The 132,384-nt window shown below is 41.2% G+C and overlaps 1 protein-coding gene across 8 annotated transcripts; it reads right to left on the bottom strand.

Moving 5' to 3' along the window:
* Nucleotides 1-23,635: 23,635 nt before the first annotated feature.
* Nucleotides 23,636-103,985, bottom strand: ATF7IP2 (activating transcription factor 7 interacting protein 2). 8 transcript variants are annotated; one of them, XM_055561327.1, is made up of 13 exons: nucleotides 103,443-103,983; nucleotides 102,164-102,308; nucleotides 101,964-102,067; nucleotides 78,533-79,389; nucleotides 77,399-77,523; nucleotides 71,504-71,638; nucleotides 70,864-70,959; nucleotides 67,784-67,941; nucleotides 40,765-40,835; nucleotides 39,530-39,591; nucleotides 39,027-39,096; nucleotides 25,834-25,919; nucleotides 23,636-25,222 (listed from the first exon to the last, which is right to left on the bottom strand). In XM_055561327.1, exons 4-13 carry the CDS (start codon nucleotides 79,377-79,379, stop codon nucleotides 24,809-24,811), a joined length of 2,064 nt encoding a protein of 687 aa, XP_055417302.1. In that variant the 5' UTR covers nucleotides 79,380-79,389; nucleotides 101,964-102,067; nucleotides 102,164-102,308; nucleotides 103,443-103,983; the 3' UTR covers nucleotides 23,636-24,808. The 8 variants fall into 8 exon arrangements, with proteins under 8 accessions (XP_055417302.1, XP_055417300.1, XP_055417301.1 ...); XM_055561325.1 differs by having other exon boundaries at nucleotides 101,964-102,079; nucleotides 103,443-103,982; XM_055561326.1 differs by lacking the exon at nucleotides 103,443-103,983 and adding an exon at nucleotides 103,104-103,422 and having other exon boundaries at nucleotides 101,964-102,079.
* Nucleotides 103,986-132,384: the final 28,399 nt, after the last annotated feature.

Genomic DNA, 132,384 nt, shown 5'->3' with positions numbered 1-132,384 from the left:
TATTGTCACCCTGCTTATTTAACATATGCAGAGTACATCATGTGAAATGCTGGGCTGGATAAAGCACAAGCTGGAATCAAGATTGCCATGAAAAATATCAATAATCTCAGATATGCAGATGACACCACCCTTTTGAAAGAAAGCAAAGAAGAACTAATAAGAGCTTCTTGAAAGTGAAAGAGAAGAGTGAAAAAGTTGGCTTAAAACTCAATATTCAAAAAACTAAGATCATGGCATCCGGTCCCATCACTTCATGGCAAATAGATGGGGAAACAATGGAAACAGTGACAGACTTTATTTTCTTGTGCTCCAAAATCACTGCAGATGGTGATTGCAGCCATGAAATTAAAAGACACTTGCTCCTTGGAAGGAAATCTATGACCAACTTAGACAGCATATTAAAAAGCAGAGATATTACTTTGCCAACAAAGATCTGTCTAATCAAAGCTATGGTTTTTCCTATAGTCATGTATGGATGTGAGAGTTGGACTATAAAGAAAGCTGCTGCTGCTGCTGCTAAATCACTTCAGTCATGTCCGACTCTGTGCAACCCCATAGACGGCAGCCCACCAGGCTCCCCCGTTCCTGGGATTCTCCAGGCAAGAACACTGGAGTGAGCTGCCATTCCTTCTCCAATGCATGAAAGTGAAAAGTGAAAGTGAAGTCGCTCAGTCGTGTCCAACTCTTAGTGACCCCATGGACTGCAGCCTACCAGGCTCCTCCATCCATAGGATTTTCCAGGCAAGAGTACTAGGGTGGGTTGCCATTGCCTTCTTTGAAAGAAAGCTGAGCGCCGAAGTATTGATGCTTTTGAACTGTGGTTTTGGAGAAGACTCTTGAGAGTCCCTTGGACTGCAAGGAGATCCAACCAGTGCATCCTAAAGGAAATCAGTCCTGAATATTCATTGGAAGGACTGATGCTGAATCTGAAACTCCAATACTTTGGGTACCTGATGCAAAGAACTGACTCACTAGAAATGACCCTGATGCTGGGAAAGATTGAAGGCAAGAAGAGAAGGGTTCGACAGAGGATGAGATGTTTGGATGATAGCACCAACTTGATGGACATGAGTTTGAGCAAGCTCCAGGAGTTGGTGATGGGCAGTGAAGCCTGGCATTCTTCAGTCCGTGGCGTCACAAAGAGTTGGACATGACTGAGCAACTGAACTGACTGAAACTGTCTCTGGAGCTTCTCTGGTGGCTCCGCGTGCAACACAGGAGCCATTGGAGATTTGGGTTTCATCCCTGGGGTGGGAAGATGCCCTGGAGGAGGGCATGGCAACCCACTCCAGTATTCTTGCCTGGAGAATCCCATGGACAGAAGAGCCTGGTGGGCTACAGTTCATAGGGTCACAAAGAGTTGAACATGACTGAAGCAACTTAGCACGCATGCACAAACTGTCTCCAGACATTGCCAGATGTCCCCTGGGGAGGGAAGGCAAAATTGCCCCCAGCTGGGAGCCACCTCCGCTCTAGGGCTTTATATACCAGGAAATACGGTAATTGCCCTCCATGAGGAGCCACCAAGGCCCACAACAGGTCACAGCGTTGGAGGAACAGGATGAAGCCAGTGACAGCCTGCCACACCGTGGGCCCCGACCTGTCTCCGAGCGGTACGGGATGTTCCTGGTCCCAAAGCTTAAACTGCACATTGGCTCACTATTCGTCAGCTAGAACAGAGACCAGAGGAACCAGGAAAGAAGGGCCTCTCCGTGTTTGTAGAAGGACAGCAGTGTAATTCCAGAGGTGAATTGCACACCGGAGAGGAAAGAGACGCGTGACTGGACCTTGGCACAGGGCTCCCTGAAATGTAACAGCTTTTTTTTGGCCAGGAGGGGAAGTTCAGTTGCCATGACGTGCCACCGTGTCGTGCAGAGAGGAATGCCGCTGGAGCCGAGCACAGCATCTGCATTCCTGCCCCGACCCTGAGTTGGTGACGCGGGATGGGGTGTAACGAGGTAGCCACCACATCTCTGCCTTCTTAGCTGTGCTTCGGTTTGCATTTCCCTGAAGCCTGTTGGGGGTGCTCAGTCGCTGAGTCATGTCCAACTCTTTGCAACCTCATGGCCTCCAGCACGCCAGGCTCCCCGTCCTTCACTATCTCCTGGAGTTTGCTCAGATTCACGTCCATTGGGTCAGTGATGCTGTCTCACCTGAAGGCTGCTTTCCCTCTCTGTCCTCCTCTGTCATCCTGGGATGGCTGGTCTTTTGTTCCCAAATAAAGGGTCCCCGAAAGGCCCCCAGATGTTCTTAGAATGAGGTGTGACATCCAGAAGTATCTCACTAGGACCAATGAGACCTGTATGCCAATGCTTCCTGGTGAGCTGGCTGCCTGCATTCAAACCTGGTCCCCGTGGTTCCCTGCTGTGTGACCTCAGGAAGCTGCTTGATGTCTCTGGGCCTCTGCTGTCTGTAAAATGGGAGCAGCCATGGCAGCAACAGCAGGGGGCCTACTCCCAGCACTCGGTGAGGACTATTCGTCTCTTATGACGGTTCACAGGGCCAAGCCCACTTACCCAGTAAGCAGCAGACTTGAGGATTGAAATTAGATTTTCCGACTCCAGATCCTGGGTTCTCAACCTTGCCATGTGCCAGAACCACTTGGGCAGCTTCTGAAGCCCAGATCCCACGGAGGTCGCCATCTCCTTGGTCTGGAGAGCAGCCAGGTGTGGAGGTTGTTGAGGACCTCCAGGGGATTTGAAGATGCCACCTTATGACTCAGGTCCAATGAAATGAGAGTCAAGCTTGGGCAGAATCTGACCTCCCAGGGTTGGCTTTTCTCACTGAGCATAATGTCCTGCAGGTTCGTCCACATTGTAGCCTGTGACAAGATTCCCTTTTTCGTGCCTGAATAATATTCCGTTCTATGGAAAACACCATGTCTCCTTTCTCCACTCATCTTTCGACAGGCATTTAGATGGTTTCCATCTCTTGATGATGCTTACATGAGGTATTTTTAAAGTCGTCAGATTCATAGGAACAGCAGGTAGAAGGGTGGTTGCCAAGGACTTGGGGAGGGGACTGGAGGGGGATGTGGGGCTTTGCTGTTCAGTGGGTATGGTTTCAGTCCTGCAAGATAGAAGAGGTCTAGAGAGGCTTTGCAACACGGTCCTTACAGGTACATTTGTTGCTGTTTAGTCTCTAAGTCCGGAGAAGGCAATGGCACCCACTCCAGTACTCTTACCTGGAAAATCCCATGGATGGAGGAGTCTGATAGGCTGCGGTCCATGGGGTTGCACAGAGTCAGACACGACTGAAGTGACTTAGCAGCAGCAGTCTCTAAGTCATGTCTGACTCTTTTGCAACCCCATGAACTGTAGCCTACCAGGCTCCTCTGTCCATGGGATTTCCCAGGCAAGAATACTGGAGTGGGTTGCCATGCCCTCCTCCAGGGGGTCTTCCCAACCCAGGTATCAAACCCATGTCTCCTCCATTGGCAGGTGGGTTCTTTACCATCTGAGCCACCAGGGAGGCCCAGCTGTACAGCTGTGCTCACTTAAAACTTTGCTGGGACTTCCCTGGTGGTCCCGTGGTTAAGAATCTGCCTCCCAGAGCAGAGGATGTGGGTTCAATCCCCCATCGGGGAACTAAGATCCCATATAGCCCTGGAGCAACTAAGCCCCGCAACTAGAGAAACCTGTACACTGCGATACATAGCCTGTGCCGAGACGAAAGACCCTGGAAGCTGCAACGAAGACCCGATGCAGCCAAGTAAATAAAGATGTTTTTAAAAAAGCAAACAAAACTCTTTGTGAAGAGGGTAATTTCATGATATGTGCTTTATTTTTTACCAGAACTTAAAACACACACACACACACACACACATCAAACAGGCAGTTCAGGGGAGTGCTGAAGGCTCCAGGGTGAGCAGAGGCTGAAAACAGGGGGGACTGAATCAGAAGGGCTTCCTGGAGGAGGCGGCAAGTATGGACCCGGCATGTGGAGCAGCTGCTGGAGTGAAAGGCTTCCTCAAGGGATTAATGGGAGAGTTGGGCTGCCAGGAGGTCCCAGTCAGGATCTGGAGCCTTCAGTGTGAACTGCAGACAGCCAGCCTCCGCTGGAGAGTTGCCTCGCTTGTTAGCAAGGTGTGGCCTGCAGACTCCCGCCTCCCAGCCCCCACCCCCCACCCCCATGAGTTGATGCTGTAACGGGAGTGCTTATTTAAAGGACTGATGACTCAGCCTCCAGTTCCAGCTTCTGTCTTGCTTGGCTTGTTTTCTGGCAGAGGAAGCAGAAAACCAGTGGGCAAAATGTGTGATTTGCCAGATTTTGCCAGCAGCTCAACTGGTTTCAAATTTAGCCTAAATTTCCATCTCCTGGTACTTGGAAGGGTTTTCCAGGTGGTGCAGTAGTTAAGAATATGCCTGCTAATGCAGGAGACACAAGAGACCTGGGTTCAATCCCTGGGTTGGGAAGATCCCCTAGAGAAGGACATGGCAACCCACTCCAGCATTCTTGCCTGGAGAATTCCATGGACAGAGGAGTCCATGGGGTTGCCAAGAGTTGAATATGACTGAGCGACTAAGCACATACACACATGAAAAAGCATTTACAATTTGGTGGCTGGGGCGTGGAAGGGTGCAGTTCTTAAAGTCTAAATCCAAGGACTGGCTGCCTTGGCATTCCCCCGGGAGCATGTTGAGAGTACAGATTCCTGGGCCTTGCCCCAGACTTGTGGAATTGGACCCTCAAGGTCCCACTCTAGGGGTGGAGGCCCTGGAATCTGTTAATGAGTTCTCGAGGAATTTGGACCAACCGATGTCAGTGGATCACAGCTGGGAATATTTCATGGGATGCTTAGCTCTGTAAATTAGGCCAGCCAACCCGAATTAGGAGCTGGTTGTGGTCCATCTCATCTAAACTTTTTTTTCTCTGATGGTTCTCTTCTTTGTCCCACTGATCGGGATAAGCAGACCTAAGGGGTGGTTTGAAAATACAATAACCTGACTTCAATGTAGTCCAACCCCAAATGATGAAGTTTAAAAAGAAAGGAAATCTCACTTCATGGTCCATGTGTCCTAAGTCGCTTCAGTCTTGCCCAACTCTTTGCAGCCCTATGGACTGTAGCCTTCCAGGCTCATTCTGTCCATGGGATTCTCCCGGCAAGAACACTGGAATGGCTTGCCATACCCTCCTCCAGGGGATCTTCCTGACCCAGGGATCGAAAACGCATCTCTTACGTCTCCTGCATTGGCAGGTGAAGTCTTTACCACTAGCGCCGCCTGGGAGATTTACAAAATTCCCATTCATCATATTGACATGTGTTGCTTTCTTTCTGGCTATTCCCTTTCCTTTGGTAACGACACCCCAAATCCCTTGTGGAATCATCTCTACCTGCCAGGGGGCAATCTGGTAGGCATGTCACTCTATCAAGGTGCCTCATGACCCAAGCCGGGTCAATGGACACTTCTTTCCTAGACTCTCCTAGGCTCATGAGTGGGAAACACGACCCTCAAGCAGCTACATCTTACGGTCTCCATTGGCTCCTGGCCTTTGATTCTCCACTGTGGCCCCCTTTGAGCCGTCTCTAGCTGACAACACAGTTCTGTGAGCTACCCCAGGCTCCTCCCATAAATGCTCTTGTTGCTGAAATTCTGGTCCAGTAGACCGTGGGTTCCACCCTCTGGAATCTAATGCATGATGATCTGAGGCGGAGCTGATGTAATAATAATAGAAATCAAGTGCAAAATAAAAATAATGTGCTTGAATCATCCTCAGACCATCCCCCACCTCTCCCCGCTGGTCCATGGAAATACTGTCTTCCACCAAACAGGCCCCTGGGGCCAAAATGTTGGGGACTGCTGCACTAGACAGTTCTGAAGTTTCTCTCTTCATCTTTGTCCGCGTGCTGCTGGAAAGTTCTGGAAGGCTATGTCCTCTGGGTTTGTCATGGGGTGGGGGGAGGAGCTAGGTGGGGACCAGAAAGTGTGTGCTGTTCATTTTGCTACTTCCATCACAGACAGCAAAGGGTAAGTTGCTTTGCAGAATCTCATTGGGATTTGAGTCTTTTTCCACTTGCATTGGACTTGCAGCTTAAATTAATTGCCTCTATGCCATTCAATTCCAATTTAATGAAATGAAGTGAGATTGATAAAATCCACCTGCAAAGGCTTTTGTTTCTAAGTGGTTCTGAAGCTACGGAGTGGAGAGCATGGGCAAGGAAGAGCTTCTGACGCTAAGTTTAGAAAAGCAATTGCAGTGGAAATGTTTGACCCCAGACACAAAATCAACTGCGAATCCATGTGGAGGTCTGAGAGGAAAGGGCCTTGCTGTACCTGTATTAGCTGAGGTCTCGCTGCGCTGGCACCATGTTTCAAATACATTGTTTGGTAGTTTTCTGACCATCGATTGGTTCCAAGGCCAAAAGTGACAAGTGAAAATGTTAGTTGCTCAGTCGTGTCTGACTCTTCCTGATCCTGTGGACTGTTGCCCGCCAGACTTCTCGTCCATGGAATTCTCCAGGCAAGAATACTGGTGTGGGTAGCCATTCCCTTCTCCAGGGCATCTTCCCCATCCAGGGACTGAAATTGTAGTCTCCTGCATTGCAGACCATCTCCTGAAAAAGCAGGTTTCAGTTTCAACACTACTGCGAAGGGGCGTGACTGCCCCCTGGTGGCCATTGCTCCAAATTGTTCGTTCAGGTTTTGAACGAACAGGTCTTGGAAGGGATGAAATTTGTGAAGTTGAATGCGGGCTGCTGCTGCTGCCGCTGCTGCTAAGTCGCTTCAGTCGTGTCCGACTCTGTGCGACCCCAGAGACGGCAGCCCACCAGGCTCCCCCGTCCCTGGGATTCTCCAGGCAAGAACACTAGAGTGGGTTGCCATTTCCTTCTCCAATGCGTGAAAGTGAAAAGTGAAAGTGAAGCCGCTCAGTCGTGGCCGACTCTTAGCGACACCATGGACTGTAGCCCACCAGGCTCCTCCGTTCGTGGGATTTTCCAGGCGGGCAGTAAACTGCAAACATTCCAAAATCTCAGCATTTAACCATTGACCTGGACTCTATGCATCTCTATATTCAATTACAATCTCAATCAGAAACCAAAGCAATTTAGTTTGGTCCAGTCAGACAAAAATTCTTTTTTTTTTTTTTCCAAATTGGATATTCCTCAGAGAAGAGAAATCATTACAGGATTCCTCTTGTGGCCATTCTACATTTCCTTCTGCCTTGCTATTTCCTCTGGGAGGAAGAAGGGTGTGTACATTTATTTTGTCCTCTTTAGTAGCCGTGGGGCAGAGTAGCTGAACCCTGAGGCTGGCATGCGCACTGATGTTTCCCAGGAAAGAATTTACTCTTCAGTTCCTCCGCCTCTGGAGATCACGTCCCAGTCTCACCCTGCTTCCTGTTGACCACTGCCATAGCCTTTTAAAAAAAGTTATTCAGTTCAGTTCAGTCGCTCAGTTGTGTTCGACTCTTTGTGACCCCATGAATCGCAGCACACCAGGCCTCCCTGTCCATCACCAACTCCCGGAGTTCACTCAGACTCACGTCCATCGAGTCAGTGATGCCATCCAGCCATCTCATCCTCTGTCATCCCCTTCTCCTCCTGCCCCCAATCCCTCCCAGCATCAGGGTCTTTTCCAATGAGTCAACTCTTCACATGAGGTAGCCAAAGTACTGGAGTTTTGGCCTCAGCATCAGTCCTTCCAATGAACACCCAGGACTGGTCTCCTTTAGGATGGACTGGTTGGATCTCCTTGCAGTCCAAGGGACTCTCAAGAGTCTTCTCCAACACCACAGTTCAAAAGCATCAATTCTTGGGCGCACAGCCCTCTTCACAGGCCAACTCTCACATCCATACATGACCACAGGAAAAACCATAGCCTTGACTAGATGGACATTTGCTGGCAAAGTAATGTCTCTGCTTTTGAATATGCTATCTAGGTTGGTCATAACTTTCCTTCCAAGGAGTAAGCATCTTTTCATTTCATGGCTGCAATCACCATCTGCAGTGATTTTGGAGCCCCAAAAATAAAGTCTGACACTGTTTCCCCATCTATCTGCCATGAAGTGATGGGACCAGATGCCATGATCTTCGTTTTCTGAATGTTGAGCTTTAAGCCAACTTTTTCACTCTCCTCTTTCACTTTCATCAAGAGGCTTTTTAGTTTCTCTTCACTTTTCTGCCATAAGGGTGGTGTCATCTGCATATCTGAGGTTATTGATATTTCTCCTGGCAATCTTGATTCCAGCTTGTGCTTCTTCCAGCCCAGCGTTTCTCATGATGTACTCTGCATATAAGTTAAATAAGCAGGGCGACAATATGCAGCCTTGACGTACTCCTTTTCGTATTTGGAACCAGTCTGTTGTTCCATGTCCAGTTCTAACTGTTGCCTCCTGACCTGCATACAAATTTCTCAAGAGGCAGGTCAGGTGGTCTGGTATTCCCATCTCTTTCAGAATTTCGCACAGTTTATTGTGATCCACACAGTCAAAGGCTTTGGCATAGTCAATAAAGCAGAAATAGATGCTTTTCTGGAATTCTCTTGCTTTTCCGATGATCCAGCAGATGTTGGCAATTTGATCTCTGGTTCCTCTGCCTTTTATAAAACCAGCTTGAACATCTGGAAGTTCACAGTTCACGTATTGCTGAAGCCTGGCTTGGAGAATTTTGAGCATTACTTTACTAGCGTGTGAGATGAGTGCAATTGTGCGGTAGTTTGAGCATTCTTTGGCATTGCCTTCTTTGGGATTGGAATGAAAACTGACCTTTTCCAGTCCTGTGGCCACTGCTGAGTTTTCCAAATTTGCTGGCATATTGAGTGCAGCACTTTCACAGCATCATCTTTCAGGATTTGAAATAGCTCCACTGGAATTCCATCACCCCCACTAGCTTTGTTCGTAGTGATGCTTTCTAAGGCCCACTTGACTTCACATTCCAGGATGTCTGGCTCTAGGTGAGTGATCACACCATTGTGATTATCTGGGTTGTGAACAACTTTTTTGTACAGTTCTTAAAAGTTATGAATCTATTTATTTTTGGCTGTGCTGGGTCTTTGTTGCTGCACGTGGACTTTCGCTAGTTGCAGGGAGCTGGGGCTACTCTTGGTTGCAAAGCATGGGTTTCTCATTGCAGGGGCTTCTCTTGTTGTAGAGCATGGGCTCTAAGCTGGTGGGCTTCAGTAGTTGTGGCTCGTGGGCTCAGTAGTTGAGGTTGTGGGCTCTATAGCTCGGGCTCCGTGGTTGGGGTGCACGGGCTTAGTTGCTCTGCAGCGTGTGGAATCTTCACAGAGCAGGAATCAAACCTGTGTTCCCAGCATTGACTGGTGGATTCTATCTGTTGAGTCCTGCCCCAAAGCCACGGGGGTGAGGCCTTTGATACCAAGGTCATAGAAGCAGAGTCCAGAACCAAGGTCAACTCCGAAGCTGACTGAGGCCCTCTGTAACTGTTGCCAAAAGCCCCCGTGATCATCATTAACAAGCTTCCTGATCCCAAATTAGGCAAAAATGCCCACCTTGGTAGTCACCCTATCGCACCCTAGCCAATTACCTAATGCCAACCTTCCAGCAGGAATTTTCTTTGTCTTGAGGCTATAAAAACTGGCTATTAAACCTTGAAAAGCATTGACTCTCCTCGGTCTAGTAGGAAGTCAGCCTGCTGCGTTTGCAGTGCCCACATTATCTCTGCCCTTTGTTCTTAATAAACTCACTCCTTTCTGAAATGCTCTGTGTCTGGAGATTCTTTTTCCAACACACGCTCAGACTGCCTCAAGACTATATCCATTGCACCAGGGAAGTCCACCATAGTCTTTTAATTTGTCCCCCGGGCTTCCCCCTACTCATCACCCCCCTGCCCCCAGCCCATTTTCCACGTGGCAGCCAGAGTGATTGCAACCTCCAGCCTGGGCCTATCAGCCATCTGGGTTGAAAGCTTCAGTGGCTCTCTGTTGCTCCCAAGATGATGACCGAAATTCTTAACACAGACAACAGTGTTTAACAGCATCCCAGGTGCTGGTTGCTGCCTCACAAAGGAGCCCCAAACTTAGTGGTTTAAAATAAATTTTTTTTTGCCCACAGTTTTGTGGGTCCACATATGGCTAGCATTCAGTTGGGATGTTCATCTGCTCTATGTGACTTCAGCTGGGGCTTTTGCAACTCAGGATCTGATCCAAAGATGACTCCCATACTCACAGATCTTCCACCTCAGGGCTCCCTTCCCCCCACCTCCTCTTTCCATGTGGCATCTTGTCCTCCAGGGTCTTGTGGCCCGGGCTTCCCAGCCACAGGTGATCTCAGGGTTGTTGTACTTCTTAGATGGTAGCTGGTATCCGAGAAACAGAAAGTAGAAGCCACCTGGCTGGCTCCCAGAGCTGGCAAAGCATTGCTTTCCTTGTATTCTGTTGGTCAAAGTCATCCTAGAAGCCCCAGAGTCCAGGAGGTAGAGAGACAGACACCGCCTCCAGAGTGGGAGGGAGGCAGGGCCACACTGCAGAAGGGCAAGTGGCCTGGGAGGTACTAGGCTAGGTAGTAGGACTAGGTCTGGTCCCCACCCTGGACTCTCCTGAACCACCTGCCTCTTGCAAACGTTCTTCCCTGTGCACTTCACCTGGTGTGTTCTACCCAGCCTACTATTGTTGTTGCTCAATCGCTAAGTCATGTCTGACACTTTGTTGACCCCATGGACTGCAGCACGCCAGGCTCCTTTGTCGTCCAGTATCTCCCAGAGTTTGCTCAAATTCATGTCCACTGAGTCAGTGATGTTGTCTAACCATCTCATCCTGTAGATTTCAGCTAAACCGGGATTTCCAGGGGATGGTCTCACCCGACCCTCCACAGACTCTAAGAATCCACGATCTGTTATTTTGTCCCTCCAGTTGCTCATTATGAAAATTTTCAACCTGCAGAAATGTTGCAAGAATAACCCTACTTTCCACTTAGATTCACCAACTATTAACATTTTTGTCACATTTGCTTTTATTATTCTCTTTGTGTGTGTGTGTGTGTAAATATTTTATGAGCCCTTTGTGAGTCAGCTTTGCCTCCAAGGCACTTTGCCTCCAAGGACTTCAGCAGTATCTCCTAAGGACAAGAGTGTCTTTGCATGTAAGTCCAATACGATGGTCACTTTCAGGTGATTTAACACTTATCCATAGAGTCCAGGGTCAGACTTCTTCAAGGTCCAAATAATGTCCTCTAAATCCAGGATCTGCTGAGGGTCATGCATTGCCTTTCATTGTCCAATGAGGTCCCCCTTTAAATCCAAATCCTTTTCCTTCAGAGGACTTCCCTCGGGGGCCCTTCCCCCAGGCAGTCTCATGTCTTTCTCTTTAGGATCCCTCAGCTTAAGTGCCTCCTCTTCCAGGAAGTTATCCTGCTTCTCTTTTAATACTTATTTACTTGACTGCTTGGGGTCTTAGTTGTGGCACGTGGGATCTGGGGTCTTGGTTGTAGCGTGCAGGATCTTGTCGCTGAAGGATGTGAATTCTTAGTCTCGGCATGCGGACTCTGGTTCCCTGACCAGGAATTGAACCCAGGCCCTCTTGCATTGGGAGCTCGGAGTGTCAGCCCCTGGACCACCAGGGAAGTCCTCAGGAGGAAGCTGTCACACCACGCGGTATCTCCCTGCTTATTTTCACATGGACCACATTGTGTCACTCTCTGAAAGTCTCACGTGTGCACTTTTTACTTGTTAACTCCTGTGTCTCCTGCCAGGTCAGCTCCTAGAGGGCAGGGACAGTGACCAGTCATGTCCTCCATACTAGCACTTGGCATGGTGTCTGACATCTAGCAGATTTCTTGATGAATGAATGCATGGATATTTTACTGTGAAAATTTCACCAATGGATGACAATAGAGTTTGGGGTTGACAAGGCTGCATGTCTTTACCAAACTTCTACCATGTCGTAAACCTCTTAACAGGGCTTCCCTGGTGGCTCAGCAGTAAAGCATTCGCCTGTAATGTAGGAGATGCAGGTTTGATCCCTGTTCGGGAAGATCCTCTGGAGAAGGAAATGGCAACCCACCCACTCCAGTATTCTTGCCTGGAACATCCCATGGACAGAGGAGCCTGGGAGGGTAGAGGGGCTATAGTCCATGGGGCTAAAAAAGAGTCGGATACAACTGAGTGACTGAACAACAGCAACAAAGGCAACATTAGGGGTGAGGGTTGCAGTTATGTGATCAGCTTGAGGACGTTCTTGCCGTGGTTGGTGAGGTAACAGGGAGATGTTCAGGGAATCTTAGCCATCAATCTTCTGACTCCAACCAGTCTGGCATCTACGTGCTGGTGGTCAGCAGTTTCTATCCAGTGAGGCCCTGGTTTCTGTGAACAGCTTGACATACGTGCCAGATTGTTATCTATATCCCTGGAGGATGAACCGGGGTGCTATGACTGTTTTATGGCTGACCTGTTGTTCAAGCTATCACTAGCTTTCTGGCTTGACTGCCTTTGCCTTGTTTTTGCATTCCCTCTCTTCTCTAATTAGTAACTGCTTGAGTCTGCTCTTTGGATTCTGGGGAAGACGTGTGAGGCTAAAACCTTTCTCCTGCAAACAAAAAAAAAACATGGGACATAGAAGAATCTGCCACCAGGAAGTACCCACGGGGTCCTGTTCGGTTTCAATCTCACGAATCTTTGGCCCTGATATCAAAATTCCTGTTGCCGGCCAAAATCATTGGACTTCTCTGCCCACTGAAGCCAAATGAAAAATATGGAGACAGAGTTCGGAGGACATAGAAAGTTGGTTGTAATTCTCAGCCAGCGGAGAGGGGAAGACAGTAGGCTCGTGCCTCAAGAACTGCACCCCCCAGCACCCTTAAGGAGTCTAGGGGCTTATATAAGGCAAGGGCTCACAGTCAGGAGTTGGTGATGAGGAACAAGGTGGTGGGATCTTGGTTTCTTCTTGCATTGTTTCAAAGACAGTCATAAAATGGCGCCAGTAACCCAGTGATTGAGTCTGGTGGTTTGATGGCTCTACAGCCTTCCTTCTGATGTGTAACTGCAAGGGGAAGAGTGTTGTAGGGGTAAACATCAGATAGGGGATGTATTTAGCATTGAGTCAAAGGAGAAGATGTGAATTGTAGCTCCTGCAGAGTTAGGGGACAGAAAAGCAAACTTAGTTACCCGCAGAGTTAGGAGTGTTACACAAGTCATATCGTTGAGAAACCAAGCACCACACTCGGAGAGTTGCAGAACTCAGGTTTATTACGCCGGCGGGCCCAGAGGAGTTAGCACGCCAAAGCTCTGAGTCCCTGAACAAAGGGGTTACAGAGTTTTTATAGGCAGTGCGGGACATCAGGCTATAGTGGGCAATGCTAACTGTTAATAGGCTAGTTTGAACTAGGGGTTTCTCGCACAGGAACACCGGTTAGGATCTGGGCGGCGGGTGGGGAGGGTTGGGGTGTGGAATGCCTGACCTTTTACACAGACCAAGCATGGTTAAGGAGGATTACAGGGGCTGGGTAATTGCAAAAGCGGGGCAAAGGTGAGTGAGAGAGAAGTTTCAGTTCCTAGCATTGTTATAAGTCCCCATTTTCCCGAGACTACGTGACCTACGTGATCCAGACTTTGCAGGGAGCAAACTAAATTACAGAAGCAGAACGAGCAGGAAGTTACTGTAAATTTTAACTTTTCCTCTTCATGAGCAGTTGAGGTAAAAAAAAAAAACAAAAAAAAACTAGGAATGCTCAGCCCTGCTCACTGTTCTCTTTATCTTCTTTGTTCTCAGGAAAGGGACAGAAAACTCACTTCTCTTTTCACCTTTTCACTGCAACATTCCTTTCAATGAAATTTGAGAAAAACATCCTGGTGTCTGGAGTATTGTTTGTTGTGTGTAAGAGCTGTTGCTTGTTGACTAGTGATGGTTTAACTAATTTTTGTCCTTTTCCACCATCTAAAGAGCCAATCTGTCCAGATCTTGCGCCACTCATAATTCCTGTGGTCTCTATTGCCAGGTGGCACTAGTGGTAAAGAATCCACCAGCCAATGCAAGAGACATGGGTTCAATCCCTGGGTCAAGAGGATCCCCTGGAGGAGGAAATGGCAACCCACTCCAGTATTCTTGCCTGGAGAATCCCATGGACAGAGGAGCCTGGCAGGCAACAGTCCATGGGGCCCAAAGAGTCGGACATGACTTAGCACATACACACTGTTGTCTTAGAATTTACCTGTGCCTTTGGAGGCTTAGATTCTGGTGTGTGAGTTATTGCAAACTTGTATATCTGATGCACAGTAAGGCCAAACTGAAAAACTGGAATTTGAGCAGAGCAAGATTTATTGCAGGGCCAGGCAAGGAGATGGGGTTTGGCTCATGACCTAAAAAGCCCCAAGCTCCTTGAAGGGTTTCAGCAAAGCACTTTTAATAGCCAGGTTGTGGTGGAGATGGGGGTGGGATGTCCCAGGGTCTGTGGTTAGCTCACACACAAGTCTCTGACTGGCTAATGGTGAGATAGCAAGGTGATGTCAGAGTGAGGTAGAAACTGCTAGGCAGTCAGCATAAGACACTGAGACCTCGGTCTTTTTTTCCCATAAACCTCTTGCTCCATTAACCTAAATCTATATATCCTTTATTCCAATTTCCTGGCATTCTGAAGAATGCCTCCCTGGTCTGGCGGCTCATAAAATATCCAGAACCAGGACAGGACATCTATTAGCTGCTGTCCAGCTTATCAGGAAGAAAAATACCAGGTGGACCATTAACTCTTAGCCCCTACATCTGGTCCCTAAATAATGGCCTGGGATCATGAGAAAGGGTCACGGGATGGCGACTCAGTGTCTGAGGAAACTTAGAACCGGGCACCAAAAGAAGCCATAAAGATGTCAAACTGGATATGGCGGCCTTTAAACTGATTGCTTAGAAATTATGTACATTAAGGGCTTCCTAGGTGGCGTTAGTGGTAAAGAACCTGCCTGCCAATGCAGGAGACATAATAGATGTGAGTTCAATCCTCGGGTCGGGAAGATCCCTTGGAGAAGGGAATGACAACCCACTCCAGTATTCTTGCCTGGAGAATCCCAAGGACAGAGGAGCCTGGCGGGCTACGGCCCGGGGAGGGGGGGTGGGTCACAAAAGAGTTGGACACGACAGTTACTAACACACACAGACTAAGAAATATATAGTAAATAAGACAGTCCATGGGGTCGCAAAGAGTCAGATGCGATTTAGGGACTGAACAAAAACAACAAAGGATTTGCTTAGTAGGGTCTGTTATGCAGATTGATCTCAGGTCTTCTAGGTACTGGAGAGGGAAATTTCCATCTTTACAAATGGAAATTTATGCCCCGATTTTAGGCAGATGGGGGAAGGCAGTGAGTTCTTCCCCTGTCTTCGGTTTTCTCTAATGCCTTCTGCTCAACATAATCTATTCTATGGTGAAGTGGCATATTTGTTGTAGCAAATGCTGATCCCTTTCAACATGGGATTAGCATAAAAAAAAAAAATCCAGTAGCTACAATCCTCTGCCTGAGAAAAATCTCAGGAGGCTAAAAGGTAGGAAGTGACTGAATTAGATTCGTCTGCGTTACAGGACTCCTGTTTTTTAAAATTCAATGATTTAACTCCATCCTCTGGATTTGTGGTAATAGCTAACATAAGTATATGTCTAAGAAGGCAATGGCACCCCACTCCAGTACTCTTGCCTGGAAAATCCCATGGACAGAGGAGCCTGGAAGGCTGCAGTCCATGGGGTCGCTGAGGGTCGGACAGAACTGAGCAACTTCACTTTAACTTTTCACTTTCATGCATTGGAGAAGGAAATGGCAACCCACTCCAGTGTTCTTGCCTGGAGAATCCCAGGGACAGAGGAGCCTAGTGGGCTGCCATCTATGGGGTCACACAGAGTCGGACACGACTGAAGTGACTTAGCAGCAGCAGCAAGCTTTATCCACTTCAGCTCTGTCAAAGGGACATCAAGATGGAGGGAGGAGCTTCCCAGGCGGCTCAGCGATAAAGAATCTGCCTGCCGATGCAGGAGACACGGGTTCGATCCCTGATCTGGGAAGATCCTGCATGACGCAGAGCAACTAAGGACGTGAGCACAGCTATTGAGCCTGTGCGTGGGAGCCCAGGAGCTGCAGCCATTGAGGCCTGGGTGCCCTAGAGCCCCCTGCTCCACAAGAGAGCAGCCCCCACTCGCTGCAACTAGAGAAAAGCCCGCACAGCAGCGAAGACCCTGCACAGCCAAAACCAAAAATAAATAAAATTGTATTTAAAAAAAGATGGACTGAGCATTGCTAAGAGAGCACTGCTCTCTGATGGAGCCGGGAGGCCATCGGGGGAGTGGGACTCATGCACGTCTCATTCTGGTTGGAATCTGACCCTTTGATCACTTACTCTTTTAATGCAGGCACCCAGGACATCTGCACGATGTTCCAGAAACTCCAGATAACTGCCAGCCCTGGAGCCTGAATAACCTTGTGACTTTTGTCTTTCTAAGGCCCTGATGCCCTCTTCCCCAGAACACTTCTGAGTTTACCTGAATCTGTGTCTCCCGAATTGCAGTTCTTAGGACCCTAAATAAGGCTCTTTGTTCTTTGAAGCCTTGATAGGAATTATTGTTCGATAGTTGCTGCTGACTAAAAAAAGAGGCACAATGTGACAGTTGCGAGTTAAGTTTTATTTGGAGCAAAACGAGGTGCAGCCCGGGAGGCAGCACCTCAGACAGCTCTGAGAGACGGCTCCAAAAAGGCAGAGGGGGAAGGTCAATATATAAGGCTTTGGTGAAGGGGAAGTTCAATACCATTAAGCACTCATTTTACAAAAGATTTTCTGCTGGTCACAAGGATCTGACGTCACCATGAAGGGATTTAGCGCTTTTCTAGATATGAGGAGATGCAAGAATTGGGAGCATAAAATCAATTCCTGAAAATATCTGACTATCTAAAGACCTGTCCCACTGGATACCCTGGAGCACCGAGTGTCTCAGTCCACCCTGAACTCCCTCAGGGGCTGCTGAAGGTCAACAGCTACAGTAGCTCAGTTGCTCCAGAGGCAGACAGCAAATGCCCTTGCTTTTCAGTTGCTGGCAATGCTCTTGGCAAGTGCCAATTTGTAGTTGACATTGCCATCTACCAGCTGAAGATAAAACCACCACCTGACTTCATGGTGTTAGACATATCTCAGTGATGGGAAGACATTGTGAAATGATTGACAGGGACTTTGAGTCTTCCAAGTTTAAGACATAACACCACCTCATTGACTACGCTAAAGCCTTTGACTGTGTGGATCACAACAAACTGGGGGATATTCTTAAAGAGGTGAGAATACCAGACCACCTTACCTGCTTTCTGAAAAATCTGTATGTAGGACATGAAGCAACAGTTAGAACTGGACATGGAACAACAGTGGTTCCAAATTGGGAAAGAAGTAAATCAAGGCTATTGTATTGTCACCTTGTTCATTTAACTTATTGGCAGAGTACATCATGAGAAATGCTGGGCTGCATGATTCACAAGCTGGAATCAAGATTGCCAGGAGAAATATCAACAACCTCAGATATGCAGATGATATAGCTCTAATGGCAGAAGTTGAAAAGAAACTAAAGAGCCTCTTGAGTGAAGGAGAGAGTGAAAAAGCTGTCTTAAATCTTAACATTCATCATGGCATCCAGTCCCATCACCTTAAGGCAAACAGCTGGGGAAAAAGTGGAAACAGTGTCAGATTTCATTTTCTTGGGCTCCAAAATTACTGTGGATGGTGACTGTAGCCACAAAATTAAAAGACACTTGCTCCTTGGAAGAAGAGCTATGACAAATGTAGACAGTGTACTAAAAAGCAGAGGTGTATAGTCAAACCTATGGTTTTTCCATTAGTCATGTATGAATTGGACCATAAAGAAGGCTGAGCACCAAAGAACTGATGCTTTCAAACTGTGGTGCTCTTGAGAGTCCCTTGAAGAGCAGGGAGATCAGTTCAGTTCAGTTCAGTTCAGTTGCTCAGTCGTCTCCAACTCTTTGTGACCCCATGAGTCTAAGCACGCCAGGCCTCCCTGTCCATCACCAACTCCCGGAGTTCACCCAAACTCATGTGCATTGAGTCGGTGATGCCATCCAGCCATCTCATCCTCTGTCGTCCCCTTCTCCTCCTGCCCGCAATCCCTCCCAGCATCAGGGTCTTTTCCAATGAGTCAACTCTTCACATGAGGTGGCTAAAGTATTGGAGTTTTGGCCTCAGCATCAGTGCTTCCAATGAATACCCAGGACTGGTCTCCTTTAGGATGGACTGGTTGGATCTTCTTGCAGTCCAAGGGACTCACCAGAGTCTTCTCCAGCACCCCAGTTCAAAAGCATCAATTCTTTGGCACTCAGCTTTCTTCACCGTCCAACTCTTACATCCATATATGACCATTGGAAGAACCATAGCCTTGACTAGATGGACCTTTATTGGCAAAATAATGTTTCTGCTTTTTAATATGCTATCTAGGTTCTTTTCTTTCAAGGAGTAAGCGTCTTTTAATTTCATGGCTGCAGTCACCATCTGCAGTGATTTTGGAGCCCAAAAAATAAAGTCTGACACTGTTTCCACTGTTTCCCTATCTATTTCCCATGAAGTGATGGGACAAGATGCCATGATCTTCGTTTTCTGAATGTTGAGCTTTAAGCCAACTTTTTCACTCTCCTCTTTCACTTTTATCAGGAGGCTTTTGAGTTCCTCTTCACTTTCTGCCATAAGGGTGGTGTCATCTGCATATCTGAGGTTGTTGATATTTCTCCCGGCAATCTTGATTCCAGCTTGTGCTTCTTCCAGCCCAGCGTTTCTCATGATGTACTCTGCATAGAAGTTAAATAAGCACAATATACAGCCTTGACGTACTCCTTTTCCTATTTGGAACCAGTCTGTTGTTCCATGTCCAGTTCTAACTGTTGCTTCCTGACCTGCATATAGGTTTTTCAAGAGACAGGTCAGGTGGCCTGGTATTCTCATCTCTTTCAGAATTATCCACAGTTTATTGTGATCCACACAAAGGCTTTGGCATAGTCAATAAAGCAGAAATAGATGTTTTTCGGGAACTCTCTTGCTTTTTCCATGATCCAGCGGATGTTGGCAATTTGATCTCTGGTTCCTCTGCCTTTTCTGAAACCAGCTTGAACATCTGGTAGTTCACAGTTCACGTATTGCTGAAGCCTGGCTTGGAGAATTTTGAGCATTACTTTACTAGCGTGTGAGATGAGTGCAATTGTGCGGTAGTTTGAGCATTCTTTGGCATTGCCTTCTTTGGGATTGGAATGAAAACTGACCTTTTCCAGTCCTGTGGCCACTGCTGAGTTTTCCAGATTTGCTGACATATTGAGTGTAGTACTTTCACAGCATCATCTTTCAGGATTTGAAATAGCTCCACTGGAATTCCATCACCTCCACTAGCTTTGTTCGTAGTGATGCTTTCTAAGGCCCACTTGACTTCACATCCCAGGATGTCTGGCTCTAGGTGAGTGATCACACCATCATGATTATCTTGGTCATGAAGATCTTTTTTGTACAGTTCTTCTTGCCACGTCTTCTTAATATCTTCTGCTTCTGCTAGGTCCCTACCATTTCTGTCCTTTATTGAGCCCATCTTTGCAATGAAATGTTCCCCTGGTCTCTCAAAGTTTCTTGAAGAGATCTCTAGTCTTTCCCATTCTATTGTTTTCCTCTATTTCTTAGCATTGATCGCTGAGGAAGGCAGGGAGATCAAACCAGATCAAGCCAGATCCTGATGCTGGGAAAGACTGAGGGCAAGAGGAGAAGGGGGTGACAGAGGATGAGATGGTTGGATGGCATCACTGACTCAATGGACATGAATTTGAGCAAACTCTGGAAAATAGTGAAGGATGGAAGCCTGGCATGCTGCAGTTCATGGAGTCACAAAGAGTCAGACATGACTTAGCGACTGAACAACAGCTAATGAGAGTGTCTTACAGGCACTTGTTATGGGAAACACTGACTGAGGCCACTCACCTTGGCCAGGCTGCACAGTGACCATTTAGGTGAGTTATTTCACAACAGGAGCTCCAGATAAGGAACATGGAACTAACAAGCCAACATCAATGGAAGAATTCAGGAAAGGTCAAAAGGAGATGCCACGTGTTCTGCTACCTCCCAGAATCCTTCTCACTGGCATCCATCTTGGCTGAGTGATGTGTGTGCCACCAGAAGGACCCTGAATCAGAATGAATCAGAATGATTGGCCTAAGGCAACCTGGAAACTAATCCCATCACCATGAAACCCTAGACTTTGAGCCATGTGGCAGGGCAGGCCTCCTGTGTTCCTTCCCCCTCCTGCTCTCCAGCTGGGCACCACTTCTCTATAAAGTCTCTTGCTTTGTGTACACGTGTGTCTACTCAGACGATTCATTTCTGAGTTTTAGACAAATGCTCCCTTTGGAACCCTGGAAGGGGTCCTCCTTCCTGCAACACACCTTGGAAGTCCCAGCTCCACAATTATTGGGTAAAGGCCAGGCGTCATTGTTTTAAACAAATCATGGTCCCCAGTGATGAGTGACTGGATTAATTTTCCTAAGGCTGCTTAACAAATTACCACAAACTCGGTGGCTTGGAACAACAGAAATGGATTTTCTCACAGCTTGAGAGGCTGGAAATCTGAAATCAAGATGCTGGCAGGGCTATGCTCCCTCTGAAGGCTCTGGAGGACCATCTCTCCTCCCCTCTTCCAGCTTCTGGTGGCTCCAGAGCTCCTTGGCTTGTGACTGCCTCACTCCAGGCCCTGCCTCTGTCTCTGCTTCTGTCTTCCATACTGGAAACATGTTCACATTGTTGTTGTTGTTCAGTCACTCAGCTGTGTCTGACTCTGCAACCCCATGGACTGCAGCACGCCAGGCTTCCCTGTCCTCCACTATCTCCCGAAGTTTGCTCAAACTCATGTCCATTGACTTGGTGATGCCATCCAACCATCTTGTCCTGTCGTCCCCTTCTCCTCCTGCCTTCAGTCTTTTCCAGCATCAGGGTCTTTTCCAATGAGTTGACTCTTTGCATCGACTGGAAGAGTATTGGAGCTTCAGCTTCAGCATCAGTCCTCCCAATGAATATTCAGAGTTGATTTCTGTTAAGATTGACTGGTTTGATCTTCTCGCAGTGCAAGGGACTCTCGAGTCTTCCTGAGAATCTTTAAAAGGATTTTAAAATCTTTAAAAGATTTTCTTCTATGTCCATATATTTTCTTCTATGTGACATGCCATCTCCTGCTGACCCTTGCACCCCAGTAAATTAGTGGTTACCTCAGAAACAAGGTATTTCTAATTTCCCTAGCCCCTAGCATAGACTTAAATGTTTTTGATTTCAACTATTTGCTAATAAAGGACTTGCTTTGTTCAAGGTATTCTGTTACATCGTTGACTCCTTACAATGACCCTGAATCTCTCACAGTTCTTGAGCTCAGGCAGCAGAGCCCCAGTTATAAATAATGAAAGAGGAAGAAAGAGGGAGACGAAGGAGTCAACACATTGAGAAACAGGAGGCTCAGATGTTAACCTCACAGTGAAGAAGGCTGGAACTGGCTTTCAGACTCAAGGGTCTTTCTGTGAATTCCTAATTCCAGGAGAACAACATATAAGACACTCCATTTCTAGGACAGTCAGACAAGCTACTGCCCTACTCAGCTCCTGGGGTGAGAATGCGCCTCCGCTGTGTGGGGGCCTCATGGTCTCAGTGAGGGAGCCGTTGAAGTTGTAGAACTGGGTAGACCTGGCCCACTGTGGGAGAGCTCATGAAGTCTATGCAAGCTGTTCCCTCCAAGTCTACTCGAGTCTGGAGTCGCCAGAGGTCAGCCAGGTGGTCGACAGGAAGGAAGGAAGGATGTGGACAAGAGCAAGTACAAACTGGAAGCACATCTCTGTGTCACCACCTCCAGCCTTGAAGCCACAGGAAACACGTCCAGTAAGAAGGGCCCAGGGCAGCACACCGACGTGCCCTGCACTTGGACAGGTGCGGGTGGAAGCGGTGGGAGCTGAGAGTCTGTAGCCAGCAGAGCCTGGGAGCTGCCACGCCCTGATGCCCTGCATCCATCTTCAGAACATACAACAGGGAACTGATGCTGTGCTTCTGCTCTGAGTCTCATGCAGTCTTGTGACACTAAACCTGGACCAGCCAGGGAAGGACATCCCGGGAAGGCAGTTCCAGCCTAGAGATGCAGACAGGACCCGAAGCCAGCACATCTACCTTATTAAGAGCAGCAGAGTACACCTCTCATGGACCGCCAATGCCAGAGGAGATGTGTGTCTGGGGTTTTGACTCTGCCACAAGGCAGCAAGGACAGTGTGGAAGGTTTCGTTTTGCCTGTTGTCCCCTCTGGGCAGCACAACCGGTGTGTATAGGCGGAACCCAGGACCAGAGTATTGCGTGTAAATGGGCTGGGTCTCCATGCCTTGGGCAAGCCAACGTAGCTCCCAGGGGCTGTTTCCACATCTTTGAAACGGGCAGAAAACGTCTTCACTGTCAGCTACAAATTGGCACTTGTCACCTACAAGGATTAAATCATGTGCTGCTGCAGCTGCTGACCTTCAACCCCCCTGAGAGGAGTTCAGGGTGGAGATGAGAAATGAGTCCCTCTGTGCTTTGAGGGGTTGGGGAACTGGCAGAACAGGTCTTCACATAGGTATTTTCAGCAGGTGATTTTATGAGCCCAATTCTTGTATCTTCTCGCATCTAGAAAACCACTAAAATCTTTCATGGTGACTGTTCTTCATGACTAGCAAAATCTTCTTAAGACTATAGAAACCTTTTGGAAATGTAAGTGCTTGATTGCATGTATTTCCCCTTCACCCAAATCACACCCCCTGCCTCTTTGGGGCAGTTTCGCAGAGCTACCTGAGATGCTGTCTCCTGGGCTGCAGTTCTCATTTTACCCCAAATAAGACTTAACTTGCAACTCTCACATCGTGAATTTTTTTGAAGTCGACGTATCACAGTTGTGCATTTTTAAAAGTCAACATATTATTATGTGGTAGAATATAAATTGCATAAACCATCTCAAATCTGAAACCTCACGGGAATTTGTTGCAAAGTTTTCTTTTCCCCTTTCCTGTTTTCCAAGCCAGAGTCTTTCAGCTCCCTGGAATTCCATAAACTACCCACAGCCTTTTCTCAATATAGTCAATTTTAGCCTGTCAATCAGTTTGGTTGGTTCTGTGGCTTAAGAGGCATAAAGATTTCCCACCAAAAGAACATGAGACTTTTCCTGGGTGGGGGTGGGGTGTTTACTTTGTACTGTGTAACTGTACACGTCCTGATCTTGTCCCCAGGCCGGGTCTGTTCTGGTATCCCTGCTGGATAACAGTTGAGAATCTTGCCCTTGACCCAGAAAAACGCAACAAACACTAATGCTTTCTGAGCCAGCAGTTTGAGGATGCTTGCCATCTGGATGCCTCCTCTTCCTGTTATTGTGAACAGTTCTCTTCCTGAAGGCTTGTTTACCTATTAGCAGGCCAGAAGATCTGCTGGGTGGGGTGCAGTTTCACTCTGCTGATGCACACGGAAGTCCTGCTATGGGGTCAGGGCGCTGGGCCTCGCTTGGTGAAGTCCAACTCCAGCTGATACCAACCCAAAGGTGCCATCATCCCCTAGGTGAAGCTCTTGTCCTCTGCTGCAGCATGCCCTCCACAGCTCTGGGCCGGAAACAAGACCTCACAGGGGGCGCTCATCTCTTCAAATTCAGTTCAGAATCTGGCTCTCCCAGCCATACTGTTTGAAAAGGTAAAGACACAGGAGACTGAAAAACAACATCTTTATTTATGACTGAAGATGTGACAGCATTCACAAAATGCCAAGGAAAGCCATTCCCTGGTTCAGTTTTTTAAATCTCAGAGCCTCTGACATCTGAACTTTCACTACATACCAGCCAAGAATGCCTCTTTGTGGGAATGGAGTTTCCCACTAACAGCTATTTTTCTGTTTTCTTAACGTCCTAGTGTTACTCATCCAGTTTTTCCCCTTGGGTCCTGACTGACACTTGTCCACTGTGCTCACCTGTTGTGTTTCTCATCCAGTTTTTCCCCTTGGGTCCTGACTGACACTTGTCCACTGTGCTCACCTGTTGTGTTTCTTAGGCTATCTGTAGGAGCCGCAGCATCACATCAGTGATCTCTAAGACAGAGGTAAGCCGGATACATCTATGGGAGCCCTCTGTGTTACATTCTTTCTCTGAGTAATGATGGCAGCCAGGAAATGAACAAAGGGGTTCAGCAAATTAAAGCCTTAAATTTAAGGCACACAACTTCATTTTCCTCAATTCAAATAGCTGGTTGGATTTTTTATTTTACAAAAGCTATTTTATTTTTTGTGTACACAGCACACAACGTTTAACTAGCTTTATTACATGTTAAGTATACAAACTGATTTAGGAAAAACCTCTAAACTGTTTCCCCAAATGATTGACATGGCCCAAAACAAAAGGGGGGAGTTGAGGGGGTACAAATTCATAGCCCTTCAAATATGAACAGAATGGGAAGACATCTAGTCTCATAAAACCTTGGTGGAGATGCACCCTAGGGGATGATCTGGCCTCAGTAAACAGCTGAATTTCCCTGTACCTCTATGGGAACACAAAAAGTCACCAAAAGTGGACTGTCAACAGAGAAAATGGGGGCTGCTTGCATCCTAGGGCTTCTCATAGAAGCAACAACTCCATAGTACCAAAGTTATTGTACCTATGGCTGAGTGGCATGGGTCCATGATATCTATTGAAGTACTTCCTGAACGTAAATCAGAATTCATTAAATAAGAGGCCACTTGCAACACGGGAAAAAGGACTGTCCCTGTATGAAGGGTTCACAATCTGAACTGGCCCTTTAAGACAATGAATAGTGTTACAGAAACATTGTAAACAAATAATTCAAATATGAAAACGCAAAATGTACAATTAGCAAATACATTTTTTTCTTTTAGGTAAGATTTTCAGAAAACCCAGGAATGGATTTTATATCACAAAATGGTCCATATCGCCCAAAAATGTCTTTCGATTGGACAGTAAAATAATACTTGCTGGAAGCTAAAAACTTAGATAAAGTACAGGCCATTGGGAGTGGTAAAGCTTTAATTTCTCCAATTTTCTTCCAGATCAGCTCATCACTAGGGTTCTCATGGCACAGGAAGAGGTGGTAGCTTTCCACGGGGGCACACTTGGGGTTGATTTTGGTGATGTTCCATGTCAGGGCGATGCCCCTGGGCCGCAGCACCCGTTTTACTTTGAGCTCAGGCTTCTGCGGAGGAAGCGTGTCGCGGACTTTGTCTGCCAGCTCCGAAAGTGGTAGCGGCGGCTCCGGGAGAGGTGGCAGGTGCTCAAAGGACTCACAAACCTGAAACACGTTCATACAAAGTTCAGCAAGCGGGGCGGGTGGGTTCTGATCGTTTTTAAAGTGGTCAACCACAGTTCTACAATATGTTTCCCATTCCTCAATCCATTTATCAAAATCATAAGAGCAAAAGGATGCTTCAAGGATTTGTGAGGCTGGTTCCAGTTTTTTCAAACATTAGCTTCTTTTCGAGTTAAGATCTGTACACTTTGGAATATCACTAATCTAGAATGGGTTAGGTCCCAGACCTTCTGGAGAAATATTCCATCTCATTGCCAAACTGTGTTCCCAAACACTGTGCCAATTCACATGAAAAGTACAAGTGTAGGAGAACACCCATTTCCCTCCACCCTCATTAACAATGGCAACTACTCTTAAAAATCTTTTCCAATTTGTTGGATTAAAAAATGGACTTGTTTTAATTCTGTAGCTTCTGGAAAATTCAACTACATTATTTTAATTGAGTAAGTAAGTAGATTCATAACAGCACATTTAAAAAGCATACTAAAGTGCCTTCGAAGCTGAAACGTTACCCAATGTTTCTTCATTAGTGAAATGGGTGCTTTCACTCAACTTGGAACAAATAACCCTTACAGAACATTTTGTATCAGTACCTGGGCTGCATTTTGTGACACTGGAGTTGTCTCTCCTGAGACTGAAACAGCTTTCACAGGTGACTCAAGGGTGGATACTGGGCTTTCTGTGAACAACACAAAGTTTAAAAGTAAAATTTATCTGCAATAATCAATTCCATAACCTTTAAAGCCAACAGTAGTTTACATCTTGTGTAATAAGTAAATGTAAATTAAAATTATAAAACTGTGAAATAAGATAAACTTTTGCTAAAAGTTTGAGACCCAAAGGTATCAAATATAGATAATTTCTCTTTTATATGACAAAAAGTCCCCCTTTAAGGTAAACGTGTACATCATGGTGCAGCTGGGAACTAGGAAACATTACCCACAGAAGAGGGATTCTTGCTTAGCAGTCTCAGGGGGCGGATGCTGCCGTTAGGTCAGCACGATTGTCTGTAAACACAGAACGGTTCACAATCCTGTATGAAGGTGCGATACAACCAAGATCTGCGAATTCAGACTAGAACTCACGCAGATCTGGGTTGCAAGTATATCTACTGCTGAGGGCCATGTAGCCCAGGGGGGAATAAGACATAAACTGTGTGCTATTGAAAGGGAGGGGAGGAAGAAGAGACAGAACAGAGAATGGAAGAGAGAGAGATGGTTAGAAGAAGAAAGAAAAGGAGAAAAATAGAGAAAATGTGGGTGTGAGGGAGAGAAAGTTGAGTAGGTACAAGAATAGTTTGAGGACAACTGGGGAGAGTATTAAGAGGATACTAAGAAAAAGGGCTTCATGTTGGAAAGCAGGGCCCGACAGCTAGAAATTTCAGAAATTTGAACATAAATAAGCAGCAAAAACCATTTTAGATTCATTGTGTGTGCTGTGATATATTAATAACTTTAATATATTTTATGAATCTCCTCAAATAAAATTTCTTTCATTTGTGTTTTCCTTTTAACTGACAAGGATAATTAAGATTCTACATAGTGTTTCAAAGATACCTTATTAGTCACATTATTTACTGGTATTAAAAAAATCTTTCTAGAGGAGGTAATGATTTTATGCTTTTAATTCTAAGATAATCTGCACAGCCTTTTTTTTTTTAATTTTTATTTTATTTTTAAACTTTACATAATTGTATTAGTTTTGCCAAATACCAAATGAATCCGCCACAGGTATACATGTGTTCTCCACCCTGAACCCTCCTCCCTCCTCCCTCCCCATACCATCCCTCTGGGTCGTCCCAGTGCACTAGCCCCAAGCATCCAGTATCGTGCATCAAACCTGGACTGGCAACTCGTTTCATACATGATATTTTACATGTTTCAATGCCATTCTCCCAAATCTTCCCACCCTCTCCCTCTCCCACAGAGTCCATAAGACTGTTCTATACATCAGTGTCTCTTTTGCTGTCTCGTACACAGGGTTATTGTTACCATCTTTCTAAATTCCATACATATGCGTTAGTATACTGTATTGGTGTTTTTCTTTCTGGCTTACTTCATTCTGTATAATAGGCTCCAGTTTCATCCACCTCATTAGAACTGATTCAAATGTATTCTTTTTAATGGCTGAGTAATACTCCATTGTGTATATGTACCTCAGCTTTCTTATCCATTCATCTGCTGATGGACATCTAGGTTGCTTCCATGTCCTGGCTATTATAAACAGTGCTGCGATGAACATTGGGGTACACGTGTCTCTTTCCCTTCTGGTTTCCTCAGTGTGTATGCCCAGCAGTGGGATTGCTGGATCATAAGGCAGTTCTATTTCCAGTTTTTTAAGGAATCTCCACACTGTTCTCCATAGTGGCTGTACTAGTTTGCATTCCCACCAACAGTGTAAGAGGGTTCCCTTTTCTCCACACCCTCTCCAGCATTTATTACTTGTAGACTTTTGGATCACAGCCATTCTGACTGGTGTGAAATGGTACCTCATAGTGGTTTTGATTTGCATTTCTCTGATAATGAGTGATGTTGAGCATCTTTTCATGTGTTTGTTAGCCATCTGTATGTCTTCTTCGGAGAAATGTCTATTTAGTTCTTTGGCCCATTTTTTGATTGGGTCATTTATTTTTCTGGAGTTGAGCTGTAGGAGTTGCTTGTATATTCTTGAGATTAGTTGTTTGTCAGTTGCTTCATTTGCTATTATTTTCTCCCATTCTGAAGGCTGTCTTTTCACCTTGCTAATAGTTTCCTTTGATGTGCAGAAGCTTTTAAGGTTAATGAGGTCCCATTTGTTTATTTTTGCTTTTATTTCCAATTTTCTGGGAGGTGGGTCATAGAGGATCCTGCTGTGATGTATGTCAGAGAGTGTTTTGCCTATGTTCTCCTCTAGGAGTTTTATAGTTTCTGGTCTTACGTTTAGATCTTTAATCCATTTTGAGTTTATTTTTGTGTATGGTGTTAGAAAGTGTTCTAGTTTCATTCTTTTACAAGTGGTTGACCAGATTTCCCAGCACCACTTGTTAAAGAGATTGTCTTTAATCCATTGTATATTCTTGCCTCCTTTGTCAAAGATAAGGTGTCCATATGTGCATGGATTTATCTCTGGGCTTTCTATTTTGTTCCATTGATCTATATTTCTGTCTTTGTGCCAGTACCATACTGTCTTGACAACTGTGGCTTTGTAGTAGAGCCTGAAGTCAGGTAGGTTGATTCCTCCAGTTCCATTCTTTTTTCTCAAGATCACTTTGGCTATTCGAGGTTTTTTGTATTTCCATACAAATTGTGAAATTATTTGTTCTAGCTCTGTGAAGAATGCTGTTGGTAGCTTGATAGGGATTGCATTGAATCTATAAATTGCTTTGGGTAGTATACTCATTTTCACTATATTGATTCTTCCAATCCATGAACATGGTATATTTCTCCATCTATTAGTGTCCTCTTTGATTTCTTTCACAGTGTTTTATAGTTTTCTATATATAGGTCTTTAGTTTCTTTAGGTAGATATATTCCTAAGTATTTTATTCTTTCCATTGCAATGGTGAATGGAATTGTTTCCTTAATTTCTCTTTCTGTTTTCTCATTATTAGTGTATAGGAATGCAAGGGATTTCTGGGTGTTGATTTTATGTCCTGCAACTTTACTATAGTCATTGATTAGTTCTAGTAATTTTCCGGTGGAGTCTTTAGGGTTTTCTATGTAGAGGATCATGTCATCTGCAAATAGTGAGAGTTTTACTTCTTCTTTTCCAGTTTGGATTCCCTTTATTTCTTTTTCTGCTCTGATTGCTGTGGCCAAAACTTCCAAAACTATGTTGAATAGTAATGGTGAAAGTGGGCACCCTTGTCTTGTTCCTGACTTTAGAGGAAATGCTTTCAATTTTTCACCATTGAGGATAATGTTTGCTGTGGGTTTGTCATATATAGCTTTTGTTATGTTGAGGTATGTTCCTTCTATTCCTGCTTTCTGGAGAGTTTTTATCATAAATGGATGTTGAATTTTGTCAAAGGCTTTCTCTGCATCTATTGAGATAATCATATGGTTTTTAGTTTTCAATTTGTTAATGTGGTGTATTACATTGATTGATTTGCGGATATTGAAGAATCCTTGCATCCCTGGGATAAAGCCCACTTGGTCATGGTGTATGATCTTTTTAATGTGTTGTTGGATTCTGATTGCTAGAATTTTGTTAAGGATTTTTGCATCTATGTTCATCAGTGATATTGGCCTGTAGTTTTCTTTTTTTGTGGGATCTTTGTCAGGTTTTGGTATTAGGGTGATGGTGGCCTCATAGAATGAGTTTGGAAGTTTACCTTCCTGTGCAATTTTCTGGAAGAGTTTGAGCAGGATAGGTGTTAGCTCTTCTCTAAATTTTTGGTAGAATTCAGCTGTGAAGCCATCTGGACCTGGGCTTTTGTTTGCTGGAAGATTTTTTATTACAGTTTCAATTTCCGTGCTTGTGATGGGTCTGTTAAGATTTTCTATTTCTTCCTGGTCGAGTTTTGGAAAGTTGTACTTTTCTAAGAATTTGTCCATTTCTTCCACGTTGTCCATTTTATTGGCATATAATTGTTGATAGTAGTCTCTTATGATCCTTTGTATTTCTGTGTTGTCTGTTGTGATCTCTCCATTTTCACTTCTAATTTTATTGACTTGATTTTTCTCCCTTTGTTTCTTGATGAGTCTGGCTAATGGTTTGTCAATTTTATTTATCCTTTCAAAGAACCAGCTTTTGGTTTTGTTGATTTTTGCTATGGTCTCTTTTGTTTCTTTTGCATTTATTTCTGCTCTAATTTTTAAGATTTCTTTCCTTCTACTAACCCTGGGGTTCTTCATTTCTTCCTTTTCTAGTTGCTTTAGGTGTAGAGTTAGGTTGTTTATTTGACTTTTTTCTTGTTTCTTGAGGTGTGCCTGTATTGCTATGAACTTTCCCCTTAGGACTGCTTTTACCGTGTCCCACAGGTTTTGGGTTGTTGTGTTTTCATTTTCATTCATTTCTATGCAAATTTTGATTTCTTTTTTGATTTCTTCTGTGATTTGTTGGTTATTCAGCAGCGTGTTGTTCAGCCTCCATATGTTGGATTTTTTAATAGTTTTTCTCCTGTAATTGAGATCTAATCTTACTGCACTGTGGTCAGAAAAGATGCTTGGAATGATTTCTATTTTTTTGAATTTAAGGCTAGCTTTATGGCCCAGGATGTGATCTATCCTGGAGAAGGTTCCATGTGCGCTTGAGAAAAAGGTGAAATTCATTGTTTTGGGATGAAATGTCCTATAGATATCAATTAGGTCTAACTGGTCTATTGTATCGTTTAAAGTTTGTGTTTCCTTGTTAATTTTCTGTTTAGTTGATCTATCCATAGGTGTGAGTGGGGTATTAAAGTCTCCCACTATTATTGTGTTATTGTTAATTTCTCCTTTCATACTTGTTAGCATTTGTCTTACATACTGTGGTGCTCCCGTGTTGGGTGCATATATATTTATAATTGTTATATCTTCTTCTTGGATTGATCCTTTGATCATTATGTAGTGACCTTCTTTGTCTCTTTTCACAGCTTTTGTTTTAAAGTCTATTTTATCTGATATGAGTATTGCTACTCCTGCTTTCTTTTGGTTCCTATTTGCATGGAAAATCTTTTTCCAGCCCTTCACTTTCAGTCTGTATGTGTCCCCTGTTTTGAGGTGGGTCTCTTGTAGACAACATATGTAGGGGTCTTGTTTTTGTATCCATTCAGCCAGTCTTTGTCTTTTGGTTGGGGCATTCAACCCATTTACGTTTAAGGTAATTACTGATAAGTATGATCCCGTTGCCATTTACTTTATTGTTTTCGGTTCGAATTTATACACTGTTTTTGTGTTTCCTGTCTAGAGAGTATCCTTAAGTATTTGTTGGAGAGTTGGTTTGGTGGTGCAGAATTCTCTCAGCTTTTGCTTGTCTGAAAAGCTTTTGATTTCTCCTTCATACTTGAATGAGATCCTTGCTGGGTACAATAATCTGGGCTGTAGGTTATGTTCTTTCATCACTTTAAGTATGTCTTGCCATTCCCTCCTGGCTTGAAGAGTTTCTATTGAAAGATCAGCTGTTATCCTTATAGAATTCCCTTGTGTGTTATTTGTTGTTTTTCCCTTGCTGCTTTTAATATTTGTTCTTTGTGTTTGATCTTTGTTAATTTGATTAATATGTGTCTTGGGGTGTTTCGCCTTGGGTTTATCCCGTTTGGGACTCTCTGGGTTTCTTGGACTTGAGTGATTATTTCCTTCCCCATTTTAGGGAAGTTTTCAACTATTATCTCCTTAAGTATTTTCTCATGGTCTTTCTTTTTGTCTTCTTCTTCTGGGACCCCTATGATTCGAATGTTGTAGCGTTTAATATTGTCCTGGAGGTCTCTGAGATTGTCCTCATTTCTTTTAATTCATTTTTCTTTTATCCTCTCTGATTCATTTCTACCATTCTATCTTCTAATTTACTAATCCTATCTTCTGCCTCTGTTATTCTACTATTTGTTGCCTCCAGAGTGTTTTTAATTTCATTTATTGCATTATTCATTATATATTGACTCTTTTTTATTTCTTCTAGGTCCTTGTTAAGCCTTTCTTGCATCTTCTCAATCCTTGTCTCCAGGCTATTTATCTGTGGTTCCATTTTAATTTCAAGATTTTGGATCAATTTCACTATCATTATTTGGAATTCTTTATCAGGTAGATTCCCTATCTCTTCCTCTTTTGTTTGGTTTGGTGGGCATTTATCCTGTCCCTTTATCTGCTGGGTATTCCTCTGTCTCTTCATCTTGTTTAAATTGCTGAGTTTGGGGTGTCCTTTCTGTATTCTGGCAGTTTGTGGAGTTCTCTTTATTGTGGCATTTCCTCGCTGTGTGTGGGTTTGTACAGGTGGCTTGTCAAGGTTTCCTGGTTAGGGAAGCTTGTGTCGGTGTTCTGGTGGGTGGAGCTGTATTTCTTCTCTCTGGAGTGCAATGAAATGTCCAGTAATGAGTTATGAGATGTCTATGGTTTGGGGGTGACTTTGGGCAGCCTGTATCTTGAAGCTCAGGGCTGTGTTCCTTTGTTGCTGGAGAATTTGCTTGGTATGTCTTGCCCTGGAACTTGTTGGCCCTTGTGTGGTGCTTGGTTTCAGTGTCAGTATGGAGGCGTTTGATGAGCTCCTGTCAATTAATGTTCCTTGGAGTCAGGAGTTCCCTGGAGTCAGGGTTTGGACTTAAGCCTCCTGCTTCCAGTTATCGGTCTTATTTTTACAGTAGTTTCAAAACTTATCCTTCTACACAGCACCACTGATAAAACATCTACGTTAAAGATGAAAAGTTTCTCTACTCTGAGGGTCACTCAGAGAGGTTCACAGCGTTACATGGAGAAGAGAAGAGGGAGGAGGGAGTTAGAGGTGACCCAAGTGAGATGAGGTGGAATCAATAGTGGAGAGAGTGGGCTAGCCAGTAGTCACTTCCTTATGTGCACTCCACAACTGGACCGCTCAGAGATGTTCACGGAGTTATACAGAGAAGAGAAGGAGGAAGGAGACAGAGGTGGCCAGAAGGATAAAAGGAGGGAATGAAAAGGAGGGAGACAGATCCAGCCAGTAATCAGTTCCCTAAGTGTTCTCCACCGTCTGGAACACACAGAAATTCAGAGCTGGGTAGAGTAGAGAGGGGTTAGGGAGGAGACTAGGCGACCTGGTGGAGAAAAAGGAGAGTCCAAAGGGAGAGAGAGCAGTCAAGCCAGTAATCTCGCTCCCTAGTGAAAAATGGGTCCTGAAGTTTGGGTTCTTAAAGGTACAAAATTGGTAACAAATACATAAAAGCAAAAATTAAAAATCTAGAGTAGAGTTTGGAATTTCAAAAATACGATGTTAAATAAAAGAAGAAGGAAAAGAAAGAGAGAAAAAACGCACAAAGAAAAACAAACAAGGTCGCAAAAATTATAAAGAAAATACAGGTACAAAATTGATAACTAATACCAAAAAGCAAAAATTAAAAATCTAGAGTAGAGTTTGGAATTTCAAAAATACAATGTTAAAAAAAAAAAAAAAAGAAGAAGAAAAATAAATAGAGAAAACAAACAAACAAACAAAAACAAACAATGTCTCAAAAATTATAAAGAAAATACAGGTACAAAATTGATATCAAATACCAAAAAGCATAAATTAAAAATCTAGAGTAGAGTTTGGAATTTCAGATATACAATGTTATATAAAAGAAGAAGAGAAAGAAACAGAGGGGGAAAAAAAAAGTCACAGAAATTATAAAAAAAAACTCTAGGTACAAAATTGATAACATATACCAAAAAGCTAAAATTAAAAATCTAGAGTAGAGTTTGTAATTTCAAAAATACGATGTTAAATAAAAGAAGAAGGAAAAGAAAGAGAGAAAAAACGCACAAAGAAAAACAAACAAGGTCGCGAAAATTATAAAGAAAATACAGGTACAAAATTGATAACTAATACCAAAAAGCAAAAATTAAAAATCTAGAGTAGAGTTTGGAATTTCAAAAATACAATGTTAAAAAAAAAAAAAGAAGAAGAAGAAGAAAAATAAATAGAGAAAACAAACAAACAAACAAAAACAAACAATGTCGCAAAAATTATAAAGAAAATACAGGTACAAAATTGATATCAAATACCAAAAAGCATAAATTAAAAATCTAGAGTAGAGTTTGGAATTTCAGATATACAATGTTATATAAAAGAAGAAGAGAAAGAAACAGAAGGGGAAAAAAAAAGTCACAGAAATTATAAAAAAAAACTCTAGGTACAAAATTGGTAACATATACCAAAAAGCTAAAATTAAAAATCTAGAGTAGAGTTTGGAATTTCAAAACTACAATGTTAAAGAAAAGAAGAAAAAAAAAAAACAAGGTCAAAAAACTATAAAATATATATATATGAAGTTTGCTGAAGAAGAAAAAAATAGGGTCTTTTTTTTTTTTTTTTTGCAAAGTAATAGGTTATAAAAGTGAAAATTAAAGGAACAATAGAGGACTTAAATTTTTTTAAAAAAATTAAAAAAGAAAGAAAGAAAGAATGATCGTAAAAATAGTAAAAATATATCTAGGACTTTCTCTGGTTTTGTTGTGAGTATTGTGAGTTCAGTTCATTTTTGGCTAGTTCCTTGGTCCGACTTATATTTCTCAAGATCTATAGGCCCCTTCCTATGTAGTCTGTAGTAACCACAGGGTTTTAATCTATTGCCTGTAGCTTTCAAGGCGTTTCCCTCTGTTATAGCTTCTCCTGTTTGCTGGTCTCTTCAGTGTCTGGTTTCCACCCTGACACAAAGGGGACGGTGGAGGACACTTTTTTTTTTTTTTTAGGCTCACTTGTTCAGTCGCGCTGTGGGGAGGGAGGGAGGGATGCTGCAAACAAATAACATTGGTGTGCGCTCGCAGTGCCTCAGCCACACTGGGTCTGCCCCTGCTCACGGCGCGTGTAGCCTCCCTGCCCACACTGCTCGGGCTCTAGGTTGTTCTGCCGGGAACAATCCGAGGCCAGCCCTGGGCAGCATGATCCTCCCAGGTCCAAGCCGCTCAGGTTCAGGCACTCGGGTAGCCCTCAGAGGCGCAGACACGGTTGGGCCTGCCTTTTGTGCTCTTCCCAGGTCCGAGCAGCTCAGGTGATGAGGTGTTTGGCGAGCGCCAATGCTGCGACTTATCGCCTCCCCGCCACTCAGTTATCTGGGTGTAAAACCGGCGCACCTTCTCAGGCAGATGTTGACCGTCCAGACCCCCAAGAAGTTTTAGTTAGCAAAGAAGCCTGCTTACAGTTTTATAGATAATGTCTCTCTGGGGCTGCGATTGCCCCCTTCCGGCTCTGGCTGCCTGTCACCGGAGGGGGAAGGTCTGCAGCCGGCTATCTCTGTTCAGTCCTTTGTTCCGTGCGCAGGCCTGGAGGTGTCTTAGGTTAGGGCTGGCTTTTAGAGTGGTAGATATCCCACAGTCTGGTTTGCTAGCCCAAATTATTTCGCTCAGATAGCGCTCAGGGTATTTAGGCCAGATTCTTACTCTAAGTGATGCAGCCGGCGCCGCGCCTCCCTGCCCATCCCCCGCTTGCTAACGGAGTGTGCAGGTGTCTGCGCTGCTTCTCCGCTGGGGGAGTTACCGTAGGGCTCACTCGGCGAGTTTTAATTGTTTGTTTATTTTTTCTCCCTGTTATGTTGCCCTCTGTGCTTCCAAAGCTCGGCACAGATTCAGCAGTGAGAAGGTTTCCTGGTGTTTGGAAACTTCTCTTTTTAAGACTCCCTTCCAGGGATGGAACTCCGTCCCTCCCTCTTTTGTCTCTTTTTTTGTCTTTTATATTTTTTCCTACCTCCTTTCGAAGAGTTGGGTTGCTTTTCTGGGTGCCTGATGTCCTCTGCCGGCATTCACAAGTTGTTTTGTGGAATTTACTCGATGTTCAAATGCTCTTTTGATGAATGTGTGGGGGAGAAAGTGTTCTCCCCGTCCTACTCCTCCGCCATCTTGGCTCCTCCCCTTGCACAGCCTTTTTAATGGGTTTGTTAATTAGAACTAGATTTGTGAAATCATAATCTGCAGGTTTATTGACTCACAAGAGCCGATACAAATAACCTTCTTTATATTTTCAAGTGAACAGTTTCATACAAAAAAAAAATTCCAACAGATAATAGCTTTCCATAACTAACATTCCTTCTTTCAAGGTGGTAGGTCAACAAGCCCTTAGCAAATTTAAACAGGTTAGAAACAAAGCAGGACTTTTATCCCAAATCAGTTAATGTTTAGATCCTCCGCACCATCAATGTCAATGTCTTGTGAATACTCTGCAGCTTTTATCCTTATCTACATAAAAATGCGTAATGGTTACTTTAGAACTTTGTATTCTCAAAACAACAGTAGCAAGCACCCCATTATTTTAACATTCTTTCTCATTAAATTGCTAGGGGAGAATTGTGGCTTCCAATTTCAACTTAATCCTTTGGTGTTTGACCTTCCAGATCCTTTGCTGCATGTATTCACTTGTAAATATTTATATTATAGACATGATTTTTAAAGTTTGTGTTTAAAAGTGAAAGTGGAAGTCGCTCAGTCATGTCTGACTCTTTGTGACCCCATGACAATAACCCCACCAGGCTCCTCTGTCCATGGAATTCTCCAGAAAAGGATACTGAAGTGGGTAGCCATTCCCTTCTCCAGGGGATCTTCCTGACCCAAGGATCAAACCTGGGTCTTCTGCACTGAAGGCAGATTCTTTACCATCTGAGCTACCAGGGAAGCCCATCAGATCAGATCAGATCAGTCGCTCAGTCATGTCCGACTCTTTGCGACCCCATGAATTGCAGCACGCCAGGCCTCCCTGTCCATCACCAACTCCCGGAGTTCACTGAGACTCACGTCCATTGAGTCAGCGATGCCATCCAGCCATCTCATCCTCTGTTGTCCCCTTCTCCTCCTGCCCCCAATCCCTCCCAGCATCAGAGTCTTTTCCAATGAGTCAACACTTCACATGAGGTGGCCAAAATACTGGAGTTTCAGCTTTAGAATCATTCCTTCCAAAGAGATCCCAGGGCTGATCTCCTTCAGAATGGACTGGTTGGATCTCCTTGCAGTCCAAGGGACTCTCAAGAGTCTTCTCCAACACCACAGTTCAAAAGCATCAATTCTTCGGTGCTCAGCCTTCTTCACAGTCCAACTCTCACATCCATACATGACCACAGGAAGAACCATAGCCTTGACTAGACGAACCTTTGTTGGTGAAGTAATGTCTCTGCTTTTCAATATGCTATCTAGGTTGGTCATAACTTTCCTTTGAAGGAGTAAGTGTCTTTTAATTTCATGGTTGCAGTCACCATCTGTAGTGATTTTGGAGCCCAGAAAAATAAAGTCTGACACTGTTTCCACTGTTTCCCCATCTATTTCCCATGAAGTGGTGGGACCGGATGCCATGAGCTTTGTTTTCTGAATGTTGAGCTTTAAGCCAACTTTTTCACTTTCCTCTTTCACTTTCATCAAGAGGCTTTTAGTTCCTCTTCACTTTCTGCCATAAGGGTGGTGTCATCTGCATATCTGAGGTTATTGATATTTCTCCCAGCAATCTTGATTCCAGCTTGTGTTTCATCCAGTCCAGCGTTTCTCATGATGTACTCTGCATAGAAGTTAAATAAGCAGGGTGACAATATACAGCCTTGACAAACTCCTTTTCCTATTTGGAACCAGTCTGTTGTTCCATGTCCAGTTCTAACTGTTGCTTCCTGACCTGCATACAAATTTCTCAAGAGGCAGATCAGGTGGTCTGGTATTCCCATCTCTTTCAGAATTTTCCACAGTTTATTGTGATCCACACAGTCAAAGGCTTTGGCATAGTCAATAAAGCAGAAATAGATGTTTTTCTGGAACTCTCTTGCTTTTTTGATGATCCAGCGGATGAACAGTTCAGCACAAGTGTCTAAACTGAATATATTAAAGTATGAGAAGTGGGGTCATCAGACAAGCCTGGGGAGGCACAGAGCAGAGAGCATTCCTGGCAGAGAGAACAGCATATGCAGTGATGGCAAGGAGAGGAGCAGCACTGCTTACTGAGACGCTATTAAGGCAGAGGGAAGGAATTTGTAGAAGATAAAGCTAAAAAAGTTTTCAAGGTCTAAGTCATTAAAAATTCTGTATAGGGTGAGAGGAACTTTCAAGAGGGAGGGGACATATGCATACTTATGGCTGATTTATGCTGCTGTATGGCAGAAACCAACACAGCACTGTAAAGCAATTATCTACCATTTAAAATTTTTAAAAAATATTTAAAGGTATTTAATAAAAGAATTCTGTGTATCTTGTTAAGGAATTTGGATTTTACTCTAAAGACAAAAATATAACCAGATTCATTATGGACTCCAATTCATTTTAATCTTTTTGAAATTGGAAACTGAAGGGTTTTTGATTCTATCATGAAGTTCCTGAAGATTTCAATGGTTCCAACCTTTGTCTGGATCCACAGTTGTGATGGGAGAATGAATTGGACTGTATAGTTCCTATAGTAATCTCTGTTTTTAAGTATTACATAATTTACCAATCCTAATAAGTGGAATTTGAATATTTAAAACAGTACCATAAACACACAAGTGCAATTAAGAGATGAAACCTTGTAATTTATTAGCAGCCCTGCTGCTGCTACTGCTGCTAACTCACTTCAGTCGTGTCCGACTCTGTGTGACCCCATAGACGGCAGCCCACCAGGCTCCCCTGTCCCTGGGATTCTCCAGGCAAGAACACTGTATTTTACTTCTTTTTGTTTAAATCTGAGAAAGAGGGCACTGCTGTCACATTTTCATGTTATGCCCTAGCATCCCCTCATAGCCACTATTGTTTAAGGAACAGGTGTGTCTCACAGGTAAAACAGAGATTTCCAATAGCCCCAAGCAACCCAGATAAGTGAATGGATAAATTACTGCACATTCACACCATGGAATACTACTCAGCAATAAAAAGGAATACTTGCTCAACAACTTAAATGACCCTTGGGGGAAATTATGCTGAGTGAAAGAAGGATACATATTATATCACATTTATAAAACATTCACACAATAATATAATAGTGAGGAACAAATTAGCGGTTGCCAGGGTTTAGGGACTGGGCGAAAACCCTAAAAAAATCCTTACGGGTAGTATGAGGGAAACTTGGGAGTGATGTAACAGCTGTGTAATTTGATTGTAGTGGCAGCCCCATAAAGCTACACGTGATAAAATTAATGTACACTAACACACACAAAAAACTTCATAAATGGGTCAAATGTATTTTGAGTTGTTACCCTTTCCCACGTTCTTGAAAAAGAAAAACCCTTTACCTGTGCTGCAGTTTGACAGGTCTTCTTTTGTCAGATCAATCACAGAATCATGTTTCTTCTTCTCTATAGTCTGGAAGGTTGTTAAAAAATAAGATTTTGCCTCAACAGAAAATGTTTTTTAAAAATAAAACATGTTATTTCAAATTACCATTTATAAGCTCGAGATTGAACATTCTTTAAGTTTTACAGTTTAGTTCAACTCTACTATGAAAGAGAAGCTCGTAAAATACTATCCAGTTTCTGTGAGGATGACAGGAGAGTCTAAATGAATTAATCTGGTAATAAATACAGTTGTGAAACATGTTTATCATTAGCTACTTGCTTTTTAATGTTTAAACTGGACTGGAACCTGGTCATGCTAACTAATCAGATATTAATTCCTCAGAGAATGACCCTCCCAAAGAATGAATGACATAGATGAGTCATCCAACATGTAGCAACACTAAAGTTCCTAGAACTAACATATTCAAATAAATAATATTGAGACAATGTTTACCACCTACCATAGCTCTCTTTTCAGCATCAGCTGAATTGTTAGAATTTCCTGATGCAATTTTTCCAGTAGCTGAAAGAAAATTATTAAAATATGAACATTTGACAAGTTTACTATTAAATATTTATGGACTTTATAAGATACAAATGCTGAAACAATAATAATGGGGATGCTAACTAACCATTATATAATCATAAAAAATTGTAACTCAACTGACATATTCCAAAGACCAATGAACCAGTCCAAAAAAAGCAAAATCTAATTTTGGTTCAAAAGGTTTTGGTACCTTTACAACTGTATTAGTAACTCTTTTTTGAGTATCTGTCTGTAAACTACTGTAGCTTTTGAGGAAATAAACTTGTAAATGTACACATTTTTGTAATTTATAGTATCTTTAGATTAGACCACCTGCAATGGCTGAAGAGGATTCTTCATACAACTGGTAAAGGCATCAGATAAATGCATAATATCCCTTAACTATCTGATTTACAATCTTAACAGCCCAAATCATGAGGGCAATTAAGTAGTTATGTAAGTGGAGATAAAGTTTTCTGAAAATAAGATGCAAATTAAATTCTCTTAATATATACTAAAAATGAAAACGAAATGGGGAATTTTGAAGAAGAAATTATGAGCCAACAGATAGCTATTTTAAGGGAAAAGAAATTGATTGGGAATCTAAGGTTAAAGATTTTTACCTAAGTATAATGAGAAACTCTAAAGAGTAACATAGGTGTTATTTTTTTAAAGTTAAAAAAAATCAAAGATTAACTAAAGATTAGCCAAACTTTATTTTTTGCTTTTTTGGCTGTGCTGTGCAGCATGTGGGACCTTAGTTCCCCAGCCAGAGATCAAACCTGTTCCCTCTGCATTGGGAGACCAGTCTTGACCATTTAACTGCCAGGGAAGTCCCAGATTAGCCAAACTTTAAATCCTAAGTATATCACTACCACCACCAAGACCAGAACAAACAAGTACAAATAACAGATATGAAAGCAGTTTTATAATTTATAAAGCCACTCAACCAAGTAAACAAAGAAACAACAAGTAAAGAAAGAAAAGGCCATAGATTGATTAACACAAGGTTAAAAAGAACCTCAACTTTATTAAACAATCAACTGATTTATTCAGGTTAATCACAGATATAAATTAAACATTTTTAAGAATAGAATTTTCAATTCTGTTTTAAATACTGATTTGAGGCTTTCTGATTTGACAGATCATATTTTAATCAACTTAACATACCTGTTGGATTTGATATAACTGGAGTTGTCAAATTAGGACTTTCCACAGAAATCAACAGGACATCATCATTACTAAAATGAAACAAATATGTATTATTATGTTGAGACATGTAATCAATGGTTATAATTATTCTATTTTATCATTTCATAACTGATATGTTTTAATCTAACAACTGGTGGGGGGGAGTCAGAATGATGATTAACCAAGTACTGAAGAAACCCTGGGTATAACCAATTATTTATATAATCAAAAGTTCAAGATACACAATGAATTTTTAAAATTTAGTAGAGATTCATTTATAATAGAGCCAAATGTACAATCTATAAGTATACAAGATCTATACGTGTACAAAATATACAAATGTCACTCTAGCACACATATGTGCCTTTGTGAAAATGAAACAATGTATAAAAGAAACAAACTCTTTGTTACAGATGAAGAAGTATAAAAAATATACTTAAAAATTAATTCTGCCACTACTTTACATTGTATCACTATAGTAGCAACATTTACCACAGGTAAGAAACTGAGGAAAGGATGATAAATGATGCTGATTATGGTTACAGAATATTCTGAGTCAGAAGACTGTCTTTTGCTCCATTTTACTCTGACTGCACTTTTTTGAATCTGACATTTAAAATTGGAATTTTTGTTAAGAAAAATCTTAACACAAATTTTAGTAAGCCAATTTAATTTGCTACATTAATTTCACGTGACTGGTACACAAGGTTGTGCCGTTTTCTTATAGATGCTTTTAATTCTTAGCTTTGCTATTTGGTCTTGATTCATTTCAAGTTATTTTTGTATATGTTGTAAGAGGTTCACTTTCCCTCTCTGGTTACTCCAGCAACAGTTGTTGAAAAGACTACCTCTTCCTTATTAAATTATTTTGGCAACTTCATTGAAAACCAATGGACTCTCTGTATACTTTAATTTGTCCACTGATTTATATTTCTTTCCTCATGCCAATACCATTCTCTTAATTCTTATAGCCTCACAGTTAAGTCGAACTCAGGTAGTATATGTCTTCCAACGTTATTCTTTTATAACACTGTTTTCATCTTCTAGGTCTTTTGCATTTCACACAAGGTTTTTTTTGTCGTTGTTTTTGTTAGTTTATTTTTGGTTGCGCTGGGTCTTCAGTGCTGTACAGGCTTTTCTATAGTTGTGGTGCATGGGCGTCTCACTGCTGTGGAGCACAGGCTCTACGATATGAGGGCTTCACAAGCTGTAGCACATGGGCATAGTAGTTGTGGGTCCTGGGCTCCAGAGCACAGGCTCAATATTTGTGGTGTATGTATGGGCTTAGTTGCTCTGTGGCACGTGTGATCTTCCTGGACAAGGGATTGAACCCACTGTCTCCTGCACTGGCAGGCAGATTCTTTACCACTGAGGCACCAAGGAAACACTTCACACAAGTTTTGGATCCGTTTGTTACTTTCTACAGAAAAGGATGCCAAGATTTTAAGAGTGCACTAAATATATAGAACAATCCGGGTGAAGTGACATCAACAATGAATTTTCTGATTTGTAAACATGGCATCTCACTATATATTTATACCTCCTTTGTCTCAGTAATATTTTGTACATTTAAAAATTACTAAATAACTTTTCCAATAGCAGTTTTACGTTTATAGTAAAGTTGAGTAGAATGTACAGTGTTTTCCCATATACGTCCTAACCCCTCCCACACACAACCTCCCACAAAATCCTGTACCACAGTGGCACTCTTGTTACAACTGATGAAACTATGCTAACATTACCATTATTGCCAAAGTTCAGAGTTTACAATAGCATTCACTCTCTTTTACAACTATTTGGCTGTATGGGGTCTTAGTTGTGGAACGGGGATCTTTAGTTGTGGCAGGCAGGATTTCCAGCTGTGGCATAGGCACTGTACTCTTCGTTGTGGGATCTGGTTCCTTGACCAGGGATTGAACCCGGGGTCCCTGCATTGGGAGCACAGAGTCAGCCACTGGACCACCAGGGAAGTCCCACAGTAGCATTTATTCTTAGTGTTAGGATGTTCTATGGATTTTGACAAATGTATAATGACAAGTATCCACCATTACAGTATAATATAAAATAGTTTCATTGCCCCCAAATCCCCAGTGCTTTGCCTATTCATCCCTCCCTACTAACTTCTGACAACATTTGATTTCTTACTACCTCCATTCAGTTCAGTTTAGTTCAGTCACTCAGTTGTGTCCAACTCTTTGTGATCCCATGAATCGCAGCACACCAGGCCTCCCTGTCCATCTCCAACTCCTGGAGTACACTCAGACTCACGTCCATCGAGTCAGTGATGCCATCCAGCCATCTCATCCTCTGTCATCCCCTTCTCCTCCTGCCCCCAATCCCTCCCAGCATCAGAGTCTTTTCCAATGAGTCAACTCTTCACATGAGGTGGCCAAAGTACTGGAGTTTCAGCTTTAGCATCATTCCTTCCAAAGAAGTCCCAGGGCTGATCTCCTTCAGAATGGACTGGTTGGATCTCCTTGCAGTCTAAGGGACTCTCAACAGTCTTCTCCAACACCACAGTTCAAAAGCATCAATTCTTCGGCACTCAGCTTCCTTCACAGTCCAACTCTCACACCCATACATGACCACTGGAAAAACCACAGCCTGACTAGATGGACCTTTGTTGGCAAAGTAATGTCTCTGCTTTTGAATATGCTATCTAGATTGGTCATAACTTTTCTTCCAAGGATAAGCACCTTTTAATTTCATGGCTGCAGTCACCATCTGTAGTGATTTTGGAACCCCAAAAAATAAAGTCTGACACTGTTTCCCCATCTATTTCCCATGAAGGGATGGGACCAGATGCCATGATCTTCGTTTTCTGAATGTTGAGCTTTAAGCCAACTTTTTCACTCTCCTCTTTCACTTTCATCAAGAGGCTTTTTAGTTCCTCTTCACTTTCTGCCATAAGGGTGGTGTCATCTGCGTATCTGAGGTTGTTGATATTTCTCTCGGCAATCTTGATTCCAGCTTGTGCTTCTTCCAGCCCAGCGTTTCTCATGATGTACTCTGCATATAAGCTAAATAAGCAGGGGGACAATATACAGCCTTGACGTACTCTTTTTCCTATTTGGAACCAGTCTGTTGTTCCATGTCCAGTTCTAACTGTTGCTTCCTGACCTGCATACAAATTTCTTAAGAGGCAGGTCAGGTGGTCTGGTATTCCCATCTATTTCACAATTTTCCACAGTTGATTGTGATGCCCACAGTCAAAGGCTTTGGCATAGTCAATAAAGCAGAAATAGATGTTTTTCTGGAACTCTCTTGCTTTTTCCATGATCTAGTGGATGTTGGCAATTTGATCTCTGATTCCTCTGCCTTTCCTAAAACCTGCTTGAACATCTGGAAGTTCATGGTTCACGTATTGCTGAAGCCTGGCTTGGAGAATTTTGAGCATTACTTTACTAGCATGTGAGATGAGTGCAATTGTGCAGTAGTTTGAGCATTCTTTGGCATTGCCTTTCTTTGGGACTGGAATGAAAACTGACTTTTTCCAGTCCTGTGGCCACTGCTGAGTTTTCCAAATGTGCTGGCATATTGAGTGTAGCACTTTCACAGCATCATCTTTCAGGATTTGAAATAGCTCCACTGGAATTCCATCACCTCTACTAGCTTTGTTTGTAGTGATACTTTCTAAGGCCCACTTGACTTCACATTCCAGGATGTTTGGGTCTAGGTGAGTGATCACACCATCATGATTATCTGAGTCGTAAAGATCTTTTTTGTACAGTTTTTCTGTGTATTCCTGCCCCTCTTCTTAATATCTTCTGCTTCTGTTAGGTCCATACCATTTCTGTCCTTTATCGAGCCCATCTTTGCATGAAATGTTCCCTTGGTATCTCTAATTTTCTTGAAGAGATCCCTAGTCTTTCCCATTCTGTTGTTTTCCTCTATTTCTTTGCATTGATCACTGAAGAAGGCCTTATCTCTTCTTGCTATTCTTTGGAACTCTGCATTCAGATGCTTATATCTCCACAGTTTTACCTTTTCTAGAATGTCATGTAGTTGAAATCATCAGTATATGGCTTTCTCATATTGGCTTCTTTTCACTTAATAATACACATTTAAGTTTCCTCCAGGTCTTTTCATAGCTTGATAGCTCATTTCTTTTTTTTTTAAGCACTAAATAGTATTCTATTGTCTGAATGTACCACATTTGTTTATCCCTTCACTTATGGAAGGACATCCTGGGGCAAGTTTTGGCAATTATGAACAAAACACATTTTATATTATTCTATTTTCTATTTTTTATTTTATTTTATTTATTTATTTTATCTATTTATTTTATTTTCTATTTCTATTTTTTAGCATATTATACTATTTTAATTAGTAGCTTCCCTAGAGTTTGCAATATACATTGACAACTACTCCAAGTCAGTTGTCAAATAAATTCTACACTGCTTCAAAAGGAGTACCTTCGTTCTCAGTTACATCCGACTCTTTGTGATCCCATTAACTGTAGCCCATCAGGCTCCTCTGTCCATAGAATTTCCCAAGAATACTGGAGTGAGTTGCCATTTCCTCTTCCAGGGGATCTTCCCCACCCAGGAATTGAACCTGCGTCTCCTGCATGGCAGGCAAATTCTTTTCTGTTGTGTCACTGATAAAAGCCCCTACAAGTACCTTATAATAATAAAATATTCCTAATTCCTCTTTCTGTTCCTTGAATCACTGCTGCCACTCATTTCACTTATAGTAAGTGTGTTAACGAGCACACACATGCATACACAATCAAATACACTGTTGCTATTAATTTGAACAAACTCTTATCAGTTAAATCAACTAAGAAGAAAAATAAAAGGTTCTACTTTATGTTCACGCATTCCTTTTCTTTATGTAGATCTGATTTTCTGACATACCATTTTCCTTCTCTAGGAAGAATTTTTAACATTTCCTGTAAAGCAGATCTATTGGCAACTAATACCCTAAATTTTTGTTTGTCTGAGAAAGACTATTTCTCCTTCAACTTTGAAGGATGTCCACAGTGCAAAGCATTTTAGGTTGGTAAATTTTGTTCTCATAACACTTGAAATACTTCACTCTACTTTCTTATTGTTTGTATAGTTTAAAGAAGTTGATGTAACTCTTACCTTAGCTCCTCCATAGATAAGGTGCTTTTTCCTTGGCTTTCAAGATAGCTTCAATTTTCTGAAGTTTAAACTATATTTAGGTGTATGTGTTTGGTATTTATCCTGCTTGGTGTTCTCTGAGCTCCCTGGATTTGTGGTTTGGTCTTTAATGTTTATTTGGGAGAAATTCTTAGTAACTGTTACTTCAAACATTGCTTTTGTTCCTTTCTTTCTTCCTTCTGGAATTCCCATTACGCATATGTAATTCCCTTTGTAGTAGGCGACCTGAGCTCTTGGATATTCTGGGTTGTTATTGTCATTTTTTTTCCCCCTCTTAGTCATATTATTAAAGTCAGTCATTGCTTTTCTTAGCAATGTCTAACTAATAAACCCATAAACAGCTTTCTTCAATTCTGTCAGTAGTTTTTATCTCAAGCATTTTTCTTAGAATTTCCATCTCTCTGTTTACATTACCAACCAGTTCTTGGATTTTGTCTCTTTCCATTAAAGTACATTAATCATAGTTTCTAAAAAATTCCTGGTTTGATAACTTCAACATTCCTGCCATATCTGACTCTGGTTCTGATGCTCGTTTGGTATCTTCAAATTGTTGTTTTTGCTTTTTAGTCGGGTCATTTTTTTGTTGAAAGGTAGACATGATGTACTGGTTAAAAGGAACTATGGTAAACAGGCCTTCAGTAATGCAGTGGTAAAATGTGTGGGAAGAGGAGGCACTCTACTTTTCTTATGATTAGGCCTTTTAGTGAGCCTGTGCCCCTAGAATGTGAAATTCACTAGTGCGTCTCTGTCCCCACAGCCCTCTTAGGTGGGACAGGATGGCGAGAAGGGGCTGGAGTTGTCTATTTCTCTTCCTCCATGTGTAATGCTAAAGGGAGCACATGTTGGATGTTTTCTTTCCCCCAGGTAGGTTAATCTCTGGTAATAGTTCCTCCTGAGGGTTCAGTTCAGCTCAGTTCAGTTGCTCAGTTGTGTCCAACTCTTTGCGACCCCATGAATCGCAGCACACCAGGCCTCCCTGTCCATCACCAACTCCAGGAGTTCACTCAGACTCACGTCCATCGAGTCAGTGATGCCATCCAGCCGTCTCATCCTCTGTCGTCCCCTTCTCCTCTTGCCCCCAATCCCTCCCAGCATCAGAGTCTTTTCCAATGAGTCAACACTTCACATGAGGTGGCCAAAGTACTGGAGTTTCAGCTTTAGCATCATTCCTTCCAAAGAAATCCCAGGGCTGATCTCCCTCAGAATGGACTGGTTGGATCTCCTTGCAGTCCAAGGGACTCTCAAGAGTCTTCTCCAACACCACAGTTCAAAAGCATCAATTCTTCGGTGCTCAGCCTTCTTCACAATCCAACTCTCACATCCATACATGACCACTAGAAAAAACATAACCTTGACTAGACGGACCTTTGTTGGCAAAGTAATGTGTCTGCTTTTGAATATGCTATCTAGGTTGGACATAACTTTCCTTCCAAGGAGTAAGCATCTTTTAATTTCATGGCTGCAGTCACCATCTATAGTAATTTTGGAGCCCAGAAAAATAGTCTGACACGGTTTCCACTGTTTCCCCATGTATTTCCCATGAAGTGATGGGACCGGATGCCATGATCTTCGTTTTCTGAATGTTGAGCTTTAAGCCAACTTTTTCACTCTCCACTTTCACTTTCATCAAGAGGCTTTTGAGTTCCTCTTCACTTTCTGCCATAAGGGTGGTGTCATAGGGTAGGCCTATTCAAAAGCTTTTTTACCTTGTCCATTGCTGGAAGCATGAAAGAATTTTTTTCCAGTGAAGATCAGTAGAGCTCGTATAGGTAAAACTCACAAAACTGTGCCTTCTCCAATACCAGGACACTGCCCCACTTCCGCCTTCCTCCTGCCTTGGAGTTTTTAACTCTGAGATTTATCTACTCTGAGCCTTCAGCAATTACAATTTGGGATTCCCTACCCCAGCAGTGGTTGCCGTGGAGGTTTCTGATCCTGTTCCAGGATGTTTTGATTCTCCGTTTTTGCCTGATTCTATCTCCAATTTGAGGGGCAGCAGTTTGCTCAATGACCTTACTTCTATGGTGGATCAGAGATGAGTGGTTGATTTTTTTTCAGTTTGTTCAGCTTTTTACTTGTTAGTATGGAGTGATGACACTTCACATGCTAGATCAGAAATCTGAAGTCTACTTTGTAGTTCTGAAATTAGGTCTTATATATATATATATTCTGGTAATTTACTCCTATGAATACCACATTCTTTGATGATATTATGTTCATAAGTGGCATTAATTTAAAATATTAAATTGTTTATTGCCTGTATATAGAAATACTATAAGAAAACAGTATTATATATAACATATATACACACAGCACATAGTACAGAGGAACGGTGTGATATATACACAGACATAGACCCTATACAGGTCTTCCCAGGTGGAGCAGTGGTAAAGAATCTGTCCACCAATGCAGGAGATCCAAGAGATGTGGGTTCGATGCCTGGGTCAGGAAGATCCCCTAAAGCAGGAAACGACAATCCACTACGGTATTCTTGTCTGGAAAATTTCATGGACAGAGAAGTCTGGCAGGCTATAGTCCATGAATGAGCACACACAGATACCCTATATAGAAACACAATAAAATATTTTATATTTATCCACATAGTTATAACTTCTAGCACTCTTCATTACTTTACCTTTGCATAGATCCAATTTTCCATCTGGTATTATTTTCCTTCTACCTGATGAAGCTCCTTTGTATTCCTGTAGTTCAGGTCTGCTGCTGAGGTATTTTCACTTTTTTTTTTTAGTGTGAAAAAGTCTGTTTTTCTTGTACACGTCTGAAAGATATTTTCACTGAGTGTAGAACTGCAGAAACTGAGACAGTTTCTCTTTTAATCAATTAGAGATGTCGCTCCACTTCAGTACTTTAGAGACGTCTTGCTTTCAACATCTTTAAAGTTTGAATAGTTTACAGTGAGAATACACATTCTATTTTTGTTCCTTTCCATGTAATGTGTCTTTTCTCTGGCTGCTTTTAAGATTTCCTTGTCAACACTGATTTTTAGCAATCTGGTTTGATGTGCTTTCCTTTTGCTGCTTCTTCTTAGGTTTGTCAACCTTTGTTCTTTTCTATTTATGGGTTTAGAATTTTCATCAAATTTGGAAAAATTTTAGATGTATTTTCCTGCCCCCCACCTAGTGATGACTACAATGATATATATATATATATATATATATATATACATTAGACTGATTGATACTATTCTTCGAGTTTCTCATGCTCTGTGCTTTTTCTCCTCATGCTTTTGTTTGAACAGTTTCTGATGATATTTCACTGATTCTTAAAAAGTCAGTAGTTATCTATTTTGTTATTAATCCTATCCAATATATTTTTCAATTTAGTCTGTCTCATCTCTAGAAGTACATTTGCTTTTTTTTATATCTTCCATTTCTCCTGTCATAGTGACATTTTGCTCCATATTGTTGGATATGAAGAATGTACATTGATAATTGCTATTTTATGTTGTTATCTGGTAAGCCCATCAACCATGCTAATTCTAGGTTTGTTTCTATCATTTTGGTTTTCTCCTAGTTATGGGTTATATTTTTCATATTTTGCATGCCTAGTAATTTTCTAGCAGATGTCAGATACTGTAAAATTCACACTGTTGTATGATGTTTCATTCCATCAGAGTGTATTGGACTTTATTCTCACATAAAGTTAAATTACTGAGGATTAGTTTCACTCCTTTGAGTCCTTCTTGGGATAGGTCCACTGCAGTCTTTTAGTCTAGGACTAATTTAGCCCACTACAGCTATACACGTCCAAGAACTCGACCTGTTGTTCCATTTAAGTCTCTTCATTATAGCCAGTGAGAAAGAAAAAATGTTCCCAGCTCTGTGCAATCACCAGAAAATGTCTGGCCCTCTTCCTTACATTAGTACTTACCTAACCCTCTCGTTTTTCTATTCTTTGCTTGTATAGATCTGTGATCAGTCAATGATTTAATGGGTTCCCTTTGGAGACTGAATTCTGCCTTTATGTAATTACCTCTTCTTCATTATTCTGCTTCAAAACTTCTAGGTAATTCAGATTCTCCAATATCTGATCTAAATGTACTAAGACCAGGCAGGCTGTTTGGGCTCCTCCCACCCCCATTTTTCAACTTGGAAAATCCCTCCAGGCAGAGTTGGCATAATTGTTTAGTGCATTTCATTTGTTTCCTTTCTCACAGGAATCAAGTCTTGTGTTCCTTGTTGAACAATGTCTGAACACAATTTTTTTCTTTGGTCTAGTCTTCTGGATGTTTACAACAAAAGAACAATTCCTTTAGCAGGTAATACTTCATGAACAGGAGACATTTCCCCATACAGTGACTTCCACTTCTGTGAAATCAACTGCTTTTTAAGTACACTTTTAAACTCAGATTTAATTGAATAATTTTTATATCAAAATTATCAATAAGATATTCTGACAAAAGCTATTATTTCTAAGTTCAATAAATAAAAAAGTGTTCAGATCCAAATTTTTTATCAATGATATTTTACTCTTCTATTCATTTTTGGACTTGAACAAAACTTACAAAGTTTATTTTGTATATATTTTTTTCTACTAGTCATATAGTATATGGAAGACTAATAGCTGTATTTAACTCTGTTGCTTAACTACAAAAAACTATAAGCAACTCTTTTCAGATATTCATTACACTACAGACAAAACTCTCTTTTCAAGCTCAAAATGCTTCATTTGATATCTCTACTGTTTTTAATATTTGCTGCTATAGTAGATCAAACATAATGTTATTTAAGAGTCTAAGACATTAAGCAGAAAGACTTTAAAAAGCAGAGTAAAATTTTTGTCAGTCTCATTGAAATTTTGGTTTGGGGAGGTAAGGTAAAGATTTAGAAGCCGCCAAAGAGGAGAGGCCCTGGTGAACAGTACAAGTTTTCAGCTGGAGAAGCCACTGAGGGCTACATCTCCAAAGTCAGAGTGAACTAGATGTTGAAGCAGACTAACCAAAGTAACAGGCCTGAATTTATACCATTCTCTGAGCAGATTAGGTGACCAGGCCCTACTCTATCTGCCAGAAGACAGAATAAATCTTGTCTATAGGAAGATATTATCCAGAGCCTCACCAATTCTTCAGAAATTATCAAGTACACTGACAGAATCAAATGACTGGAAACTGAGAGAAAAACATATACACAGATGATTGTGATACTGGAGTTATAAAACAAGAACATTAAAAAAAAAACCAAACTATGAAAGTTAGTTTTTAAAATATTGAGGAAAGATAGAGAAAATAGTTAAAACCAGATGGAACACTTATCAGAAAAATAATAACCTGCCTGCAATGCAGGAGATCCAGATTTGATCTCTGGGTCAGGAAAATCTGAAAAGCTGAAAATCCAGGGAAATCTCTAAGCCTAGAGAAGGGAATGGCTACCCATTCCAGTATTCTTGCCTGGAGAAGTGGAAAGACTTGGAAAGGGAAAAGATATTCTTGGTAAATAAATCTGACAAAAATTTAAGACAGGCAACTCAAAAGGAAAACACACAAAAGTCTTAGAGAAACTTAATGAAGGAAGTTACCCAAATTACTATCAAACATAAAGTATTTAATTTCATTATTAGAAGGAAACAATTAAAACAAATACAGGCATACCACAGAGACATAGCATGTCTGATTCCAGATCATAGTAATATTAAGTAAATACTTCAATAAAGTGGATCACATGAATTTTTTTGATTTCCCAGTGCATATAAAAGCTATGTTTACTATACTATACTGTGCTGTATACTACACAGTAGTCTATTAAGTGTGAAAAAGCATTATGTCTAAAAAAATAATGTACATGCCTTTATTTAAAAATATTTAATTGCTAAAAGATTCTAACCCATCATGTGAGCCTTCAGTAAGTTGTAATCTTCTTGCTGATGGATGATCTTGTGTCAATGTTGATGGCTGCTGACCGATCAGGGTGGTGGTGGTTGCTGAATGCTGGGGTGTCTATGGCAATTTCTTAAGATAATAGTTAAATCTGCTGCATGAATTAACTCATCCCATCACAAAGCAACTGGTGTTTCTGTAGCATTTTATTAGCATTTTATCCACAGAAAAACTTCTTTAAAAATTGGAGTCAAACTTCTCAGACTTAGTCACTGCTTTATCAACTAAGTTTATGTAATATTCTAAATCATTTGTTGTCCCTTCAACAGTCTTCACAGGATCTCCAACAAGAATAGATCCATCTCAAGATACCAATTTGTTTGTTTGTCCATCTAAGGTTATCATGAGATTGCAGCAATTCAGGCTCCGCTTCTAGTTCTCTTGCTATTCCACCACATTTACGTTACCTCCTCCACTGAAGTCCTGAACCCCTCAAAGCCATCCATGAAATTTAAAATCAACCTCCTCCAAACTTCTGTTAATGTTGACCTTTTGATTTCTTGTCATGAGTCATGAATGTTCTTAATGTATCTAGAATGGTAATTCCTTTCCAGAAAGTTTTCAAATTACTTTGCTCAGATCCATTGCAGGAATCACTATCTACAGCAGCAATAGCTAAACAAAATATGTAAAATAATAAAAGTTGAAATTACTTCTTGATCCATGGGCTGCAGAAAAGATGTTCTGTTAGCAGGCATGAAAACAACATTAATCCCACTGTAGATCACCATCAGAGCTCTTGGGTGGCCAGGTGCATTGTCAATAGGCAGTAAATTTCAAGAGGAAACTTTTTCTGAGCAGTAGATCTCAAACATGCAGTTGAGTAAAACTTTCAGTAATTTAAGCCTGGGTATGCTGTCAGCCAGGCATTGTTGCTCTACTTATACAGCACAAGCAAAATATATTTAGCCTAATTCTTAGGAGCCCTGAGATTTTTGGAAGGGTAAATGAGCACTGGCTTCAATTTAAAAGTCACCAGCTACATTAGGCTTCAAAAAGAGAGTCAGCTTGTTCTTTGAATTTTTTTTTTCTTTTAAAAGTCAGGGCCCAAGGAGGTCAGACTTTTAAAAATTAATTAATTAGGCTGCACTGTGTTTTAGTAGCAGAATTCGGGATCTTCAATCTTCATTGCAGCATGCAGGATCTTTTAGTTGCAACATGCGAACTTAGTTGTGGCATGTGGGATCTAGTTCCCTGACCAGGGATCAAACCTGGACCACCTGCATTGGGAGGTTGGAGTTTCAGCCCCTGGACCAGCAAGGATGTCCCAATGTCCTTTGAAATTTTGAAGCCAGACATTAACTTCTCTGTTATGAAAGTCCTAGATGTCATCTTGCAAAATAAGATTGCTTCATCTACACTTTTGTTTAATGTTACCATCTTTGTTAATTATCTTTGGCAGATCTTCTGGATAGTTTACTGCAACATCTATATCAGCACTTTCTGCTTAACCTCCCACTTTATGTTATGGATATGGTTTTTTTCCCTTAAACCTCATGAACCAACCTCTGAAACATTTTTTCTGCAGCTTCCTCATCATCACTCTAATCCTTCATAGAACTGAAGTTAGAGCATTGCTCTGGGTTAGGCTTTGGCTTAAGCTAATGTTCTGGTTGATCTTATCCAGGCCTTTAAAACTTTCTCTATATCAGCAATAAGGTCGCTTCTTTCTTGTCATTCACGTGCTCTGGAGTAGCACGGTTAATTTCCTTAGAGAACTTCTCCTTTGCACTCATCAATCACAGCTTGGCCAACCATTTGGTGCAAGAGGCCTAGTTTTCTGCCCATCTCAAAGTTTCTAACATGCCCTACTCACTAAGCTTAATCATTTCTAGCCTTTGACTTACAAGTGAGAGATATGTGGGTCTTCTTTTCACTTCAACACTTAAAAGGCCATTGTAGGGTTATTATTCATTAGCCTAATTTCAATATTGTTAAATCTCAGGCAGAAGGAAGGCCCAAGGAGAGGGAGACAGATGGGGTCAGTGGAGCAGTCAGAATGCACATATTTATTAAGTTTGATGTCTTATATGAGTATGGTTTGTGGCAACTGAAAACAAATAGAATAGTAATATCAAAGATCACTTATTACAAATCACCATAGCAATATAATAATAATGGGAAAGTATGAAATATTGTGAGAACTGCCAAAATATGACACAGACACAAAGTGAGCAAATGCTATTAGAAAAATAGTGCCAACAGACTTGTCTGATGCAGGGCTGCCATGAACTTTCAATGTGTAAAAAAAAAAAAAACAATATCTGTGAAGCAAAATAAAGCAAAGCATGATGAAACAAGGCATGCTCATAAGTGACACTATAAACATACCGTGAGGCTAAAGTGAAAAGGGCAGATAATACCAGTGTTGGCAAGGACATGGAATAACAAACACCTCATATACTCTCATTGGGAGAGTAACTTGATACAACTTCTTTGGCAAAGTGTTTAGTAGTATCAAATCTGAGAATACACATATTCTATGATCTACCAATTCCACTTCTAGTCAAACGTCCAACAGAAATGTGTGTGTATGTATATATATATATATATATACACACACACACACATTCACCAACAGACATGCAAAAGAATGTTCAGAGCAGCACTAATCATAATTTTCCCATCTGCAAATAACTTAGACGTCCATCAAGAGTTGTGAATGGAGTAAGTTGTGGTATATTCATATGATGGACATTATACAGCAATAAAAATGATCAAATCATTGTTGCTAAGCAACAGCATGGATGAATCTCTCAACACACAAATCTGGGTAAAAGAGGCAAGAAATCAAAGTTCATTAAGTATGATTCCATTTACATAAAGATGAAAAGGAAATAAAAACAATTCATGGGGTCAGAAGTTAGGATGATGTTTACTGATGTCAGTGCACTAAGGGTGGGGCTGGTGACTGGCATGAGGCAGAACAGATGTCACTGTTGTTTTTTTTCATCTGGGTGATATTTTCAATATGTGTTTACTTTGTCAAAGCTATACATTTACTATTTGTGCACTTTTCAGTAGGCATTATATGTCAATGTTATTTTAAAATTTGTGAGTACATGTGAAGTTACTAATGCTTACCTTGAGAAATTCATTTATATATCTATATGAATTCCACTAAAGACTGTAATTCCACAAACATTTAATGTATGTAACTTTCATATGTAACTGTTCCACTGACTGGTTCCAGTGATGGCTCTTTTCTAAAGAAACCATACCTGGGAGGAAAACTGAGGACACTGATGATTTTCATGGTCTTCTAGATGCACCTATGTTTCTACTTATACTCTACCTTGGAGAAAAACTTCTGTGTCTAAAATTAGTAATTAAAGTTCTCCAGGTAATGTTACAATAAAGTAGCCTAGTAGCAGGGATCCGGAGACAAAATTGGGTCTAAATCCTGGCTCTGCCATTTATTTAACTAGCTGAGTGTTTGGGGGGCAGGAAACTTGGTTAAAGAGATATATGTAAGATTAAATAAGTATTAATAATGAATAGGAAGGAGCACATGCAAAATAGCAGAAAGTTTTATACTATGGCTGGTAACTACTATTTTCTCCTTTGTATCTCTGCAAACATTTCTTCACATGAAGTTCAATGTAAGGCTTATTTTTTAGACAATAGTAATGTTTCATTGCATCAACACTGGTGAAGTGGTCTGTTTTTGGGTGCCTTAGACCGTGATGCTTTTCATCTTTGGAAACGATTGCATATAAAGGCATTTTCTTTCTATTTACGCAAGTTCCTTTTGCATCACATACATATTCTGGTTCACAAGCCTTCTCTTCTATGAGCTTTCTGGCTCAGCTGTTACTGCCTTTTTTTTTTTTTTTCACACTCTAAAAAGAAAATACTTAAACCATTACTATAAACACAGAAAGTTAGAAGTGGCACTAATTCCTTCAACACCTGAGGTATCAGAAGAAACAATTATAAAGTCTCATATCATGTATGAAACGAGTTGCCAGTCCAGGTTCGATGCACGATACTGGATGCTTGGGGCTGGTGCACTGGGACGACCCAGAGGGATGGTATGGGGAGGGAGGAGGGAGGAGGGTTCAGGATGGGGAACACATGTATACCTGTGGCGGATTCATTTTGATATTTGGCAAAACTAATACAATTATGTAAAGTTTAAAAATAAAATAAAATTAAAAAAAAATAAAGTCTCATAGCTTTCTCTAGAGTTATAAAAAAGAAAGAACAATATTTTCCCTTTACTTTTTAAAAAGCTCCTTTATTTCTCAAATATTCTAAAAATTTTTAAATAAATTACTATGTATAGAAAATTTACATACATAAATTGCTATGTAGAATAGCTATGATGGAGGGAGGCCCCCACATTTGAACAATTTAAGAAGCTATATTAAAAAATTTTTTTTAAGAAAGAAAAATTAAAATATCTGTTTGAAGACATCAGAAAGCTCTGATGAAAGCCAGGATATAAGGAACTATAAAGATCCCAGAAAGAAGTGGGCTAGACACTTACCACTGATGTCTTCTCAAGGCATCTGCCAACTAAACCACACAGGAATACAAAGATGCCAAGAGCAAAGTGACTGATATCAAAGTGAATTGTACCGGGGGGACAAAATTGGAATACCAAGATCAGCTTAAAAAAAAACAACAGCTAGATCACAGGAATGGAGGAAAATCAGAATAAGTTGAGTCCAAAAACTGGAAACCAGCCTCAGGTCTGCTCAATTCCCAATTGGATTGAAATGTTGTACTATTTACCTATTGCTATATAACAATTTATCCCCAAACATAATGGCTATAAAAAATAACATTTATTACCTCACAGTTTCTACAGGAAACGTAGAGAACTGTATAGTTGCGGGGTTTAGGCTCAGGATATCTCACGAGCTCACAGTCAGCATGCTGGCAGGGGCTACAGTCATTGGAAGACATGACTGGGGCGGCATGTCCTGGCCATGACTTGGCCAGGCGCTTCACCATGTGTGACAGCACAGGCTGCTTGATGTCCTCAAGAAACCTATCTTGTCCCCATATTATTATGGTATTTAACCTGCCCCAGAGCAAGCAATCCAAGAGAGAGAAACCTACAATGTCTTTAGTGATTTAGTTACATAGTGTCACTTTGCCACTTTTGTATCTTATTTGCTGTCACTACTAAGTACAGCCCAAGCCAGGAATTAGGCTCTACCTTATAATGGGAAAGTTCAAGTATTAGACGCTCAGTCATGTCCGATTTTTTGGACCCCATGGACTGTAGCCTGCCAGGCTCCTCTGTCCATGGGATCCTCCAGGCATGAATACTGTGGTGGGTTATTGTCTGAGCCACCAGGACTATCAAAGAATTTATGGGTACATTTTAAAACCAGTAAAAGAGGCTGTGTCCCTGTCTCTGCCTCCTGCCAGAATATAGGATGAATTCACTCTGATAAAAGATAATATCATTTAGAGCCTCCATAATTTTTAATACATAATGTCCAAGATTCAAACAACAAAAATCAGTAAGTATAATAAGAAATAGAGCGGACTTCCCTGGTGGCACAGTGGATAAGAATCCACTTCTCAGTGCAAGGGACAAAAGTTCGACCCCTGCCTGGTCCAGGAAGATTCTACATGCTGCAGAACAACTAAACCTGTGTACCACAACTACTGAGCTGGTGCTGTAGAGCCCACAAGCCGCAACTACTGAGCCTCCATGCTGCAACTACTGGAGTCCGTGGGCCTAGAGCCATAAGAGAAGCCATTACAATGAGAAGCCAGGGGACCACAGCCAAGACCAGCTACCACTTGCCACAACTAGAGAACGCACGCGCAAAGCAATGAAGACCCAGTGCAGCCATAAGTATATAAATAAAAGAAACAAGGCAAAGACGACGTTCAGTAAACAGAAAGAGCTCAGAGTGACCCAGATACGAGTAATAAAAAATAAATCAGAAAATAATAGCAATTAAATGTTCAACATGTGATGACAAGATGAATTTTAGCACAGGACTTACTTAAATCTATTAAAAATGGATCCAATGGGAAGAGGAGATTGGAAAATTAAACTGAAACTAAGAACTAAATACATGAGTACTTAACAGCCACTTGGATACAGCTGAAGAGAGAATAAATAAATTAGAAAATAGTGGAACTAGCACAGAGAACAAAAAAGATGGAGTGTACAGAGAAGAATATAACTGGAATACCAGAAGGGGAGAAGAGACAGGATGGTGCAAAACCAGTATCTAAAAGGAAAATAGCCAAGAAGTTTTCAAAGATAATGGAAAGACATGAAGTTACAGATTCAAGAACTTTGAGCTCCAATCAGGATAAACTATTCTCCCTCCACATGACAGAATATGACTGATGAAAATCAAAGATATATACAGACTATCTTGAAAACAGCTACAGAAATACACACACTATCCTCAAAGAATGAACAATAAGATGGATATCTAACTATTCAATAGCAATTATAAAAGTCTGAAAACAAGGTAATGACATCTTGAAAGTGCTAAAAATAACTGCCAACTTATAATTCTTTTTTTTTTTTTCCAACTTATAATTCAATACCAGGTTAAAACATTTAAAAATAAAGACATATGAAATTTTCTCCAGACAAATAAAATGTCCTGGGCAGAATTTTAAAAATAAATTTTAAATGGAATTTAAAATTAAAATTTAAATTAAATGGAATTCTTGAGGCAGAAGAAAAAGTATCCTTGATGGAAATACAGGAAGAAATGAAGAACAACAGAAAAGGTCAATACAGTTCACTCTTACACAATGAGGGTGTTAGGGGTGCCAGCCCCCCTTGCAGTTGCAATCCAAGTATAAACTTCTGACTCCCCCCAAAACTAGTAATGGGCCTCGTAGGTGGCTCAGTAGTAAAGAATCTGCCTGCCAAGCAGGAGACCTACGTTCGAGCCCCAGGTTGGGAAGATCCCCTGAGGAAGGATATGGCAACCTACTCCATTATTCTTGCCTGGGAAATTCCATAGACAGAGGAGCTTGGTGGGCTACCGTCCATGGTGTTGAAAGACGTGACTTTCGACTTTATGATGAAACATGGACATGACTTTTTGACTGCTGCTGCTAAGTCGCTTCAGTCATGTCGGACTCTGTGTGACCCCATAGACGGCAGCTCACCAGGCTCCCCCGTCCCTGGGATTCTCCAGGCAAGAACACTGGAGCGGGTTGCCATTTCCTTCTCCAATGCATGAAACTGAAAAGTGAAAGTGAAGTCGCTCAGTCGTGTCCGACTCCTAGCGACCCCATGGACTGCAGCCTACCAGGCTCCTCCATCCATGGGATTTTTCAGGCAAGAGTACTGGAGTGGGGTGCCATTGCCTTCTCCAGACTTTATGACTAAACAACAACAAAAACAAAAGCTAGTAATAGACTACTATTGACAAGAAGCCTTACTGGTAACATAAATAGTCAGTTAACATATATTTTGTATGTTATATTATATACTGTATTCTTTCAATAAAGCAGGTTATAGAAAATATTAAGAAAATCATAAGGAAAATACAGTTATAGTACTCTTCTGTATTTACTGATACTGTAAATTTACATAGTCTGTTTACAAGATGAATTGTCTGTCAATACCTACATCAATATTTGTCCTATAAGATACAAAATACCATAGATAGTATATGTATTATTAACATTAGACATCAAAAATGAAACTGAGAGATTCATATTTGCTTACAGGTACAATTTTTACTGGGAAAAAATCCATTATATCCATGTATATAAGAACACTGAGCAGTTCAAACTGTTATTGTTCAAGAGTCAATCATATTTGAGGAACTCTTTAAGTGAATGACCTACCTCTTGAGAAACCTATATGCAGGTCAGGAAGCAACAGTTAAAACTGGACATGGAACAACAGACTGGTTCCAAATAGGAAAAGGCTGTATATTGTCACCCTGCTTATTTAACTTATATGCAGAGTACATCATGAGAAACACTGGGCTGGAAGAAGCACAAGCTGGAATCAACATTGCCGGGAGAAATATCAATAACCTCAGATATGCAGATGACACCACCCTTATGGCAGAAAGTGAAGAGGAACTCCAAAGCCTCTTGATGAAAGTGAAAGAGGAAAGTGAAAAAGTTGGCTTAAAGCTCAACATTCAGAAAACGAAGATCATGGCATCTGGTCCCACAACTTCATGGGAAATAGATGGGGAAACAGTGGAAACAGTGTCAGACTTTATTTTTTGGGGCTCCAAAATCACTGCAGATGGTGACTGCAGCCATGAAATGAAAAGATGCTTACTCCTTGGAAGGGAAGTTGTGACCAACCTAGACAGCATATTAAAAAGCAGAGACATTACTTTGCCAACAAAGGTCTGTCTAGTCAAGGCTATGGTTTTTCCTGTGGTCATGTACGGATGTGAGAGTTGGACTGTGAAGAAAGTTGAGTGCCAAAGAATTGATGCTTTTGAACTGTGGTGCTGGAGAAGACTCGAGAGTTCCTTGGACTGCAAGAAGATCCAACCAGTCCATTCTAAAGGAGATCAGTCCTAGGTGTTCACTGGAAGCACTAATGCTGAAGCTGAAACTCGAATACTTTGGCCACCTCATGTGAAGAGTTGACTCACTGGAAAAGACCCTGATGCTGGGAGGGACTGGGGCCAGGAGGAGAAGTGGATGACAGAGAATGAGATGGCTGGATGGCATCACTGACTCGATGGACATGAGTTTGGGTAAACAACGGGAGTTGGAGATGGACAGGGAGGCCTGGTGTGCTGCAATTCATAGGGTCGTAAAGAGTTGGACACGACTGAGCGACTGAACTGAACTGAACGACTGTACAAAGTAATGATGTTGTCTTATGAGATTTAAAATAATGTAAAACTCAAATGCATGAAACAAACAAAGGGAAGGAAGCAGTGAATGGAGTTAAAAAGTGTTCTAAGGTCACGCACTGTCTATAAAATGGTAAAAGTAGCAATTCATATTAGACTCTAATGTTAGAGTCAAGAATACATATCATGATCTTCAGGAAAACTTCTAAAGGTTATCCTTTAGGTTGAAAGATGTGTTTTCCTAAAGGTTGAAAGATGTGTAATTAATGAGGAAATGTGGAATGGAAAAAAAAAGAAATCCAAAAGAAGAGTCATGTAAGTAGAGAAAAATACATAGATGAGGGAAAAGTATCAAAAATAATGGACAAATAGAAAACAAGTATTAAAGATTACAGTTATGAGCCAACATAAAGCAGTAGGATTACATTAAACATAATCTAAAATTTCTAATTAATAATTATATTCAGGTTGGATTAAAAATACATGCTCAGCTTAATAATTATAAAGCTAGTATTCACATAGCCCCTACTTAGATAAATATATTTGAAACTATTAGCACTGCAGAAATCCACAAGCCTCTATCCTGAATCATAAATCTCCTCCATAAATAGCATTTGTGGTACTAATCCCGTTTTTTACTCTTTGGATTCACTATCTACCTCTGAATCCATAAATAACATAGTTTTTGCTGGATGAACTTCATTTGAATTGGAATCACACTATTCCTTGTATACTCCTTTCAATCATGTTTGTTGTGCAAGTAATTCATGTGGTTACATTGACTGTAGTTCATTTTTGTTAATGTACAGAATTCCACTATATAGATTTACAGCAATTATTCTTCTGGTATACTGTAGATGGACTTTTTTCCTTCTGGTTTTTAGCTACTATGAAAATGCTGCTAATAAACATTCCTAAATATATATATATATATATATATATATATATATATATCCTATTGCACATGTGTACATGTTTCTAGCTAGGGTATTTATCAAGGGATAAAACTGTTAGGACAAAGGACATTCATATCTTCAATATTTCTAGATAATGCCAAATTTTTTCTGAAGAACCATACCAGTTTACTCACCCAACAACAAAATATTAAATAAAACCAATTCTCTATCTCAAACCCTCACCAATACTTGGTACTGTCAGAATTTAAAATGTTTTACTTTTTCTTGAAAAAGTAAACTCAGTCGTGTCCGACTCTTTGCGATCCCATGGACTATACATAGTCTGTAAAATTCTCCAGGACAGAACACTGGAGTGGGTAGCCTTTCCCTTCTCTAGGGGATCTTTCCAACCCAGGTATCCTGCATTGCAGGTGGATTCTTTACCAGCTGAGCCACAAGGTAAGCCCATGAATACTGGAGTGGGTACCCTTCTCCAGTGGATTTTCCCAACCCAGGAATTGAACCAGGGTTTCCCACATAGCAGGTGGATTCTTTACCAACTGAGCTATGAGGGAAGCTTTTCCTTAACCAATATGAAATGGTATCTCAATGTGGTTTTAATTCACATTTCCCTGATTACTTAGTTAAGATGAGCACCTTGTCATATGTTTATTGACCATTTATAGAAGACCCCCTCTTCCAACATGAGAGACAGCTCTACACATGGACATCACCAGATAGTCAATACCAAAATCAGACTGATTATATTCTTTGCAGCCAAAACTGGAGAAGCTCTATACAGTCAGCAAAAACAAGACCGGGAGTTGACTGTGGCTCAGATCACAAACTTCTTATTGCAAAATTCAGACCTTAAGTGAAGAAAGTAGGGAAAACTACTAGGTCATTCAGGTATGACCTAAATCAACTCCCTTACAAATATACAGTGAAAGTGACAAATAGATTCAAGAGATTAGATCTGATAGACAGAGGGCCTGAAGAACTATGGGCAGTGGTTCTTAACATTTTATAGGAGGTGGTGATCAAAACCATCTCCAAGAAAAAGAAATGCAAAAAGGTAAAATGGTTGTCTGAAGAGACCTTACAAATAGCTGAGAAAAAAAGAGAAGCAAAAGGCAAAGGAGAAAAGGAAAAATATACCCATCTGAATGCAAAGCTCCAAAGAATAACAGGGAGAGATAAGAAAGCCTTACTAAGTGAACAGTGCAAGGAAACAGGAAAACAATAGAATGGGAAAGACTAGAGATCTCTTCAAGAAAATTAGAGATACCAAAGGAACATTTCATGCAAAGATGGGCTCGATAAAGGACAGAAATCGTATGGACCTAACAGAAGCAGAAGACAGTAAGAAGAGGCAGCAAGAATACACAGAAGAACTGTACAAAAAAGATCTTAATGACCCAGATAAACATGATGGTGGGATCACTCACCTAGAGCCAGACATCTCTGAGTGTGAAGTCAAGTGGGAATTAGGAAGCATCACTACGAACAAAGCTAGTGGAATTCCAGTTGCGCTATTTCAAATCCTGAAAGATGATGCTGTGAAAGTGTTGCACTCAGTATGCCAGCAAATTTGGAAAATTCAACAGTGGCCATAGGACTGGAAAAGGTCAGTTTTCATTCCAATTCCAAAGAAAGGCAATGCCAAAGAATGCTCAAACTACCATACAATTGTGCTCATCTCACATGCTAGCAAAGTGATGCTCAAAATTCTCCAAGTCAGGCTTCAACAGTACATAAATCATGAACTTCCAGATGTTCACACTGGATTTAGAAAAGGCAGAGGAACCAGAGATCAAATTGCCAACATCCGTTGGATCACAGAAAAGGCAAGACAGTTCCAGAAAAACATCTATTTCTGCTTTACTGACTACGCCAAAGCCTTTGACTGTGTGGATCATAATATACTGTGTTAAATTCTTAAAGAGATGGGAATACCAGACCACCTTACTTGCTTCCTGAGAAATCTGTATGCAGGTCAAGAAGCAACAGTTAAAACCAGACATTGAACAATGGACTGGTTGCAAATTGGGAAAGGAGTACGTCAAGGCTGTATATTGTCACCCTATTTATTTAATTTATATGCAGAGTACATCATGGGAAATGCTGGGCTGGATGAAGCACATGCTGGATTCAAGATTGGGTGAGAAATATCAATAACCTCAGATATGCAGATGACACCACCCTTATGGCACAAAGCGTAGAGGTACTGAAGAGCCTCTTGATGAAAGTGAAAGAGGAGAGTGAAAAAGCTGGCTTAAACCTCACCATTCAAAAAACGAAGATCATGGCATCTGGTCCCATCACTTCTTGGCAAATAGGTGGAAAAAGACAATGGAAACAGTGACAGAGTTTATTTTCTTGGGCTCCAAAATCACTGCAGATGGTGACTGCAGCCATGAAATTAAAAGATGCTTGCTCCTTGGAAGAAAAGCTATGATCAACCTAGACAGCATATTAAAAAGCAGAAACATTACTTTGCCAACAAAGCTCTCATGAAAGCTATGGTTTCTCCAGAAGTCTTATATGCATGTGAGAGTTGGACCATAAAGAAAGGTGAGTGCTGAAAAACTGATGCTTTTGAACTGTGGTATTAGAGAAGACTCGAGAGTCCCTTGGACTGCAAGGAGATAAAACCAGTCAATCCTAAAGGAAATCAGTCCTGAATATTCATTGGAAGGACTGATGCTAAAGTTACAATACTTTGGCCACCTGATGCAAAGAACTGACTCATTGGAAAAGACCCTGATGCTCGGAAAGACTGAAGGCATGAGAAGTGGATGACAGAGGATGAGATGATTGGACGGCATCACCGACTTGATGGACATGAGTTTGAGCAAGCTCTGGGAGTTGGTGATGGACAGGGAAGTCTGGCATGCTGCAGTGCATGGGGTCACAAAGAGTCGGACACGACTAAGACTGAACTGAACTGAAACGTTAATCATTTCCCCAATGATCTGCTGTACAATCTCCAACACAAACCACAAATATATCGATGTAGAGGTTTCCAGGTACTGTTACATAGCTCTATTCCAGCACTTGCCAATATCACATTATCCTAATTACTGCAGTTTCATAACGTTCTGATGTCTGATGCCAAACTCCTTTTAGTTTGTTTCTCTGTTTAAAAGGTATCTTGACCTCTTAACCCACTGCATTTATCTTACCATTTTAGAATTAAATCAACTTGTCAAGTTCCATAAAATTGCACACTATGAAACTTATTGAAATTTTACTCTATAAATTAATTTGAATGAAAGTAACAGCAATTTCAAATACTGCATTGTCCAAAGCATAAACATGGTACATTTCTTAGTGAATTCTTCTTTAATATCTCAAAGTTTTGTAATTTCCTTCAGAGTTATTGGCTTCCCTGGTAGCTTGGATGGTAAAGCGTCTGCCTACAATGTGGGAGACCTGGGTTCGATCCCTGGGTCGGGAAGATCCCTTGGAGAAGCAAACGGCAACCCACTCCAGTATTCATGCCTGGAAAATCCCATGGACCAAGGAGTCTGGTGGGCTACGGTCCATGGGGTTGCAAAGAGTCGGAGACGGCTGAGCAAATTCTCTTCTCTTCAGAGTTATTACATGCCTGATAATTGTATTTCTAGGTACTTGATATATTTAATACTATTATGTTAAAATTTTTTTCATTTCCTAATTTTTTATATCTCGTATGTGTGCTAGCCATTCAGTCACGTGTCCAGCTCTTTACGACTCCACTGACTGTAGCTTACCAGCCTCCTCTGTCTATGAAATTCTCAAGGCAAGAATACTGGAATGGATAGCCATTCTTTTCTCCAGGGGATCTTCCCAACACAGGGATAGAACCTGGCTCTCCTGCATTGCAGGCAGATTCTTTACTGTGTTAGCCATCAGGAAGCCCGTATTTGGTATATAAGAATACAACTGATTTCTTATATACTTGAGTTTAGCAATTGTGCTAAACCCTAATTAATCCTAATAATTTATCTGTAAGTTCCATTGGATTTTCTACATATATATAATACCCCAATCATCTCTGCAATAATATTTACTGTTTTTTTTAATCTTTTATATTTTTCTTTCTTTCTTTTTTGCATTAGCCAAGATATCAGCATAACATTAAAGTGGTAACAGCAGGCACCCTTCTATTTTTATCTCAAAGGGAATATTTCCCATATTTCACTATCAGATTAGTTTTAGGGTTTTTATAGATACTCTTTCAGAGAAGGCAATGGCAACCCACTCCAGTACTCTTTGCCTGGCAAATCCCACAGACGGAGGAGCCTGGTAGGCTGCAGTCCATGGGGTCACTAAGAGTTGGACACAACTCAGCGACTTCACTTTCATGCAATGGAGAAGGAAATGGCAACCCATTCCAGTATTCTTGCCTGGAGAATCCCAGGGATGAGGGAGCCTGGTGGGCTGCCGTCTATGGGGTCACACAGAGTCGCACAGCACTTCATGACTGAAGTGACTTAGCAGCAGCAGCATAGATACTCTTTATTAGATTAAGGAAGTTACCTCTTATTCCAAGTTTGTTAAGAATTTGTTTTTAATCATAAAACAGATATTTTATCAAATCCTACATCTATTGTGAGCTGATGATGACTCTCCTAGCACATTACTTAACTCATTATTGTTAAACCAACATTGCAGCATTCCTGGAACAAACTCAACTTTTATATATTGTTGAATTTGGTTTACTGATCTCTTGTTTAGGATTATTTGAATCATTCTGTGGGTAAAAATAAACTGTAATTTCCATCTCTGTAAAATTCTACAATTGATTTCATTATCAATGTGTCAGAGTTAATACACTTTAGTATCTAGTCTCATGAAATGAACTGGAGAATAGTCCCTCTTATTTTTATATTTGGTATGGTTTGTTTAAAACTGGTATTATTTCTTCCTTAAATGTTTTTTAAAACTCACCACTGAACCTCACCTACTTACTTACAGGGTCAAGTTGCACATTTCTTGTATACATCTATTCTCACACTCACCTTGGGCTGAGAGTGCTGCCTAATATAGTTTCATACATTGTACATTCTGCTTTCATTATAGAGCATGGAAAGGTGACTTGTTCGTATCATAGATATAAGCCATTGATAAATTTTGCATATCAGCATATAAAATGTTATTTTAATGGTGTCTTCACGTTTTTCTTCTATTAATAGCATTTTATTTTTCTTTTTTGTCACTTTATGAGTCTCAGCACAGGCATCAGTAAGTGGCAGTAATAAAGACTCATTGAAATGTGACTCTTAAAAAAAAAAAAAAAAAGAAATGTGACTCTTTTCTTTGCCAACTAAGTACATGTCTTCTTCACAGCAGCTTCCTGACTCAAACTAGAATGCAGACCTCAATATCATGGAACATTAGGATTTCTTCTCAAGAGTCAGAACTGCATGTAAATGGCGTAGATCTGAAATGCTTCTCTTCAATTTTATAGCATCCTTGAGTATGCACAGTCATTTGGGGAAGAAGAGTGATAGTCTCTATTCAATGGCCATTATTTAACTCACTTATTTTTGGTTATATAGTTTCCTCTTTTTAAAAGCTGTGGTATAATTTACCATATAAAAGCAAAATCATAGGATATTTTAAGGAGTGAATGTTAAGTAAATAAATAATATTATAAAGCTCAAAAACTGTTGAGAGGCACCAGTGAAAATAATTCATTAAAATGTCCCCACCCCTCTACCCTTGAACATCAATCCAGGCCAAGATCACTAATCAAGCTTCTCTGTTAAACTAATTACTTCTTCCCTGGCAGTCCCAAATCTTTTATTAAACTAGACTGCAGATCAGGTGTGTCTCAGTTGCTTTGTGATCAATTAGATGAATAAGTTAGTCTAGTCACTCTAATTTGACATTATCGTGATACTATATACTTCCAACATGCAGGGAACTAATTTTAGTCACTTTTTTCCTTGTACTATTTTCCTAATCTTACTCTTTTGTGTAATTTTTTTAAAATCACTGTTTCATAGGGCCTTGATTCTTCTATGTGTAGAAGTGGAAACTACTAGAATGATCCAGTTTATCACTCTGGTTGCCATATCAAAGATAGAAATCATCACAGTGAAAAACCTGATCATCTAACCAATTCAGAGTTTTATTTAGTACAGTTAAAACAACAATTAAACTTCTGAAGAACCAATTTCTTCATGATGGACAAAAATAGTTTTCATATAAATAGGAAGCTTTAAGCTATTTTACATTGAGAAAAAGAGTACATGTGTTTACAAACACATTTAGATAAGCAAGTTCATGCATTTTTATAGATATGCTTACCTTTCAGAAACAGCTTCATTAGGTTCCCGTGACCAATTAATCTTTTCACTTGCTTTTTCTGAATAGTTAGAAGTTTCAGATTTCACAGTTTTCCTTTCCTGTGGACTATTAACTGACTCTGGATTCTTATCCAAATTCATTGTTTCTGAATTTGCAACCTGTTAATTGGGTGAGGAAAAAGCAGTTGAGGGGAGGGTTACCAACTGTGGTCTTCTACACAAAATTGATAGGTTAAAATTTCACTTGGAAATTGTTCTCAAACTATTTCTGCATACATATGGTAAAACAAATTATATGTATATCAATGGCTGATGATCATGATTGCAGTTACTCTGCCAAAATAAATTAAAAAAAATACATCAAAAGAAATAAAAATAATGACAACATGAAGCAACTTCTTAGCTTTAAAAGAAGGAAAAACAAATACCTAAGTACTTAGACACAGAAGAAAGAAGAATATATTTTATTCCTATTACACTGAATTTTAGGAATTAATAAACATTCGGTTTTAACAAAGAAAATTTTATTTTTTATACTTATAGTAATAAAGTGAAGACCAGAAATGAATCAATTTTCCAACTTGTTCTTCTCTAATTGATGAGTTTTGGATATCTAATAATTTCCCAAATCAAATACTGGTTCCTTTTTGCTAAACAGTTTCTCCTTCAATTTATCTCTTCTCTCTCACATTTTACTGTAAGAAGCAAGAAACCAAGCCAAACTTTCAACACTTTGCTCAAAAATCTCAACAGCCTAATAAAAATACAAGCTATCACTTATAAATTCTGCTTTCCATGTTATATCACTGTAGGTTACATTTCAGCTAAGCTTTCTCCAACAATGTAACAAGAACTCCCTCCTCCCCAATTTCTAATAATATGTTCCTTATTTGAGTTCACGGACAGTGCTTTTAAATGTCCATATTTCTACCAACAGTCTGTTTATGAAGATTTAGGTATTTTCTTAAAATATATAAAGTTTCTCTAAGATGTTCCTCATTTCCTCCTGAGCCCTTATTTGCAGACTTTAACATCTATATTTCTACTAAGTCTGTTCAAGGCAATCCAAGCTTTTGAAAAATCATGTTCCTCAATATTCCTCCAGCCTCTACCATTCCAAATCCACTTCCACATTTTTAGGCATTTGTTACAACAGCACACCATACTTCCTGGTACCATATCCTGTATTAGTTTTTGGAGGCTGTGATAACAAATTACCACAAACTAGGTGGTTTAAAACAACAGAAATTTATTCTATCACACTTCTGAAGGCCAGAGGTTCGAAACTGGTTTTATTAAGATCAAGCTGTTAGCAGGGCTGGATCCCATTCTGGAGGCTTCAGGAGAGAATCCACTTCCTTTTTTCCAGCTTCTAGGAGCTGCCAGCATTCCTTAGCTTGTAGCCCTTGCCTCCATCTTCAGTGCAATCATCCAACCTCTGCTTTCATTGTCCCATCTCTATTTTCTGTCTTTAACCTTCACTCCTTTTTATAAGGACCCCAGTGATCATATTGAGCCCACTAGGACAATCTTCTCATTGATAAGCTTCTTTTAATAACATACTCACAGGTTCTGGGAATTAGGTCAGGACATCTTTTGGGAGTCATGATTCACCACTATGAACCATCTTGATACAATTAGCACTGATGTGAAACTTATAGAATATTACACCCAATATTCTTTTTAAGTGTACATGGAACATTCACCAGGGGAAAGCATATCTTGGGCATAAACTAAGTGTCAATAACTCAAGGTTCAAATTTTACATAGTATGTTCTTTGACCAAAACAGATATCAATAAAATTAAGATAGCTAGAAATGTCTGAAAATTAAACACATACTTCTAAATAATCCACAGATCAAAGAACGATACCACAAGAGAAATAAATTATTTTGAACTAATGGAAAACAAAAATACAGTATAATACAGATTATTATTATACTCTCCACACTGAGAAGTATATAAGTGCTAAGAGGATGCTTAGAAAAAGCAGTGCTTAGAAAAAAACTTGTATCCTTAAATATTTTCTAGTAGAAAAGAAGGTTAAAAATTAAAGCTCTTTCTCTTTTAAGAAGCTGAAGAAAGAAATATCTTAAATAAGATTGATCAAAAAAAAAAAAAGAAAACATGGATTATACAAGTAACAGAAATGAAAGAGTACATCACTACAGATTTACAAGTATTAAAATGACAAGGGAATTTTATCAATAACTTTATGCCAACAAAACCAACAACTTATATAAAATGGACAAATTCCTTGCTAAGATAACTTACAAAACTAATACACAAGATGAACCAAAAATCTTAATTGCTTTATACTATTAAAGAATTATATTTTCAGGAAAACGTCTTCTTATAAGAAAACTTTTGGCCCAAATGGTTTTCAGAGGTGGATTTTATCAAATATTTAAAGAAGTAATAAAAATCTTACACAAACTTTCAGCAAACAGGGAAGAAAATGCTTTGCAATTGAGTTACTGAGGCTAGTGCATATATGATACTGAAGGGAATAAAGATAGAAAAAAAAAATTCAGTGAATGTATACTTAAGATTATTTTAAGTTTTATATAAAAACTATAAACAGATCCTAAACTCTATTTAATGACACTCATGTTAAGATATTTTGAAGTGGACACTGCAAAGTGTAGTTTGATATAAAATATGTTAGTACTTACGAATGGACCAAATATAAAGATGGCTTGGGGGATGAGTAGAATGACAGATACATGACAAATATAAATATATTAAAAAAATAAAGGTAGAAGATAGACATTGACTATACAAGCATTCACTGTAAAATTCTTTTAGCTTTTCTGTGTACGTTTGAAATTTTTCATCCTGATAAAATGACAGAGAGGGAGGCAGTCTAGGAGATCATAAATCACCTCTCTACTCATTTTATAAAATAAATACAAGTGGCATTAGTTTTGGCCACTTCTCTAGAGTCACAGGAATTTAAGTATAAATTTATTATCTTTTAAACCCATGTCTTCATCTGGAAGTACATTCTCTTCTTACAATCCAACTACTTATAATGTGGGTCAAGTAAGTTATTAAAACTCCTATACATTTATACCAACCTTACAAACTGTATTGTTGGATACCACATTTGGTTCCACAAAATGCCTTTGAGATAACACCGCTTTAACACGTCTTTGAAGTTTTGCTATTTTTGCCTAGGAAAAAACAAACAAACCGGAGTACCAAAATATATATCATATAGAGATGGCGAGAAAACTATTTGCCCATGTAGTTTTTTGAGACTTAGGCATCCATCAAATATACGAGAAATTCTTATGTAAGACAAACATTTAAATCAGGTTTGATGCCAGTATAATATGTCCAAGAATGGAAGATTAAAAAAGAAAATGAAACTTCTAATTAGTTCACCATAAAATTAATGGTGATAGAAATGCCAATCCACAAGTAACCCTAAAAGAGTAAAATAAAACAACAAAAAAAAACCGTAAAGAAAGTCTGAAACGGGTTATACAAACGCTAATACAAAATGTTTTTGAACTGACACCAAATGGCTGATGGCTCTACAAGTATTTCTCAAGGACCAAACAGCTGAGGTATAATAAATTCTATGTATAGTATTAATATATCAGGTTGTGGCCAGGAATCAGATTTCAGTCTACCTTTGTTTTTCTTTCCTAACATGTACAACATCATTAAATTCTACTTTTTAAAAGGACTCGAATGAAATTAGCAACTTACGAAGAGTTCATCCGCTATTGCTTCATGTTTATTCTTGCACTGTGTCTTCCCAATGCGTTCAGTCAATTCTCTCAGTTTGTTATCAAATAGTTTGTAACTTATACTATAGATCTCCTGTCGAACCAAATATCTGACCTAGAATTTAAAAATACAAAACACCCCATGTTTCAAATTTAAAAGCAATTTATTTTCTACTTCTTGAAAACAGCTTTGCATTTTTCTAGGTTTACTGTAACTAGTAAAATGTACTTTATTTATATATTTGTATTACTATATCAGTAAGTTTTATAAAAGTTAAAAATCAAATTCAGCAGAACACATCTAACATTTAAATATATGGATAAGTTAGAAATTAAGTTTATTCTCCCAATACTAATTTTAGTTTCCTACAGTTTCAGTTGAATTCCGTAATACAAATTAAAGCCTATTTAGTCCCATTTATGTATTTTTTTAATGACCATAACTGAAACCTAGTACTCTATGAAAAGAGACTGTACTTATTTCAAATGGCTGGTCGATCTGTAGTAGATATAAAGCAAATTATGAAAATTTGAGCCTTGACCCTGTCATTAACTATGACCTTTGGGAAGTCACAACACCTCTGAGCTTCATTTGCCCTGTCCACAAATGGACAGATGTCATACAGTGTTGAAAAAGGGATGTTCGTAGGATTTTCTTAAGAACATAAAAAGATAATATGCATAAGAGCTCTATAAAATGGAAAACACTGAATTTAAAGAAAGGACATAAATATGCAAAATAATCTCCATACATAGTTTTATGTTGGGGGTGGGGATGAGGAGTAGGGAGGACTTCTTATTGTTAAAATTGTAAGATACTAGTGACAATTATGTGACTAGTGCTATCTGGCATAATGCATGCTATTCTATCAGATTATAGTAGTTAGCACATGAAACACTAATGAATTTCATTATCTGGCTGGTTTTCAGAAAATAGATTGGCCTATTTTCAGGGAGCATAATTAATCTCAATGCCCAAGGAAATGAACAGCTCTGCTGAGCCATATGTTCAGAAATATTCACTACAGGTGTTTGCTCAATGTATATGCTCCTTCAAGCAACTCTCACAAGAGTAGTCTCTTTTAGTACAAAACCTGTCATGATATAATTAAGGTATTTATTAGTAATATTTATATCTTCCCCTAATATCTTGTAACTTGGGGTTCAAAATTAGAACAGTTTCTATGTTAAACTCATTTATACTTATGTCACTTGGATGACTAGTCATAATCAAAAATTTACTTTTGATTATTCCCAAGGTTTTCCCTTCTCATTCCCAATTGTTCTTGCTCCTCAAAATTTCTGTCTACTCTATTTCTTCTGTAGTGCTTCATTAACATTTCTTAAGTGGTTTTTCAACATTATCAGACATGATTATCACTTGTACTCTTACAATTTTTGAATATCTGATTAAACTAACTGCTTAAAATAAATGTATTATGTAAGTAAATGCTCAAAAACTCATACTATTTTTACTGACAGCCATTACCTATTAACCCATGTAAGGTTTTTATGCATTACTGCATGCTTGCCAGTTCACTGACTAAGGTCAATATGTGAAGCTCATACCCCAATGAAATTTTGGAAAAACATGTCAGTTCTGTTTAGGGAAATACTGTTTTGTTAAAACAAAAGGAACAGTGTTCATCAAACTTCCCTGGTAAGGAGAATCAATCACATGGAATACTTGTTAAAAATCACAAATTCTTAGGCCCTAACCTGGATTCATCAAACAATTTCCTGGAAAGGGGCCTGGAAAGTTGTATAGGCACCACTACTGATTCTCATCAGGTAAGTTTGAGAAAAAAGAAGCTTAAAACAATTATTAGTGAGCTCAGTGTAAAATAAACACAATTTAAACAAGTACTCTTGATGATTCAGATGAAGGCAGACTCTTAAAACTTCGTTACTTTGGACTAACTGCTCATTAAGGCATGATTCCTATGGTGTAGAGAGATATTCGTTCTCACTTAGTGGTGACATTCTTCATACAGAAGGCAGGCACAATAACCTCCACCAAATACCTCATAACTGTATTCTACCGATGGTAATGTGACTAAAATTATGGAATCAGATGAGGTTCTAGCTACAATTTGCATATGGCAGGCAAAGTGGCCTAAATATTAGAGAAAGACTGGCAATTATGTATCTGACTCAACTTTCTACAATGGTGCATAGGGTGAATAACTTAGACTTCAGAAGAAAACCCCATCTACTTCAGTAATTTAATTGGAATATACCAGGACAAGATCCTTTTGAAACCTCAAAAGATGAGTCAACAGCTTTTGGACTCTCTCAGTAGGAAAGAACAATGTCAGAATGGGAAGCCCTATTCCACTGGGATTCAAACAAGGAAAACAGATGTGGTTTAGAGAGTCAACTGTTTAGACAGGAATTAAAGTATCAAGTGAGTGAGAGTTAGTTACTGGGAGACAGATAAAAGGAATTAGCTAAAAACCTTTGTCTCTGGACAATGCAAGAAACTTCTGGTGGTAGTGGCTCGGGAGGATAACAAATAAACTGCATTCTCTAAACCTCAATGGGAAAGGACCGTGTTCTGCGTCAATGTGGACCAACTATTTTGTGAGGCAGATGCCAGAAAAATCAAAATGTTAAAAGAATAAATTTTGTCTTTATATGTCCACATCAGAACTTATTACTGAATTCAGCTACTAACTCACTGGGAACAACACATCTGCAATCCCCAACCTCTTAGGCTACATCCACGCAAAAGACACGGATTGGATCCCTGGGTCAGGAAGATCCCCAGAATAGGAAATGGCAACTCATTTCAGTATTCTTGCCTGGGAAATCCCATGGACAGAGGAGCCTGGTGGGCTACAATCTATGGAGCTACTTACGATTGAGAGACTGAGCATGCATGCACATGTGCACGTACACACACACACAAACACACATGCGCGCACGCATGCTTAACATAATTCTGCTACCTCATTCTTGCAAACAACAGAATATTTACGTTTTTTTTTAATGTCTCCTTTGTCTTGCAGAAGAAAGTAAGAGGTAGAAAGGGTGAAAGTGTTGCCTCACCTTTTAAGCTGATTCTGTTTGAGTTTCTCAAAAGGTTTCCATTTATTATGCAAATGTATATTCATATAATATGCAACTATGTAATTGTAATGGCATGTGTTAGAAACAGTAGTGTTTTTGTTTCTGAAACAGTAGGATAGTTTGGAATGAGACATTATGATCCATTATTGCTAATGACAGACATTAATCACATAATGACTTTTAGTTGAAGCATTTCAGTGGTAATAAAATAGCAAAACATGACCATACAAGTCCTGGTACAGGACCTACTAAATTTGAAGCTGATTGACAGGGATCAAGACCATCCCCATGGAAAAGAAAGGCCAAAAAGCAAAATGGCTGTCTGGGGAGGCCTTACAAATAGCTGTGAAAAGAAGAGAAGCGAAAAGCAAAGGAGAAAAGGAAAGATATAAACATCTGAATGCAGAGTTCCAAAGAATAGCAAGAAGAGATAAGAAAGCTTTCCTCGGCAATCAATGCAATGAAATAGAGGAAAACAACAGAATGGGAAAGACCAGAGATCTCTTCAAGAAAATTAGAGATACCAAGGGGACATTTCATGCAAAGATGGGCTTGATAAAGGACGGAAATCGTATGGACCTAACAGAAGCAGAAGATATTAAGAAGAGGTGGCAAGAATACACAGAGAACTGTACAAAAAAGATCTTCATGACCCAGGTAATCACGATGGTGTGATCACTCACCTAGAGCCAGACATCCTGGAATGTGAAGTCAAGTGGGCCTTAGAAAGCATCACTACGAACAAAGCTAGTGGAGGTGATGGAATTCCAGTTGAGCTCTTTCAAATCCTGAAAGATGATGCTGTGAAAGTGCTGCACTCAATATGCCAGCACATTTGGAAAACTCAGCAGTGGCCACAGGACTGGAAAAGGTCAGTTTTCATTCCAATCCCAAAGAAAGGCAATGCCAAAGAATGCTCAAACTACTGCACAATTGCACTCATCTCATACGCTAGTAAAGTAATGCTCAAAATTCTCCAAGCCAGGCTTCAGCAATACGAGAACCGTGAACTTCCTGATGTTCAAGCTGGTTTTAGAAAAGGCAGAGGAACCAGAGATCAAATTGCCAACATCCACTGGATCATGGAAAAAGCAGGAGAGTTCCAGAAAAACATCTATTTCTGCTTTATTGACTATGCCAAAGCCTTTGACTGTGGGTATCACAATAAACTGTGGAAAATTCTGAAAGAGATGGGAATACCAGACCACCTGACCTACCTCTTAAGAAATTTGTATGCAGGTCAGGAAGCAACAGTTAGAACTGGACATGGAACAAGAGACTGGTTCCAAATAGGAAAAAGAGTACGTCAAGGCTGTATATTGTCACCCTGCTTATTTAACTTATATGCAGAATACATCATGAGAAATGCTGGGCTGGAAGAAGCACAAGCTGGAATCAACATTGCCAGGAGAAATATCAATAACCTCAGATATGCAGATGACACCACCCTTATGGCAGAAAGTGAAGAGGAACTCAAAAGCCTCTTGATGAAAGTGAAAGAGGAGAGTGAAAAAGTTGGCTTAAAGCTCAACATTCAGAAAACGAAGATCATGGCATCTTGTCCCATCACTTCATGGGAAATAGATAGGGAAACAGTGGAAACAGTGTCAGACTTTATTTTTTGGGTCTCCAAAATCACTACAGATGGTGACTGCAGCCATGAAATGAAAAGACGCTTACTCCTTGGAAGGAAAGTTATGTCCAACCTAGATAGCATATTGAAAAGCAGAGACATTACTTCACCAACAAAGGTTCGTCTAGTCAAGGCTATGGTTTTTCCAGTGGTCATGTATGGATGTGAGAGTTGGACTGTGAAGAAGGCTGAGCGCGAAGAATTGATGCTTTTGAACTGTGGTGTTGGAGAAAACTCTTGAGAGTCCCTTGGACTGCAAGGAGATCCAACCAGTCCATTCTGAAGGAGATCGGCCCTGGGATTTCTTTGGATAAAGCCGAAACTCCAGTACTTTGGCCACCTCATCTGAAGGGTTGACTCATTGGAAAAGACTCTGATGCTGGGAGGGATTGGGGGCAGGAGGAGAAGGGGATGACAGAGGATGAGATGGCTGGATGGCATCACTGACTCGATGGACGTGAGTCTGGGTGAACTCCAGGAGTTGGTGATGGACAGGGAGGCCTGGCGTGCTGCAATTCTTGGGGTCACAAAGAGTTGGACACGACTGAGCAACTGAACTGAACTGAACTGATACTCAAACTCAGAGTAAATCAGACATGTATAGAAACTGTAATACAATGAGATGAAATAGGCCAAAAAGAAAAGAAAAAGTACATTTAATGATGCCAGAAAAGCAAAATGTCAGATAATGCAACATTATCTGTACAAACTTGGAAATGACAGCAAGTGAACCCAAAGGTAGCAGGACTTTACAATGAATGTCTGGGCTGCCTGACTCTATGAAGTATCAACTGTGATAACAAACAGCTATAGCTGGAGATCAAAGAATCCCATGACCAGTACAAAAGAGACAGAATGAAACTCAGGGTCATGTGGTATCTGACTTGAAAGATTTGAGCAAAATACTGAATGAAAAGCCTATTCTATATTAATACCACAGCCTCTCCCTTCACATGATTCTGTAGGCTTCTCTGTAAAGGACCATTTTCAAGGATCTAGAGATGTGATGTAAACAATTATTTTTTCCTAATATCTCCACCTGCTAATTCAGTTTTCATGTACCAGTCCTTCATCATGCAAGTTATCTGTACTCACCATGTAGATCAATTAACTTTTACTACCTTTTAAAAAATAAGCTTCTGAAGCAAATATTTAAGCCCAATATTTTACCTGTTCCAGCAAAGCTGTTTGCTTTTCCAGAGCTACAGAAATATTTTCATTAATTTGCTCTGAAGTTTTCATACGCTTAACATTTTCTTTGTTTTCTGAAAACATCCTCTTCTTTTGATTATGGCCTTGGGAAGATGAAAAGATCAGAGATAAAAATTTTCCTTCTAATGAAAGAAACAGGGGGATTTTCTAATTTAGGGACCCCTAAGCAAATTAAAAACTAAAATGTGACCACAGGACCATTTTTCAGAAAATGTAATTGTATAAAAAATTCCAACAAATTAAAAAATCTTAGTACTGGTCTGGGATATACTTTCCTCCCATCTTACTTAATACACATTTAATGCTTATTTAATAATAATAATAACTGAATAAATTATAGCATTAGATCTTCTATTTACAGTTGAGTGGTCTGACATTATTTTTAGTTTTTAGGCAGTCCAATATATTTTTAATAGGTGACCCTATATTACTTCTAAGCAATTTAAAATTCACCTTGTTAAATGATTATTCTGTAGCCTAGACAAGAAAACAAATATATTTTTCCTATGAAATCATTTTTTTCTTATATCTCATTAAACTATAACACACCCTACTTTTAATAAACTTCTGCTATTTTAATGATTTTATAATCCTAAAACTTCATTGGTTAATTATTTGATGTATTTCTTACACTACATACACACAAACCTGTATGTATATGTATGCTTATTATCTATCAGCTTTTACTTGGCATGTGATATATAGGTCAATTCTACAGAAAGAAATGGGCTCATCAACTATTTTAAAAACCCACTCTCTCAAATAGCCTTATTAATAAAACTCCAAAAACAGAAAAGGTGTCAATGAAGCAAATAATCTCTATAAACCACCTTTTAATCCTGTTGTACTTTCAAAGGAAAGTGGTTGATTTCCTTCTTTGCTAGAACTTACTTCCCGTTGGAGACAGAGGATACCATTCCCCATCACTGCTAAGAATGGTTCAGAAACAAGATACTCTGAAATAATTATTGTCATCATTTACTGTTTTCCTGTCTGTAAGGATTCTACTGTATCTATATCTGAGATAATGAAATTCCCCCAAGCAAAGTAACTATTTTAATTTCTCCAAGAGATACATAAGTATTCACTTACTGTTATTACTATCAGTGTCAAGTGAGGACAGCCACTTTGCGTCTATATTTTCACAACTTAAAATGCTGGAAAGACAGGTTCTATAGGATTCTTCACTTTTCAAAATGTCATCAGCACAGTTACTTGAAATGACTGAATTCACCAATTTAGGTATTTTATCACCAGGCACAAAAGGGTCATCTGAACTGAAAATTAAAATGTCACTTTGCTTTTTATCATGTAACTCAGCACTGGAATTTGCTTCTAAATAGGAAACTATCTTGTCAATTCTCTTATCATCCAAGGTATTTGTTTTTGTAGACTTTGGAATTTGAACTATATCACTCAATACACTGGATAAATGGCAAATGGATTTCAGATTACAATCTTCTTCACGTTCAAAAAAGGATCTTGTTACACTTGCCTGACATTCAAAATGATTTTCAGAAGTATTTTGTGACGCTTTTGCCTTGTGTATAAAGAGTTTCCCAGGAAATTCTACTGTTTTACTTGGCTTTTCATAAGGGTACACAACTTGTTCTTCTGTGTATTCCAATCTTGTTTCCGAATCAATAATTTCTAGTGGTTTTATTAAATTCTGAGAAAATTCTTTACTTTTTGGTTCACATACTGAATTTTTGATGGAGTTCAATGAGGAAGCATCATTTTCAGAATGTCTACATTTGCTACTTATGACATCAGTACTTGAATTCTGATTACCACTTGATATATTATTCTCAATTGCTGCTGTTTTTAGTGCTTCAACATTCCTTGACTTATTCAGGATCTCTACTTGCTTCCGGCAACTTACAGGCATTGTTTTCTTGGCTTTTAAAATCTTCCGTTTACTTCTATCTGGACTTGCCATCTTTTATATCCTGGAATGTAAAATACCATATTTGAATGCATTTCTCTAACAGACAAAAGCTAACATTTATTTACAATATTAAAATAATGTTGAGACTATGTGCCAGATTTAGATTATTTTTATTGAAAATTATATCCATTTTCATCTGTGTCACTGATAATTAAACGTTGTTCTATAACTCTAACTATATAAAGTCAAAATTTATACTGCCAGTAAGCCTTTATTTGATACTAAGTCTGATCATTTATCAGGCCACTTTTTGTTATGACACCTCACTACTATAACCAGTGAGTTCTAATTTAAATAATCCAAACAGGCCATACTTAAAACATTTTTCCATAAAAACAGATAAACAATGTTTTGTATGGAATATTCCGTTTTCTGTATCATGTGGTACCTTTATTAAAGCTTTCCTAATATTCCAATTTTCAAATAAATGGTATTGCAAGAGCTGATTCCCAACAGTTATCAGTATGAAATGAGCACTAAGATACACAACATGATGTTAGTTCAAATAAGAAAACCAAGTTAGCTTTCAATACATTCTTAATCCTGAATTATTTGTTAAATAAAAATCTACTACATAGCAGAGAAAAACAGTATTTATCTGTATTTCTCATTATTCACATTAAGTATTCACATTAAGTCCAATCTAAACCATAGATAGGTAAATGATTTAGAAGAAAACTGCCAAATTACAAGGCAAATATAAGCAAAACAAACAACTATATAATACATGGTAGACCAGTTACCTAACAAACTATAGAGCACACTTACTAAATTCAAAGACAGAGTCTACGAGGTAGAAAGCATTTGTACTTTCAAGGTACAAATAACCCAGTGGGGCGGGGTAAGGTCCATGGGATTGCAGAGACTTGGACACAACTTAGCAACCCATTCAAAGCTACCAGAATAATTTTTTGATTTATCCTTATCTATTTTCCTACTTGAAGCTTTCATTGACTATATATATTCTTTTCATTCAGTATATCATTTGATCAGGAACAATTCCAGGATTTTTGAGACCTGAAGACTGAGTGAATCTTACTTAAAAGGAGGGGGGAAAAAAAACCCATAAATTCAAATTTCAAAAACCTGTCATGCATACTTAAAAATCAGAAAATCCAGAAAAATAGCACACTTTCATTAATTAAGGGCCTGATACAAGATAGAATTCTACCTTCCCTATTTGACTATATATTTGATTGCCTCTTTATGAATACAGTTTTTGTAATATTCACCATAGAAAAAATGGAGAAACCAAGTCTTTCCTAGAGCAAGGTTGATTAATTTTTAATTCTTTTATTTTGAGGTTTTTTTGTTGTTTTTTTTCTTTTCCAAACTTTTTTACTGAGTATAGTACTACAGAAAAGTGCACATATCATGTGTACACAATTAAAAGAATTTTCACAAACTGAATACACCCCTTTAACTAAAATCTAGATCAAAAAGAGAATGATTCATAGGTTCATCAGTTACAACAAAAACAACACACTCTGGTAGGGGATGTTCATAATGGCGGAGGTTATACATGTATGGGGCAAGAGATCTAGGAGAAATCTATTATTTTCCTCTCAATTGTGCTGTGAGTCTAAAACTACTCTTTAAAAAGGTTATAGAAATAAAAGAATAAAAAAAATAATTCCAGTCCCCTGGAAGTCCCCTCATACTTCTCCTTCTAGTCACTGGCTCCCCGTCTCCTAGGGATGATCAGTAGCCTGCAATCTAACAGCATAGATGAATTTAAGCCACTTTTTATATTTTATATAAATGAAATTACATAATAAGCATGTTTTAGTGTCTGGCTTCAGAGAAGGCAATGACACCCCACTCCAGTACTCTTGCCTGGAATCCCATGGACGGAGGAGCCTGGTGGGCTGCAGTCCATGGGGTTGCGAAGAGTCGGACACAACTGAGCAACTTCACTTTCACTTTTCACTTTCATGCATTGGAGAAGGAAATGGCAACCCACTCCTGTGTTCTTGCCTGGAGAATCCCAGGGATGGGGGAGCCTGGTGGGCTGTGGTCTATGGGGTTGCACAGAGTTGGACACGACTGAAGGGACTTAGCAGCAGCAGCAGCAGCAGCAGTGTCTGGCTTCTTTCACTCTTGCTTATATTTGTGAGATTCATGCATGCTCTGTTTAATTGTAGATCATTCTTTCTCATTGCTGTACAGTAGTCTATCATTTGAATATGCCACAGTTTGTCCATCTGTTCTGGGCTGATTAATTTTAAACCAAAAATCAGGATGTATACAACAATCAACTTCATCTAAAAATATAAATTCTTATTGACAATGCTACAGCTTTGTGTCATTTAAAAACAAACAAAAAAAAATCTTTTATTTGAAAGGTAGGGTTCTATCAAAAGGAAAAATATGTATAGTGAATTTCTCTACTTGAATCTGTTATTGAATATATTTCTAATAAAAGTTATCATTTGAGGGGAAATCTATGAGAATTAAATTCCCTAGTTAAAATTTTAAACATCAAATAATTGGAAAAAATTTTCTCTATATTCTGACTTCATAAATTACAATCTTTAACTTCTTCATTACTCAGATACTCCAGGAGCCAGGCACCACAGAACACATTCCCACCACAATAAAGCTGATAGCAGTAACTGAAAACACTCAAAAGTGACTGTGAGCCACAAATGTATCCTATTAAAGACACACTAAGTATATCCCCAATCACAAAATGCCTGAAGCAATTCTTCTGCTGGGTGAAGCAAGGGTAAGATGAAATTAAAATGAGAGACAACAGTCTTATATGATTACAGTTAAACTATCTTACTTTTGTAAACCTTGCAAACACCAACCAAGGGAACACATTCCTGTGGTCCTTTTCAGGGCCTTTGGAAAAGTCCCAAACTTCTTGCCTGGAAAATCCCATAGACAGAGGAGCCTGGTGGGCTGCAGTCCATGGGGTCGCTAAGAGTTGGACATGACTGAGTGACTTCACTTTCACTTTTCACTTTCATGTATTGGAGAAGGAAATGGCAACCCACTCCAGTGTTTTTGCCTGGAGAATCCCAGGGACAGGGGAACATGGTGGGCTGCCGTCTATGGGGTCGCACAGAGTTGGACACGACTGAAGCGCCTTAGCAGCAGCAGCAGCAGCGAAAAGCTGTGAAAAATTTTGAGATAAAAATGCTTCTACATTTGATGCATAAAGACATGTATTGTATGGTTTCCCTGGTGGTCTAGTGGTAAAGAATCCTCCTGACAATGCAGGAGACACAGGTTCAATCCCTGGATTGGGAAGTTACCCTGGAGAAGGGAATGGCAACCTACCCTAATATTCTTGCCTTGAAAAATCCCATGGACATTAGCAACCTGGTAGGTTAGAGTCCATAAGGTCCCAAAGACTCTGACATGATTGAGCATGCACACATGCACACCAGGAAGATCCCACATGCTGTGGAGCAAATAAGCCTCTGTGCCACAACTACTAAGCCAGTGCTCTAGAGCCAGTGAGCCATAACTATTGAGCCCGCACCACAGTTACTGAAGCCCACATACCTAGAGCCCATGTTCCACAAGAGAAGTCACCGCAATGAAAAGCCAATGCTTGCTGCAACTAGAGACTACACATGGCAGTGAAGACCCAGTGTGGTAAAAGAGAAGCAAATTAAAAAAAAAATACATGTAATATATATTATAATGTATAACAACATTCTGAAGATACTGAGTATCTCTGATCCATCCACCATTTAACCAAATATGACTAGCAACTTGCATTTACCTATGTTTTCCATACCGTGCCCCTTCCCTCTTCTCCATCCTGAGGTAATCTGTAACCTGACTGTTGAGTTTATATATCTATTGTCTCTTATGAATTATAGTTTCATTACAAATGTCAAGCAAAAACAATGAAGTTTGATTATACTTGTTTTTGAGCAAACTATAGTTTCCTAATACTTGTTTTTCACTCATATTCCCCTAATTTATGCCTGTGATTATATACAGCAATACTTCATACATTTTCATAATATTATAATAAAGCACTAGCAAAATTTGTTTATTCAGTGACCCATGAAGGATATTTGAGTCATTTCCATCTTTTTTGTTTTTCTTAATAACACTGCTGCTGTGAACATATTTGCTTCAAGGTGTATATCTGTAAGCATTTCTTCAGTGGGTTTGTTGGGTAGCTATAAGTTACACAAATTTTCAAGTTCTCAAGAAAGCCAACTTACCTTCCAAAGTAGTTGTACCAACTTACATCCCTGCAGGAGATGTGTACAAGTAACCATTATTCACATCCTCTTGAGCCCCTGGTATTGCTAGACCTAATTTTTATCAATCTACTTGGATATAGATGCATATCTCACTGCCTTAATTTGCATCTCACTAATAACTGGTATTTTTTCATGTTTACTGGCTATACCTGTTTCCCTGTCTGCAAAATTCCTAGTTATGTTTTGCTCATTTTCTTCTACTGGGTTGTCTTATTTTTAAAGAGAACTCAATAAATTATGACTATACTATATAAATGAGAGGAGCTACCCCACGTCCGAGGTCAGGGGCAGAAGCCGGGAGGACCTCATGCCCGAAGGGTGGTGGCCAAGAGGAGTTACCCCACATCCGAGGTCAGGGGCAGTGGCCGAGAGTGCCTGGCTATGACAGTGCAGGAACAGCCGAGAGCAGCTACCCAAGTCCGAGGTCAGGGGTGGTGGCCGGGTGGAGCTACCCCACATCCGAGGTTAGGGGCGGCTGCCAAGAGAAGCTACCCTGTGTCCGAGGCCAGGGGTGGCGGCCGAGAGGAGCTACCGAAGTCCGAGGCCAGGGGCCATGGCTGGGAGGAGCTACCCCACGTCCGAGGTCAGGGGCGGCAGCAGAAAGGAGATACCCCGCATCTGAGGTCTGGGGCCGTGGCCAAGATGAGCTACCCCGCGTCCGAGGTTGGGACGGCAGCCAGGACGAACTACCCCGTGTCCGAGGTCAGGGGCGGCCGGGAGGAGCTACCCCACGCCCCCACGCCCGAGGCCAGGGGCGGCGGCCGGGAGGAGCAACCCCACGTCCAAGGAGCGGTGGCGGAGCTATCCCACGTTGAAGGTCAGGAAGGCAGCGGTGAGGAGATACCCCTCATCCAAGGTAAGGAGTAGCGGCTGCGCTTTGCTGGAGGAGCCGTGAAGAGATACTCCATGCCCAATGTAAGAGAAACCCAAGTAAGATGGTAGGTGTTAAAAGAGGGCATCAGAAGGCAGACACACTGAAACTATACTCACAGAAAAATAGTCAATCTAATCACACTAGGACCACAGCCATGTCTAACTCAATGAAACTAAGCCATGACCATGGGGCCACCCAAGACGGGAGGGTCATGGTGGAGAGATCTGACAGAATGTGGTCCACTGGAGAAGGGAATGGCAAACCACTTCAGTATCTTGCCTTGAGAACCCCATGAACAGTATGAAAAGGAAAAATGATAGGATACTAAAAGAGGAACTCCCCAGGTCAGTAGGTGCCCAATATGCTACTGGAGATCAGTGGAGAAATAACTCCAGAAAGAATGAGGGGATGGAGCCAAAGCAAAAAGAATACCCAGCTGTGGATGTGACTGGTGATAGAAGCAAGGTCCGATGCTGTAAAGAGCAATATTGCATAGGAACCTGGAATGTCAGGTCCATGAATCAAGGCAAATTGGAAGCGGTCAAACAAGAGATGGCAAGAGTGAATATCGACATTCTAGGAATCAGCAAACTAAAATGGACTGGAATGGGTGAATTTAACTCAGATGACCATTATATCTACTACTGCGGGCTGGAACCCCTTAGAAGAAATGGAGTAGCCATCATGGTCAACAAAAGAGTCCGAAATGCAGTACTTGGATGCAATCTCAAAAACGACAGAATGATCTCTGTTTGTTTCCAAGGCAAACCATTCAATATCACAGTAATCCAAGTCTATGCCCCAACCAGTAACGCTGAAGAAGCTCAAGTTAAACAGTTCTATGAAGCTGTGAAAAGAAGAGAAGCGAATAGCAAAGGAGAAAAGGAAAGATATAAACATCTGAATGCAGAGTTCCAAAGAATAGCAAGAAGAGATAAGAAAGCTTTCCTCAGCGATCAATGCAAAGAAATAGAGGAAAATAACAGAATGGGAAAGACGAGAGATCTCTTCAAGAAAATTAGAGATACCAAGGGAACATTTCATGCAAAGATGGGCTCGATAAAGGACAGAAATGGTATGGACCTAACAGAAGCAGAAGATATTAAGAAGAGGTGGCAAGAACACACAGAGAACTGTACAAAAAAGATCTTCATGACCCAGATAATCATGATGGTGTGATCACTCACCTAGAGCCAGACATACTGGAATGTGAAGAAAAATGGGCCTTGGAAAGCATCACTACAAAGAAAGCTAGTAGAGGTGATAGAATTCCAGTTGAGCTCTTTCAAATCCTGAAAGATGATGCTGTGAATGTGCTGCACTCAATATGCCAGCACATTTGGAAAACTCAGCAGTGGCCACAGGACTGGAAAAGGGCAGTTTTCATTCCAATCCCAAAGAAAGGCAATGCCAAAGAATGCTCAAACTACCGCACAATTGCACTCATCTCACACGCTAGTAAAGTAATGCTCAAAATTCTCCAAGCCAGGCTTCAGCAATATGTGAACCGTGAACTTCCAGATGTTCAAGCTGGTTTTAGAAAAGGCAGAGGAACCAGAGATCAAATTGCCAACATCTGCTGGATCATGGAAAAAGCAAGAGAGTTCCAGAAAAACATCTATTTCTGCTTTATTGACTATGCCAAAGCCTTTGACTGTGGGCATCACAATAAACTGTGGAAAATTGTGAAAGAGATGGGAATACCAGACCACTTGACCTGCCTCTTGAGAAATTTGTATGCAGGTCAGGAAGCAACAGTTAGAACTGGACATGGAACAACAGACTGGTTCCAAATATGAAAAGGAGTACATCAAATCTGTATATTGTCACCCTGTTTATTTAACTTATATGCAGAGTACAGCATGAGAAACGCTGGGCTGGAAGAAGCACAGGCTGGAATCAAGATTGCCGGGAGAAATATCAATAACCTCAGATATGTAGATGACACCACCCTTATGGCAGAAAGTGAAGAGGAACTCCAAAGCCTCTTGATGAAAGTGAAAGTGGAGAGTGAAAAAGTTGGCTTAAAGCTCAACATTCAGAAAATGAAGACCATGGCATCCGGTCCCACCACTTCATGGGAACTAGATGGGGAAACAGTGTCAGACTTTATTTTTCTGGCCTCCAAAGTCACTGAAGATGGTGATTGCAGCCATGAAATGAAAAGACGCTTACTCCTTGGAAGAAAAGTTATGACCAACCTAGATAGCATATTGAAAAGCAGACACATTACTTTGCCAATAAAGGTCCGTCCAGTCAAGGCTATGGTTTTTCCTGTGGTCATATATGGATGTGAGAGTTGGACTGTGAAGAAGGCTGAGTGCCGAAGAATTGGTGCTTTTGAACTGTGGTGTTGGAGAAGACTCTTGAGAGTTCCTTGGACTGCAAGGAGATCCAACCAGTCCATTCTGAAGGAGATCAGCCCTGGGATTTCTTTGGAAGGAATGATGCTAAAGCTGAAACTCCAGTACTTTGGCCACCTCATGAGAAGAGTTGACTCATTGGAAAAGACTCTGATGCTGGGAGGGATTGGGGGCAGGAGGAGAAAGGGACGACAGAGGATGAGATGGCTGGATGGCATCACTGACTCGATGGACATGAGTCTGGGTGAACTTTGGGAGTTGGTGATGGACAGGGAGGCCTGGCGTGCTGCGATTCATGGGGTTGCAAAGAGTCGGACACAACTGAGCCACTGAACCGAAATGAACTGAACTGATATGAGTTATGGGTATATTCTCTCATTCTGTGGTTTGTCTTTACTCCTAATTTTAACAGAGAAAAGATTTATCGACTACTTCTTTTCATGCTAAAACGTAATCTCTCTTCTTTGAGAACTTCTTCCCTACCCCATGGATATGTGTGAAACAGGGAGGCCTACTGGTGGTAGAGAAGCTTTCTGATTTAATTTATTGGAGAACATGGAGCTACACTATGGGCTGCACAATGATCACAATGATAAAAATATAAGAGGAATGCAGAACTCAAAATGAACATATAATTGGTATGATTTTTCACAGTGAATTACTCATAAAGTTTACCAAAAAAATACTTCATCATAACAGTCTGAAACGTGTAGTTGATAAAACTTTAGATACATAGGAAAACCTCTGAATCAAAATGCTTAAGGTTACAAACGAAACTTTTAAAAGGCTCAGAAAAGTACAGCTGACACTTGGACAACATGTGTTTGAAACAGGTGGGTTCACTTATACTCAGATTTTTTTCACTGAATATATACTACTGTACTACTGGATTTATCCACAGTTGGTTGAGTCTGAGAATATGAAGTGCCAACTATAAAGTTATATGGTGATTTCTGACTGCGTGGAGGGTCAGTACCTTTAAACCCAAAGTTGTCAAGGCTCATCTGTACTGCTAACTGCCCACAACATGAAGAAATGGCTTACATATTGTAGAGAGATTGAGAGAATGAAATTTGTTACTGGGAGCATAAAAAGCAATGCATGAATGCATGTGTGCTAAGTTGCTTCAGTTGTGTTCAACTCTGTGTGGCACTATGGACTGCAACTGCCAGGTTCCTTTATCCATGGTATTCGCCAGGCGAGAATACTGAAGTGTGTTGCCATCCCTTCTCCAGGGGATCTTTCTGACCCAGGGATCGAATCTGCGTCTCTGATGTCTCCTGCATAGGCAGGCAGGTTCTTTACCACTAGTGCCACCTGGGAAGCCCATAACTCAGTCTAATTGGGCAATACTGACATCACCATGCTGACTTTTCAACCACCTTGAATCCTTTGCTGAAAATAAGCCTGGAGTGGGTTGCTGTGCCCCCCTCCAGGGGATCTTCCCAACCCAAGGATTGAACGCAAGTCTCTTAAGTCTCCTGCATCGGCAAGTGCGTTCTTTACCAGTAGTGCCACCTGGACACATGAGTCTGGCAGGCTACAGTCCATAGGGTCAAAAAGAGTCAGACATGACTGAAGCAACTTAGTACGCATGCTTAGTGTATGACAGAGTAAAAGAACAGTGTACATACCTCAATTTTAAAATACTTTACTCCCAAAAAATGCCAAAACAATTCCAATAGGAATATCAAAGGTCAATGATCATAGATCACCATAACAAATAAAATGATGAAAAGGCTTGAAATATTATAACAACCAAAATACGACCGACACCAGTGGACAAAGGCTGTTAGATAAATGGTGCTCACAGAGTTGCTCAAGCAAGGATGCCACAACCCTTCAGTTTGTAGAAAACACAGTATCTGTGAAGCAACAATTAAGTGCAATAAAGCAAGGTATGCCTGTAACTGTTTGAAAACATTCTGTTAATTTTAAACTTTAAAAACATAACCTAATTGCCCCTTTTATTCTATTTTATCTGACGATGTAATTCAGCTGAATATATTGCTTTCCATCCCACCAAATTTAGATGTTCCTTACAAAATTTATTGAGAATATTTTAAACAAAAGAATCTTTTAATAGGAGAATTTAATCCAATTTGTATTTATCATATTAATTAATCACACATTAATACTTTACATTTGGTTTTATGCCCTTAGATTTTTATAACTTGCTGCTGTTATGTTTTACATTTTCTTATTTATGTTATCTCCATGTCATTTTAGTGTGAAAACGTCCTATTTTTTAAGGTCTACATTTGCTTTCCATAGGTTTATACATGCTTAATAAAGATATGAGCCATGCTGTGCAGGGCCACCCAAGATGGACAGGTCATGGTGGAGAGTTCTGACAAAAAGCACTCCACTGGAGAAGGCAATGGCAAACCACTTCAGTATTCTTGTCTTGAGAACACCATGAACAGTATGAAAACACAAAAAGATATGACATGGGAAGATAAGACCCCCAAGTCAATAGGTATCCAATATGCTACTAGGGGAGAGCAGAGAAATAGCTCCAGAAAGAATGAAGAGAATGGGCCAAAGGAGAAAATGCTCAGTTGTGGATATGTCTGGGTGGTGAAAGTAAAGTTCGATGCTGCAAAGAACAATATTGAATAGGAACCTAGAATGTTAGGTCCATCAGTTCAGTCGCTCAGTCGTGTCCAACTCTTTGTGACCCCATGAATCGCAGCACGCCAGGCCTCCCTGTCCATCACCAACTCCTGGAGTTCACCCAGACTCACGTCCATCGAGTCAGTGATGCCATCCAGCCATCTCATCCTCTGTCGTCCCCTTCTCCTCTTGCCCCCAATCCCTCGCAGCATCAGAGTCTTTTCCAATGAGTCAACTCTTCACATGAGGTGGCCAAAGTACTGGAGTTTCAGCTTTAGCATCATTCCTTCCAAAGAAATCCCAGGGCTGATCTCCTTCAGAATGGACTGGTTGGATCTCCTTGCAGTCCAAGGAACTCTCAAGAGTCTTCTCCAACACCACAGTTCAAAAGCATGAATTCTTCGGTACTCAGCTTTCTTCACAGTCCAACTCTCACATCCATACATGACCACAGGAAAAACCATAGCCTTGACTAGATGGACCTTTGTTGGCAAAGTAATGTGTCTGTTTTTGAATATGCTATCTAGGTTGGTCATAACTTACATTCCAAGGAGTAAGCGTCTTTTAATTTCATGGCTGCAGTCACCATCTGCAGTGATTTTGGAGGGCAGAAAAATAAAGTCTGACACCGTTTCCACTGTTTCCCCATTTATCTCCCATGCAGTGATGGAACCAGATGCCATGATCTTCGTTTTCTGAATGTTGAGCTTTAAGCCAACTTTTTCACTCTCCTCTTTCACTTTCAGCAAGAGGCTTTTTAGTTCCTCTTCACTTTCTGCCATAAGCATGGTGTCATCTACATATCTGAGGTTATTGATATTTCTCCGGGCAATCTTGATTCCAGCCTGTGCTTCTTCCAGTCCAGTGTTTCTCATGATGTACTCTGCATAGAAGTTAAAAAAGCAGGGTGACAATATACAGCCTTGACGTACTCCTTTTCCTATTTGGAACCAGTCTGTTGTTCCATGTCCAGTTCTAACTGTTGCTTCCTGACCTGCATATAGGTTTCTCAAGAGGCAGGTCTGGTGGTCTGGTATTCCCATCTTTTTCAGAATTTTCCCCAGTTTATTGTGATCCACACAGTCAAAGACTTTGGCATAGTCAATAAAGCAGAAATAGATATTTTTCTGGAACTCTCTTGCTTTTTCGATGATCCAGCGGATGTTGGCAATTTGATCTCTGGTTCCTCTGCCTTTTCTAAAACCAGCTTGAACATCTGGAAGTTCACGGTTCACGTATTGCTGAAGCCTGGCTTGGAGAATTTTGAGCATTACTTTACTAGTATGTGAGATGAGTGCAACTGTGCGGTAGTTTGAGCATTCTTTGACATTGCCTTTCTTTGGGATTGGAATGAAAACTGACCTTTTCCAGTCCTGTGGCCACTGCTGAGTTTTCCAAATTTGCTGGCATATTGAGCGCAACACTTTCGCAACATCATCTTTCAGGATTTGAAATAGCTTACGAATTACATCACCTCCACTAGCTTTGTTTGTAGTGATGCTTTCTAAGGCCCACTTGACTTCACATTCCAGGATGTCTGGCTCTAGGTGAGTGATCATACCATTGTGATTATCTTGAATCAAGGTAAATTAAATGGGGTCAAGCAGGAAATGGCAAGAGTGAATATCAACATCTTAGGAATTAGTTAACTAAAATGGACAGGAATGGGCAAATTCAATTCAGATGACTTACACCTACTACTGTGATAGATGATAGATACTGCAAGAATCCCTTAGAAAAAAATGGAGTAGCCCTCGTAGTCAACCAAAGACTTCAAAATGCAGTTCTTGGGTGCAATCTCAAAAACAACAGAATGATCTCACTATGTTTCCAAGGCAAGCCATTCAATGTAACAGTAATCCAAGTCTATGCCCCCACCACTAATGCCAAAGAAACTGAAGTCAAACAGTTCTATGAATACCTACAAGACAAGTAACACCAAAAATAGATGTCCTTTTTATAAGGGACTGGAATGCAAAAGCAGGAAGTCAAGAGATACCGGAAGTAACAGGCAAGTTTGGCCTTGGAGTACAAAAGGAAGCAGGGCAAAGGCTAACAGTTTTGCCAAGAGAACACAATGGTCAGAGCAAACACCCTCTTCCACCAACACAAGACAGGACTCTTCACATGGACATCACCAGATTGTCAATATTGAAATCACACTGATTATATTTTTTGTAGCTGAAGATGGAGAAGCTCCTTACAGTCAGCAGAAAAGACCTGGAGCTGCTTGTGGCTCAAATCATGAACTCCTTATTGCAAAATTCAGGCTTAAATTGAAGAAAGTAGGGAAAACCACTAAGATGATTCAGGTATGACATAAATCAAATCCCTTATGCTTATGCAGCAGAGATGATGAATAAATTAAAGGAATTAAATCTGGTAGAGTGCCTGAAGAACTATGGATAGTGGTTCACAACACTGTACAGGAGACAGGGATCAAAAACATCCGCCCAAAAAAAGAAATGTAAGAAGGCAAAATGGTTGTCTCAGGAGACCTTACAAATAGCTGAGAAAACAAGAGAAGCAAAAGGCAAAGGAGAAAGGGAAAGATATACTCAAATGAATGCAGAGTGCCAGAGAATAGCAAGGAGAGATAAGCAAGCCTTCCTAAGTGATCAACACAAAGAAAGAGAGTAAAATAATAGAATGGGAAAGAACAGAGATTTCTTCAAGAAAATTGGAGATAGCAAGGGAACATTTCGTGCAAAAATGGACACAATAAAGGACAGAAAGGGCAAGGAACTAACAGAAACAGAACATATTAAGAAGTGGCAAGAACACACAGCACTATTAAAAAAAGGTCTTAATGACTGTTGGGAGGCACAGTGCAAAATAGCCTTGAAGGAGAAGGTCCTTGGGAAAATGGCAACGGGCCAGAAGTACCCAGGCATTGTGTACTAATAGTTGGAAAACATTTCCTGCCTTTGGCTATGCTCTGCGCCAAGATTTAATGATTAGACATTAAAGACGTTGCTTGAGAAAAATGGGTCATGGGATAAACACATCGGTCATTAAGAACACGCTGGTCCTTGAAATATCTTTTACTGATTATATTTTAACTTTGTACGTGCTCTGCTTGCCGTATGCTCTGAGTTCTTTGTTTCTTGCTTCTATAAATAGGCTTGACTGCAGAAATAAAATTGTCAGTCCTTGCAGAGACTGTCCGAGTGTTGTTCTTTCAGGCTCACCGTTTCCAAGTCCCGGGAAGAGAATTCCCACAATGACCCAGATAACCACGTGATGGGTTCATTCATCCAGAGCCAGGCATCCTGGAGTATGAAGTCAAGTGGGCCTTAGGAAGCATCACTACGAACAAAGCTAGTGGAAGTGATGAATTCCTGCTGAGCTATTTCAAATCCTAAAAGACCCTAAAAGACGATGCTGTTGCAGTGCTGCACTCAATATGCCAGCAAATTTGGAAAACTTAGCAATGGCCACAGGGCTGGAAAAGGTCAGTTTTCATTCCAATCCTAAAGAAAGGCAATGCCAAAGAATATTCAAACTACCATACAATTTTGCTCATTTCAGATGATAGTAAGATACTTAAGCTCAAAATCCTTCAAGTTAGACTTCAACAGTACATGAACTGAGAACTCCTAGATGTTCAAGCTGGATTTAGAAAAGGCAGAGGAACCAGAGATCAAACTGCCAACATCTGTTGGATCATAGAAAAAGAGAATTCCAGAAAAATATCTAATTCTGCTTCACTGACTACTCTAAAGCTTTTGACTGTATGGATCAAAACCTGTGGAAAACTTTTTGAGAGATGGGAATACCAGACCACCTTACCTGCCTCTTGAGAAACCTGTATGCAAGTCAAAAAGCAATAGTTAGAACCAGATATGGAACAACAGACAAGCTCAAAATTGGCAAAAGAGTACAAAAATGCTGTATATTGTCACCCTGTTTATTTAACTTATATGCAGAGTGTATCATGCAAAATGCAGGGCTAGATGAATCACAAGCTGAAATCAAGACTGCCAGGAGAAACATCAACAACCTCAGATATGCAGATATCATCCTAATGGCAGAAAGTGAACAGGAACTAAAAAGGCTCTTGATGAAGATGAAAAGAGGAGAATGAAGAAGCTGTTTAAAACTCAACATTCAAAAAACTAACATCATGGCATCTGGTCCCATCACTTCATGGCAAATAGATACAGGAAAAAGTGACAGATGTTTCCTGGGCTCCAAAATCACTGCTGACAGCGACTGCAGTCACAAAATTAAAAGATGCTTATTCCTTGGAAGAAAAGTTATGACAAACGTAGACAGCGTACTAAAAAGTAGAGACATCACTTTGCAACAAAGATCCCTATGGTCAAAGCTATGGTTTCTGCAGTAGTCATGTATAGATGTGAGAGCTGAACCATGACAATAAAGAAGGCTGAGCACCAAAGAAAAACATGCTTTCCTGGTATAAATCTCACATGGTCATGACACTGATGGATTCAACTTGCTAGCATTTTGTTGACAATCTTTGCACCATATTGCTCTGCAGTTTTCTTGTAACTCTTTTTGTTATCAGGATAATACTGGCCTGCCTTCCTCTTTTATTTGTTGGAAAAATTTGTAAAAAATTGGTATCTTTAAACGTTTGTTAGAATTCAACAGTAAAACCATTTGATAATGGGTTTTTCTTTGTGTTTTAATTCAATCTCTTTTCAGATTTTCTATTTCTTCTTGCATCAGTTTTGTTCATTTCAGTCTTCCTAAGAATTTGTCCAATTCATTAATTAATTGGTATATAAGTGTATCATTCTATAGTAGTCTCTTACAATCTTTTTAACTTCTATAAGATCAGTAGTAATGCACCCTTTCATTCCATATTTTAGTAATTTGAATCTTTTTCATGGTCACTCTAGGTAAAGGTTTGTCAATGTGGTTTATCTTTTTGAAAACAACTTTTGGATTTCCTTAATTTTACTTTTTTCTTCCTTGATTTTATTAATAATTTCCACTCTAATTTTTATTATTTTCTTCATTCTATTAAGGTTTAGTTTCTTCTTTTTGTATTAAAGTTAAAAGTTAGTTTATTGAAGTCTTAAAAAAATGTGGGCATTTATCACTACAAATTTCCTGAGAAACTATTTGCATCCGAAATGTTTTGTTGTCTTTTCTTTAATGTCAACGTATTTTCTAACTTCTCTCATGATTTTTTCTTTGACCTACTAGTTATTAATATTTAGGAAAGTGTTGCTTAATTTCCTCATAGCTGTGAATTTCTCCAATTTATTCTGCTTCAATTCTAATTTCATTCCACTGTGATCAGAGAACATACTTTGTTGTGATTTCAGTCCTTTAAAATGTGCTGAAGTTGTCTTAAGCTTAACATAATATCTACATTGGAACTTTTTCTATGTATGTTTGAGAAGAATATATTCTGCTTTCATTTGGCTGAATGTTCAAAAGATGCTTCTTCAGGCTAGTTGGTCCATAGAATTACTCAAGTCTTTTCTAACTGATCTGTTACTTATAAAGTGTTTTAGTCTCTAACCATTATTGTTGAATTTTCTTTCTCCATTCTTGTCAGTATTCACTCCACCTATTTTAGTGTTGTTCTTAGTTGCATATTTTCTCATTGTTTTAACTACCTATGAGACTGCAACTTTTATTATAAAATGTCCCTTTTTACCTCTAATCTTGAAAGACTATTTTGTCTTAAACTAGTATACTTAGATTCTTTATGATTGCTATTCACATGGCTTTTTAAAATCCTTTTACTTTCAACATAACTGTATCTTTCAATCTAAGTGTGTCTCCTATAGATAGCATTACTTGGATGTTATGTTTCATTCAGTCTGACAATCTGGTATTTGAATTGTCTAATCCATTCACACCTGATATTGATATAATTGGATTTATGGCTGCCATTTTACTTTTTGTTTTATATGTCTCACGTCTGTTGTTCCTCTATTCCTTTACTGCCATATTCATTTTGTAATGCTTTGTATGTGGCATCATTTTAAATTTCATTTTTTTCTGCCTCATACCACAGAGAAATATAATTGCCATGTCTAATTCATTAAACTCACTTCAGTTCAGTTCAGTCACTCAGACATGTCCTACTCTTTGTGACCCCATGAATTGCAGCACGCCAGGCCTCCCTGTCCATCACCAAATCCCTAAGTTCACCCAAACTCATGTTCACTGACTCAGTGATGCCATCCAGCCATCACATCTTCTGTTGTCCCCTTCTCCTCCTGCCCCCAATCCCTCCCAGCATCAGAGTCTTTTCCAATGAGTCAACACTTTGCATGAGGTGGCCAAAGTACTGGAGTTTCAGCTTTAGCATCATTCCTTCCAAAGAAATCCCAGGGCTGATCTCCTTCAGAATGGACTGGTTGGATCTCCTTGCAGTCCAAGGGACTCGAAAGAGTCTTCTCCAACACCACAGTTCAAAAGCATCGATTCTTTGGCACTCAGCTTTCTCCACAGTCCAACTCTCACATCCATACATGACCACTGGAAAAATCATAGCCTTGACTAGACGGACCTTTGTTGGCGAAGTAATGTGTCTGCTTTTGAATATGCTATCTAGGTTGGTCATAAGTTTCATTCCAAGGAGTAAGCGTCTTTTCATTTCATGGCTGCAATCACCATCTTCAGTGATTTTGGAGCCCCAAAAAAGAAAGTCTGACACTGTTTCACTGTTTCCCCATCTATTTCCCATGAAGTGATGGGACCAGATGTCATATTCTTCATTTTCTCAATGTTGAGCTTTAAGCCAACTTTTTCACTCTCCTCTTTCACTTTCATCAAGAGGCTTTTGAGTTCCTCTTCACTTTCTGCCATAAGCGTGGTGTCATCTACATATCTGAGGTTATTGATATTTCTCCCGGCAATCTTGATTCCAGCCTGTGCTTCTTCCAGTCCAGTGTTTCTCATGATGTACTCTGCATAGAAGTTAAATAAGCAGGGTGACAATATACAGCCTTGATGTACTCCTTTTCCTATTTGGAACCAGTCTGTTGTTCCATGTCCAGTTCTAACTGTTGCTTCCTGACCTGCATATAGGTTTCTCAAGACGCAGGTCTGGTGGTCTGGTATTCCCATCTCTTTCAGAATTTTCCACAGTTTATTGTGATTCACACAGTCAAAGGCTTTGGCATAGTCAATAAAGCAGAAATAGATATTTTTTTCTGGAACTCTCTTCCTTTTTCGATGATCCAGTGGATGCTGGCAATTTGATCTCTGGTTTCTCTGCCTTTTCTAAAACCAGCTTGAACATCTGGAAGTTCACGGTTCACGTATTGCTGAAGCCTGGCTTGGAGAATTTTGAGCATTACTTTACTACCATGTGAGATGAGTGCAATTGTGCGGTAGTTTGAGCATTCTTCGGCATTGCCTTTCATTGGGATTGGAATGAAAACTGACCCTTTCCAGTCCTGTGGCCACTGCTGACTTTTCCAAATGTGCTGGCATATTGAGTGCAGCACTTTCACAGCATCATCTTTCAGGATTTGAAAGAGCTCCACTGGAATTCCATCACCTCCACTAGCTTTGTTTGTAGTGATGCTTTCTAAGGCCCACTTGACTTCACATGCCAGGATGTCTGGCTCTAGGTGAGTGATCACACCATTGTGATTATCTAGGTCATGAAGATCTTTTTTGTACAGTTCTCTGTGTATTCTTGCCACCTCTTCTTAATATCTTCTGCTTCTGTTAGGTCCATACCATTTCTGTCCTTTATCGAGCCCATCTTTGCATGAAATGTTCCCTTGGTATCTCTAATTTTCTAGAAGAGATCTCTAGTCTTTCCCATTCTGTTGTTTTCCTCTATTTCTTTGCATTGATTGCCGAGGAAGGCTTTCTTATCTCTTCTTGCTATTCTTTGGAACTCTGCATTCAGATGCTTATATCTTTCCTTTTCTCCTTTGCTTTTCGCATCTCTTCTTTTCACAGCTATTTGTAAGGCCTCCCCAGACAGCCATTTTGCTTTTTTGCATTTCTTTTCCATGGGGATGGTCTTGATCCCTGTCTCCTATACAATGTCACGAACCTCCAACCATAGTTCATCAGGCACTCTATCAGATCTAGTTCCTTAAATCTATTTCTCACTTCCACTGTATAATCATAAGGAACTCACTTATTAAACCTAATAAATTCTTTTGAACTTCCTGCTGCTGCCGCCAAGTTGCTTCAGTCGTGTTCGGCTCTGTGCGACCCCATGTACGGCAGCCTACCAGGCTCCCCCATCCCTGGGATTCTCCAGGCAAGAGTAATGGAGTGGGTTGCCATTTCCTTCTCCAATGCATGAAAGTGAAAAGTGAAAGTGAAGTCGCTCAGCCATGTCCCACTCTTCGCGACCCCATGGACTGCAGTCTACCAGGCTCCTCCGTCCATGGGATTCTCCAGGCAAGAGTATTGGAGTGGGTTGCCACTGCCTTCTCCTCTGTACTTCCTATATTTGTACTAATTATCATTTTCTTACTGCATTAGTTAGAACCTACAGTGGTCATGTATGGATGTGAGAGTTGGACTGTGAAGAAAGCTGAGTGCCGAAGAATTGATGCTTTTGAACTGTGGTCTTGGAGAAGACTCTTGAGAGTTCCTTTGACTGCAAGGAGATCCTGCCAGTCCATTCTGAAGGAGATCAGCCCTGGGTTTTCTTTGGAAGGAATGATGCTAAAGTTGAAACTCCAGTACTTTGGGCACCTCATGTGAAGAGTTGACTCATTGGAAAAGACTCTGATGCTGGGAGGGATTGGGGGCAGGAGGAAAAGGGGACGACAGAGGATGAGATGGCTGGATGGCATTACCAACTCGATGTACGTGAGTCTGAGTGAACTCCGGGAGTTGGTGATGGACAAGATGGACTGGTGTGCTGCGATTCATGGGGTTGCAAGGAGTCGGACATGACTGAGCGAACTGAACAGTATGCTATGAATAGGTATGCTGTTAATGGGCATCGGTCTCTCATTATCAATCCTGAAGAGGGTATGTGGTTTCACTAACACCATTAAATATAAAATATCCTTCTATTCCCAAAAGATTTTATCATTAATGTATTTTTGATTTTATCCTTTTCATATGTTTAGATGATCATATAACCTCATTTTCCCAATGTGTATCATATTGGTTGAGCTCTCAAAATATTAAACCTAGATTATTCCTGAAATAAATCTCAGTTAGTCATATGTCCTTTTTTAAAAAAAAAAATTGCTTCATGTTCCTGTATTCAACTTGGTAACATTTTGTTCAGGAATTTGTATCAATATTACAAGAATGATGAGTCATCAGGTTTTGAAATCAAAGTTATTCAGGATTCATATAAAAACTGTTAAGTTTTTTTTTTTTTTTTAATTCTGATGAGTTTGTCTTTGCAAGTAGTATCACTCCTTCCTTAAATTTCAGAAATAATTCATCATAATGCCATCTGGGCTTGGGGTTAAGTTTGAGATAAAGGTTTTAAATTATGAATGAATTTTTTAAAATACAGGATCATCCATATTTTGCCTTTCTCTGTTAATTTTGTTTCTCCATACTTCAAAACTTAACAGAATTCCTGGTTTATAAGGTTCTTCATAATATCCTCTAATTACACTTGTAATGTAATCAAGATCTGTAGTGATGTCTCTTTTTATTCTTGATATTAGGGAGGTGTTTTTTTCCTTTTCTTGGTCACTAGACTATTATCCATTTAATCAATACTCTCATAGCACTGACTTCTAGTTTTCTATTACATGTAGTGCTCCAAACATTTCATCATTTCCTGTTAGTTTTATGATTCAAGTTTTTCTTTTTTCTGGGCTGAGTCTTGTTGGTGCATGGTAGGCTTTCTCTAGTTGTGGTGGGCTGTCTTGTTGTGGAGCACAGGCTCTAGGGCTCAAGGGTTTCAGAATTTGTGGCAAGTATGCTCAGTAGTTGTAGCTCATGGGATCCAGGCTAGTAGTTCTGGTGCATTGCCCTAGTTGCCTCATGGCATGTAGATGTTCTGGACCAGGGATTGAACCTGTGTACCCTGCACTGGCAGGAGGATTCCAAGCCACTGGACCACCAGGGATGCCCAATGATTCAGTTTTCTTCAGGCCTGATTTTCTTTTAGATTAAGATGAAAATTCAGATCTTTTAACTTTCAGTCACATTCCCTTTTTCATTTTTTTCTTTTGCATTTAAAGCCACAAAATTTCCTAAGCTCTACCTTAGTTGAGTCTCATAAATTCCGATAAACCCTCTTGATTCTCATTTGAAATACTTTCTAATTTCCATTGTAATTCCTTCTGTGGAGGTAAATAATGATCTGTCCATTATTTAGAAATACATTAATTTCCAGGGAATTACAGATTTCCAAGTTGCATTTTTGTTGTTGAAGGTTAGCTTCATTTAATTCCACTGTAATTAGAGAATTTTCTGAATAATTTCAATCCTGTAATATTTGTTGAGGCTATTTTCATGGCTAATTTTTCCAAAAGGTCCACCTGTATTTGAGTAGAACACGTATTCCAACATTGCTGGGTGCAGTGTTATTCTATGTTGATGTCAACCAGTTCAAATTTCTTTGCTGTGTTGTCCATATTCTTCCAGCTATTAAGAGTGTTTTCAGAGTGGTCTACTACTGTTGTCAATTTGTCTATTTCTTTCAATTAAATCACTCGCTCCCCCTTCTTATAAAGTTTAAAGGTATGGGTACATAAGGATTGCATTTATTTTCTGTACTTTTGGTGGTGGATTGGTTTTCTTCATTACAAAATATCTCTCACTTGGGTTGCTTCTTGTTGAAATTTTACCTTAATATATATTATCAATACTAAATAAAGCACAATTGTTATATTTTACATTTAAATTATCAAAATGAATCTAAGATAGGTTGTATAACTTTAAAAAAAGTTTAAAAACACACACATACTCACACAGTTCAGGAGCCAGTATTTAAATCAAGGATCTTGAGATTCAAAGAAATCTCCTATCACAAGTAAAAATCAGATACTATGATGTGACAAGGTTACTGTTAAGGGATATACAGTGATCAAGAAAATGACAAAACATGACCCACTTGTGTCAGGTCTTACAATGAGCATGAATATTATTACTACTCTAACTGTGGTCCACAGACCAGCAGCATTAACATCTAATAGGTGCTAGGAGAATTTTGCTTTTACTTAAAAATTTTCTTTATCAATGTAATAGCATAAAATTAAGCAGTATATAAAATGTTCACAGTGAAACAGCTGGTTGTCAACACTCACTCCCTATAGCAATCACTTTTAATATAACTTTTTTTAAAATTAATCTCAGTATTTTAAAATATGCTCACTTGTATTTCACTTGAGTTACAAATTTTTATTTGTATAGGACCACTATCATGGTCCTATACTTACAGATGAGAATTTACCTCTTTTCTATACCTATACACCTTTTTCATCACATATAATTAAATCAGTACTTGAGTTGTTACAAGCAAATAACCAGAGAATCATGATTGCATTATCTTCTTTGTATTTCCTTTTCCCTAAAGCTATAAAATTTTATCTCCAAATTTCCTACAAATTTAGCCTTCACTTTTTTCAAACTCATCAAAACTGCCATATACCAACATTCTCCCTTATTCTCCACTCGCTTTTAGGTCATGTTTAAAGATCATTTCTTCAGCAAACATCTTTCCCTAAGAGAACTAATTCTTCATCTGAATTTCCCATTAGAAATATATATTTTAGTCATGATCTTTGTGGGCTGAGATGTGTCTTATTTTTAAATTCTCAGCGAGATGCTTTTCATGTAGAAGCTTTATTTAATGCTGCTACTTTTTCTTTAATAAAGAGAACAAGAACAGACCTCAGTAACTTTTGCAGTAACTATACCATAAGCAGCACTATACACCGTAGAACCTCAAACATATACTAATGGTACCACTTTTAACAGATACTATAATACCTCTACATAGTTTTCTATATACAAACCCCTTATACCCCTAGAAATTTAATGAGAAGTTCAAAATTTTACATTATATTTAATTATCTACCCAATTGAGAGAGTTATGGTTACTTCCCTCTAGATATGGCCTGACTACAAGCTTTCTGTCCTACTTAGATTGGTAAAGCTAACAAGGGATACAAAGTTACCTGACTCTATAGTAATACATTTGAAAGGTATGGGTTGAGGTTAATTAAGCCTCAGAGAATAGAATAAGTATTTAAATGATGTAAGAATATGAGACAGAATAAGATAGAATATGGTTATTTGTATTTTATATGTAATAATCTCATTCAACTTAATGAGAATACTCTTGTGCATTTAAAATCAAAGTATATTTTTATTTTTAACAACTATGTTATTTAAAATTTGATTACATCAAATGAAATACATCTGTACACATTCACTGTAACAGAACTACATGATATGCACAGGGAACAATGCAGGGATCATGCAATATTTTCAGACCAGAATTCAAGATTCTATGTAGCAAGTAAATACAGTAGAATTGAAGCTTGAGGTGAAGTACAAGAGTCAATAAGGAAAGCGGAGCAGAAAATTCAAGATGTACCTAGATACACCAGTTTTTAAAGGATGCAAATCATTTCCAATAACACACTGTTCATGCATTTCTGTTGAGGCAGAAGTCAATCTTAGGATGTAGTCTGTAAAAATCTGCAGATAAGACTGAGAGTTAAGTAGATTAATTTGCTTATGGTCAGACTCAACATTTCCAAAATTGTATTGAAAGATGAACAAACTAAGACATACTTCACGAGAGCTGAATTCAGTGTAATTAGTCCTTCAGCCAGACGCTTCATTTTTGTTTTTCAATAGCTTTCCTGTGACATAAATTATCTTGAATGTTCTTCCCCATTTGTTTGGCAAATACTTATGTCGCCGATCATTTTACTGGCTATAAGTAAATATATGACAAAATCATCATGAAGAGAGTATTAAATCCCAATCTAGTATAATAGCCCGCTTAACTGGATTTCACATAATTCTTCTACTTTTTAACATTTTGTTTCTAATGAATTATTCTATACGATCATCTTTTCCTAGGTCTTGACCATACTCAAGTCTTTAGAGCAGTGAATACTAGCTCTTCACAAAAGAAGCAACACGTGCTGGCTTACAATGTTGGAAATTTCATCTTCAACATAGCAGTTTTCCAAGCACAGTGAGATTTTAGAGAGAAAAAGCAAAATAACTGCTTCCTCTGTACAGAACACATTCTTGAACTTTGCCAAAAAGGAGAAAGTAGGTGGGAGAGGGGCGTTTGGAGAAAGTAAGTAGGGGGGCGGGGGGTGGCGAGAAGCAGGATATGGTCTTTTTTTTTTTAATTTACTTAAAAATAAACTGTGTTAAAGAACCACGCCTGCTGGTACACGGCTTTCATCCTTCAATCACAGCATCCCTACATGGATGAGCTCCACAGGTGTACGTCACACGTCTGTGCTCCAGGTGCTTTAATTTAAAAAGGCATTTGGGCATCAAATGTTCTAGTGCCTTCGAACAACATACATCAAGGAAAGCCTCCCCGCCGCCAGGACAAGAACACAATTTCTGGCCCCTGGTTTCTTCAGATAAATTATAACTAAAACAACTCCTGGAAATGTGGCAACGGAATCCCAAAGATGGGGCGGGGGACTACATTTTCTCCGTCAGTTTCTAAAAGTAGTCCCGTCAGGCCCAAGCTTGTACTTACTCGCCGAGTACCAAACCCTGAGGGGACGTGCCTCTGCGACCCCGACTTGCACACGCGGCCGCCCGCCACTCCCGCTTAGCTAGCCGCCCACTCCGCTAGCCGCCCACTCCGACAGCGGGAGGAGACACGTCCTCTCGCCCTTCGCCGGCGTTTTCCCAGACAGGTCGGCGCTCTAGCGACTCCACAGACTCCTTGGAGTCAACCCCGCCACAACCGCCCGGCTCGCGCGGGGCTCCGAGGCTTCCGGGGACCGGCCCTCAGGGAGGCACGCGGCGCCGGAGAAACTGCCGTCCCGGCCAACCGCCGCTCGCGCGGGGCTCTCGCCCGGTTCCAACGTACCTAGAGCGGCGCCGCGCTGGCCGCTTCTGCACAAGCTCTACCTCTGGGGACTGCAACCGCCGAGCACAATGACGCTCTTCAGTAAAGCGGCCGAGGTAAGTCTCTCTGCGCCCACCTCCGACGGACTTCCGGCCAATGGCGGAGCGAACTTGCGGCAGCCCAGCCAATCAGAGGCGACCTGGTGGAAGGGGCAGGTAAGTGGAAGTCGGCTGAGGGGTGCAGAGAGTTCGCCTTCAGGCAAGCGACTTTCTGTCAGCGTGTTGCGTCACTCGCGAGTCGCGCGACTAGCCTCCTGAGCCAGGCCTTGCATTTGAGTGACTGAAAGTTTTCCGAAAATCACTTTTTACAAAAACAGGCGGCTCGTCTGCAGGCATTTAAAGTTTTAAAATACTTAAATAAAATTCTGTAGATCTCGATTTCGGTTTTTTTGACAACTTAAATTTTGTGACACAGGCCAGTGGTCATATTTTCTTGCGTTGCCTAAACGGATTTGCCACACTAGGCCGCGTCAAACGTCAAGAGACCTACTCCGCTGCCGATAACCTCTTTTTTAGCGATTAAAGTGAATTATCTAATTAAGCACCCTCGATCTAGTTTAAGGCCTCCTCAGCACGGAGGACAGAGCTGCTTATTTGTACTAGTAACTACTGGCTACGAGAAAAAAGAGCAAAAACTGGACGATCTGGAAATAGATTATTCATAGAAATAGGTACTGTAATCCAGTTGGTTCCCAAAAATGTGATCCAGGGATCCCTGGAGGTCTATAAGGTCAAAGCTATTTTCTTAACAATAGGAAGATGTTATTGGCCTTTTTTATTCACATAATCTCAAGAAGTTAAATCGAATTTTCCAGAAGCTTCTAGAAAATTAACAAGTCTTTTGCTACAAGTTGAATGCAGAAACAGATATAAGAATCCAGCTGTTTTATGTTAAACACTAGGGAAACTGGGAAAAATGTAAAATATTACCATCCTTTGCACAGGTTTTTTTTGCTTCATTAAATAATTTTTCTTCCGTTTTACTGAGATATAATTGACATACAGCCTTGTATAAATTTAAGGTGTACAGCATTACGATTTGACTTACCTAGAGAAATGATTACCACAATAAATTTAATGGACGTCTGTCATATATAAATACAAAATTAAAGAAATAGAAAAAGTTATCTGTGTGTGTGATTAGAACTCTTAGAATTTACTTTTTAAAAACTTCATGTATAGCTTAGTTCAGTTCAGTTCAGTCACTCAGTCCTGTCCAACTCTTTGCAACCCCATGCACTGGCGCACGCCAGGCTTCCCTGTCCATCACCAACTCCTGGAGCCTACTCAAACTCATGTCCATCACGAAGGTGATGCCATCCAACCCTCTCATCCTCTGTTGTCCCGTTCTCCTCCTGCCTTCAATCTTTCTCAGCATCAGGGTCTTTTCCAGTGAGTTGCTTCTTTGGATCAGGTGGCCAAAGTATTGGAGTTTCAGCTTCAGCATCAGTCCTTCCAATGAATATTCAGGGCTGATTTCCTTTAGGATTGACTGGTTGGATCTCCTTGCAGTCCAAGGGACTCTCAAGAGCCTTCTCCACACCACAGTTCAAAAGCATCAATTATTCGGTGTTCATCTTTCTTTATAGTCCAACTCTCACATCCATACATGACTACAGGAAAAACCATAGCTTTGATTAGATAGACCTCTGTTAGTAAAGTAATGTCCTTGCTTTTTAATACGCTATCTATGTTGGTCATTGGGAGAAGGCAATGGCACCCCACTCCAGTACTCTTGCCTGGAAAATCCCATGGACGGAGGAGCCTGGTAGGCTGCAGTCCATGGGGTCGCTAGGAGTCAGACACGACTGAGCGACTTCACTTTCACTTTTCACTTTCATGCACTGGAGAAGGAAATGGCAACCCTGTCCAGTGTTCTTGCCTGGAGAATCCCAGGGACGGTGGAGCCTGGTGGGCTGCCGTCTATGGGGTCGCACAGAGTCGGACACGACTGACGCGACTTAGCAGCAGCAGCAGCAGTAGCAGGTTGGTCATAGCTTTTCTTCCAAGGGGCAAGCGTCTTTTACTTTCATGGCTGCAGTCACCATCTGCAGTGATTTTGAAGCCCCCCAAAATAAAATCTCTCACTGTTTTCATTGTTTCTCCATCTATTTGCCATGAAGTGATGGGACCAGATGCCATGATCTTAGCTTTCTGAATGTTGAGTTTTAAGCCAACTTTTTCACTCTTCTCTTTCACTTTCATCAAGAGGCTCTTTAGTTCGTCTTCACTTTCTGCCATAAGAGTGGTGTCATCTGCATATCTGAGGTTATTGATATTTCTCCCAGCAGTTTTGATTCCAGCTTGTGCTTCATGCAGTCCGGCATTTCGCATGATGTACTCTGCATGTAAGTTAAATAAGCAGGGTGACAATATAAAGCCTTGATGTACTCCTTTCCGGGTTTGGAACATATAGCAGTGTTGTTTGTATTTAGCATGTTGTATGTTACATCCCTATGCTTATTTGTCTTATAACTGGAAGATTGTACCTTTTGACTTGGTTCATCTTATTCCTGCTGCTTCTCCACCCCTTTTCTTGCCTCCCCCATCCCACCCACAAATTTGATCTCTTGAGAAAATAGCAATTTTGAATATAGTTAAAGACTATATATAGAGTTGCTGAGAGAGAAAGGTGGTGTGAGAGAAGCGTGAGACAAGTGAATTGGAACCGGATATGGAATTTAGAATGATTTCAGTCACATTACTGAAATCAGGGATGATTGTGGTAACATTATTACATCCTTATAGATGTCAACTGAAAAAAATGTACAACCTGAGAGTTGAGAAGTATGTTTTATTTGGGGCTTTACTGAGCATGTAAGCCTGGATACAGCCTCTCAGATAGCTCTGAGGGACTTTTCCAAAGAGGTAATGGAAGAGCCAAGATACATAGGAGTTTTTACAAAAAAACAAGTAATAATTTAGGCTTTGTGGGCTACCAGGTCTCTGTTATAATTACTCAGGTCAGCTCCTGTAGTGTGAAAGCAACCATAGGCAATATTTAATTGAATGAGCATGTCTGTGTCTCAATAAAACTTTATTTACAAAAACAGATAGTGGCTCTGATTTGGTCAGCAATCCATAGTTTGCAGAACCCCAACAGTCAACAACATGGCAGTGATTCACATTTATGTTTCTTTTAAACATTTTATAACTATAGCTTTTATATATAGATCTAAATCAATGTTGAGTTACTTCTTGTTGATGGTATAAGGTAGGATCAAGGTTCACTTCTTTGTTCATGCTATTTTTCTCATTTCAAGAACATTTTTGAAAAGACTGTTCTTTTCCCTCTTTGAATTGCTTGACATATTTACCAAAAAGCAATTTAACCATGTACAAGTCTATTTCTGGACTCATTGTTTGTTTCTATTGATTTATATAATTATCCTCATGCCAATATCCCATAGTTTTGATTACTGTGGCTTTATAGTAGGCCTCTAATTTAGCGAGTATAAATCCTCCAACTTTGTTCTTCATTTTCAGAATTGTTTTGCCTATTCCAAGTCCTTCTCATTTCCATATAAATTATAGAATCCACTTGTCACTTTACATAAGAAAACCGCACTGATATTGATTTTGAGTGTATTGTATACATAGACAAGTATAGAGAATTGACATCTTAGCAATATCAAGTCTTCCAATCCATGAGCAATTAACATGTATATGTATAATTTTTATTAAAAATATTAGTGGTAATCTTCTGAGGGCTGAGATTATAGAATATTTTTGTTCTTTTTACTTCTCTGTCTCAAAAATATTATTTAAAAAATATTTAGTTAGACCAAAAAAAGATACTAATTTTGGTTATGCAACAACTCAATTTAATTTGAATGATTCAGAGACAAGTAACTATATTAGAAAAGGAGGATAATTGTTTCTGTCTTTCTAACTAAAATAGAAGATTCATTACCAAAAGAAAAAAATTATTTGATGATGTGTCCGTAGCAACTAAATTTTTAAAAAGCAACTGAAGAAAAAGAAGAATGGGAAACTGCATATTCATCATACCATGAAAGCACCGTCATCCGAATAACTTTTTTATACACTGAATTCATAATCTATTTTCTCTTTTGAAAGCAAAAGAAATACGCATTTCTAACTTTCCCCATTGAAAAATCCAAGAAATAATGACCAATCTAATGGCAGTGAACTCCCCCAAGATTCAGTCTATGTGTTATTTTCCACTCCAAGAAGCTTGAGCTTCTGAGAAAAAGTTGATTCCAGTTCTCAGCAGGAAAGTACAACTTAGCCTGGAGCATCGAGGGGAGGGGAATTAAATTTTACCTTTTAAATGGAGGAGTATTCTAGAAATTGTGGGCTGATTTTAAAATCATCACCACAAACCCATTAAATGATTTTGATTTTTTAAAATATACCCAATGACTATCTGTATGCATTATTATGAAATACAAACCATATACAAGCATATTCTACACAGTAAAATTTGAAATCCCCTGTTTGCATCTAAGGGCTTCCCTGATGGCTCAGTGGTAAAGAATCTATCTGCAATGCTGGAGCCACAGGAGACCCAGGTTGGATCCCTGGGTCGGGAAGATCCCCTGGAGGAGGCCATGGCAACCCACTCCAGTATTCTTGCCTGATGAATCCCACGGAGAGGAGCCTGGTGGGCTACAATCTCTAGGGTTGCAAAGAGTCAGACACAGCTGAAGCGACTTAGTATGCACGCACGCATGTTCGCAATTAAACTTACCTACAATCCCACTCTAAGCTTCCTACCATGACTTTACAGCTTTTTTCCTACTTACACACATATATACACACATCTGTTCACAGGGCACGTACAAATTTAGAGCTTTTATTAGTACATGAATGGGCCTATCCTACCATTCTGTTTATCAGTCAAGACACAATACCCTGGGACTTCCCTGGTCCAGTGGCTAGGACTCTATACTCCCAATCCGGGGGGCCTGGGTTCAATCCCTGGTAGGGAAATAGATCCCACATGCTGCGCATAAACGAATCAGTATTCTGCAACTAAAGATCCCATGTACAGCAACTGAGACCTGGCACAGCCAAATAAATAAGTAATTGCTATTTGTTTGGTTTTTTTAAAGACATAATATCATGAAGTTCTTTCCATGTCTGCATAAACGTAGCTCATTCTTCTTAAAAACTAGGGCACCATATTCTGTTGTGCGGATGTACAGTAACTTATTTAGCTAATTCCCAACTTTTAGACCTAGCATGATGCTCCCTCCTATTTTCTTTTATACACATTATGCAATGAATACCTTTCTGTCTTGTTCCCTTGTTCTGTAAATTAAGGAACCATAAGTGGGAAAAAAATGCTTTAATAAATGGTAACTGTGTATTAAAATTTGACAATAATTGCCAAATGTTGGATTCACAGGAAAGTTGGTCTAAAAGGGAAGTTGTTCCAGAAAGAAAGGACTAGACTTTTATTGGTTAGGATGTTTTGCAAGTGACAGAAAACCCTAAGTAGCCCAAATATTAAGAAAAAAGTAGCAATTGAAAAATAGCGTTTCTTTTCATCTCCCTAGTACACTGACTAAGATCCTGTGGATTCAGAATAACTTGAAATTTTGAGGTGGAAGCACAAGATCATTTAATGATAACAACTTTGGCCGACTTTGTTAGCTCTGTTGCAGTTTAAAAAGGGGAAGGGGAATTTTGCCCCAATTTCTGGTAGACAAAAGATAAGAAGCCCAGCAAGACCTAGGGCTTTAGCTCCTCCCACCCCACCCCCAGCCCTGCCACCTCCCACACCCATGCCCACCCATCCCTTGCATCCACCCCTAGGTCCCAAGGCAGCAGGGATTCCTCCATCCCTATTCCCTGATGGCCGCAGGCCTCTGTGAGCCTGGCATCAAGTCGCAGAGGCTGCCCTGTCTGGGTTGGGCCGAGGTGAACCCCGACCAGCCTGCAGAGGACAAGGGTCTTGGGGTGGTATGCTTGGTGGAGCAAGAACAAAGGTGACCACTGGAAGGACACCCAGGACAGAGAAGGCTGGTCTAGGCTGGCATAAGCTTGGCTATCTCAGTATCAGGCCAAGTTATCACACCAATCCAGCACCTGGGGCGACTGACTGGTCCCAAACAATGTGGATGAAGCTTTTCAGGGCCCGGGAGTGAACTGTGGCAATTACAGTTGGGGCACTGGTGGCCCTTGGGTCTTGACACTGGAAGCCAGAGATAATAGAATAGCGTACTGTGTTGGGCTGGGCTTCCCAGGTGGCTTAGCTGTAAAGAATCCACCTGCCAGTGCAGGAGACATGAGTTTAATCTCTCGGTGGGAAGATCCTCTGGAGAAGGAAATGGCAACCCACTCCAGTATTTTTGCCTGGGAAATCCTATGGACAGAGGAGCCTGGAGGGCTACAGTCCATGGTGTTGCAAAGAGTTGGACATGACTGAGTGACTAACACACACACACACACACATGCACAAACACACACACACACACAGACTGCATTGGGCCAATAGGAGGTGCCTACCATCCTTGAGGGAGATTTGCTGGCCATTTATGAAAGACCTGTACATAGATTATAGAAACGCTGCTCTTCACTTCTCTCCCAGCCTTTCAAAGGAAGACTTCTGCTTCATCTAGGCCTTCCAGCTGTAAAGCAGTTGCCCAACATATGGTGAAGTAGGGTTAGAAAATCACACGACTTGGAGCCCTCCCTGGCGATCTAGCAGTTGAGACTTCACTTTCCAGTGTGGAGGGTGCAGGTTCAATCCCTGAATGGAGAGCTAAGATTTCACATGACTCACTGCCAAACTACCAAAACAGAGGCAACGTTGTAACAAATATAATAAAAACTTTAAACATGGTCTACATAAAAAATTTTTTTTTAATTTAAAGAAGGAAAGTCATTACAGAGCCATTTGTTTAAAAAAAATAATAAAATTGTCTTCTGGAATGGCTTTTTGAAAGGGTGTTGTTAAGATGACCTCTAGAAGCCACGTTAGGTGCACACAACGTCCACGTTTTTTTCTGTAGTTTAGAGGACATGGAGCAGAAGGTGTGAGGAGGAAGAGAAGAAGCTTCTCTGCCAGACTGGCCAAATTTGGAAGATATTTTCCTAGTAAAACCACTGTTCCATATGTCCATTTTATTCCTCAGTATATATAGTTGACAATGCTAAGTACTTTTTAAAAATATCTAGTCTTTCTAGATGTTCTGAAGTGCCTAATATATATTAAAAGTAGAGGTAGTAAAATAACATTTTGTAAATTACTTTTTGTTCAGATTAATAAGAAATATTAATTTGGCCAAACTACTCCTTTGAGCATATGTATGTGTTTGTGCATTGGTTTGGGGGAGGATAAAGGAGATATAAATACAAAGGGTTTGTCTAAGCAAGTGTGTTTATTCTTAGGCAAGATTAACTATTGCCCTTTAGGGTCCTACCTTTCATTTGTATTGCTGTGTATATAATAGTGCATGTAATGAACAGATAATATGGGGTTTACAACAACTAGGCTTCCTAGATGTCAAAGATACCGCTAGTCTGTGACTGACCGAGGTTCTTGGCCTCCTTAGTCAATAGAAATTTAAGAGGCCAGACATGAAATTCAGACATGGCTATATTGGGGCTGTACTGCAGCAGCATTCATGCTTAAAATCTTGCATGCTAGGCTTCAGCATTATGTGAGCCAGGAACTTCTGGATGTCCAAGCTGGATTTATAAAAGAAAGAGGAACTAGAGTTCAAATTGCCAGCATGCGCTGGATTACAGAGAAAGCGAGGGAATTTCAGAAAAACATCTATCTCTATTTCATCGACTACACGAAAGCCTTTGACAGTGTGTATCATGACAAACTGTGGAAAGCTCTTAGAGAGATGGGAGCACCAGACCATCTTCCCTGTCTCCTGAGAAACCTGTATACGGATTAAGAAGCAACAGTTAGAACCCTGTATGGAACAGTTGGTTGGTTCAAGATCAAGAAAGGAGTATGACAGGGCTGTCTACTGTCACCCTATTTGTTTAACCTGTATGCTGAGGACATTAGGAGAAATGCCAGCTGGGTGAATTACAAACTGGAATCAAGATAGGTGGGAGAAACATCAACAACCTCAGATATGCAGATGATACCACTCTAATGGCAGAAAGCAAAGAGGAACTAAAGAGCCTCTTGATGAGGGTGAAGGAAGAGAGTGAAAGCCAGCTTAAGACTACATATTAAAAAAACTAAGATCATGGCATCTGGCCTCATTACTGCATGGCAGATAAAAGGAGAAAAGGTGGATGTAGTGACATATTTCCTCTTCTTGGGCTTTAAAATCACTGCACACGGTGACTGCAGCCATGAAATCAGAAGATGATTACTTCTTGGCAGGAAAGTGATGACAAACCTAGATAGTGTGTTGAAAAACAGAGACGTTACTCTGCCAACAAAGGTCCACATAGTCAAAGGCTATAGTATTCCCAGTGTTCATGTACAGTTGTGAGAGTTGGACTGTAAAGAAGGCAGAACACCAAAGAATTGATGCTTTCAAACTTTGGTGCTGGAGAAGACTCCCTAAAGTCCCTTGGACAGCAAGGAGATAAAACCAGTCAATCTTAAGGGAGATCAACCCTGAATATTCACTGGAAGGACTGATGCTGAGGCTGAAGTTCCAGTATTTTGGTTATCTGATATGAACAGACAACTCACTGGAAAGGCCCCTGATGCTGGGAAAGATTGAGGGTAGAAGGAGAAGAGGGCATCAGAGGGTGAGATGGCTGGTTGACATCACTGATGCAGTGAACATCTGTTCAGTTCAGTCACTCAGTCGTGTCGGACTGCAGCACACCAGGCTTCCGTGTCCATCCCCAATTCCTGGTGTTGGGGGCCACTGGGAGGAGAGCAAGAGGGACTCCATCTTGGAGACTGTCAGCCATCTTAAGGCAGGATGTGAACTGGGCCTGAACCTTGTTCAGGAATGAGGAAACCATTGTTAAAGAAAAACCAGATCTCCATGGAAACCCCCTCCTCACAGATGGCAAACAAAGATTGGAAGTAAAGATCTGGTTGTCTCAGTTAGATTAATCTCTGACTAGATTAATCTCATTAGACTAATCTCTGCGTAATCTCTTAGATTAATTAATCTCTAATTAATTAGATTAATTGTTAATCTCTGTTAGATTAATGATAGCAGTGTCCCTTTGACGTAAAGTCCCTATAATTTAATTAATTCTCCATGTAATTGTTTATTCTCCATGTAACTTCATGTTGTAAAACAAAGTACATGTAACCAGTCACATAATCGGGGTATAAAACCAAGCCCTCCTAAGTCATCGGGGTCCTTGTTGGGAGCCAATTCCCCTTGGACCCACTGGCATAATAAACTGTACTCCTCTGTCTTGAGTGTCCTCCGAGGTGTGTTTTGAGACTCTGGATTCCACAACACCGTAGCTTTCTCAAACTCATGTCCATTGAGTCGGTGATACAATCCAACCATCATATCCTCTGTCACCTCCTTCTCCTCCTGCCTTCAATCTTTCCCAGCATCAGGGTCTTTTCCAATGAGTCAGTTCTTGACATCAGATGGCCAAAGTATTGGAGCTTCGATGAGCATGAACTCGGGCAAACTCCAGGAGATGGTGAGGGACAGGGAGGCCTGGGGTGCTGCAGTCCATGGGGTTGCAGTGAGTCAGACATGACTGGGCGACTGAACAACAACAACTGAAGCAGGAGGGAGTAAAAAGAAATAAAGGTTTCCTTGGTCACTCCCTGAGGGGTTGGGGGTGGAGTGGGTTGGGAGTTGGCAGCGGGGTGTGAACTGCTTCCTTATCTGAGGCTGAGGTAGGAGATAGATGGGTTCCAGGCTATGCATTTACAAATAGTGTCTTGTTTACATTTCCTGAGGAAGGAGGAAGGTGGGGTCTAGGCTAAGTATTTACGATCAGCCTCTCATCTGCACTTCAAAATAGAAATAACAGTTTAGTTCAGTTCAGTCACTCAGTCCTGTATGACTCTTTACAACCCCATGCAGCATTGCCAGGCCTCCCTGTCCATCACCAACTCCCAGAGCTTGCTCAAACTCATGTCCATTGAGTCGGTGATGCCATCCAACCCTCTCATCCTCTGTTGTCCCCTTCTCTGCCTGCCTTCAACCTTTCCCAGCATCAGAGTCTTTTCCAGTGAGTCAGTTCTTCACATCAGGTGGCCAAAGTATCGGAGTTTCAGATGCAGCATCAGTCCTTCCAATGAATGTTCAGGACTGATCTCCTTCAGAATGGACTGGTTGGATCTCCTTGCAGTCCAAGGGACTCTCAAGAGTCTTCTCCAACACCACAGTTCAAAAGCATCAATTCTTTGGCACTCAGCTTTCTTTATAGTCCAACTCTCACATCCATACATGACTCCTGGAAAAACCATAGCTTTGACTAGATGGACTTTGTCGGCAAAGTAATGTCTCTGCTTTATAATATGCTGTCTAGGTTGGTCATAACTTTTCTTCCAAGGAGCAAGCATCATTTAATTTCATGGCTGCAGTCACTATCTGCAGTGATTTTGGAGCCTCCCCATATAAAGTCTGTCACTGTTTTCATTGTTTCCCCATCTATTTTCCATGAAGTGACGGGACCAGATGCCATGATCTTAGTTTTCTGTGTAAGGTATAGTTCAGGCCGAGGCAGAAAAGAAGGAGAGACGATCTCAACATAGGTAGGTTACCTTTATTCAGACAAGGAGGGGTGACAGTTGGCCTAACCATCAGGCTGAGTTCGAGAGGGATCAGGGAGGCTTCATATTTAAAGGGAGGTTTGTGGAAGCCATAAGGGAAACGTTAGTCAGGCAGGACATTTTGGGTAATCTTTAGTTGAGATGGCATTTGTAGTTGAACAGGGGTTGGGAGGTTTGGGGCAGGGGGTGATAAGTCCCAGGTACATGCAACTGGCCTGGAGCACTGGGGCGGGACTTAAATTTTAGTTTTGTTTTCACCGAAGTTAGATGATTCAGAAAGGGCCTTTGAGACCGTTGTTTTCTTTTCTATGCCCAAGGACTCCTTCATTCCAGACCCTGAAATCATAAAAAATGGGAAAAAGGGCTCCGTATCTCTCTGGCTACTTCCTGCTGGATAGGGGCGATGGTTCTGGGTCTGGAACAGAGGATTGTCCTAGGGCCCAGGGTCTCCTTCTCCTTTTCCTGGGTGAAGCTCTTGAGAAGAAGAATGGTCTTGACCTGGTCTCAAGAGATGGCTCGAATCTGTTCTTGGAGAAACCTTTCAAAGAGATTGAAGAGACAGGGTCCAAATAAGAGAAATAGAATTATAAGTACCAGTGGTCCCAAGAAAGGGAGCAACCAAGGGAGGACCAGTTAGAACAGGTTTTGGGGAGTGTAAAGGTTTTGTAACTCTTTTCTGCAGCATTGGATTCTGTCTCTAAGTTCTTTGACTCTGCCCTGGACTATGCCTGTTCCATTAACAAAGTAGCAGCAGTCCTCTCCTAGGAAAAGGCAGGTCCCTCCCTTTTCCGCGGTGAGAAGGTCCAGGGCTAGCCTATTTTGTAGGGCCACAGAGGCTAATGAGTTAATTTGTCTTTGGACCGAAACAAAGGACTCCACCACGTGCTCCATATCCTCATTAAGTTCTTGGGACAGCTTGTAGTAGAAATGGGCTGAGGTCGAGATGCCCCCAATCCTGGTACCTAGGGCTACAGCTATGCTGGTCCCAATCAGGAGTGGCTCTTTTTTTTTCTGTGGGAAAGTTCCTCTTGGCGGTAGACTATTTGTTCTATCTCTGCTTCTTTGAGGAATGTTAGACCCGGGGTCAGGAAGACCAAAATGCAAGGTCCAGGGGGCTCAAGGGGGAGACAGGTATATGCGTAGGTCCCGCAGAGAATGAAGATTCCTGGGTTGGTGCAATTTTTTGTGCTGTTCCAGAGAACCCAAGTGGAGCAGAAGGAGGGAGCAGAGTTTGTAAGACCAGCGTAGTTGGGACTAGAATAGTTGATACAAGTTAGGTTTGAAGAGGCTGAGAGAAGGACATTGTCAGAGACTGGCGGAGTGAGTTGTGTAGTTTTTTGTTGGGGAGGGGAAGTATAGTTGCCCTGTGATAGCCAGGTTGAGGGTAAGGGAATTGCTATGTGTGGTGAGGGAGACAGTGACATGCATATCCAACACTGGGATGTGTGTTGTGTGTACTGGAAGAATTGGAAGGAAGAGTTGAGAAGGTGGGTAAGGTGTTGGTTGCCAGAGGGAGGTTTTAGGAGAGGCTGTAATTGGGAAAGGAGGTCTAGGCATTTGTAAGGCTCAAGGGTCACCTGTAACTTGGAAATTATGTTCTTTATGACTTGTTCTTCTTTCTTTTCCCAATATTGATCTGGTACCCTACCCCGTCTGAGTACCCCCAGTGGGTAATGGGGTAGAAACATATGTTTCTTCCATTTGGCTTATGGCAAGTGCTCACGAAACTCCCTCTCTTCTGTACTTTAACAGTGAGTAGGGATTTGGACCTCTGCCCTGAGGTTCATGGTGCATGGTCTTGGAGCCATATTATAACATGAGGAATGAACATAGGAATAAATGTCTGAGCAGGGGCAGGGACTAGCCAGAAGGCAGGGGAGTGCAGCAAGGATAAGGAACAGGGGAGTCCTGGGTCTGTTAGTTAGGCAGTGCAGAGGAAATAGCACCCTAGGAGTAGAACACAGCTAACAACCTAGGCAACACCGACGAAGAGACGAAGGCTAGGTGACCAGTCCTGAGGGGAGACAGTTACTAGGCCTATAGCAAGGACTAAGATTAAGAGTGCAGTTATGGTTAGAGAAACAGGGAGAGGCCAGTCAGGACGAGGGGCGGAAGGCCCCAAGTTGGTGGTTGCTTGAATCTGAGGAGGAACAGTGTTCGTTAGGATGTAGAATTATGTAGAGAATGAGAGTAAAGAAATCAATTTTGTAGAATGTCCTCTGGAGCCACGGATGAAACACCTGTGTGGTCAGATCTTTAAAGGAGGTTCCGGTCAGGGCAGAGGTCTTGTAGTAGTTGGGTCAGGAACAGTTGTAGGTTAAGGAGTGTCCAGATCATTCAGTGTCCTCTCGGATGGTTGACAGGGGTTGTTGCCAGGTGATTTTTAAGGAGGTGGGCCCTGTGAGGGAGATCTTAAAGGCGTCAGTTAAGGACGGCTGTGCAGGATCAGAGGTGACCTGTTTTAGGTGAGAGAGGTGTACCTAGGAGGTGACCTTCTCGAGTTAAGCTGCAGTCAGGGTAAGGAGGATGATTTTGAATGGTCCCTGCCACTTTGGGGTTAGGTCACCCTGGGAATTATCAGACAGGTAGACCATGTCCCCAATTTGTAAAGAAGGCAAGGGGCCTTGAGGGTCAGGGGCAGGCAAGTTATGGTTGATGTATTTCCTGAGGGCATTGTAGAGTTCCATCAGAGGGGAGTGTAGGAAGCTTGGTATGGGAGGAGGTTTGGGGGGAGTCCAGGAGGGAGCGTGGGCCTCCTTTACATCACCCCAAAGGGGCTCAGCCCCAGGGGCTTTCTGAGCAAAGCCCATACTTTGAGAACATTGGCAAAAGTTTAGTTCAATCCAGATGTACCTTGAGGGATAGTTTGGTAAGACTTTCTTTGATTATTCTATTCTTCCTTTCTACCTTTCCTGAGGACTGGGGACGATATGGAATGTGAAATTTCCCAGGTGTCTGTGAAGATTGGACAAGTTGTTGGGTGACCTTGGATGTAAATTCCAGGTCATTATCAGACTGTAGGGATGAAGGTAGGCCAAACCTGGGGCTAATTTCAGTGAGGAGGATTTGGGCCACAGTGTGGCCTCTTTTGTTTGTGGTGGGAAATGCTTCTCAGCTCAGTTCAGTTCAGTTCAGTCGCTCAGTCATGTCCGACTCTTTGCGACCCCATCGCAGCATGCCAGGCCTCCCTGTCCATCACCAACTCCCAGAGTTCACTCAGACTTACGTCCATCGAGTCAGTGATGCCATCCAGCCATCTCATCCTCTGTCGTCCCCTTCTCCTCCTGCCCCCAATCCCTCCCAGCATCAGAGTCTTTTCCAATGAGTCAAAGCTTCGCATAAGGTGGCCAAAGTACTGGAGTTTCAGCTTTAGCATTCCTTCCAAAGAAATCCCAGGGCTGATCTCCTTCAGAATGGACTGGTTGGATCTCCTTGCAGTCCAAGGGACTCTCAAGAGTCTTCTCCAACACCACAGTTCAAAAGCATCAATTCTTCGGCACTCAGCCTTCTTCACAGTCCAACTCTCACATCCATACATGACCACTGGAAAAACCATAGCCTTGACTAGATGGACCTTAGTTGGCAAAGTAATATCTCTGCTTTTGAATATGCTATCTAGGTTGGTCATAACTTTTCTTCCAAGGAATAAGCGTCTTTTTGATTTCATGGCTGCAGTCATCATCTACAGTGATTTTGGAGCCCCCAAAAATAAAGTCGGACACTGTTTCCATTGTTTCTCCATCTATTTCCCATGAAGTGATGGGACAAGATGCCATGATCTTCGTTTTCTGAATGTTGAGCTTTAAGCCAACTTTTTCACTCTCCTCTTTCATTTTCATCAAGAGGCTTTTGAGTTCCTCTTCACTTTCTGCCATAAGGGTGGTGTCATCTGCATATCTGAGGTTACTGGTATTTCTCCTGGCAATCTTGATTCCAGCTTATGCTTCTTCCAGCCCAGTGTTTCTCATGATGTCCTCTGCATAGAAGTTAAATAAGCAGGGTGACAATATACAGCCTTGACGTACTCCTTTTCCTATTTGGAACCAGTCTGTTGTTCCATGTCCAGTTCTAACTGTTGCTTCCTGACCTGCATACAGCTTTCTCAAGAGGCAGATCAGGTGGTCTGGTATTCCCATCTCTTTCACAATTTTCCACAGTTTATTGTGATGCCCACAGTCAAAGGCTTTGGCATAGTCAATAAAGCAGAAATAGATGTTTTTCTGGAACTCTCTTGCTTTTTCCATGATCCAGCAGATGTTGGCAATTTGATCTCTGGTTCCTCTGCCTTTTCTAAAACCAGCTTGATCATCTGGAAGTTCACGGTTCATGTATTGCTGAAGCCTGGCTTGGAGAATTTTGAGCATTACTTTACTAGCGTGTGAGATGAGTGCAATTGTGCGGTAGTTTGAGCATTCTTTGGCATTGCCTTTCTTTGGGATTGGAATGAAAACGGACCTTTTCCAGTCCTGTGGCCACTGCTGACTTTTCCAAATGTGCTGGCATATTGAGTGCAGCACTTTCACAGCATCATCTTTAAGGATTTGGAATAGCTCAACTGGAATTCCATCACCTCCACTAGCTTTGTTCATAGTGATGCTTTCTAAGGCCCACTTGACTTCACATGCCAGGATGTCTGGCTCTAGGTGAGTGATCACACCATCATGATTATCTGGGTCATGAAGATCTTTTTTGTACAGTTCTTCTGTGTATTCTTGCCACCTCTTCTTAATATCTTCTGCTTCTGTTAGGTCCATACCATTTCTGTCCTTTATCGAGCCCATCTTTGCATGAAATATTCCCTTGGTATCTCTAATTTTCTTGAAGAGATCTCTAGTCTTTCCCATTCTGTTGTTTTCCTCTATTTCTTTGCATTGATCACTGAGGAAGGCTTCCTTATCTCTTCTACCCATCCTGAAAAGGTGTCCACAAGGACGGGGAGGTATCTGAATCTCCGAACCAGGGACATATGAGTAAACTCTATCTGCCAATCCTGTGCTGGGAGGTTGCCTCTCATTTGATGGGTTGGAAATGATGTCAGTTTAAGGTTGAAATTGGGATTAGTATGTTGACATGTCTGACAGGAGCCAGTAAGGTTATCTAAATATTGTTGGTCAGCAGTCTATATGGTGAAGTGGTTACGGAGGAACAGGTAGAGTGTCTTGGATGAGGGATGAAAGAGTGAGTGTAGATAAGACAGGATTTCTCTGGTGGTGGGAGGGTCAGATGGAGACAGGGCTAAGATGACAGGGGACTGGAGAGAGGGATAGAGCAGGGCTATCTCCTTTGTCTTCTGGTCTGCAGCATTGTTGTAGGTTGATATGAGACTTCCTTTTTGATGTCCCCTACAGTGGAGGATGGTGGTTTTGTTTGGTAAGAGTGCTGCCTCTAGAAGTTTGTGGATCAGGTCTGAATTAATAATAGGGGATCCCTTTGGGGTTAGGAAACCTCTTTCTCTCCATATTAGGATGTTTGAGTGAAGTATGTTATAGGCATATTTGGAGTCTGTGTGGATGTTAACCCTTCGATTTTTAGCCAGAGTCAAAGCTCTGGTGAGAGCTATCAGTTCTGCCTGTTGGGAGGTGGTGTGAGGTGGCAGAGGTGAAGCTTCAGTTGTCTGGGTCCCGTGATTGTGACGAATGTGATATGCCTGGATGATGGCATATCCTGCTGCAAAGGGTGGGGAGTTTTGAGAGCTGCCATCAGTGAACCAGTGTGGGGTGTCTGGGTCTAGGATGAGCTGATCTGTTAAATGTTGGAAGGGGTTTTGAGTAAGATCTACTGTTAGGCTGCAGCTATGTAGGAGAGGGTCTTATATAGAGGACGTGGGTAATAAGCTGGTGGGGTTAAGGGGAGAGCAGGGGGAGAATGAGAGCTAAGGAGGCCACCCTTGGTCACCATGTCAAGCTGTTTTGATAGATAGGCTATGGGAGTCCAGGTGTCTCTGGCCCGCTGACATAGAAGTCCCAGGGCCTGTCCTTGATTGGAATGGGCAAAGAGAAAGAATGGTCTGGTGTGATCTGGCAGGTGGAGAGTTGGCACTCAGAGGAGGCTTTGGGTAAGCTGGCGAGAGGATTGGCCAGCAAGGAGGGGTTAAAGAGGGGCTTACCCAGACATCCTTTAGTTGCCTCATAGAGCAGCTTTGCAATGAGGGAGAAGTTAGGGATCCAGATACGGAAAAAGTTGAGGAGGCCGAGGATAGACAGGAGCTCCCTTTTCGTTTTTGGAAGTGGATAGTTAATTAAGGCCTGGATTTTATCTGGGGCAATAGTTCTCTGTTGGTGGGATATGGAGAGCCCCAGGTAGGTGACGTTTGTCTGTACTACTTGGGCCTTGGATCGGGACACCTCATAACCTCAGGATCCCAGGGCCCCAAGGAGTTTGACAGTATGTTGGAGGCAGAATTTTCGGGTTGGGCTACAAAGGAGGAGGTCATCTACATATTGAAGGAGATGACTCGGGGCTAGATTGAGTGTCTGTAGGTCCTTTTCTAAAGCCTGTCAAAAAAAGTGGGGGCTGTCTCTGAACCCCTAGGGGAGAACTGTCCATGTTAGTTGTTGGGAAACATAAGTCTTGAGTGTTGCCAGGTGAAGGTGAAAAGGGCTTGGGAGAGGGGGTGGAGGGGGATGGTGAAAAAGGTGTCTTTGAGATCTAATACCGTGAAGTGGGTTGCAGTCGGGGGTATGGTGGACAGAAGGGTGTAAGGCTTAGGGACTACTGGGACTGTCGGCATGACGGCTTCATTGATTTTTCCCAGATCCTGGACCAGTCTCCAAGAGTTTGGTCCCTTCCTTACTGTCAGAATAGGGGTGTTGTGTAGTGAATGAGTAGGAATTAAGATGGAAGCTTGAAGAAGATGGTCTGTGATAGGCTTAAGTCCCTGTGGGCCTCCGGGGTGAGAGAGTACTGTTGTTGGGTAATTATAGTCAAGGGGTCTTTTAGGGTGATGTGGACTCGGGGATCGTGTTTGGCTATGGATGGGTGATCAGTGTCCCAGACTTGGGGGTCTAAGGCGGGTACATCCAAGGGAAGGTCAGGGGTGAGGTATAGGGATGGTCCAGGTGCCATCTGCATGCAGAATATAGAGACTGTATCGAGGAGGGGTATGGTAATAAAGACCCCCAATTTGTATAACAAATCTCTCCCTAGGAGTGCCATCGGGCACTGAGGCATTATGAGGAACGATTTTCCAAATTGACAGAGTAATGGAGAGCTGACTTTTGGCTTTAAGGGAACTCCAGAGACCCTCTTGATTTTGAGTTCTGAGTCTTGAGTTGGGCCAAAGTAGGAAGTTAAGAGCCAGAAAGCAACTCCAGTGTCTACTATAAAGAAGGTCTCTTTCCCGGCCACTACCCCATCTACCCAAAGTTCCGAGCTCGTGTCTGGGACATGGGCAGGGGTGCTGGAACCTGGGTCCCATCATTGAAACAACTCTCGTAGGGTTGGGCTGGGGTTCTGGGGAGATGTGGGGATCTTGCCAGGGGCACCGGGGCATCCCTGTGGACATTCCACTCTCCAGGTTTGGGAGGTGGGGACCTCCCCAGGGGTGCCAGGACATCCCTGGAAACAGTCCATCTTCCAGTGTCCCCATTGACCACAGATTGGGCATGCTTTTGTGGGGGGCCGTGAGTTCGGGCATGCCTTTGCCCAATGTCCTGACTGGTTGCATTGGAAGCAGGGTCCCAGGGGATCTTAAGCCCCACTTTGGGATGACTTGGGCTGGGCTGATCTCTTCCCTTAATTGCTGCCACCAAAAAGACATATTTAGCTTTTCTCTCATGGTCTTTTTCTCTCTTAGCCTCCTCCTCTCTATTATTGAACATCTTGAAAGCTACTTCTAGAAGGTCTCTTTGTGGGGGTCTCAGGGCCCTGCTCTAGTTGTTGAAGCTTGCGTCTAATGTCAGGGGTGGACTGGCTGATGAATTGAACATGAAGGTAGAGTAACCCAGCAGGGGTAGTGATATCTAGGTTGGTATACTTCTGGACTGCCTCTCTGAGGCGTGCCAAGAATAAGGCTGGATTTTCATCCACTCCTTGGGTGATTTCCCTGACTTTATCATAATTGACCTGGATGTGAGTATTTTTCTGCATTCCTTCTAGAAGGCAGGTAATCATAGGATTGAGTCTGCTGATACCTGGGTCACTGGGCTGGTACATCCAGTGGGGATCTAACTGAGGCACTGCCTCATCAGCAACTGGTCTATCCCGGTCTTGGTTATGTAAGTGATCTGCATGGGCTTTCACTGCTTACCAGATATGGTTTTTTTCATCTGGGGTGATAGTGGAATTTAGGATATATATGTTTTACTTCATGTGAGGTTATAGGCCTGGGAGAGTCTCAGGAATTCTTTTCTGTATCTGGTAGGATTTTTAGAAAATGATCCTAACTTTTCTTCTATCTGGCTCCGTCTGACAATGAAAATGGCACGTGGACTTGAGTGGGGCCCTCTGGTCCTGCCACCTGTCTTAGGAGACACATGTGTTGGGTATTTGACCCTGTTGTGGGGGGGGGGGGGGGCGGAGTGAAGTGGGGAGGGGGAGTTGGGGAGATGGGGTAGCGGGGTTGAGGAAGGGTCAGGAGAGGTTTCAGAGTCAGTAGGTGAGTTGGATGGAGAGGGTTGGCAGTGTGGCTGGTAGGGAGGGGGCTCGTCCATGGGGTTGAACTCTAGCGGTGCAGAAGGTCGCGATCGGTGGTTAGTTGAAGAAGGAGAGCCCTTTTGCTTGGGAGGCCAGGTGCATAGAAGGACCTTGTGGGTGGAGGAGGCCTTGCATAGGGAGGGCCTGCTCTGAAGGACCCAAAAGTCTTGGGTATATGGGACCCCCCCACCACTTGCCATTCTGTTTAAGGAAGTCGGTGAGATTTTGAAGAATGTTAAAGTCAAATGTGCCGAATTCAGGCCAGCAGTCTTAATTGTCCAATTGGTATTGAGGCCAGATCTGTATACGGAGTTGTTTTAAGTGGTTAGCTTTGAGTTCAGTGAGTAAGAGTGGTTTGAGATTTTTGAGAACACAGGCCAGAGGGGAATCTTTTGGGACAGATTGGCCAGACCCTATAATTGAAAGGCAAGCAGAGGCTCCTATTGAGAGTTCGAATAGTCACCTGTAGTCGCAATAAGAGTTATGAAAAGAGAGCTCTGTGACAAGGTGGAGCATCCCCCACCATTGCCTACAGAGTGGCCTTAGGCCGGAAGTCCCCGGGACCTGGAGAGGACTGGGTTCTAGAGCACCTCTAGAACACCATCCAGATCTTACCTTAATCTAGGGGCCAGCTTGAGTGGAGTGTTGCATGTAGAGCAGTCGAATGGCAAGAATTCCCTGTTCCAGAGGTCTTCAGAGAGAGAGAGAGAGAGAGAGAGAGAAAAGAGGATAGAGCCGGAGACCTGGAGGTACGTAAAGCACCAATAAAGTCTTAGGACAAGGCTTGCACCGCTCACGAAGGCACTAGGCGTCCCCGAAAGGAACTTATGAGCCCTGGCAGAAAGGGAGCTCTGAGGGTGTTCACGTTCCCAGATTCCAGGTAAAGGGAAAACAATGAGAGGGGGGGGAGAGAGAGAGAGAGAGGATTGCCTCGCCCTCTCTCCTCGGTTTCAGCACCAAGAATGAAAGGATAGCTCAGGCTGAGGCAGAAAAGGAGAGACAACCTCAGCGGAGGTAGGTTACCTTTATTCAGGCAAGGAGGGGCAACAGTCAGCCTAGCGCGAGAGGGACCAGGGAGGCTTCATGTTTAAAGCAAAGTTGTAGAAGCGATGAGGGAAATGTTAGTCAGGCAGGACATTTTGGGTAATCTTTAGTTGAGATGGCATTTGTAGTTGAACAGGGGGTGGGAAGTTTTGAGCGGGGCATGATGAGTCCCAGGCAGATGAAACTGGCCCGGAGCATCAGGGCAGGACTCAAAGTTTGGTTTTGTTTTCCCCAAAGTTAGATGATTCAGCAAGGGCCTTTGAGACCCTTGTTTTCTTTTCCAGGCCAAAGACTCCTTCACGTTCAGTTCAGTTCAGTCACTCAGTCGTGCCCAACTCTTTGTGACCCCATGGACTGTAGCACACCAAGTTTCCGTGTCCGTCACCAGTTCCTGGTGTTGGGTGCCACTGGGAGGAGAACAAGAGGGAATCCCTCTTGGAGACTGTCAACCATCTTAAGTCACGATGTGAACTGGGCCTGAACCTTGTTCAGGAATGAGGAAACCATTGTTAAAGAAAAACCAGGTCTCCATGGAAACCCCCTCCTCACAGATGGCAAACAAAGATTGGAAGTGAAGGTCTGGTTGTCTCAATTAGATTAACGATAGCGATGTCCCCTTGATGTATAGTCCCTTTTAACTTTAATTGTTAATTCTCCCTGCAATTTGATGTTGTAAAACTAAGTACATGTAACCAATCACATAATGTGAGTATAAAACCGAGCCCTCCGAAGTCATTAGGGTCCTTGTTGGGAGCTGATTTCCCTTGGACCTGCTGGTGTAATAAACTGTACTTCTCTGTCTTGAGTGTCCTCTGAGGTGTGTTTTGCAACTCTGGATTCCACAAAACCGTAGCCTGCTCAAACTCATGTCCATCAAGTCAGTAATGCCATCCAACCATCTCATCCTCTGTCGCCCTCTTCTCCTCCTGCTTTCCATCTTCCCCAGCATCAGGGTCTTTTCCAATGAGTCAAGTGGCCAAATTTTCCATTGAGTCCAGTTCTTCACATCAGGTGGCCAAAGTATTGGAGCTTCGATGAGCATGAACTCGGGCAAACTCCAGGAGATGGTGAGGGACAGGGAGGCCTGGGGTGCTGCAGTCCATGGGGTTGCAGTGAGTCAGACAAGTCTGGGCGACTGAACAACAACAACTGAAGCAGGAGGGAGTAAAAAGAAATAAAGGTTCCCTTGGTCACTCCCTGAGGGGTTGGGGGTGGGGTGGGTTGGGACTTGGTCAGGGGTTGTGAGCTGCTTCCTTATCTGGGGCTGAGGCAAGATAGATAGCATAGCCTGGCTGAGGCTCCAGGCTATGCATTTACAAATAGCATCTTATTTACATTTCCTGAGGAAAGAGGAAGGTGGGGTCCAGGCTAAGAATTTACGATCAGCCTCTCATCTGCACTTCAAAATAGAAATAATAACAGTCAGTTCAGTTCAGTTCAGTCTTCTGCAGTGTCGACTCTGTGACCTCATGGACTGCAACATGCCAGTCCTCCCTGAACATCACCAACTCCCAGAGCCTACTCAGACTCATGTTCATTGAGGCTAGTGATACCATCCAACCCTCTCATCCCCTGTCCTCCTCTTCTCCTGCCTTCAATCTTTCCCAGCATCACTGTCTTTCCCAAGGAGTCAGTTCTTCACATCAGGTGGCCAAAGTATTAGAGTTTCAGTTTCAACATCAGTCCTTCCAATGAATATTCAGGACTGATTTCCTTTAGAATGGACTGGTTGGATCTCCTTAAAGTCCAAGGGACTCTCAAGAGTCTTCTCCAACACCACAGTTCAAAAGCATCAATTCTTCGGCGCAGTCTTGATTCCAGCTTGTGCTTCATCCAGTCCAGCATTTCTCATGATGTACTCTGCATAGAAGTTAAATAAGCAGGGTGACAACATACAGCCCTGACGTACTCCCAATTTCAAACCAGTCTGTTGTTCCATGTCCGGTTCTAACTGTTGCTTCTTGACCTGCATACTGGTTTCTCCAGAGGCAGGTCAGGTGGTCTGGTGTTCCCATAACTTTAAGAATTTCCCATAGTGTGTTGTGATCCACATAGTCAAAGGCTTTGGCGTAGTCAATAAAGCAGAAGTAGATGTTTTTCTGGAACTCTCTTGCTTTTTCAACGATCCAGCGGATGTTGGCAATTTGATCTCTGGTTCCTCTGTCTTTTCTAAATCCAGCTTGAACATCTGGAAGTTCATGGTTCACGCACAGTTGAAGCCCAGCTTGGAGAATTTTGAGCATCACTTTGCTAGCATGTGAGATGAGTGCAGTTGTGCGGTAATTTGAGCATTCTTTGGCATTGCCTTTCTTTGGGATTGGAATGAAAACTGACCTTTTCCAGTCCTATGGCCATCACTGAGTTTTCCAGATTTGCTGGCATATTGAGTACGGCTCTTTGACAGCATCATCTTTTAGGATTTGAAATAGCTCAACTGGAATTCCATAACCTCCACAAGCTTTGTTTGTAGAGATGCTTCTTAAGATCCCCTTGACTTCCCATTCCAGGATGTCTGGCTCTAGTTGAGTAATCACACCATCGTGATTATCTGGATCATGAAGATCTTTTTTGTACAGTTCTGTGTATTCTTGCCACCTCTTCTTAATATCTTCACTTCTATTAGGTCCATACCATTTCTGTCCTTTATTGTGCCCATCTTTGCATGAAATGTTCCCTTGGTATCTCTAATATTCTTGAAGAGATCTCTAGTCTTTCCCATTCTGTTGTTTTCCTCTATTTCTTTGCACTGATCACTTAGGAAGGCTTTCTTATCTCTCCTTGCTATTCTTTGAAATAACAACAGAAACAGGTCAATAGCCAGGCTTTGTCTCTTAAGGACACTTTAAGATAACAGCCATGGAAGAGATCAAAAGGGATCAAGAGATCAAGAGGTCACATATTTCCCATCCTTGGGGCAAGGGAGACATTGCACATATGCAGAAAGGCTCCTTGGAGGTCAAAAAGGAGGAGGGGCACCACCCCATAATAAATGCTGTGAAGCCCTCACCACCTCCATTGTCCTCTGACCTGGAATCCATCTTGGGAAAAAAGTGTGCAGGCATTTTGGCAAGGGTCCTAGGGCAGGACAAGGCCTGCGGGGTTGGACTTCAATAGAAGGTAAAGCAGCGAGCAAGAGGAAGAGGGCAAGAGTAAAAGTCAGAGGCCTAAAGGAGCAGATGGAATAAGCTGGGTTTACTTTGAATTCCCAGTCTTGGCACCAATAAGATCACAGGTGACCTCCACCTGTGGCATCTTGAAGCAGAGTTTCAGTTCCCAGCCCAAGATTGAATTCAGGCCATGGCAGTGAGTGAGCTGGATCCTAGCCACTCAACCACCCAGAACAGCTGCCAGTGAGAAGGCCCTGGCCTGTCAGCTGTGTAGAAATAAAGTAAGGCGAGTGCAGAGAAAAAGAGAGCAAGCCGGGCGGTCAGGCAAGAAAAGGGAAATTTATTAGAGGGAAAAGAGAGGGTTACTGGCCTTTAAGGAGAACCAGCATCCTCCCTTTCTGACAGGGTCTTTCTTATACCCCACCAATGAAAAATTCTCTGAAGGTGTGGTTAATTTTTAGCCTGTAGTTGAGTCCTGTGGTCATGTAGCTGGAGATCTGGAATCTGGTGGTCTTGTAGCTTTGAGAAGATAGGCACCAGTGAGAAAACAGAATGTCATTTAGGGCAGTTTGGTCAGTCTCAAGGATCTCTGTGATTTTCTTCTTAGTTTGCAAGGTCAATGTAATGAGCCATCTTATCAATGAGCCCCCATGGGGCCCTATCTTACCAGCTTTATTGATTTAGGATAAGGGGCGAAGGTCAGTCTTCTGTAACTGCAAGAGAGTTCCAGAAAAACATCTATTTCTGCTTTATTGACTATGCCAAAGCCTTTGACTGTGTGGATCACAATAAACTGGGGAAAATTCTGAAAGAGATGGGAATACCAGACCACCTGACCTGCCTCTTGAGAAACCTATATGCAGGTCAGGAAGCAACAGTTAGAACTGGACATGGAACAACAGACTGGTTCCAAATAGGAAAAGGAGTACGTCAAGGCTGTATATTATCACCCTGATCATTTGACTTATACGCAGAGTACATCATGAGAAACATTGGGCTGGAAGACGCACAAGCTGGAATCAAGATTGCCAGGAGAAATATCAATAACCTCAGATATGCAGATGACACCACCCTTATGGCAGAAAGTGAAGAGGAACTCAAAAGCCTCTTGATGAAAGTAAAAGAGGAGAGTGAAGAAGTTGGCTTAAAACTCAACATTCAGAAAGCTAAGATCATGGCATCTGGTCCCATCACTTCATGGCAAATAGATGGGGAAACAGTGTCAGGCTTTATTTTAAGGGGCTCCAAAATCACTGCAGATGGTGATTGCAGCCATGAAATTAAAAGACACTTGTTCTTTGGAAGGAAAGTTATGACCAACCTAGATAGCATATTGAAAAGCAGAGACATTACTTTGCCAACAAAGGTCCGTCTAGTCAAGGCTATGGTTTTTCCAGTGGTCATGTATGGATGTGAGAGTTGGACTGTGAAGAAAGCTGAGTGCCGAAGAATTGATGCTTTTGAACTGTGGTGTTGGAGAAGACTGTTGAGAGTCCCTTGGACTGCAAGGAGATCCAACCAGTCCATTCTAAAGGAGATCAGTCCTGGGTGTTCATTGGAAGGACTGATGCTGAAGCTGAAACCCGAATACTTTGGCCACCTCATGCGAAGTGTTGACTCATTGGAAAAGACCCTGATGCTGGGAGGGATTGGGGGCAGGAGTAGAAGGGGACAACAGAGGATGAGATGGTTGGATGGCATCACTGACTCAATGCACATGAGTTTGGGTGAACTCCGAGAGTTGGTGATGGACAGGGAGGCCTGGTGTGCTGCGATTCATGGGGTTACAAAGAGTTGGACACGACTGAACTGAACTGACCTGTAGGGCCTGATGAATATCTGTAAGAATCTGTGTGGCCTGAGATTGGGGAAGGACATAGCGGCCCTGTTTTTGTAACCAGTCTCCTTGTGGTTGTGGTCCCTCTGTCATAATCGTGTTTTTCCCTCAGGGAGGTAAAGGGGCTTTATGTTGGCAATTATTATATGTTGTTGAGCTGATGATCAAAGTGAGGCTTGTTTTGCTTCTCTGTCTGCGGTGTCATTGCCCCAGGAAATGGGGTCTGAGGCCACCTGGTGACCTCGGCAATGAATGATCCCTACTTCAGTTGGCGTGTTAGCTGCTGTTAAAAGTCGAAGTACAAGTGAGGCATTAGTTGTAGGAGAGCCTTTAATAGATAGGAGCCCTCATTCCTTCCAGATGGCAGCATGTGAGTATATGATGTGGAAAGTATGTTTAGAATCAATGTATATGTTTGCTCTCTTGTTAGCTGCGAGAGTAAGGGCTCTAGTTAGTGCAATAAGTTCTGCCTTTTGGGAAGAGGTTCCCAAGGGGAGAGATTGGGATTCAGTAATTTCAGTGTCAGAGACAATTACATTATCCAGCTACGTTTTTTCCTTATGATGTCGAAGAGGAACTGCCATCAATATACCAAGTAAAGTCAGGGTTATTTAAAGGAGTTGAGGAAATGTGGGAGAAGTAGGGCATCAGGTCTTCTAATGCCTCTTTGCAAGTATGGATGTGGGGTTCAGAAGTAGGGATAAGGGTGGCAGGATTGAGAGTAGGACAGTGTTCAAAGGAGAACTCGGGAGATTCGAGAAGGGTGACATGAATTAGTTGGATGTGTGAAGGAGATAGGAAGGGTCATGGATTTGTGAGAAAGTCTTGTGGTGAACAAATGACAATGGGTGCTCCAAAAGTCAGATTTTTACTTTCCTGAGCGAGGCGCACAGCTGCTGCCAAAGCATGTCAGCAGGCCCACCATCCTCTAACTGTGGAATCTAATTGCTTTGATAGATAAGCGACAGGGGTGAAGGAGGGGCCCTGGTTTTGTCCCCAAACTCCTAGGGCAATTCTTTGTCTCTTAGTAGTGTGGAGTGAGAAAGGTCAGGAAGTGTTAGATCTGGGGCTGAGACAATGCCTTGCTTAAGGGTGTTAAAGGCTGAAGGGACGTTTGATTTTAGCTCTAGGGGTTCTGAAAGATCTCCTCGGGTGGCTGGATATAGGGGTTATGCCAAGAGGGCAAAATTAGGAATCCAGAGGTGTAGATATCCAGCTAACCCCAAGAAGGACAGGCTCTCAGTTTTTGATGTAGGGAGTGGTAGGGTGGATATAAGGGACTTTCTATCGGTAATAATATATCTTTTTGTTGGTGTTAAAAGGACTCTGAGATAGGTGACTCTAGGAAGAGAGAGCTGAACCTTCGTGGGAGACACTCAATAGCCTCGATCACCTAGAAAATTGAGAAGTTGTATAGTGTGTTGTTGAGAGTGTGTAAGTGAAGGACTACAAAAGAGGAAATCATCCACATATTGGAGGACAGTACTCGGAGTAAGATCAAAAGAGGTTAGGTCTGATGCGAGAGCTTGGCCAAAGAAATGAGAGCTATCATGAAAGCCTTGTAGGAGGACTGTCCCTGTCAGCTGTTGGGAGCAATGATTGTCTGGATTGGTCTAGGTAAAGGCACAGAGGTCTTGAGAGTGAGTGTAAAGGGATAGTAAAGATGTCCTCTTTGAAGTCTAGAACAGTGAAGTGGGTGCTGGAAGAGGGACTGAGAGAGAGGAGTATAAGGATTTAGAACTACTGGGTGTATGGGGATAATGGCCGCATTGATAAGTCTCAGGTCCTGGACCAGGTGATAGGAGTCATTTGGCTCTTTGACAGGTAGGATATGGGTGTTAATAGGGAGAGTGAGTTGGGTGCAAGAGACCCTGATGTAGGAGTTTAGTGACGATAGGCTTTAATCCTTGTTGATGTTTTTTGGAGATGGGGTGTTGTAGTTGATTGGGGAATTTAGAGGGGTCTTTGATATAAGCATATGAATGCAGAGTTCCAAAGAATAGCAAGAAGAGATAAGAAAGCCTTCTTCAGTGATCAATGCAAAGAAATAGAAGAAAACAACAAAATGGGAAAGACTAGAGATCTCTTCAAGAAAATTAGAGATACCAAGGGGATATTTCATGCAAAGATGGGCTCGATAAAGGACAGAAATGGTATGGACTTAACAGAAGCAGAAGATATTAAGAAGAGGTGGCAAGAATACACAGAAGAACTGTACAAAAAAGATCTTCACGACCCAGATAATCATGATGGTGTGATCACTCACCTAGAGCCAGACATCCTGGCATGTGAAGTCAAGTGGGCCTTAGAAAGCATCACTACGAACAAAGCTAGTGGAGGTGATGGAATTCCAGTGGAGCTATTCCAAATCCTGAAAGATGATGCTGTGAAAGTGCTGCACTCAATATGCCAGCACATTTGGAAAAGTCAGCAGTGGCCACAGGACTGGAAAAGGTCAGTTTTCATTCCAATCCCAAAGAAAGGCAATGCCAAAGAATGCTCAAACTACTGCACAATTGCACTCATCTCACACGCTAGTAAAGTAATGCTCAAAATTCTCCAAGCCAGGCTTCAGCAATACGAGAACCGTGAACTTCCTGATGTTCAAGCTGGTTTTAGAAAAGGCAGAGGAACCAGAGATCAAATTGCCAACATCCGCTGGATCATTGAAAAAGCAAGAGAGTTCCAGAAAAACATCTATTTCTGCTTTATTGACTATGTCAAAGTCTTTGACTGTGTGGATCACAATAAACTGGGGAAAATTCTGAAAGAGATAGGAATACCATACTACCTGACCTGCCTCTTGAGAAACCTATATGCAGGTCAGGAAGCAACAGTTAGAACTGGACATGGAACAACAGACTGGTTCCAAATACGAAAAGGAGTACGTCAAATCTGTATATTGTCACCCTGCTTATTTAACTTCTATGCAGAGTACATAATGAGAAATGCTGGACTAGAAGAAACACAAGCTGGAATCAAGATTGCCGAGAGAAATATCAATAACCTCAGATATGCAGATGACACCACCCTTATGGCAGAAAGTGAATAGGAACTCAAAAGCCTCTTGAAAGTGAAAGTGGAGAGTGAAAAAGTTGGCTTAAAGCTCAACATTCAGAAAATGAAGATCATGGCATCTGGTCCCATCACTTCATGGGAAATAGATGGGGAAACAGTGGAAACAGTGTTAGACTTTATTTTTCTGGGTTCCAAAATCACTGCAGATGGTGACTGTAGCCATGAAATGAAAAGACGCTTACTCCTTGGAAGGAAAGTTATGAGCAATCTAGATAGCATATTCAAAAGCAGAGACATTACTTTGCCAACAAAGGTCCGTCTAGTCAAGGCTATGTTTTTTCCAGTGGTCATGTATGGATGTGAGAGTTGGACTGTGAAGAAGGCTGAGCACCAAAGAATTGATGCTTTTGAACTGTGGTGTTGGAGAAGACTCTTGAGAGTCCCTTGGACTGCAAGGAGATCCAACCAGTCCATTCTGAAGGAGATCAGCCCTGGGATTTCTTTGGAGGGAATGATGCTAAAGCTGAAACTCCAGTACTTTGGCCACCTCATGCGAAGAGTTGACTCATTGGAAAAGACTCTGATGCTGGGAGGGATTGGGGGCAGGAGG

This window comes from Bubalus kerabau, chromosome 23 (genome assembly GCF_029407905.1).
Source record: "Bubalus kerabau isolate K-KA32 ecotype Philippines breed swamp buffalo chromosome 23, PCC_UOA_SB_1v2, whole genome shotgun sequence".
Classification (NCBI taxonomy): Eukaryota; Metazoa; Chordata; class Mammalia; order Artiodactyla; family Bovidae; genus Bubalus; species Bubalus kerabau.
The sequence above is the reverse complement of the archived record's forward strand: the minus strand, read 5'-3'. Positions and strand labels throughout refer to the sequence as shown.

Excerpts from the sequence above, each read along its gene's own strand:
- ATF7IP2 (XM_055561327.1), bottom strand. The coding sequence starts at position 79,379 with ATGGCAAGTCCAGATAGAAGTAAACGGAAGATTTTAAAAGCCAAGAAA. Across the intron at positions 39,097-39,529 it reads ATGCTGAAAAGAGAGCTATG|ACTATAGAGAAGAAGAAACA; the intron begins GTAGGTGGTAAA and ends ACAACCTTCCAG. Across the intron at positions 25,223-25,833 it reads TGTCACAAAATGCAGCCCAG|GTTTGTGAGTCCTTTGAGCA; the intron begins GTACTGATACAA and ends AACGTGTTTCAG.